This window comes from Ochotona curzoniae, unplaced genomic scaffold, assembly GCF_017591425.1.
Source record: "Ochotona curzoniae isolate NIBS_2020 unplaced genomic scaffold, NIBS_Ocur_1.0 scaffold_4701, whole genome shotgun sequence".
Lineage (NCBI taxonomy): Eukaryota > Metazoa > Chordata > Mammalia > Lagomorpha > Ochotonidae > Ochotona > Ochotona curzoniae.
The window spans coordinates 71,678,554-71,821,664 of record NW_024467122.1 but is presented as its reverse complement, the minus strand read 5'-3'; the positions used below and the strand labels follow the sequence as shown (position 1 = coordinate 71,821,664).

Genomic DNA, 143,111 nt, shown 5'->3' with positions numbered 1-143,111 from the left:
CAAAGAGGGATGGAAGACCCCTGCCAATGGTGGTGCGAATGAGCCCTTCCCACTGGAGAGCTGCAGCCCCCACCCACAGCCAGAGAACGCCGGGAGAGACTCTAAGCAGAGCCACTCCCATGTCCCTGTCCCTCAGAAACTGTGTTATTGCAAATACTCATCAGTGTGCATCGCATCAGGCAGCTGCATTTGAGGCTGTGCAACAGGCAGCTATACATGGCTAATGCTGGGTCTCTGGCCACCCTGGGGAGCTCCGTCTCTGTGGGCAGGGCTGGGGGGTCACCTGTGTCTAGACTGCTTTTCTAACAGGGCCTCGGGTGGCTGGGGGAGGCAGCATTTTCTCAGCTGGGTCCCAGCTTCATGTCGCACCACTATACACAGTAACAACCATCACTGACTATCCCACGCTGCTGCTATTGGTCCCGTTGGATGTATGGGTTGTTGGAGACAAAGGAGATGCTTGTTCACCTCTGGGTGGAAATCTGGGAGGGCTTCAAGGAAGAGATGGCTTTGGACTCCAGGATTTGATAGAGTAGCATGTGACCTGAGGGTCAGGGTTGGAGACAAGGCGAAACAGGAGGGGAGGTGGGAGCAGCATGGTAGTGTCTGCCAAGAGAGGTGTTCTGCCTGGGCCACTTGTGTGTGTGTGTGCTGGGTGCCCAGGATGGGGGTCCCAATCCTGTCTACCACCACCTGGGTGGGCTGCACTGCTGGGCTTGGCATCCCTGGCAAGCCCTGCCCACGTAGAGGAATTAGCCTGCGGCCGCTCCCAGGTCCCCACCTGAACAAAGCCGGCATTGACAGCTCAGGTCACTTACAACTTGGAGAGAGCGTTTTCCTGGAGAGCAGAAACCCCCGCAGCTCTGGGAAAGCCAGACGAACCTGGGGAAGGGTGATGTTTCTCCCTTGAATGTCTAGGGAGAGCTGGGAACTGGCAGTGGATGAGACACACATTCACAACACAGACACACATATGTACACAAGGCAGTCACATGTACACACAACGCAGCCATACACATGAACACATGTGGACACACACATGCACAGTCATACACGTGTGTACACAAGCCAGCCACATAAAGGCACATGTGTAGATGTGCATATACACGAGCAAGCAGACACGTGTGGACACAGACATACATATGCTCACATATAATATACATGCACACGAACACACATGCTCGCAGTGAAGAGTGTTCATGTGGCACGGGAGGAAATAGATCATGGCTGTTCCTGCAGAAAGTTCCACTCGACCGCCCAGCTCTGGGTCTTGCTTAGATGTTCACGCTGTCATGTATTCTGGAAGGCAACATTCAGCCCCAGTCCACCCAAGAGTAGATATTAATGCAACTGAGCCACTCTCATTCTTCTTTACCTTTTGCCAGAGGTGGGTCTAACTGGGCAAGTGATGCAGGCCTGGGTAACAAGACTCAGGAGTGCACACGCCAGGACACGCTCTGGCTCCCGGAGCTCCTTCGGGTCACACTCACCTCAACTCTCAATGACAGTGCCGCTGTGCCCCAAACTCACCAGCTCTGGCTCCCTGCAGTGCTTGTGACCTGGTGTTACCTGTTTTCTTTGTGTCTTGGCTAAGCATCATTATTTGTGACAGAAAGTATCCTAAGAGCCGGGGCCATCATTGCGGCATAGTGAGTGAAGCCACCACTTGCAGCAGCAGTTCAAGTTCCAATTGTTGGGCCCAGCGCGGTGGCGCAAGTGGTTAAGGTCCTCACCTTCACGCCCGGGATCCCATATGGGTGCCGGTTCTAATCCCGGCAGCCCCGCTTCCCTTCCAGCTCCCTGCTTGTGGCCCGGGAAAGCAGTCGAGGACGGCCCAAGGCTTTGGGACCCTGCACCCGCGTGGGAGACCCAGAAGAGGCTCCTGGCTTGGGATCAGCATAGTATCGGCCTGTTGCGCTCACTTGGGGAGTGAATCATCGGACGGAAGATCTTCCTCTCTGTCTCTTCTCTCTGTATATCTGCCTTTCCAATGAGAAAATAATAAAAAAAAAAATCTTAAAAAAAAAGTTCCAATTGTTCCACTTCCAATCCAGCTCCCCAGAGGCAGCAGAGGATGGCCCAAGTGCTTGGTTTCTTTGGCCTGGTTCAGATCTGGCTATTGTAGCCATTTGGGGTGTGAACCAGTAGATGAAACATCTCTCCGTGTCAATCTGCAACTACCTTTCAAGCCTTTTCACCCAAACACAAATTTTAGGTAAAATATTTCTTAGCTGAGAGATCTGTTCTAGCACAGGTGCATGAGGGACATCTAATCGAATGGGCATTGGATGAACACTAGACCAGAGGAAGCTCTAGAGGGGCTGTTCCCCATCGCCCTGTGTGGCACGCAGTCCAGGGCTGTCTCTGACGGTCAGCGTTCCCAGCTGTGAAGTGGGTGGGCACTATGTGGAATGTTCGCAGGTATTGCAGCCTCTAACCCTCACTTGATGTGCACGCTGACTCTCTGATCCATGCAGACCCTGTTGAGATGCGCATTTCTGTTATCATTTCAATAAAAAGGATGCGCAAGTCCTGAGCATCTTAATTTCTTACTCAAGGCAAAGGGCCACAGAGGCAACAGCTGTCACATCACAGAGCTTAGATTTTGTAGCCCACGTCCCATCCTGGGGCACTGTCTGCTGTGTTGGAGGAGGGACTGGGTGCCCACATGCAGAGGACCCTCCCTTCCCCATCCCATTGATGTTTGGGGACAGCAGCTGGGCCCTAGGAGAATGGTTGAGGCCAGGAAGGGGACTGGTGACCCAGCTTGTTTTGCAGAAGGCAGAAGGTGGGCCAGCCCAGGGCTACATAGTGGCACTGGCTGGAGGCTGGAGACAGCCCCTTTAGGCATCTGGTGGTGAGAAGAGCACTGTTCAAGGTCATGGGAGCCCTGAATCCTACTCCTAACCCTTTCTCACCATGCGATCTTGTCCAAGTATCTGAGCTTCTGTTTCCCCAACCTCTAAAACGGACGCAGATAATCCCAGCCACCCCACGCTGATTTGCACTGTGTGAAGGGACTGCTGGATGACCTAAGTCATTGCCAGAAGGGTGAGAGGCCCCCAGAGACAGCCAAGCCACAGGTGGTAACAGACAAAGCACAAGAAACCCTCTTGATGGAGGGGTTTGGTTCCACCTGGAGTCCACTGAGGATCTAGCCCAGCTGCAGGACGAGCAGCAGTTGACCTGGAAAAGGCTGACACAGAGCCAGAGCCCAATGAAGAGCAGGTGGCCCAGCCCACTGAGGCCCCCAGGCCCCATTAACGAGGTGTGAGCTTGCAAGTGCAAGCCCTGGGTAAGGTTCTACAGAGAGAGCCCATTGGCTTGGATCCCCCCCTCCTCTCCTCAGCTCCTATAAAGTGTTATTTCTGCTCCTGACCCCTCAAATTCCTAGACGGACGAATCAGTCTGGGCTGCTGGTGGAATTTGCAAAGGAGAAGGTTTTTAAAAACCACACTGGGGAACAATGGTTCCCAGAAGCGTCTGGTCTCAGAAGAAAAACAAACAAAAGGAGCACAGCTCACGGGGTTTCTCTATTAGCCATCCCTCTCAGAGGAGTCTACACACACACACACACACACACACACACACACACACACACACACACACACACACACACACACTCAGCACTGGGACAGCAGCCTGGGTCCCCTGAGCTCTAGCAGTGACGTTGGAGCACCAGCAGATGCAGCGGCTGTGTGGAGCTGCTCCCCATGGGCCCTGCCCCAGCCAAGGAGTGGCCCAGGAGGGCGGAGGAGGGAGTAGAGGGGCTCTGCAGAGCTCCATGGTGGGAACAGGGCAGAAACACACAAGGGCGGCCATTTGGGAGGGAAGGGAGTCCCCTTGGCTCTCACTGGTCAGTGTTGAAGCAACTCTAATCACAGCATTGTGTGCACTTGGTTTTCAATCGCTAAGTAGCCACTGTATCATTTATATCAAAGATAGCAGATGCCACAGCCACCATGGACAAAGGTTTTCAGCACTCCCTGGGGCACACTTATTGACACGTAAGCAGCTTCTATTTCTTGTTCTTGATTGCTCTTTTTTCCTCATGTTTTAGTCAAGAAGTGCAAAGTGGATTTATCGGGTGTGACACCCGCAGATGTGTATAGAGCAGCATGGTGAGACCCAGCTGCTCAGAGTGTGTGTTGTCTCACATACCCTTCAAGTTTCAGAGGGTGAGAGTACTTGAAACTACTCTCAGAACATTTCCGAGCTGCAATGAAAGGATCAATAAGTGTTCAATTTGCTGCACACATTTTTAAATTCAGGCATTTTTTTTACCACATTCATCTTTTATAAGCCTTTAAAAAAAGATTTATTTTTATTTTAAAGGCAAGTTTTACAGAGAGAAGAGAAAGATCTTCTGAAGCTAGAAGCCAGGAACTCCTTCCAGGTCTCTCATGAAGGTGCAAGGTCCCAAGGCTTTGGGCCATCTTTTGTTGCCTTCTCAGGCCATAAGCAGGGAGCTGGATGGGAAGGGGAGCAGCTGGGACATGAACCAGTGCCCATATGGGATACTGGCATCCCAGAGTGGTGGATTGGCCTGCTGTGCCATGGTGCCCACCACTCCATCACATTTGCTAAGGCTCCTCTGATGGTGTATCGGCAGGGTACTGTCTGCCTCCGGAACTCATTCCTCTTAATGTCTAAATGAAATGCTGTGTCCATGGGCCCACCCCCAGCCAGTGGTAGCCACCATTTCAATCCATCTCTTTGAGTTTGACATGTCTAGATTGTCCATAGACATAAGATCACGTGGTATTTGTCTTTCTGCTCCTGGATAATTCGACATAGCAGCAATGTCCTTTAGTTCACCTAGGTTGCTAAAATGATGGGATGTTCTTCGTTAAAGTTGAGTAATATTTCACACTTGCATTATCCATTCACCCACTGACAGATACTAAGGTGGATTTCATGTCTTGGCTACAATGACTGATGCTACAATAAGCCCACAAGGACTGATATATCTTTGACACTGACTTCTGATTTTTTTAAAAAAAATTTTTTTCATTTTTATTGGAAAGTCAGAGTTACAGAGATAAGGAGAAACAGAGAGAAAAATCTTCTATCTGCTGATTCACTTCCCAAGTACCTAGCTACCGTAGCCAGAGCTGAACCAATCCGAAGCCAGGAGCCAGGAGCTTCTTCTGGGTCTCCCATGCAGGTGCAGAATCCCAAGGTTTTGGGCCATCTTCTACTGCCTTTCCAGACCACAAGCAGGGAGCAAGGTGGGAAGAGGGGCAGCTATGACACGCACCGGCACCCATATGGAACCCTGGTGTGTGCAAGGTGTGAATTTAGCTACTGAGCCATCTGCTGGACCCTGACTTCTGATTTTTAAATTGTAGGCATTAGCTATTTGCCACCAAAGATGGAAACAATAACTGTTATACTTTCTCCCTCAGCCTAGCTCACACACACACACGCATGCACACACTTGCACACACGCTCACACATGCATGCACACACATGCACGCACAATGCTCACACACATGCACGCACACATGCACACACACACACGCACGCATGCTCACACACATGCACACACACTCACACACATGCACGCACGCACATGCACACGCATGCATGCACACACTCTCACACACGTGCACACATGCTCACACACATGCACGCACACACACTCACACACACTCACACACACGTGTGCACGCACACATGCACACACTCCACAGACTTCCCCAGTTCTCATCTTTTCAATGTCGTTGCATCATAATTTCCACTTGAATTGCCCTTTGGTACTAACATGGTAGTGCTCACAGTTCTGTTATTTAGAGCTGAGCCCACTAAGGCCCGTGACTATCTGTCTTGGTTTTCAAGGGCTTCTGCTTTTATTTCCTATGAACTTGGGTCCCTGCACCCATGTGGAACACACAGAGGAACTTTCTGACTCCTGGATTCAGCCCCGCTCTGCTCCAGTAGTTGTGGCTATTTGGGGAGAGAAGAAGCAGGTGGAAGCGCGCTCGCTCTCTCTTTCTCTCCACTTCTCTGTAACTCTGTCTTTCAAATACACAAATAGTAAAGATTCAATACAGATAATGCAGAGAAATGGAACAGTGCAAAAAAGGGAACAGAGTTTGGAGGAGAATTGCCAGGCGTGGTTATGCACTTGTCAGAGTTTGCAGCAAGTGGAAGTTTATGCTTGGAAAATGAGGTTGGGAGGGTGGGAGCCAAGGCTGGGGATGACCGTAAGGGGGATCAGGAGCACCCATAGGTGTCAAGGAGGGTATGCAAGCTGTAGGGGCTCATCTGCTGCTGGACTGGAGGCTGAGAGCTGAAATGGAACTCCTGGACAGCCAGGCTCTGAGCAGAGTGTCTTCTGCCGAGCGACAGGATGAATGAGCAGAGACCTGGAGGGCAGTGAGAAGGGCTGACCGGAAGTGTGCTGTTACTCCCTTGCTGTGTGTCTGGGCTCATTGTGTCTCAGAGCCTAGGCAGGCGCATATACACTATGGGTTTTTTTTTTTTGGGGGGGGAGCGGGTCGGAGGTACTGGCAATTCCTTGGTGAATGAGTGTTTTGAAGAGGCTGCAAACCTCCCACAGGCAAGCAGTACAGCCACTGCCCCAGAGGGGGAGACTCCAGGGCAAGTGCCCCAGATTCACAAACCCGCAGTCTTCCAGACCTTTGGCTGAGCCTGGGGAGCCTCCCCTTCTCTGTGGCCACCTGGTCTGCCCCCTGCTGCCCTGTCTGCCCCTTTGTCCAGTACTATCTGAGCCGTGAGCGTATCCCTCCTGGGAAACCGTGGCAACAAAGTGGCTTTCAATCTATTCCCTTCCAGCCCTGCAGTCTCCAAGGAGAGCGAGCTACAGAGCTCAGCTTCAATCCCCAGGTGGGAAAGGAATAACTTCCCAAGCAGCAGTGAACAGCAAAGAACGCCTGTGCCCTTGGCCCTGTCTCTGGCTCTCAAGGCCAGGTGCTGGCCTTCCCGCGTGGGTGTCAGGAGCTGTCATTGAGTGCTGCCTGGCCCAACATGAGTCCCTTTCCTCCTGATCTGTCAGTGGCAGAGACCAGGGGATGGGGAAAGGGTTGGGAATGGGGTTAGGGTCAGGACTGGTGAGCCTGAGCGCCACACACTCACTCTCCAGCCTCCAGGGCCCTAGAGACAGAGTGTGAGGTCACCTCTGGCAAAGGCTTTTCCAGGCACTCCCCTCTGCTTCCTGCTTTCTTGAACCTAAGCAACCCCATGATTCAGCCTCCCGGGAGCAGGAGCCAGGAGGAACTTCCAGAACAACCTGAAGCATCCCAGGGACACTACAGGGGCAGAGGGGTTGCCTGTGACTGCTGACGGCACGTGGGAGATAAGTGGTGATGTACTTCCAGAGGCAAATTGAGCTCAGCTCACATTATCTCCCAACCCCTGCTGGGGGTGACCTCACCAGGTTTAGAACCCCTGCCCCACAGATGCTGGTTTTCTGCTCTGCAAGCAGAGATCATGGTTCTTGACTTGAAAGAGGTATCATGCTTTGACCATGGTTTGTGTAGGTCCCCAGAGCTTCGTGTGTGGCAGAGTTGGGTGACAGTACCTTAAAGAGGCATACCCAGGTGACAGGTTGTTAGACCACTTAGGAGCCCTGCCCGTGGAGTGATGATGGGAAGCAAGCCTTCACTCCCTGTAGGCTGGTATGATTGGCACCATAGCTGTGTTAACAGGGCTCCCTCAAGAACTTGCACCATCCTGTTCAGAGTTGTAACCTCTAGCACTGTGAGATACAATAACCTCTTTCCCTTATTAAGTTCACCTGCCTCAGGAAGTTTGTGATAGTCACACACAACCACCTAATATGGATGTCTGAGGTGGATCAGTGCTGGTCCCTAATCTGCCATGGCACCAGTTTGCAGGAAGCTAAGACAGAAGTGGACAGCGAAGGCTCAGAAACTCCCAGCGCACTTTGGAAATGCCTGCCATCCCTGCACATGCTCAGTGTATTCATCTCACCCACCAGGGATGGATTGAAGAACTGAATTTCCCTTGACTGGAAATGACATGACCGAAACACAGTGGGTATCAGGTGTGGCATATGTCCCCTGCTCTGTGGTGTGTCCAACGGGGCCTGTCACAACCTCATCCTTTCTGCATGCCCGTCACAGGGTTCAGGACAGGGCAGTCCCCTTTGATTCTTTCCTCCCCAGCATGTCCAGCCTGTGCTAAATGCTGTGTCACCCACTGCTGGAAGGTCCCTCCTGCCTCTGTTACTGGCAGGACACAGGTCCTCACCCCAGGAGGATGGTGGCGGCTCCTACACACTCTCCCTGCCACCAGCCCCTCCCCACTCAGTTCTGTCTTCCATGCTGCCCATAGAAGGAGTGCATGATGTTTTTACTTGAAGAATCTTTGAGGATCATCTTAGATTTGCAGAGAATTTCCATAAACCCTTGCCCCACCTGCTCCCATTGCTACCTGGCCTTAATCCAACACTGGGATATCACCATGAACCCAGCTCCATGGTTGCCATTGGTTCCACTAATACTCCTTTCTCTGTCTCAGGATCCCATCACTGCATTTCGTTAACCTTAGTCTCCTTAGCCTGTCTGGTCTGGGGCAGTTTTTCAAGTAGAAGAATTTTGTGAAAGCAGACACAGATTTTCATCGAACAAACCTTCAAAAGCTCCAAATCTGCTGCCTTCTGCTTCCCACCCCACTGAGCTTTTGCTTCTTCCTCCTCTCACCGAATTCCTCACCCTTCCTGATGCCAATCTGCAATAGCACTACCTGTGGCTTGGACCCTGCTGCTTTTCTGCATTCACTGGTTCTTTCCCTCTCTGCATGAAAACCATCCTTTCTCATTCAAGAACCAACTGGACTAGAATCTCAGCCTTCGTGATCCTTCTCCCGGTCCCCATATACACCTCCCCCTGCTGCCTCCACTTCACCTTGGTCCTCTTCCACCAAGTAGATCTTATTTCACCTGTTCCACAGCAGCCAGGCTGGCAGGATATGTTCCACTGAAGGAGCTCAGTCTCCCTGCTTCGGTTTCCTCACATGTAACAAGAAGTGAAACACACACACACACACATCTCCTAGGGTTGGGTAAAGGACTATTGGAAGCTGCATGTAGAATAGCAAATGCTCAATAAACAGCGATGGCATTAAAGGTACTAATGTTGCCTCTGTAGCTATTCCAGCCTGCTATGCCTGGGCTGGCACCCTAAAAGCCATCAGAAGTGAACTTGGTTGATAAAAGTTCCGTGTCTAGCCCAAAGATTTCCAGAGGAGGACCTAGAGGAGATGGGCCACACTGGGCCCCGAAGGGAAGTAGCTGGGGGTAGGGGGTGGAGTACATCACAGATGGTGGAATTTTGGGCGGGCCGCAGCAGGCAGAGGTATTTGGGAGAAGATATTTCCTGTCTCTGCTCCCTCAGTCACACCCGTCTGCCTTGAGACATGAGCGCTAGCCACAGAGTCCCCAGGCGCAGCTCCCTGGGGGCCCTGAAGAGTTCTCCCAACGTACCAGCAGGGCTTCTGGCTCAGATTCCCCACACTCTCCCTGGAAGCCACTGTGTCTAAGTGAAGTCATCCAGACAACCAGGAGGCGGCCTTGGGGCCTGACACATGGCCCCATTTGGGCAGACGCAGCAAGAGCCTGTCCAGTCACATAGACATGCTGCCTACATCAGTCACCAGCCATCGGGGGAAGAGGAGGGGTCCTTGGAAGTCACCTTAAGAGGACCCAGAAGCCCCAGGAGTAGGAGGGCATCACTACCCAGCCATCATCTTCCATCCATTCGCATCTACTCATTCACTGGGTAACTCCTTCCTCCTGGGCACACTGGGGGACTGTCTTTTCTGAGCTGGATCCCAGCTAAACTGGGGACAAAAGGATGAAAGCAGCCCACAGTTCATCAAGGTTCATCCCGGGCTTGAGGCACTACAGCAGCCTGGCTGACCATGAAACACTTAGGAAACAGGACTGGCTAAACTGCCCAGGCCCCGGCAGACTCTATCCTTTCCAGCGAAAACTCTCCTCAGTCCCTGTTTGGGAGAGCCTTTATGCTATCCCAGTCCACCCTTTCCTCCTCCCAGTGCACTGGGCTGATTTGTAACATACGCTCATTAGAGACAGAGATCTCCCATTTGCTAGGTCATTGCTCAAATACCTACAATTGTTAGTGCTGGATCAAGTCACAGCCAAGAGCTGGAAGTTCAATGCTTGTCTTTCACCATGGTAACAGGACCAGGGAGCTTGAGCTATCCTCACTGCTTCTTGGGGTGTACCTTAGCAGGAAACTGAAACTGGGGCTTTAACCCAAGTAATCCAACACAGGATGCTGGCGCCTCAAGCAGTGCTCCAACAGGTGCACCAAACGTCCACTCCATGTGTCAATTTCATTCACTCTAGAACAGCGCCCAGCACGTGTGAGGCCCTCAGCAGTATTTGCCAAAGGACTGCAAATGTCTCCTCACAACACAAATGCCAGGATTAGTCACAACATGGTTGGAAATCTGCTGTGTGTCGGTTCAGCCACAGCAGTCAGTCCTGGCGACTGGCCACATGGCTTCAGGGCCATTCACTTTCTCTCTGCGACCCTCAGTCCCTTCCTCTACTTCCAGCACCTGCCATATCAAGGGTAGTTAAGTATGACAACTGGGCCATGCTCACCTGTCCTGGTTTAGTTTGCTTTTGGGTGGCAGTGAGGCACAGGGAGTTGACATCAAACAGTGGTTCTGTGAGAGTTCACTGTGATCATCAACCACTGGTTCTGTGGATCTTGGTTTTCATGGCATTGTCTACTCAAACCTGCTCATCCTGACCCCTTTGGGAATCTGATAAATGTTTAAAATACAAGAAAGCTGTGTATCTTCCAATGTCCGAGAGTTTGATTATGTAGGGGTGCCTGCTGCCCTCAGCCGTGGCATTGGAGGGTAGCTGGGGTGCCCCTAAGGTCTCAAAGCCTCCCAAGGCTGAGATGTGACTGAAGGGCATGACCTTGGCACCCCGGAGCGTGGTCCAGGCTCCTGCACATCTGTCAGAGCCGGGGAAAGGGCTTGGGTCTGAAGATGCTGGGTTGTTCTTTTCTTTCACTTTTTTTTTTTTTTTTAATAAAATGTTTTGTTGACTCTGAGCTTGTTTTGAAGACGCTTTCCTGAGCCCGAGCCCAGTGTTTGGAGGCTTCCTGCTGCATGCCAGCCGCTTTGCAGCCCCTCCTAGCTGACAAGATCAGGGAGCTACAGAGGACTGCACTTGTTGCTATTGTGAGCAAACACTGCATAAACAAGCCACTCACACGGGTGTCCCAGAGCGCATGACCAGCAACCTGGAGGGCGCTCAGTCCCCGGGGCAGAGAAGGGTCATGTCAAGGTCATCAGAAGCCACATTCAAGAGGAACCTCCAGAAATGGGAATGGGCTCACAGAGGCCAGGACTTGAGGTGACCAGGGCTGGACAGAGCGGAGAACAGGGGAACTTCTTCACCCCAGCAGCCTCAATCACACTTGAACCCTCGCTGGGTCATGCGCTCCCCACAGACTGCTGCGGGGCCAATTGGTGAGGTCAGATGGCTGCCTGGAAAAGTCTCTGAGCGCTTGGGGGGTGTGTCTGCAGAGTAGGCCAGTGGGGTGAGAGAAGGACTCCAGGCTGAGCAGGAGAGGAGTGGGGGAAGGACTCCTGCTGCAAACCCAGACATACCACCTGCCTCCTGGGGAACCTGGGCTGGCACCCAACTTTCAAGTGCTCATGGCCCAGTCCCTGAGTAGGGGCCACTCTGCATTCCAGGCCACAGGAATCCTTCACATATCCCAGAGTCCCCACTGCCCAATCAACTGATTAGTGTTTATCAAGGCAGGAAAGGGAGGCCAATCACCTTTCATTTCAGAGTGATCAAGAGGGGCTCCACTCCCTCTTGCGCTCAGGCTGCCAAGGCGTTTCCCAAGTGCCCCAGGGTAAGGGGGGTGGGTGGTCTCCTGGAGCCCTGATGGCTTCTGCACCTCCTGCTGGGAACTGATGAGCAGGCCCTTCTGGGAGCCAGCTGGCAGGGAGCAGGTTCAAAAAAGGTAGGGTGAGAGAGAGGAAACTTGGGTGCTGTGGAAAGAGGAAGGAATAAATGTATGTCAACAGCATGGTAAGATACACCTTCATTCTTATCCACCTGCTGTGGGTCTGGTATGGAAAAGATAGATAAATAGGTTGATGGTAGATGACAGACAGAAAAGAGAAGATTGATGATAGATAATGCCAGATAGATAGTAGATGAATGACTGAGAGATAAAGCTGTGGAGATGGGTCCTGAGAGATGGATTGACTCAGCTAATTCTGACACCAGTGCTTTGCCATAGGATTATCATCAACACCGTTTCACAAATGAGGGAGCCACAAAGCTCACGTGTGCTCTTTGTCCTTCGAGCCGCCTTCCCCCTGTCTGCTCCTGCTCTGGGCCCTGGGAACTGGTACCTGGACTCAGCTTTCCCCATGCCCTCTTCCTTCAGCTTCCACTTGGAGTCAGCCCATGGCACTGGCAGAAGGTCAGAGAGGTCGAAGTGCTTGCCCAACTCTTCTGCTGACCACATGCCCACCTTGCCAGGGCTCCAGCTGTTCCCAGTTCCCTTCACCGTACCCTCTTCTCTCCTCCCTGCATCTGTGGGGCTGCCTTGGGCTCTGCAAGTACCCATACCCCTGTGTGCATCTCTGTAAAGCACCCCTCCCTCACACTGTGCCCAAACAGCTGCTTCTTTCAGGGCACTACCCAGCATCAACTGTCAGTAAGAGGCAGTGGTAGGCTCACATGCTAGCTGCCTCACTCCAGGTGCCAGGAACCTCGTAACCACCAGGCTGTTTGCCCCAGACCTGCTGCGCACCAGGGGATGTGTGCCTCACTCTGTGGAATGGAACCCCACTGGGGCCGGTGTTGCGCAGCAAGTTGCCACTTGAGATGCCCTGCATTCCATTCAGCTCCCTGATAATGCTCTTGGGAAGACAACAATCGTCCCATATGCTTGGGTCCCTGACACTCATGTGGGGATCCCTGATGGAGTTCCTGGTTCCTGGCTTCAGCTTAGCTAGTTGTTGCAGCCATTTGGGGGAATCAGCAGGTAGAAGATCTCTGCTTCTCTACCCCCACCCCATCTCTTTCACTCTGTCTTGAAAATGAACAAATAAATGAAAAAAAAAAAAATGGAACCCTGAAAGCCTTGGGCCAGGACGCCAGTGTCCAGCCACCCCTCCCTCAGCCCTGGCTGAGTGCTCTGTGAGTAGCATACACTCAGTATCGCTCCCAGACTCTCTACCATGCTCACTCTAGCACCTGTGCCTTAGCCGCTGGAAGTAACCAAACACTGCACAAAGGAAGGCATGCATAGGTGAAGCACAGCGCTGCAGACCCAACTATGGGCACACTGCCTCTGCCACAGCCAGTCCTGAGGTTGTGGAGAGGGCAGTGCCTTGGTCTACTGGCTGTGCTATGGCAGAATACTCAAAAACAGATCATTTATAGAGGAAGGAAACTCTGGGCTCACAGTTCCGGAAGCTGAGCAGTCCCAGAACATGGCACTGCACCTGCTTGTCTGCTGGTGGGGGCTTTGTGCTTTATCCGCTCACAGTGGATAAAAGAAAAACAAGTGGGGACACAGGGACAAGCCAGAGCACATGGGACATCTCCCAGGAAAGTCAGAACTCACCCACTTCTAAGAGAGTAAAGCCAGATCCATGAGCTGGCATTAATTCTTCTTAGACACTGAGCCTGGTCCTTTAAGGCTCCTTTCCAGTCCCTATCAAGAAAAGCAATCAAGTTTTAACCTGGAGTTTTGCAGTGGACAAATCCTATTCAAACTGCAGCGGGCAGGGAGTCCTGTAGGAGTCGCCTCGTCCATCCCCCTGAACCAGCCCAAGCAGGTGGTTCCTACCCATTCTTCACACCCAAGACCATGTCCTCTAGGAGCCTCCCAGCCCAGTCCCACCCATGACAGTATTATTTCCCTTTGTTCCCAATGAACAGCAGGAATGGCTGTTTCCCAAATGTGTTAGTCAAACATTCGTTATTGCAACAAAACACACAAGGCAGTAATGTTGTAAAGAGAGAGTGGTTCTTTAGCTCACATTCTGGAGAACCAAGCCTGACCCTGGGCAGCCCTGTTGGTTTTGCATCTTCAGAGGATGATGGTGGAACTGCTGTGCAGGATCATGTAGCAGCCAGAGAGCAGTTTTATTTTTCCCTAAATTGTTATTGATTTAACTGAAAAATAGACACAGAGAGAGCCAGATAGACAGCTCCCATATGCTTATACATTCCTCCAAATGCCTGCAGCAGCCAGGGCTGCACCAAACTGAAGGCAGGAACCCAGAACTCAGCCAGGGACTCATGTGTGTGTGTGCACATGTGTGTGTGTGTTGGGGACCATGTTCAGCCATCATCACTACCTCCCTGGGTGCTCATTAGCAGGAAACTGCAATCATGAGTGCAGCTGGGACTGGAATGCAGGCATTGCAACATGGGTTCAGGTGTCTCAACCACATGTCTTAACCACAGTGCCAAACACCTGCCCCAGATGTTGCTAACAACCTTCTTGTGAGCACTTCCTTCTGAAGCTCCTTCGCTAATGAACTGAAAACTCTCCCAGCCCTGCCCAAATCCCACTTTTTCCAGATTCCACCACACCGCACATAGCACCACCCCGGGGACCAATATTCAAACCACAGCACCGAGCGAAGGCCTCCTCCCCGTCTTCTGCTTGGAAGCCCCTGCCAGGCCTCAGGGCTCTCCTTAGTCTGCTGATCAAATGTCACACCCCTGCCACACCAAAGTAGACCAGATAGCGTAGAAGCTAGGGGAACACTGAGACTTCTGGCTTTGCAGGGAGGGACGCTGAGGCCCAAGGGGGCATGGCTTGGGAAGGTTCCAGGATCTGCAGGAGGAGGCACACTGCCCCAGGCAGTGAGGGTATCTGCCTGCAGAGGAAAGAGCCACATGTGAGATTGACAGGAGGGTTGGATTGGCTTAGGATCTTTGCCACTGCCAGCATTCCAAGACTCCTTGGTCAGCAGCTTTCCTTGGAGCCCAAAAGCTGGCATTTGAGAGAAGTAAATGTGACTCATGATCTGAAAACTGTTTTTTGTTTTTCCTCTTTCTTAAAAATCTCAGCTATTGGCTATTTTTATTTCAGGGCCAGATTTGATTTTGTGGGTTTTGTCTTTTTTTTTTTTTTTAAGATGTATTTACTTATTTCAAAGTCAGAATTACAGAGAGAGGCAGGGACAGAGACGGAGAAGGGAGATCCTCCTTCCTCTGGGTGCCTAGGTGGGCATAATGGCCATGGATGAGCCAGAAGCTTCATCTGGATCTCCCATGTGGGTAGCAGGAGACCAAGGACTTGGGCCATCTTCTGTTGCTTTTCCCAATCACATTAGCAGGGAGCTGGATCAGAAGCAGAACAGCCAACACTCCAACTGGCATCCATTTTGGATGCCGACATTGTAGGTGACAGTTCTACTCATTATACCACAAGGCCTGCCATAGATTTTTTATTCTGAGATTCTTTGTCCTATTTCTTTGGGAAGTATCGGCCCCTTTCCAGCTGTCAGGAAGGTGCCTGAGTGATGGGCAGTGGTGTGGAGGGGCTCATTGGGCCCCTGTAGCCGCCACTGAGCCAGTGCAATCTCAGGACCTGCACCTGCACCTCACCCAAAACCTCACCAGCCCCTTGCTGCTGCTGTCTTCAGCAGAACTCCAAGTCTCCCGATACTGGAGCTGCCAGACCTGTGACTGGTCACTCAATCTTTTCTTCGTACCCTTGCTAGGACAGGGGACTTATCCAGGACATGGTTGGCTGCTCTCCTGATCTATCCAGATCTCTCCATTTGGCCTTTCAGAAGAGTGAATTATACAGCAACTTGTATTACTTCATCCACCCACTGACTGGGAGTACCAATGGCTCAAACCCCTCTGCTAGGAGTTTGAGGCCACAGTGGCAAGCCTGATACCCTTCTTGGAGTCAGTGGGGGGCAGTGAGCTGTATGCCACAAGGAAGGTACACATCAGAAGACATCAGGAAAGACTTGTAGGAGATGGCACTGAAGCCTTAGAGGCTGGTGGGACCCTGCCCTTGAGGAGTCAGCAGGAACTTGTTTTAGGTCAATGTTGAGACCAGAGTTTACGTGAGGTCTGGCTGGGATGGAGACATACACCTGTCCCCAAAGCTGACAACAGTAGCTCATGTGTGTCACCTAGGACCATGTTCTAGCATTTTCCACATGCAAATTATGATTAGATCAAATGTGAGCACCCCAGGGGACAAGACAGTTTCTTCTTTCACTTGACAAGTCATTGCATGTCTGCTTCTTTGCTCGTTCATTCAGCTGATGCCTGCGGAGCACCTGCTACATGCTTGTGATCCCTCTAGGCTCTGGGGGAACAGAGAGGTGGTTGACAGAGATGATCTGCACACACCTGTGCCGCCTTGCTGCTCATGGAAACACCGTGGGCCCAGGCTCCTTTATAGCTGTGTGGGAACGTTCACTCCAATTCATCCTGAAGGTCGATCAAGACAAAGAAGCTCTCTGGCTCAATGTCAGGTAAGCCTGGGTTCCACTCTCTACACCCTGCTAAGCTGTATGACTTGACAAAATGTCAACTACCTCTCTGAGCTTGCATCCTTTTTTATAAAAATGGTGCTCCTAATCCCACCCACAGCACTCCGTGCTATGATAGGGCTCCCATGGAACAATCTAGAAAAATTGTTCAGGCTAGGTCCTGGGCCTTGCAGTGCCTTCACTTGAACTTATTATTATTAGACCCTTTTCTTTTCCCTGCTCAGTGGCCTCAGTTTGCCTGGCTGTGTAATGACCTGGCTGCTGATCTGCTCCCAGGAGTCCTTCTAGCTGCAACGTTTTGTTGATCTCCAAATTCCACATGGGCCACAGCAGCCGGAGGCCTCATGCATTATTGCTTGCAGTAAATCAGCCCTGGATGAAGTCACCTCACCTCCCTGGAGCTCATCAGGTTTTCCTTTGCTGTGTGGAGAGATTTGGAAGCTGCAAATTCCACTAAACCACCCTGGCTGTTCCTCCCAGTGTGAATGGCTTTCCCATCCGAGGGCAGTGTGCACTGCTCAGCAGGTGGGATGGAAAACAGTCTTCTTGTGGAATCCTGTCTGGAGACACTGAGGGCCATGGGCACAGTAGGACAGATTTCCCTCTCCTGTGTGTGCCAGTGGGGGGTGGGGGCAGGGAAGTGAAGAGGTGGGTGACATTCCTAGGTGCTCTGTATTTTCGCCTGAGCCTTGCCGGGGACATGGACCTTCCCACAGATCCCATGCTTACGCTTCTTGGGGCTTCGCTGCCCATGGTCAGCATCTGTGACCTTCGGGGCACTGCTGTTAGGCTCTGGACCAGTCTCATCATGGGGAGAGCTAGATGTGGGAGCAGGTGGCAGGGGGTAGGTGGGCCCCCTCCCTACCCACATGTATAGCCAGTGCTTACCAGGGTGTGGGAGCCTGAGGGGGTCCCTCTTAACACCAGGCAGGAGCTTCACTGCCATCACACCTGTGCTTGCCCATACTTCCTCAGCCATTTCCTCACCAGTGTTCCTTGGGCGTGCACTGTCCATTGGCCCATTGCTTCTGATCACTGGACTCCAGGCGTGCTGCTGAGAGAACCCCACCTATGCAGTCTTCCTCCAGGGACCCCACTGTGTCCCATGGAGCCACCCTGCTAGCACTTATCCAGCTCCCAGCCCGGCCCCTTCTCTGATGATCAGCAGCAAGGATTCAAGGGCTGCTTTCCAAGCCTCTTGTGCCCTCTGCAGTCCCGGGCTCTCGTAGTGTGGCACCACAGTGAGCCAGTCTAATGTGCACCACATTTAAGAACCTCTGTCTGTCTGGAAGAATCTTGGAATAGTCTTCTGTTGCCAGACCACAAGTGCCTTGTAAAATAGTAACTATTTTCTTACATTTTGTGCAAAAAGCTTTGATACCATCAAGTCATCTGAGTCTCCAGCCCACATTATATGCTGTTTAAAAAGGTGTTATTATACCTACCATAAACAACAAGACTCAAGAAAGCACTGGGTAGGGTTGCTAAGCAACCTCTAAGAGTCTCTCCTTTCATTTCCTTGCTACTCTCCCCTTTGACTATCCAAATCAATCAACTGGTTCGGGGTAGGGAAAAGAGAAAATATTGATGTGCGTAATGCATTAAGCACAGTGAGATTGTTATTCTTACACTTATTTTAGAACCAATGGAACAGACTCAGCATGATTAAAGGAATAATAATAGTCATCGCTTGTTCAGGTATCAGTGAAAGACTGAGCTATCACTCAGGGTCCAGCACTGTGGTGTTGAGGGCAAAGTTGCCATCTGTGTCGCTGGCATCCCATGTGGGCACTGATTTGTATCCTGGCTGCTCCACTTCCCATCTAGCTCCCTGCCAGCATCGGCAGCCGTCATATCTAGAGTGTTCCTTTTACCTTTCACGTGACTTTGACCTACACTTTCTTTCCATCCCCAGAAAGCTATCAGACATGAAGATTAACTGTAGAGTCCTATGCAGTTGCAAGAACTAACAGCAAGAAATCCCTCCCCACCTTCTCCTTGAAGCCTGGCCATCGGCTGAGGGTCATACACCTGCACAATTCCATCGTTTAAAGAGCGTGCTGTAAATGGAATCACACAACACATAACCTTCTGGGATTGACTTTTTTCACTCAATGTAATTGTCTGGTGATCCAGCCAATTGCCTATGTCAATAACCATTTTTTTTTCTCTTGCTGAGTAACAGTTCATGTAATGGGTTGTTTTAACCATCCATCCCATCAAGGATGCCTGCACATCTCTAGTTTAGGTCTATTTAGAATTCCAGCTGTTCATGGACACTCAAGTTTGCTTTTTTGTGCGACCACAGACCTTCATTGCTCAGGAATCAATGTTCACAGGTGCAGGTGCTGGGTCAGACAAGAGTTCTATGCTTAATATTTTAGGAAACTGCTAAGCTGTTTTCTGGAGCAATGCCATTCCACATTCCTCCCAGATCCGTGTGTACGACTCACTTGCTTGGCACCCTCACTCTCTTTCTTCGTAGCCGTTCTAGCAGTTCTGTGGTGATGGCTACTGGTAGTTCCGATTTGAACAGTGACGAACATCACTTCATGTGCTTGTTCACCATCCATGTGTCTGCTTTGGTGAGATGTCTGAGCACATCTTTCCCCCTTTTCCTATCGGGCAGTTTGGGGCTTTTCTTGTTGAATTTTTACAACTATCTTGATATTTATCTACCAGTCTTTTGTGAGCCTGTAGTTTGCTTTTTTGTTCACTTAACCAAATATGTTGCCGATTGAATTTTTGTTATTATTGTTTTTATTAAAACATTCATTGTGTTTGAAAAACAGAGAGGAAAAGACAGAAAGTTGGTGTTCAGTGTGTGAAAGAACCGAGTTCCTTGCTAATCTTCCTGAGAAAGCAGCAGAGGATGGCACAGGTGCCTGAGTCTCTACCATTCGTGTTGGAAGCCTCTATGGTGTTCCAGGTTCCTGGCTTCTACCTGGCGCAGCCCCAGCCACTGCAGCCAATTTGGGAGCAAACCAAAGGATAGGTCTCCCTCTTTTTCTCTTCTCCCCTCACTCTCCTCCTCTTTTTGTCTAATAAATATCTTTAACGTTTAAATAGAAAATGATCCAGTTCAAGAGACGAGACCTAAACGGAAAGAGAAAAAGCAGAAGTGGAGGAGAAGTGGAAGGAGAAGGAGAGAGGGAAGCACTTGTTGAATTCTTCCTCATGCTCTGACGTAAGTTATTATTTCTTCTTGGAATATTACATAAGTGCTGTAGGGTCTTTCTGATATCTCAGTTGGAGTTGCATGCAGACACATGATGTCATCTCGACTTCATAGGGAACACTAATTTTGGTTATCTCCTCAAAATATTATATAATTTCTCCACCGAAAGGCTATCATTTTCCCCTGACAGTGAGTAACCCACATGTGGAGATACAGCATTCAACCACGCGGATTCTTATTCGTCACCACAGCATTTGCCTCCAGCGGTGAAGCTTGCCTGATCCCATCTTTGCTCCAGCAACCCCTCCACATTTGCTGGCCAGCTTGTGTGTTCCACATGCCCACCATGGCTACTTAATCACGCAGGACCATTTGTGTGTATTTACTTATTTGTCCTGTTACCATGGCCAAGGGCTCTAGCATGTCTACTTTTTCAGTAATCATTCATTTGAGTTCCAAAGTATTTGTTCAAATTACCCTCAGTTTGATAAATGGGAATTCTTTTTAGGTTGATTTTTGGGTTTTAGTAGCATGCCTTCATCATTTTGGGGACATTTCCTTCCTTTTTGTTACAAGTAGATATTTCAGGTTTGGCTTGTATCTATTCTGTCCTCGCTGTAGAATCAGGCATTTCTCTAAGGAGCCCTGGTTCCTTTTATTGGGAAATACATGCAGAGACAGGTTCCATGCATTCGTGGTAATCACTGCTATTAAGATGTCTTTGCTTCTAGGCCCTTCTGCAGCCAGGGCTAGGTAAGATATACACCAAATCATCCTCACTCACAGCATATTAATGTATTTATGTGAATCCTACAAAAATTTCTGTCAAAAAAATGATAAGATGTTGATTTTGAAGCAATTTTTAAAAAATCCATGCAGCTTTCTCATTTTCTTTATTTTTCAGAAATGTTTTGAAGACCCCCTCATTTGCTTGGCCTTAAAAAAACTTTTGCCCCGAGAAAAACTTACCTTCTAATTTAGTTTCTCATGAGCTTTCTGAAGTACCCTTGCACACACAGACATGCACATATGTGCACAAAATGTGTTACATCCACTTACATCCACATGGATCAACACATACCTATTTTTTAAATCATGGGTTTGCCCTGATACTCCCAATTGCAATTGATGCCCTGTCTTTCTTGCTTTCCCTTATTCCCGATTTGTCACTTCTTCTTCCATTGGAACTTTTCATCCCAATCATAGTAACATTCAGTCATTTAATTAGTGCTTTAATACATCCAAGATGATTTCAAACTTGTTTAACCCATATCACCGCTACAACCAAAAACTGCTTCTCTCTGCTATGTCCTACTCGAATCTGAAGTCATACAGTCAAACATCTACTTGGATTTGTGCTTCTTTCTTTCTGTGTAAGTACAGTGAATATACTTATTTGAAATATAGTTAGGTTCGTTTATTTCAGCTTTAGCATCCTTCCCCCTTTCCATTGCTTCTCCTACCCTAGAAGAGCTTGCTTCAAGGTAGAAGCCATCTGTTTATGCCTGGCAACATCTCCCTGTCCCAGCCTCCATCACCCCACCATGCGGCTGCTCTGGGCATGCTTGGGACTTTGGTTCACATTTTTCTGCTCCCCCAAACCCACTCTCATGTTCAGTACTCAGCTGGCTTCGATGTACGTTTTGAATAGAGCTGGTAGACCAGAAAGTCTCTGGCGTGGTTAAACTTGGAGGCTGTGTGCATGCAACAGAACTGGGACATTGGCAATGAGCTTAGAAACCTACCCAGACCCATGTGGCCTCTGAATATGGCTGCACCTTCAGGGGGTCTATCCCCAATCCAACCACCCTCTGGAGGGAGGAATGAGGAGTCTTTAATCTGCCAGCTCCCTCCTGAAGGACTGGGGTGGGTGGCCTGTCAGGAGTTGCTAGCACTGGATGCATATCTCTGCTACATAACCCCCAGCCCAGGGGTCGCAAATCTATGACTTTGTTCTCTGTAAGGGCAACAGCGCTTCCCGTGAGAGAGGCGCCTGGAAGGCTGCTCAGCAGGGCTTCTTAGGGCTCCCAGCCCTGCGTGGCACACAAACCTTTGGCTCCCTGGGCCTGAGGCGCTGGGCCTCATGCATCCCGGTCTTCACTGTGTTCTTGACCTCAGATCTGGGAGCCTGCTGCACAGCAGGTGCGAGGTCAGTTCTTCCTAAGGGCAGAATGAGTCTTCTACAGAAACAAAATGAACACAAATGTTATTGTCAACAATGACACGTCTCTAGGCTCCTTGCTTTGGTTAACACAACTTCCTGGCTATTAAGAAAAAAAAAAATCTGGCCTCAAAAATGTGTTTTCCACCCCTCAGGAGGACAAAAGCCAAGGCAGCGCTATTTGAGGAGCTTGCTCCTTCGTGCCTGCTGTTACTACTAATTCACTGTGAGACGGTCAAGGGCAGACCAGGGGAAGCAGCGGGCTGGACTGGGTAAGAATGCCAGAGACCTCCCCTCAGATGTGGGCAGGCAGGACTCTTTCCTCCTCTGATTCCTACCCTTTAGATGTGCTCACCATGCTTAGTAGCCTGTGCCCCTCACCCCAAACATAACATAATCAAAGGAGGATGGCCGTGAATGTGTGTGTGTGTGAGCATGCATGTGCAAAGTTTAACATGTATGAGTGTGCGTCCCTTGCCCCTGTTGGGCACCCCTGCCTATTTTGGGCCTCCGGTGAGCCATGGAGCCAGGTCCCCAGCTCTGTCATGGATACCAGATGCGATTGACATGGAACCACACAAGGATGAGCCAATCCTGAAAATTGCCTGCTCAGTGATCCATCTTCCTGTGTGCCCAGCTTTATAGCTCACTTTCCTGGATATCAGCTGCCTCTCCGCCCTCCTACCCTGCTCAGCTTGAGGTCCATTTCCCTGTCTGTATTCCCACAGCCCCAGCTATAGCTACTATGAATCTGTAACTGCCAACCTATCACCAGGGTTGGGTTCTTGATGTCTCTCATCTGACATAAGATCCATTCTCTTCTTGGTAAGAGTGCTTTTTGAAATACTTTTTTATTGACTAGCTTTATTTTGTTTGAAAGGTAGAGAGATAGGTTCACTCCCCCTAAATACCCACAACAGCCAGGCCTGGGCCAGATCCAAGTCAGGAGCGAGGAACTCACTCTGGACCTTCCAGGTGAGTGAGAGGGACACAAGTACTTGGGCCTTCACCTGCTGCCTCCTAGGCTGCACATCAGCAGAAAGCTGGATGAGAAGTAGAGCCTGGGACTCGAACCCTGGCACTCCGATTGTCTCCCAAGTGGAATCTTAGCTGCCATGGCACCAGACATTTGCCCGTGGTCACCTTCAGAGTCCTCCTCGGCCTCCATCCTTGGGCCTTCTGCCTTATGACCTGTTCATGGAAGGTCTCTATAGTGGGTTTCAACCTCACATCTTACTGCATCTTATCCACCAAGAGAGCGACCAGCGCTCATCTCCTACGTCTCCATTTCTGCTGCTGGTGTCTCCTTCCTCCCTTGCCCATTGGGGGCTGGTTCCTTTTTCCCTAAAATAAGCTCCATTGGCATAGGATATTTTATTTTTGCTCAATGAGGTATCCCCAAACCTGGCATGACACAGGAACTCCCTAAACAGGATAAATTGTTGGCAGGAGCACAACGGAACACAGGGGTATCTGAGCAACCTGCCAGCGAGTTTAGCATCATCTCTGCTCCCCAGAACAACTCATTCCAAAGATGTCTGGAGCATCTTTGGAATCTCAGTGGCCCCAAGAATGATGACACTTCAGTCCCAGGAAGGGAACATTCTATTGACTGGTAAGCAGCTTCCTCTCAACACCCCAAATCACACTTCTCTCCTCCCCACCAGAAGAATGTCATCCTTCGAGAGCCAGATCTCTAGTGACAGAGTGGGTGAGGAATCCTCATTTGGCTCACTGCCTCTCTGGTTTCCTTACAGCTCTGGTTTGCAACTTCAACTTGCATCACAACTGTCCCCCAAGAAAGTCTATGGAGTTTTAGTGCTATGTTATAGAGAATAACACACAACCTTTCTTTTAGCCCATGTCAGATTCTTTATCAAGCTCAGTTCAGTGGGTCTGAGTTGAAGCCCAGAATCTGCATTTCTAGATGTACAATTGTGCTTATTTTTATTTGTTTGTTTATGATTTATTTTATTAATTTGAAAGGCAGGCAAAATGAGAGAGAAGGAAAAAAGAGAGAAATTTCCAGATCAAACTGTGAACATTGCTGGCACAGCACTGGCTGGGAACCTTTGAGTTTTGTCCTTATCATTGAATGCAAATCTGGGCCAGAGCTGAACTGCAGGACAGTATTGCTAAGAGCTGCTATATGGGAAATAGAGACACAGGAGGAGAACCTTAGGGAGAGCAAACCTCTTACGAGGGTAACTGGGTGCTTTTGTTATTGTGCTGTGGGGTACAACTTACCTTGGTACCTTCTTGGAGTCCTCATGTTTCATGGCTGATGTTGGGGAGTGGATCTGCAGCTGAAGGATGTGATAAAACCCTTGACTCCTGATCCAGCTGGGCCTGAGTTAAAACCAAATGCCTGCTCATAGAAGGGTTAAATACAAGCTTCCGCAGTGCTCCTGACTGCTAGAAACTGAATTCTTGCTGGGTGTTGTGCAAAATACCTTAAAGGCAGTGACATATTGAGCTTCTACCATAATCCACTAGGGTAGAAATCAGCATCTCTTTTGCAAGAAAAGAAATCGATGCCCTGGGGAATTAAACAGCTTGTTCAGTGCTGAACTCGGGTTGGGATTCCAACCCAAGCCCATTGGACTCAGGCTCTCTGCTTTAAATACTCTCTCTGCCTGATAGGTAGGTCTGCAGCCACTGGAATGTTGCCTCTGTGACACGATGACCCTCTCTGATATGTGGAGGCGGCAATTGCACACTGACTGGGGTTTGAGTCATGGGTGATGCTTGCAGGTAAGTATGTTGGAAGTGAACACACATACACACACTGAGGTTGCACACCCATATCTTTTGTGCACAGGCAAATAAATACTGCCATTCTCAAGCCTGCTGTGTCCGTCTCTAGACCCCCCTCTTGGCCTCGGTTGGGAGCTCCTGGACCACAGGAGTTTGGCACCCAGAAGATGTGGCATTTTCTTCCCCCATTCTACAAATTGGTACCAGGTGATACCTGCCCAGAGCCATGACGTAAGGGAGAAAAAGCAGGTGAGCTCCCAACTCTTGTGGGGGGGACAGACATTAATTGAATAACCACAAAGACATACCTGTGATTGGGCTAGACCTCTGCTGTGGTGGGGGCAGGAGAAGGTCTGTGATGCTGAAAGAAGGGCTGAGACTGAGTTGAACTTGGAACACATGGACTGAGGCCCAATGTGAGCAGGTGTTGGTCAGATGCCATGGGGAGGAGAGCTGCAGGCAGAGGGAGCTACAGGTACAAGGATCCGGCTGTGTGCAGGAGTATGGTCTTGGAGAAGTGAGGCCAGCTGGTGATGCCTGAGCTACTGTGGGGTTCCAACAAAAAGCTGGGGGCCACACAGGACCTTGGGAAGATGATAATGATGGTCCCTCAAGAGCATCCGGCCGTCATGGTCACAGAGCTTGGAGGGGGTCATGGCAAACTCACAATGGGAGAAAGAGAGGGAGAGGACCAGCAGGGTTGCCTGGAGCCCTGCTGGAACATGACTCTGGTCCAGAGCCAGCACTGTCCAGGCAATGGGGGCCGAGGCCCATTCCTTCAGAAGTGAGCAGCCGACTTCACTTGCCAACATCCACAGCTTCCTCTGCAGAGTACTGAGGTATGCAAGGGATGTGGGGCTCGGAGACCCCCCAAGCCCCTGCGGACTACACAGGGGCCCTGCTTTGTCCCCCTGCACTCTGTCCCCTCTTCAGATATCTGGGGGAAGAGTGGGGCGGGGGGGAAGGCCAGGAGGCCAGTTCTCTCACTTCTGGGCTGTTTTCCCATTTCTTGTGGGAAAGTGCCCTGCAGTTATCTGCAGAGATTGTCAGATTGCCTGACGGAAACCCCAGCCAAGACCCTTTGGGGAGAAGAAATGCATGAATCAGCACAGTGGGATGGAGCCAGCAAGGTTTGCGAGGGATGGGGGAGGCTCTGGAGGGAGGCTGGGGGCTCACAGTTCTGGAGTAAGGGACTTGGATGCATTGCAGGCAAGGGACCACTGCGGAGTGGGATCGAGGCGGTGAGGCAAGCCCAGCGTGCCAAGCACCAGGCAGACTCCTGGGCACAGCTTCCCGGAGGTGATACAACACCACAATGGGGAGCCAAGATCCACTAAGACAGGACCCATTGAGACCGACTGATTCAGCAGTGGGGTTGCTCTTGGTCCAGGCCCAGGCTGAAAATTACAGGCCTGGGTTGTGACTTCCGGGACAGCTACTGGAATCGGAGGCCCCTGCTGGTGACTGTGGTCAGCAGCCACATGGCGCTGCCTCACCCTCCCGTGGCCCTCCCAGCCTGGGGGAGGGACTTCTGCTCATGGTCCAGGGGGCCAAAGAGCTCCTGCTGCCGGGGCCCCAAGTGGGCTCCCCAGGTATCAGAGGACATGCTGCCCCGTGACCCCACTCCCTGCCCCAGGAATGAGCTTGGCCTTGCGTCCCGCGGTTGGAATGCTTTCCTGGGGCCAAGGAGTCTGGCAGTAGTTTTCTAGTCCCAGCTCTGTCTTGGCCCTGTGGCCTTGGGGACATTACTCCCTCCTTCTGAGCCTCAATCTCCCCACCTGGAGACAGAGACAAGAGCATCTGCTGTGGCCCACAGGACTGTTGCGACAGCCATAGATCAATGCTGTGCACAAACAAGACACCCATCTCATAGCCAACTTCTCACACACATGCGTGTTTCACTCCACCTGCCGAGCCACCTTGTCATTAGGAACCATTAGCCACATGGGAGAGACAAGAGGAAGCTTGGAATCCTCACCCAGGATCTGCTGGGTGATGGGTAGCAGCCCCACCCACCAACCCCAAGGCCTCAGCCTCTGCCACCACCACACAGCCCCTTGGGATAGTCTGGGGCCAATCTGTTTAAAAAGATGCTTTCACAAAAATGTTAGTCCTGAGGTTCAGAATCAGAAACAATGGTTGCCTTGTTAACTGAATCTGAGAGCCTGGGAGGGCTGCTCACAGAGCCTCCCTGTGAACTTGAACCAGATAAATACCTGGGCTTTGGCCACCAGGAGGAGTGAGGTGAGGGTGCGGAGCTGTGTGCTTCTGTTTTGTTTGTTTTTTGGGTTTGTTTTAAGATTTATTTTTACTGGAAAGGTAGATTTTACAGAAAGAAAAAGAGACAGAAAGCTCTTCTACCTGCTGGGTCACTCCCCAAGTGACTGCCATGGCCAGAACTGAGCCAATCTGAAGTCAGGAGTCAAGAGCCTCCTCCAGATCACCCATGTGAGTGCAGGGTCCCAAGGCTTTGGGCCGTCCTCAACTGCTTTCCCAGGCCACAAGCAGGGAGCGGGATGGGAAGCAAAGTGGCCAGGATTAGAACCGGCACCCATATGGGACCCCGGCGCATGTGAGGCAAGGACTTTAGCCGCTAGGCTACCACGCTGGGCCCTGTTTTTGGTGTTACAGAGGGAAACTGAGGTTCCTAGCAGGGAAGAAATAGCTCTAAGTCACAGGTCCGGTCAAAGGCTGAGCTGCTGGAGGATCTTGGGGCTTTCCCCAATGACAGCAACCCCTCCACTTGTCACACAGGACTGGATAGCCCCAGAAAGTGGAGAGTGACCCCTTCTGGAAGCCCTCAGCAGGTGGCAACTGCCCTGGCCTCTCTGGGGATGCTCAGAGCTCCTCAGACAAGGGCCCTCAGGGCTGCCCCCTCCCTGTCCAGGCCCACCCACTGCCCTCACTTGTGCTTCCATTCACTCAGCTCCCACTCTGTCCACACAGAGGGCTCCTCACCCACCAGATCCACTTCCTCCCCACCTACTGCCTGAGCGTTCTCTAATGGCAGCACTGGGACAGCCACGTGGGCACTGGCAGCTGTAGGATGTACTGCCCTGAGAACTTGCATGAGGGTGGTAGGAAATACAATCGCCTTCAGACATGGACTGACCCTGCATCAAGCATGTCTGAACTGTATCCTGATGAAAATGTCACAAGGAAGAATGTGCAGGTCAGATGCAGCAGGCTGACGGATGGCAGAAGAGGCAGGGGGTGCCCAGCCCAACCCTGGCATTGATCATCTCGTTCTCTAGGCATCTGTTTACGTAATCGCTCTCCCTGTGCCACGTGCCCACGTGCCACGTGCCCACGTGGTGGGGATGTGTTGATGAATGAGACACTGGTGTTCCCATTGTACTGATCACAGACTGTAGCTGTATTCTCACCGGAGTGGCTAATTGCATGTACCTGGCCTCCACGGTTGTACTTGGAGCTCTGGTCGGCTCAGGGCTGAGCTCCCAGCACTGTCCACACTTGGGGAACATTTGTTGATGGTGTGAAAGATGCTGGAAATCTCAGCGCTAAACCTTGAGGGTTCCAGTCTCACCACAACGCTCGCTACCATGGGAGAGTGAGGAGAGAGAGTGGGAAGGTCACTTCCTACACGTGGTGAGTGAGTCCCCTTCTGGGAGACCAATGTGAACGCCCCCAAGTGAATTCTGAGATCTCCTTGCAAGTTGATCACGAGGTAATTCGGCTTAGCCATCAGATGCATTTGTTTTACTCACATGAATATAACCCTTCCCTGCCGTGGCTTCTGTGTGGACACAGTTGGGGATTGACAGTAACAGGTGTCTGCAGATGCCTAGCTGAACATCAGTGGGATGAGCGCCCCCTTGAGGCTGGTTGGGAGGCAGCCAGCCAGCGACCCCCAGAGGCCAGGGTCAGCCAGGCAGGGTCATCCCATCCCTTTAGGATGGTCCCAGGGGGACAAGTGCTTTGTCTATCCTAGTCTGGGAATACTGTTGAGTCTGGAGACCAGTTGGACAAGAAGGACACTGGGAGATCATCTCATGTAATACCCTCACTTCCTACGTGCTGTTTGCTCTGATAGACTACAGACATGTGTAGTGATGTTTGCAGTTATAAAGAAGAAAACATGGGGCCAGCGCATTCCAGCCACTGTTGATGGCCTGGGAAAGCAGCAGAAGATGGCCCAGGGCCTTGGGAGTCTGGAAAGAAGCTCCTGCCTGGCTCCCAGCTTCAGACCAGCTTAGCTCTGGTTGTTGCTGCCATTTGGGGAGTGAATGAGCACATGAAAGATCTCTCTATGTCTCTCCTTCTCTATCTTTATAGTCCTTTTAAGTAAAATAAATAAAATCTTTAAAAATAAATAAAAATATTAGAAAGCCATTCATTTTAATGGCTGAGTAGTACTACAGTTTATCCACTCTCCTTTGGACTGGCATCTGGGTTGTTTCCATGTCTTTGCTATTATAGATTGTGCTGTTGTAAGTATCAGATTACAGATCCCTTTCTCATATGCAGATTTCATTTCCTTTGGATATATCTGCAGAAGCGGGTTAGCTGGGTTGCATGGCAGGTCAGTTTTCAGGTCTCTTAGCACTCTCCATACTGACTTCCTTAGTATTTGTACTAGTCTACGCTCCCACTAACAGTGAAGCAGGGTATCTTTCTCCCCACATCAACACCAACAAGTGTTGTTAGTAGAGTTCTGAATGTTGGCCAATCTCACTAGAGTTTTAGGTGGAGCCTTAATGTGGTTTTCACTTATATTTCCCTGACAGAGAGCTTGAGCAAATTTTCACATGTCTGTTAGCCATTTGAATTTGTTCTTTTGAAAAATGTCTGTTCAATTCTTCACAAGGTTGTTTATTTTGCTGTTGTTGAGTTTCTGAAGCTCTTTGTAAATCCTGGATATTAGTTCCCTATCTGTTTGTTGTGTAATGTGCAAATATTTCCTCCCATCCTGTTGGTTGTTTCTTCACTTTGCTGATCATTTCTTTTGCTGTAGAGAAGCTTTTTGGTTTGATGTTGTCACATTTATTTATTTTGGCTTTCACTGCCTGTGCTTTTGGTGACGTTTCTAAGAAGTCTTTCCCAATTTTCATATCTTAGAGAGTGCTTTCTATGTTTTCCTCTAATAGTTTGATGATTTCTGGGTGCAAGTTTAGGTCCTTGATTCATTTACAGCTGATTTTTGTATGAGGTGGCAGGTGGAGATCCTACTTCTTACTTTTGCAGGCTACTATCCAATCATCCCAGTAGAACTTGTTGAAGACACCAGGCTTTTTCCATGGGTTATTTTTAGCTTTCTTGTCAAAATTTAGTTGGCCATACATGTGTGGGCTTCCTTCTGGGGGTTCTGTTCTCTTCCATTGATCTTCTCTGTTTCTGTACCAATACCAGACCGTTTTGATGACCACTGCCCTGTAGTATGACTTAAGGTCTGGAATTGTGATTCCTCCAGCTTGCCATTAAAATGAATGAAATCTTACCATTTGCAACCAAATGGTCCCAACTAGAGACCATTATGCTCAGTGAAATAAGTTAATCCCAAAAGGACAAATATCATAATTTCTCTCTGATATAAGGCAACTTTCATGCAAAATATAAGATCAACTGACAATTTCAATACTGTGTTTGCTACATCTCATGGGTTTTGATATTTTTATTTTATTTTCATTTTTCAAAAGTTTTTTTCTTATTAATTTCTTGACTAACTCATAAGTCATACAGTAGCATCATTTGCTTCAAAAAGGTTTTTGATATTCTTTTCCATTTCTTCAGTGACTCATTAGTCATTCAGTAGCATGTTATTTAACTTCATGTTGTTGTAAATTTTCTATGTTTTTTCCTGTTACTGATTTTGTTTTGTGGCTTTTTGTTTAAGAATATGTATAGTAACTGTGTAATGGAGACTATCATACCCAGATGTGAGGATACAATGCAGTATGCATCTCTAATTCCAAATCAAAGATGGATTCCCAATGAAACTGTTCAATATATCTTGACAATAGGATTCTGCATTATCTGCCATTGTCCATATCTATAGTAGCACAATGATGGACTTATGACCATTTATGAAGGACTATACTATTGTAATAATATAGGGGAAATAAGTGGTGGGAATGGGCCTTAGGAGTGGGGATGGGAAACCCCAGAACCTATGGAACTATATCATAGAATAATAAAATAAATTAATTTGAAATTAAAATAAGTAAATAAAAATAGATAAAAGCCAGCGTAGTGGCTCAACAGGCTAATCTTCCACCTACAAGTGCCAATATCCTCCTATATGGGTGTTGTTTCCTGTCCCTGGCTGCTCCATTTCCCATCCAGCTCCCTGCTTTGTGGCCTGGGAAAGCAATAGAGAATGGCTCAAGTCCTTGGGTCCATGCACCCGCACAGGAGACCTGAAAGAGGCTCCTGGCTTCAGATTGGCTTAACTCCAGCCATTGCAGCCATTTGTGGAGTGAATCTGCAGATGAAGTATATTTATCTCTGTCTCTCCTCTCTGTAAATCTGCCTTTCCAATAAAAACAAATGAATCTTTTAAAGGAATAAATAAAAGAAGACAATGGACACAAGTTAAGCAAAGAAATGTTTCCAACACATTACAAATGTTCACCCCATTCCTGTTCATAAGCCCCAACCTATGTACTACTGGTAAACAAGTCTCTACTCTGAGTTAACCAGCTTTTATTAAAAAAAAAAAAAGTTCTACTAGGGCTCAGCACCATGGCCTGGTGGCTGAATCCTCGCCTTGTATCCACTGGATCCCATCTGGGTGCCAGTTAGTGTCCTAGCTGCTCCACTTCCCAGCTGAATCCCTGCTTGTGGCCTGGAAAGACAATGTAGGATGGCCCAGGGCCTTGGGATCCTGCATCCATGTAGGACACTCAGAGGAGGCTCCTGGCTCCTAACTTCAGATGGACTCAGTTCTGGCTGTTGAGGCCACTTGCGGAGTGAGCCAGTAGACAGAGAATCCTTCTCTTTATCTCTTCTCTGTGGAGATAGTCTTCCCCCGCACACACACACAAAGTTCTACTAAGTAATACGTATCGATTATTATGGTTGAGATATAATTCATACACGACTCATTGGTGCTTTCCCAGTGAATAATTCTGTGGCTTTCAATGCACTCACACTTTGTGCAGCCATCCCCACATCTTCATCATCTCCTCCCAAACTCTGGACCTGTGACTGTATTCCTCTATCCCGTGGTCCCAGGCAACCACTAATCAGCTCTCTGCCACCAAGATTTGCCCTTTCTGGGCATTTGAGAGAACTGGAACCCTGCAACAAGTGGTGGGTGTTTCATGATTGGTTTCTTTCACTTAGTGTAATGTTGCCAAGGACCTTGCATGTTGTAGCCATGGTTGAGTGCCGAATGATGAAACTTATGAATGTGTTAGAGATTATCTGACTATGCTGGCCAAATATCACGAAAGTGTACACAGGAGAGTGTGACTTTAAAAGTCAAAAATGTTGGTCTAAAATAAACCATGCTATGTTAATTCTTCTGTGACTTCTTTCTTTCACTCAGCATTGTTTGAACATCAACTATATTCTTACACAACTGGAGTGCTTGCCTTCTGCCTCTGTGTAATATCCCATTATGTGGCCATACCGAAATTTATTTATGTCTTCTGTAGTTAATAGACATTTCAGTTGTTTCCAATTTGGGGCTGATACCAAGCCTTTTGCTATGATCATTTATTTTAGAATGCTTTTATTTGTTTTGAAAAAACAGAGTTGGCCAGTACCTATAAAACTGTATCACATAATACAATGTTATTAATAATAATAATAATAAAAAGAAAAACAGAGTCAGACAGAAGCAAAACAGGGCACATTCATCTGGTGAATCACCTCACTGCCCCCTGCAAGGCCCTCAGCTGCTGGACCCAGGCCAGACCACAGCCAAGAGTCTAGATGTGGATGTGGGTCTACCAAGGAGAAGAGAATGCAAGTCCTCGAGCCGTTATCTGTTGCCACCCAGGGAATGCCATAGCAGGAAGCTGGAATCCCAAGGAGAGCCAGGGATTCTGACATGAGATGGGAGTACCTCAAGGGGTGTTTTAACCCTGTACTAAGTGTTCAGCCAAAATCCTTCCTTTTGGGGGGGGAGGAGAGAAGAGGAAGTAGCTGTGTTTAATCACTGTAATTATTCTTACCCTAAGGGAAGAGGAATTATCATGGTTTAAAATGGGTGGGGCTTTTCCCAGATCATTCTTTCATATAAATGAAAAAGCATTTATATCTAGAAAAGGGATTTGTATGACATTCGTGCAAGTTAATTCTACTGAGCAATTAGTATTTAATCATTTTCCCATTAGTTCCATTGACTTCTCTTCCATTGGCCGTGAAAGAGTTCTGGGGTTCGGAAACCTCACCAGCGTCTGGTATTGTCAGACTAATTTTTCCTCTGTCATTAGGGGGTAATTGTCTTTCGCTCTAGTTTTTTTCATTTGTATTTACTCATTTGCAATTGATCTTTTTTGTCTACGTTTCATGTTTTCTCTTCTGTGAAATCCTGATGTACATCTTTTGCCTACCATTCCAGTATCATTTCCTCATTTCTGTATTTTGGATAGCATCCAATTCTGTTTTATTTCTGTATATTGCAGTTGTGTTCTCCCAGTTTGTGGCTTATCTCTTTTACCACCTTTATGCTCTCTTTTGATGAGCAGAAGTTCTTGATCATAATGTAAGCTTACCAATCTTGGCTTTTATGGTTTATACTTATCGCTCCCTATTTAAGAAATATTTCCCTACCCTGAGGTTAGAAATATATTACCCTGTATTATCTTCCAATATTTTTATTGTTTTTCCACTTACATTTAAGCCTTCATTCCATCTGGAATTGATCTTTACATATCATATAAGGTAGGAATCTAATTTCACCCTTTCCATATGGATTGTCAATTGTCCTGGCATTAAAGATCTGCAAAGTAAGGTCTGCATAAATCTAGTTTTTACATACATGAAGGCTTATTTCTGGACTCTTCGTTTTCTCTCATCCCACATGAATATCATACTATTGTATATGATACATTCTGATATCAGACAGTAATTCCACCACCTGATCTGTTGGTTTGTTTTTGTTCAAAATGTGTTTCTAGACCTTTTTGCACTTATACATAAATTGGAGAATCAGCTTGTTCAAGTGAAAAAAACCTGCATTTTAATTGGAATCATACAAAATTTATACACTGACCAAGAACTGACATCATGATGCTAACCTACTATTCAAACATAACTTTTCTTTACACTGAGTGAAGTCTTCTCTGATGTTTTTAATGAGGTTTTACAATCTTATCCACAAAGGACTAGCCCATCTGTTAAATTTATTCCTGCATCCTTGATGTTTTTCATGTTTTATGTTTGGCATTTTTAGAACTCATATTGATGCACATTAGAAAAACATTTACAAATCATGGGCCTTCAGAACAGAAGGCCTTCATCAACAGAACATACTTATTTAGATAGCGTCCATATCAAGAAACCAAACACCTGCAGCACCTGCAGGCCTTGTCACGCCTTCTGCCAGTCACTACCCACTAGGACCAAACACTAATGAAACTTTGCCTCTTTCAAATAAGTACAAAATAGTTTCATCTGGTTTTGAATTCCAACTAGATGAAATGACATGATGTTTGCTCTGTAAGGCCAGACTTCCTTATTGGTTCTGATTGCAGCATGGTGTTACACTGTGTGACTGTAACACAGTATTTTATTTTGGTGCTCACCAGCACTTGGTCGTTTCCAGTCTGAGGTTATTATGAGTAGTGTAATTGAAGCATTCCAGCACGTATCTCTCAGAAATACATTGTGGGATGGAACTCCCCAGTTAGAGGTATTAGCTTCGGGAGAGCCTGCCCACAGCCTTTCTGAAATGATCAAATTGATTCATATTTCCACCAACAAGGCGAGAACATTCTGGGAACTCCTCACCCTTGCCACCAGTTGATATTTCCTGTGTTTTCCGTTTAACTCTTCTGGCAAGAATGAACATGAATCTCATCGTGTGTGGGTTTTTTTTTTCACATGGCTTGAGATTTAATTTACAAATAACAAAGATTACTAAAGTATTTATAGTATTTGGCAATTATTCCCATGGTCTAAACTTAGAACATTTTCATCATAGCCAAAAGAAATAGTTTTAAAAGATTTATCTATTTGTTCATTTGAAAGTTAGAGTTACAGAAAGAGAGGGAGAATCAGAGAGAGATTTTTCTATCTGCCAATTCACTCTCCAAGTGGCCACAATGACTACGACTGAGCCAGACCAAAGCCAGGAGCCAGAAGCTTCATCCAGCGCTCCATGGCATTTGGGCCATCTTCTGCTTTTCCTATGGGTGCCTGTTCCAGACCTGGATGCAGCACTTTCAGTCCAGTTCCCTGCTGGACTGGGAAAGCAGAAGACCCATGTACCCACAAGGAGATCCAAAAGAAGCTCTGGGCTCCTGGCTTCATCCTGACCTAGCAGCCATTTGGGGAATGAACTGTAACATTTCTCCTCTTGCTTCTTTTCTTTCATCTCTCTCTTTCCCTCTCTCAGTATAACTCTGCCTTCAAACAAATAAACATGTTAACACACACACACAGAGAGAAAGAAAGAAGTAGGACAGCCAGCACATGAACCAGCATCATGTGAGATGCAGGCATTCCAGGAGGAGGCTTAAGCCACCATGCCACAATGCTAGCCCCTAAAAAAAAAAAAAACCTTATCCATTTTATCCCCATTAACAATCACTCTCCTTTTTTCCTCTGCTTTCTCTCTTCTGTCCTAGACTTCATTAACCTAGAAACATCCTGTGAATTTTCCTAGCCAAGACAATTCACAGAAATGGACTCATAAAACATGTGGTCCTTCCTGACTTCTTACATTTAGCATAAACTTACAGAACATATCCATATTTCATTATTTTTTAAAAGATTTATTTATTTTTATTGGAAAGTCAGATATACAGAGAGGAGAGACACAGAGAAAGATACTCTGTCTGCTGGTTCATTCCCCCAAGTAGCCACAACAGCCAGAGCTGAGCCAACCCAAAGCTAGGAGCCAGGAGCTTCTTCCAGGTCTCCCATGTGGGTGCAGAGTCCCAAGGTTTTGGGCCATCCTCAACTGCTTTTCCAGGGCACAGGCAGGCAGCTGGAAGGGAAATTGAGCAGCCAGGATATGAACTGGCACCTATCTGGGATCCCAGCATGTGCAAGGCAAGGGCTTTAGCCACTAGGCTATTGTGCCATGCCCCATATTTCATTCTTTATTCTTGCTACATGGGGTTCTAGAGTAAGAACAGTCTACATTCAATGTGAGCTTTAATGTAACCACGGGCCTGTATATCCTTTCCACTTTGGGGCCATTGTGTATAACTCAACCGTGAGCAATTTTGTGTGTGTACCTATGTTTTCCATTCTCTTGCATAATCATCAGGGAACAGAATGTCTTGGTTATATGATAATCCCATAAAAAGACTGCCCAGCTGTTTTTGTGCAGTACCTATATTGTATTAATTTTACATTGCTATTAATACATACTGAAAATCCTAATCTATATTCTTGCCAAGATAAATAATTTTATCATCATTAATGTTGTAGGTGCGCAGGGGTAGCTCATGGCAATGTTGACCTGAGTCTTCCTTGTGAGGACTGATGCCAAGTATCTTTTATTTATCATTTGTATATCTGCTGCTCAAATCCTTTGCCAGTTTCAAAGATAGTCTGTTTATGTTTAATATTTTGGGGTTTCTTCTTCTATAAGTGGGCAACACATCTCTTAATAGGTTTATGATTTGTGAATGTTTTCCCACTGGGTTAATTGTCTTTCTTTCCTGGTTGTGTTCTTTGGAGACCAAAATTTCCAATCCCAATGATGGAGCTTACACATCACATCTTCTCACTATGACAGTCTATTTTAATCAGATGGCCATGTAGCTTCAACCATATACAAACATTTCATGTTTACTTCTCCCCTCCATACTCTGTGTGGTTGATGTCACTTTTTAATGTTGTGAATCCATGAGCAACTTGTTGTATCTCCAGTTGCTCTAATGCTTTTCTGTCTAATGAATTCTGCCTTTGAAATTATCCATTGCAGTTTGTTGTCATTCATCATTTTGGGTACTTCAAAAAACCAGTCAGGGGCTGGCATTATGTTGTTGCACATTAAGCCTTTGCTTGCAATGCTGGCATCTCATACGGACACTGGTTCAAGATCTGGCTATTCCATTTCTGATCCAGCTCCTTGCTAATGGTCTTGGAAAATAGTAGAAAGCGGCTCGAGTGCTTGGGTCCCTGCACTCATGTGGATGACGCAGAAGAAGCTCTGGGCTACTGGCTTCAGCCTTTCCAAGACCTGACCATTGTAGCCATTTGGAGAATGAACCAGCAGATGGAAAATCTCTTTCTCTCTCTCTCTCTATCTCTCTCTAACCTTGCCTCTCAAATAAATTTTTAAAAATCAGTAAACCTAATAATAATCTGTAGAAAATGAATTTGGGGTCCAGCGTAAGGGCTCAATGGCAAAATCTTCGCCCTGCAAGTGCTTGGATTCCATATGGGCTCCAGTTTGTGTCCCAGCTGCTCCACTTCAATCCAGCTCCCAACTTGTGGCCTGGGAAAGCAGTCGAGGACAGCCTAAAGCCTTGGGACCCTACACCAGCATGGGAGACCCAGAGGAGGCTCCTGGTTCCTAGCTTCCAGTTTTGGATCAACTCAACTGATTTTGGCCACTGGGAGAATGAATCAGCAGATGGAAGATCTCTCCATCTCTTCTTCTCACTCTATAAAATATTCTCTTCCAATAAAAGTAAATAAATAAATAAATAGATAGATAGATAGATAGATAGATAGATAGACATATTTTAAATTACCACCAAGTTTCGCCCATGAATGACTCCTAGATCATTGCCGGAGGGATGCGTAAGTTGGAGACTGCTATTCAACCATTTTTCTACACCTTGCTAGTTAAAATCCTTATGTTAACCCAGAGCTGTTTTCCTAAGTAAATCCCAAATGTTATGATGTAATTAATTTTAAATGAATTAATATATTATTCATTATTTTTTATAAATTGTCAGATTTTATTGACTAATATTTTGGTAAATTTTTTCAACTACATTTATCATGAGTAAGTAATACTGTTCTTTTTGCTTTATTTGTAATTCTTTTAAGGTTATAACAGGATTATGTGGGCCGTTATATCAAGATTTTATGGGCCTTAAAAGAAGTTAGGATGTGTTCCTTATTTTGATGTTCTCTGGAAGAATTTGTGAAAGATTGGCATTATTATTAGCAGTATTGTTATTTTAAAGATTATTTCTTGCATGAGTTATATATAGAGAAAGAGGCACAAATGACCAGGATTAGGCTAACCTGAAGCCAGGAGACAGGAGCTTCATCTGGGTCTCTCACATAGTTGGCAAGGGTCCAAGTCCTTGGGCCATCTTCTGCTGCTTTCCCATGTGCCTTGCAGGGAGCTGGATCAGAAGTGGAGGATCCAGGACTGGCATTGATTACTTATGGCCAATAATATGGCCAATCTTGCTTATAGAATGAAATCTCCACAAAACCTTAAAAAGACAGGTTTTAGAAAGCTCCCGTGTGTGGGATTAGAGGCTGTGTGGGACTAGCAATAGGGTGGCTCACTCAGAAAGCAGAAACTCTCTGCCCTTTTCCATCTCCCTCTCCCGTAGCATCTCTTCCATCTGTGCACCTGCTCCGCACCATGTGATACCTTCTGCAATATGCAGATGAATGTAGATAGCTTCCTTGAGTCCCATGGGCTGTCCTGGCAAATTAATCAAACCCAAGGTATGTGTAGGAGGTCAGAGTGGATGCACAGCCAGTCAGCAGATAGGTGGCAGCTCATTACTGGACATTGGCACCTCAGTAGATCTATGCTGAGTGGTTCCAAGAATGGAACATGCTCAAAATCGAGGCAACAGTGTCAAAACTGAGTCCTGTTATAGCTCACCCAGTCCCTGCACTTGAATCTTGATCTGATCAAGTGCAAGGTGGCAAGCTGACCAACTCTCAGGCTCATCTTCTTCAGCATCTCCAGAGTTCTTCAGTTATTTACTGGCTGCTTCACTCACATTCGGCCTGTGCTACCCCCAGATAGGCAGTGTCTTGTCTTTTCCCATACTGTCAGGAGGACTTGCTCAGCGACTGACCCTGGTAAGTAGAGCTAGGACCCAAAGTAGGTCTGATTCCGGAGACCATGATCCTGAGTCCCCTCCCAGGACTTTACAACACTTTGGATAATCTAATCATGAGATGCACCAGGTCCAAGTTCACACAGTTGATCAATGACTGTGCCAGGCTGGCACGGGTCTTCTAACATCCTACGGTTTCTGACAGGGTCCAGAAACCATCTGTATAACACCGAAGACCTGGCCCTCAATGTTCCACCGTCTTGCTTCTAGACAGTTTGACGCCTTCCCATCACGCCCATCTAGGAACCCGGATTCTTTCACCTTTTTTCCCAGACTGCAGGGAGAACCCAGCCAGTAAGAGTCTACCACATGTCTCTGATGCAGCTTTGACCCTGCAGACACCAGACAGAGAGGGAGCTGGGTGCAGCCCCCTGCTGCGCCCACAGGTGGAAAAGTTGAAGCCTGCTTACTGCCTGCCCGTTGCTGCTTACCCGTTAGGGCTGTGGTTGGAGGCTGTTGCCTCTCTCCTGGTCCAGCCTGGCCTGACTCCCTCCCAGACCCACAGACAAGTGGACTCTGAACAAACTGCAGAGCTGGCTCTTCTTTCCAAAATCCAACCACAGTATCTCAAAAGCTGTCAGACCATGGCCCCTGTCAGATGTAAAACTGAGGCCTGTTTTGGAAGATGGTCAGGCTGCCCAAATGAATGCAACATGCCCCACTTCAAAGGCCAACCCACAGAGCAACTGTGGCCTTCTCTTCCTCCTGGCTCTTGTTTTTGTAGCTGTCGTTTCATTTCACTTTCCTCCTGGAAGTAATTATCTGACAACAGCTGCTCCCTGCCCAAAGGAGTGTGCTGTGTGGACCAGGAGGCAGTGTGCATGGAGGCAGTGGCTTTCTGGGGAGATGACAGGAAGTTCAGAAACAGCTGTAGAGTCAGGGTCTCAGTGCCACACTGTATTTAAAGATGTATGCTCCGGCAGAGCTGGGAGAACCTCCCAGACCAGCCAGCCCATTGTCTCCACCTTGAAAATGAAAGAGCCATAGAGAGGAAGGCATAGCCCTGAGACCACAGCAGAGAGTGGCAGTCACAGACAGAGCCAGGCAGCGCCTCCCTGTGCTTCTTCAGGTCTGTCTGCTGTCCGAGATCCCAGAGAGAAATCTCTTTCCAGTCTGGAAACAGTGGGGCCACCAGCCTCAACTATCATTGGGGTAGTAAAAGAGACTGCAGTGGGGTGCCTTGGAGTACATTGCAGGGTCTTTACACATCATGCCTCACCTCTCGGAGTTCCTCTCTGTGTGTATCTTTCATTATTATTATCATTATTATTTTAATTTCTTTAAAATTATTTTATGAGTCCATCATTCTGCTATGTAAGTGTATCCTGGCATTGCATGGACAATGGCAGAGAGTACAGCATCCTATTGTCAAGATATATTGAGTAGTTTCATTGAGAGTCCATCTTTGATTTGGAAGTAGAGATATATACTGCATACTGGCCATCTTCACGCATATAGGCCATTGTTTCTAAAGAGGATTCTTGGCTTTTGTGAGGTTCCGGATCATGTGACATGGGTGAAAATGTTCTTGAGTCCCCAGATGGCTAGAAGCTAGATCGCAGCCTAAGTGAGTGCTGGCTTGCTGAGGGTCCGCCCTCACCGCTTTAGGGGTGAAAGCGTTAGGGCTTTACCACATTCCCATGCTGGTGGATCCTGGGCCTACAACATTTCACCCTATCCACGGATACTCGGCAAAAGTTTTCCCAGTCTCTCCGCTGGGATTAGCAGATGCCTCCAGGGCAAACACATCCCCAGCTGCCGGGCTCACTTCTTTTGGGCATCCTTTCTCCTTCAGATCTTAGTCCAGTCTTTCTTTTTTATTGTTACCTTGATGGCTTTCCCATACTTTCAAGTTCATTTTTGGAAAGTATTTTGAGTAGTTTTTCAAGTTCTCCCTAGAGGAAGAATTTGTCTAGATTACTCAAGCTACCAAAATTAGATGTCTAATAGAAAAATATGACTGTCATTTCCTCACAGTGGCCTTTCATAATATCTCATAAAATTCAGCTAGAGATTTCTGGAAAAACTTCTAAAATTTCCAAGTCCTACTCAGCTACTTCCAGGAGAGAGACTGGCTCATTCTTTGAGTCAACAAATATTTCTCAGGTGAATGCCATGTCCCAGGCCTGATGTTGGCAGAGCAGGCATCTTCTCTCACAAAGCTGAAATCCAGACAGAGTGGAGTGAAGAAAACACTCAAATGATGCAAGATTGAGATGGAAATTGATTGAAAACAATCGATTGCAATAGGAAGAGGGTGAGGTTGCCAAGAATAAACAGCATTACAGCAAATGTGATGATGTGTCTGCAAGTACCACCAAGTGGGGCCCCAATGAGCTTAAATAATGAGTGAGCACACTGCCTCCTTTCAAAGTCCAGGAGCAGAGGAGCCCCACATGGAGGACACCTGTCTCGCCTCTGTTGATCCCATCCAATCATGGAATCGTCCAGAAGGGACAACAATCACTGCCCAGAAGCCCCCAGCTAGCTTTCCTCACGCTGCAGGAGCAGAATTGGATTCCTAGCCTACTATTGCACCAATCACCGGCAGAAAAGGAATAAAATCAGCATGATGAACTTAGCCTAGCTCCCACCTGATCCTGGTTGGAGAGGGATCTGGACTGCTTTGCCTCATCTGTGAGGGAGACTTATTCTTCAATTAAATTGGGATTTTGTGAGTGAGGAAAAAGTGAGGAGTCAATGGAAGCCAGACAGCTGGCAGTGGCTCCCTTAGGGGCTGAGGGTAATGAAGAGATATCATCAACCACCAACTTAAGTCTCCAAGATATACATTTGAATACGTCCTTTGCAACAACCCTGTAAGCCAATCATGATGATGGCTGAGTATCTACAGAAACATTTAGACCTGTGACAACCCAGCAAGACAGGCCTTTCTTACTGCTGCTTTCACTTTATAACCACAAAATGGAGTCACAAAATGATTAGGAGCTTGTCCGAGGTAACACAGCTGAAGGTAAGCCAGAACACCTGGTTCCACAATTTATGATCCCCCTTTTTAGGTTTATTTACTTATTTTTAATGTTTGTTGCAAAGGTGAGAAAGGTTACAGACCCATGTGGGCCATTGAATAGGATGGAGAGGGACAGGGCAGCAGGGAGGTGGGTGAAGCCCTCCCTCCTATGACATTGGGGTGGATGGGAGATGTTGTATTGCACTTTGTTACCAGATCATATCAGTGCCAAGGGACAGAAATGGACCCTGGTGTCATCCCACAGATCCTACACTTGAACTTAACCAAAAGGGCCGAGAAGCAATCCCACAGATCCTGATGCAGTGAAGAATGTCCTGAGATCGTTATCTGAATAGTCTCAGTTGTTCTGAGATGGTGTTGGCTTTGTTGTGCCAGAGATGAGAATGTACTTGTGATGCCTGTTGGCTGTTCTTGACTATTTCAGTATGTCCAACAGCCCTAGTACTTGCTGGAGAATTTTGGCCAGTAGCATTGTTCAACCTTGGCCAGTAGCATTGTTCATGCTTTGGTTTGGACCTTTTGATTCAGCACTTGAGGACTTCTATTGCATGAGAGAAGCCAGATGTTTTGTTTTCCATGTGCATTGGGTATATTCTTGTATCCTTGCATGGGAGTCAGCAACAGAAGTGATCCAGTCTTACATTATGCACTCTGAGCTACACATCTATGTGCTGTTCCCTGAGGTTGGAAATGGGGTGTAAGCGTCTTGTAGGAATGACCCCCTAAGAATCTCAACCAGGCTGGTCTCTAGGCCTGGTTCTCCTGTGTGCCAGTGGGTGCAGCAGCTCAGGTGGGTCTACCCATTGCCCCAGGCCATGCACACATCAGTGAATATAGTATCCCACTTAGGGATGTCTCCAAAAACCCCTCCAGTTCTCGTCCTCAGACCCAGCTTTCATGTGCTCCGACTGGTGGAGTAGCCCAGCCCACACTCAGCCCTGACTCTTGTGTGTGTTGTGGCTTAGTTGGGGAGACACTTAAGAGCCTCTACCAGGCCTGCCCCCAGATCCAGGTCTGACACATGCCCAGCCCAGGCCAGCCTAGCCCATCCCCACCCTTGGCTGTCACGGTTGCTTCCAAGTGCTGTGGCTTAGTTGAGGAGTTCCCCTGAGGACTCTCACCACACGAGCCCCCAGATCTGGCTTTGGTATGCCAGCAGATGCTGTGCCCTCATCAGCAAGAACCCTAAGAACCCCTGCTGGCCTGCTGCCAAACCTGGCTCTCATATGCACCAGTATGTGCTGTAGCCTGGTCACACTTACTGATTCTAATCTCTTTGAGAAACTGTCTCTAGCAAGCTAAATGGCAATTTTTATTCTCATTTTTTCAGGTGAGAAAACTAGCGTTCAGAAATGTGAAGTTCATCCATCTGCTTAGTCCTCTTTAACTCTGTTAGTCCCTAGGAATGCATTTACTGATGAGACCTGCCTCTAGCTTTATGATGTTTATGGACTGGTGGGATGGTAATTATTGAACACTTACCATAAGCACTTTGGTGCAAAATAAGGACAATAAGCTTCTTCTGCCTCCTCCCTCCCTTTACAGGATGAGAGATGATGCCCACAGCTACATGTGGGCAGGGGGTAGATGCTGCAGTAGCTCGGCTTTGCAAGACGTGGCTCCCTGCTCAAGGTCTAGGAAAACCAGCAGAGGATAGTCCAGCTGCAGCGGCCTCTGCCACTCATGTGAAAGACACAGATGAAGTTCCTGGCTTCTGGCTTCAGCCTGGCCCAAACCCTGGCTGTTACAGCCATCTATAGAAAGAATTGGTGAGTAGAATCTCTCTCTTTCTCACCTTGAAATAAACAAGTAAGTGAAGATAAAATCTGGCACCAAAGGCTTGGGTTCCCAGATTCTTGTCTCAGTATCTGTGTGACTTTTATGACCATTTTCTATTTGACTGCCCCCTCATGCCCATATTTGGTGAGGGTAAATAGCTCTCAAAGATTTCAGCAATAGCTGGATACAAGGCATCCAGTGGTAGATGAGATGGACTCACATCCCAAGGGAGGAAGGACACAGTACTCCACATAGGGGCCACAGTCAGGAGTGAATGAGCAAGGTAGGGGCAGGATTCATAGTGCAAGAGGGTGTGGCATCCCCTGGTTCCCTAGGAGGATGTGCCTGGCTTGTTTGGTAATTCCATGTTCTGGTAAGGAGACTTTTTCTGGCTCATCGGATCAGGAGAGTGGTTCCAGACACCTTCCTGAAAGGAGTGTGGCACGGAAGCGAGCAGATACACAACACTGAATCAAGAGTTCATTTATTAGGACAGGATAGTTTGTATATCTTTTCATCAATTTCCTTCCCTCCCTTCTTTTTGTTCTTTTCTCCTCCATCAGCATACAAGCCCCAAAAGGTGATCCTCATGGTGGCAGGGTCATGCTCATTCTTGTATGTCAACATGAATGCATCCATCCACTAACTTGTTTGCTCTCATACCAAGCATTTATTGAATGCCTACTACATGCATACAGTGGTTTGCACGCTGATGGAGGAGGCAATCATGGTGTGGGTGTAAGTGCCATGTACTGGCTGCTAAGGCCAAATATAAAACTTATGGGAGTTCCAGAAGGCACAGAAGTGTCAGAAGATGCGATAGACAACACAAACAGACCTTGAAGAATCCAGTTTATCAGACCCAGACTCCAAAATAATGACTTTGCTGTGTGTGATGATATAAAGGATATGATCTGAAATTTTAACAGAGAGTGATGGGGAATTAAACAAAAATTCTCAAACAAAATTAAATAGCCAAAATTTAGAATTTGAAAAATGGAACTAGACTCAGCTGAGGAATGACAAGGATTGGAAAATCAGTTAAAATGAGCCATAAAAGGAGAACAACTAGAAGTGCAGAGAGTACGAAGCGACAAAATCCTGTTGGGAATGGTGACAGATGTTTATTGTGGTGGCAGTGGTAAGTGAAACCAATGCTTGACTTCTCCAAAGAAACAAGAGTTGGAGGACAATGGATGGATGGTTTCAAGGTGCTAAAGAAGAGAACAATGCCAATCTGGGATTCTCCCCCCAAAGTAAGCATTCCTCAGAAAAAATTCTAGGCCCAGAAAAAGTATCCTTCGAGAATAAAAGTGAACTGATGACATGTTCATACAAACAAGAACTGAGAGAATTTGGCACTGGAAAATCCCATCCAGAGAAATAGCAAAGGGATTTCCTTGCCACAGAAGGAACATGATCTCACACACAAAGTCAGAGATGCAGGAAAAGCAACATATAAATGTACGGGTGAATCTAAATATTGAATGGCTTCAAAAACTGGTTTGTGGTTCTGGTTTTAAGATGTATTTATTTGTTTGTTTGAAAAGCAGAATTACAGAAAGAGAGAGTGAAAAGCAGAGATAGACATATTTTTTGTCTGCTGGTTCATTTTCCAGACAGCTGCAAAGACCAGAACTGGGTCGGTCTGAAGCCAAGTGCCAGGAGCTTCTTCTGGGTCTCTCATGTGGGTGCAGGGGCCCAAGCACTTCATCAGCTTCCCAGACACTTTAACAGAGAGCTGGATGAGAAGCAGAGAAGCTTGGACAGACTGGTACCAATGAAGCTGTATTAATATCAGACAAAGTAGATTTTAAAGCAAAAAAGCATTGCTAAAAATAAACACAATGATAAAAGGTTCAAGTCATTAAGAAGATACAACAAGTCTAAATTAGTATGCAGTTAACAACTTGGGCTCAAAATCTATAAAGAAAAAACTGGACAGAACTATGAGAGACACAAGTCTCCAAACTTTATAAGTAGTCATTTTCATTTTTATTTTTGATAAGAAGATAGTATTTAGCTGTCACATGACTTCCAAGTCTTAGTTCATTGAATCCTTCCAACAGTCATCTATAATTATTATTCTCACTCAGTGAGAATTCAGCAGCACTCAGAGCTTAACTAACTTGTCCCAAGTTGCATATTAGTTAACTATCACATTGGATGCTAGGAACGATATTCCTTTGAATCTGTTACCAAGACATACTGGGATACATTAACACCATTCCTTTAATAACTAACACAGCACATGGGCTACTCAATAAAGGTAGATCTGGGGCTGATATAGTGGCTTGACCAGCTAACCCTCCACCTGCAAGTGCCAGCATCCCATTTGGGCCCCAATTCATGTTCCAACTATTCTACTTCCATCCAGCTCTCTGCTTATGGCCTAGGAAAGCAACAGAAGATGGCCAAGTCCTTGGGACCCTGACATGCGTGAAAGATCCGGAAGGGGTTCTGGCTCCTGGTTTGGATCAGCTCAGCTCTGTTTTTGCTACCATTTGGGGAGTGAATCAGCAAATGGATGATCTTTCTGTCTCTCTCTTTTTCTCTACAAATCTGCCTTTCTTATAAAAATAAATAAATCTTGGGGGAAAAAAAGGTTGATCTGGACACTTTCATGTCATTCTCAAGTAGCTCCCCTAAGCCCAATGTTTATGGCACAGTCATGTCCAGTGGTATGAGATTACTCACATCTATAAACTGGAAAATGTTGTGCAAAAGTTAGTACAATTGTTAGGTTCTTGGTCTGCTACTTCCTTTGCTACTTTGAAGTGCTTTTATGAATTTATAATATCTATTTTTATGGAAATCCTTTCAGATTCCTACTTCAAAATAGAGTATAAACAATTAGTGGGTTACTATTATATCACAGTTTACAGAGTTGAGTATAAAATGTTTGTGTCAATAGGATCTGGATTAAGCATACTTAAGGGTCCCATTCAGATGGCCTTCTGATATTTTTTTCTCCAGCCCACACACCGTGTGATTCACGCTCTAGGATAGATTGTCGAAGGCTGAAGTGACCAGTGTGGGTTCAGCCACAAGTCTCTGACCTCCTACACGCTTATTCTAAATGTCCCTAGTGCCTTCACAAGGCTTCGGGGGAGGGTGGGAGGAGACATAATGAATAGAGCATACCCCCTGGATGATACGCAGACCCAAACAAATGTCAGGACTGGTTAAGCATCTCAAGTGATACAGACAACCCAAGTCAGCTGTTTACTGCTGCTTCATATGTTGTTAATAATGAAAGCTAACATTGATTGGGAGCTTGTGCCAAGCCCTTTATGGACTGCACTCTACCTATTGCTCGCAGCCACCCGGGAGACTGTGTAGTCACAAGCCCTGCAGCCAGGTTGCCTGAGGCCATGCTCAGGCTCCTCCTGGTACCGGCTGAGCATCCCTGAACAAGCAAGGCTCTCCTTTATGCCTAGACTTTCCCACCTATAAAATGGAGAATGGCAGTAAAAGCTACACCATAGAATGACTGCAATTTACTCAGTGAGGATGACATATGTCAAGCTTTTGCAACTGTGTCTTGCTGCTTTGTCATTTTCATGTTAGAGGCTACAAGCGGCCAAGTTCTCCAGTTGCTGAAGAACTAGGCTGGTATTTGAATCTGCTCTGACCCAGAACTCACATGTCTCACCAGGCGACTCCCTACCTCCACCAACAGAAGCAACTTCAGGAGCACTGTCTCCATTCCCCCTACTGCAATGATCCTCCAGAAAATGCTTAATATGTTGGCCATTGCCAAGGTCAGGGGGAGTTCTAAGAGGCCTTTAGCCCAACACTTGCTCCCACATTTTTCTCACAAATCCTCAGCAGGGGAAAAAAATGCTCATTAAGTATTTGTTACCCAAACATCAGCTAAAACACCCACACCCAAGGTACCTTCCCCCATCACTGTCTGCACCCTTTGGCCTCTGCCCCCAGCTGCAAATTGTTTGGGGGATGTTTATTTCTGTACATGCATGAGGATATGCAGCAGCTGGGACAGTCTGTGAGAGCTTCCCCAATCCCCAACCCCCCAGTCCCAAGCAGGAAGTTTGTCCTCTGCAGAAATAAGTATCCACAAGCAGTCTCTAACCCACTGGTGGCTGCCCCAACCTGGTGGGCATTTGGTCCAGGGACAAGAGCAGCTCCTTAATCCCTTCCCAAGGGAAGGCTGAAAGAAGTAGCATCCTTCCTGTGCTCTGGCCATTTGGCTCATTGAGGGCCGGCTTGTCAGGCTAGCTAGGAGTGTAACTTTGTTCACTGGCCGCTTTGTTACAAACAGCTTTCATCATTTATCTTGGGCTGTGAACTTCTCACTTCTCCTCTTTGACCTCCAAAGCCAGTTACATAATGTAGGATGTCCAGAACTCCCTACATGCTCTTGGAGGTGGTGGACATTCACACTAAGAGCTAAGCTAGCTGACTCTCAGCTACGAGGCACAGCCAGTCATGTGGCTTTTCCTCACTCTCTCCACTGCCGTGTTGGGGCACAATCACAAACCAGCTTCCTGCACAATCACACCCATTCTATGCCCTATGTAGGCTCTTTCTCTGAGCAGGTATTTGTCACAGCGACTAAGATATTGCTTGGGATGTCTGCATCCCACACTGGAGTGCCTTGATCAAGTCTTAGCTCCATCACTATGCCAGCTTCCTGCCCACACATGCCCTGGGAGGCAGCAGGACTGGCTCACATAGTTGAGTTCCAGCCATCCACATGGGAGTCTTGGGTTGAGTTCTTGGCTCCCAGGCATTGGAGGAGCAAACCAGTAGATGAGAGTTCACTTCCCTCTTCTCATTCTCTGCCCTCCCCTCCCCATCTCCCTATCTGTTAAATAGATTAATTTTAGGGGTTTGGTATCAGGCTATAGCTCGTTTGATGGTGCAGAAGACTATAGGAACAGATTCAAGAGTCCAGGGCAGCCCAGAACAGGTGCTTGGTTGGAAGAGGCCTCCATACTGGTTTTGGTGCTTTAATGCTTATTTCTGATGTGACTATTGCTGTCTCATCCAATGTCAAGGGCTCAGCCCTCCTCTGCCTCACTAGAAATGACCCTTCACCATTGTGGACAGTCACCTCCAGATGTGCCAGGCACTTTGTATCCAACCCCTCCCCACAGACATCATCTGCCTTCCTAGGGTTGCTTCTCTGTGGGTCTATATGTCTGTATGTGGCATGGCCACGCCCCTGGCCTTTGATGTCTTTACTGTGAATGCTGGACATACCTGTGACCAGAGAAACAAGGGTCACAAAATAACTTCCTGGATTGTGCACAGATTGTGTTCAGGGCTGAGTCCAACAAAAATAATGCTGCTGCTTGGCCAGGGGAATAAGACAGGGGACTCAGGCAAAGGTAGATGAGAAGGGACATGATGCCCAGTGGGCCTGGAGTTGAGAGTGGCCAGGGTAGGGCACCATTGCTGGGGCAAACACGTGTCTTCAAAGTGGCCTCCTTCACCTTGTCAGTGTGACAGGCAGGACTCAGAGAGGGCCTCTGTGCCCATCAGTGTATGACAAAGACCATCACCTGCCATGCCCCCCAGGTTACATCACCTGCCATGCCCCCCAGGTGATTGGCCCAGAGGCTACCTGTCCTACTTTCCCCTTTGGCTTTGGGATTTATGCTATCATTTTTATTGGCTTAAGATGTGCTTTTCCAATAGCTGCAAGTTTATTTGTCTCAAAAATAGAGAAGAGAGATTGTATTTCCCACGCACACACCAAGAAACAGCACAAGCAGGTGGCTAGCTCCCCATGGAAGGCCTGTGGGACAAGAAGGAGCTAACAGGGCAGGTGGTACCTCAAGGTAGACTCCTGGGGAACAGCTGTGCTGCAGGCACCTGGGAGAAGAGAGGTAGCAAGGGAGGAGAGGGATCACCCAAGGCTGGACTGGAGAGGGCTGCAGTTGGAGAGAGAGAGGCTGGCCGAAAGTGAGACTGAGGGGTCCAGGATAGAGCAAGGTGGGAGCTGGGGGCGTCCATCTGCCTCAGTTTGCCAGAGACCATCCTGATTTTGACCCTGGGCAAACCAGGACAGTGGATCCTGGGTCACAGAGAGTAGCAAGGGGCCCTCTCTAGAGAGAGTATGGATCAGGTCACCAAAATAACCTTTCTGGGAAACGTGTGTGTGGGTGCTCGCTGAGCCCAGGTCACAACCACTCTCCCTGCCACAATCCCCTGCCAGGCTCCTTTGGTGTGGGTGAGGGGATCGCATCTCTGCCACTTGTCCTTCTGAGAGAGTGCCATTCAGGTTGCCAGCTGGGCCCTCCCTTGGGGCTGACTGCGCCCTTGCAGCCTTGGCCAGCTAGCCGGGCAAGGTGGCAGAACACCTGGATTCCAGCGCTGTTCCGGCAGACAGGAGCCGTGGGGCCCCGGCGAAGCTGGTGCCACTCTGAGCACAGGATCCTGGCTGGACATGGAGACTGTGGATGCCTGCATGAGAACCCTCTCCTCTATTCCTGGCTCTGGCAGGCGGCTCCTTTCCTGGAATAAGTGGCCTTGATGGGGCTGTCAGTTGCCGTGCCATTTTCTGTCCTACCCCTCAGGGCTGGGCGTGGATCCCAGACAGGGCCAGTTAGAATGCTTCATCTTGCAGACACTATGATTTGTTCAGGGTGGGCCTGAACCCAGGCTTGGAACTTTTCTGCTAGAACTGAGAGGGAAGGCTGCCTCTCTCCTTCCAAAATCCATCGAAAAGCAGCTGGCTGCTCTGGAGACAGAGCAGTCCTGTCTGCTGCAGGAAAGGGAAGCCAGTGCAGCAAAATAAAAAGAAAACAAGGCAGGTGCATTCACCTGAGACACTTGATCCAACCATGCCTGCAGTTAGGTCACCTTGGCATCTCTGGTTACATGAGTCTTTAGGTTTCCCTCTCAGTTCAGTTAGCTTTGAGTCTCTGCCTCTTGCAATTGAGTGAATTCTTACCAAAGCTCATTCTCTCTCTCAGTCCAGCTCTGGCTCTCTCTGTGAATGAGTTTCAAGAAACAATGAAAAGTTGCATCCATCCATCATATATTGCTGGTAAGGATGCAAAAACATATAGCAATGATGAAAAACATGTAGTTCTCAAGTAATCAACCATCAGCTTACCACATGATTCAGCGATTCCACCCCTAGGTACAGTCATGTGGTGTTTAAGGACAAGGGGACATTCTGAGAAGCACTTAGTTGGATAATTGGGTTTGCTGCTACGAATCCGAGTGTGTGCCCACAAGCCCAATGTTACCAACCTCACACCTAGGCTCCACGGGACCACCACCATGGGCGAAAATGGTGCTGTGTGGCACCTGATGTACACACCAGGATTCTTCATAAAGCTCGTGGGTAAATGGAATTTACCCATGAATTTCAAATTCATAATTTTTTCACAGTAAAAAAAATGTTTTACAGATTTTCTGAAGACTTTTCTTAGGCATAGATGTCGAAGAATTTATATGTAAAGATTCACTGATTTATTTGAAAGGCAGAAAGGGAGATAGAGTGAAGAATCTCATATTCTTGTTCACTGCCTAAAGCCAGGGCTGGGCCCAGCTGAAGCCAAGATCTCGGAACTCCACCTGAGTCTTCTACATGGGTGCAAGGGACCGAGTTCTCAGGTCATCTTTCTGCTGCTTTCCCAGGCACATCGGCAAAGAGCTGGATCAGAAGTGGAGCAGCTGGGACTCTGACTGGTGCCCATATGCAATGCTGGCATGGTAGGCTCAACCCATCGCATCACGTTGCTCTCCTTGACACCAGAACGTTTTGCATCCAACTAATTACCTTTCGATTCCATTTTTTCCTGACCTTGTTGACGTCCCCTCACATCTACCCGAGGTGATAGAGAACATAAGTTCACAGGAACACCAGCACACTTTCTTCATAACCGCCCACCTGAAGCCCCCAGGTGAATGACAGGTGTGTGGTACATGTAGCCAGTGGGTGTGTATTTAGCAGTAGAAAAGAGGGAGATGCTGATAGTGCAACAGGGTAGCTGAACCTTGGAAAGTGACGCTGAATGGAAGAACCTAGTCTCCAAAGACCACACAGTGGTGACTCCATGGACATGAAATGTCCCGAGTACGCAGATCCATAGAGACAGGGAGGCGATTAGTGGTTGCCTAGGGCTGAACTGAAGGCATGAGGTGTGGCTGCTTCTGGTTACAGCGTTTCTGTTTGGGATGATGAAAACGTTGGGACATCAGTGGTAACAGTTACATAACAGTATGAACGCACTAGAAATGACCGAGGTATATGGTAAGGTTTATGGCATGTGAATTATATCTCAATAAATATTAAAACAAATGAATAAAAGTACCACAGGCTTGTACAGGGTGAATTTTATTAATCCACTTGAATCCCAGCCCCAGGAATGGGGATTTAGCCCAAGCAGCCAGGACGCCTCCGTCCCACATCAACGTGCCTACATTCAGGGTCTGGCTCCAGGTCCTGATCCAACTTTCTATCCACACAGATCTGGAGAGGCACTGGTGATGGCTCAAGCCACTGGGCACCTGCCACCAATGTGGGAGGTTAGGATGGAGTTTTTGGCTACTGGCTTCAGCTTCTAGCCCAGCCCCAGTCAGTCATTCTGGACATTTGGGAATGAACAAGCAGAGAGGGGCATTCTCTCTCATATATATATACTTTTTTCTGTAATCCAAACTATCAGGACTGGTGCCATGATGGAGTGAGTTAAACCTCCAACTCTAATGCCAGCAATCCCATATGGGTGGCAGTTCAAGTCCTGGCTGCTCTACTTCCCATCCAGCTCCCTGCTAATGCTCCTGGGAGAACAACAGAAAATGGCCCAAGCCCTTGAGCCCCTGCCCCACACAAGAGACCTCAGTGAAGCCCCTGGCTGCTGGTCTTTGCTGTTGCAACTATTTGGGAAATGAACTAATTGATGGAAGACTGCTCTGTCTCTGTAACTAGGCTTTTCAGATAAATAAATAATTTTTTAGAATCCAGACTTTCATAAAGACTTTCATCCAATTCTCCGACCAGCCTGAGAGCCTGGATTATGCATTTGTCTCCCATTAATAAAGATTAAAGAAGAAATTATTTAAAGTAAGTGTCTGGATTGCAAACCATGATTAAATGAATCAGTTTGAACTTCTGCCTTGTCTTCTCAGCTCCATCCCCGGCTCCCCCACTGCGGGCTTCTGCTGGGGCGCCTGGCAGAGCCCAGGACATGGCTGGCATTTGTTCAAAGAACAAAGGCTTTTCCCCAGCCTCCCACGTGGCACAGCAGCACATGCCCTGGTTTTTAAGACCTTTGTCTGTCTGGTGAGGACTAGGAAACTTGCCAAATGGAGGGTTGTGAGCCCTAAGGTCAGAAGCAGCGCACGGCAGTAGAGCACCATCCCAAGTCTGTGGTGCCCAGCAGCATGCCCTGACCCCACGCAGGTGCTCCGTAAGCATGGCTGATGCACCTGCAGGCTGAGAACCATGACGGAGAGCGTGAATTCACACGAGGACAGAAGTGGGTTGCAGCCCATGAGAAAGAGGTGATCAGGCAGGGAGCCCAGGTTCCAGGCGTCCCAAGGCCAGCCAGCTTCAACAGTGAGGACACTCAGGGACGTGCTGCTGCCTACAAGGCCCTGGGGAAAGCCAGTGGAGGGGGTGGCTCAATCTGGGGACTCAGCAAGATTCCCCTGGTCATGGTTTCTCTAGTTAAGTCTCCCACTGTCTGCTTCACCCTGAGGCCACATTTCCCCCTTTCTGCATCCCAACCCCAACTCCCAGCCTGGGCGAGGTGGTGGGGGCAAGGAGAGAGGGTGAGTCAGCTGCGGATTAGTTCACCCATCCACTCATCCTAGGAGCTTCTAGCAGAGCGAGAATGTTCATTGTGCAGAAACCCTTTTTCTTTTGTCGTAGTATCCTTTCTTCAACTGTGGCCTGGGATGGCACATGCTGATGCATTTCGGCTAGAGCCACATGCTTCCCTCCCCCCTCCCCCCACACAGCACAGCACAGTTACGTACACACAGGTATACATATATACAGCCACATATACACATGTGCACACCCCCTGCACACCTGTACACGATGCATATGTGCACAGATATGTGTGCTTGTGCACGCACAATGCACATATGTACACACATTACATACATACATGCATACGCGCACACACAGGCTGCGGACACGGAACAGGCATCTCCAATCCGCAGCTGAAGGGAAGAAGAGAAGGTCTCAAAATTCAAGCCGAGAGCCAGCAAGAAGAGAGTGACAGTGAAGAGACCAACTCCGCTGCTGTGCTCACGGGAGCCTGGGCTTACCCAGCACCCAGTACATCTTCAGGGACCCCACCTAGCTGTCACCTCCTCCCAGTTCCTAAATGCCCACACTCCACCTGTACTCACCCATCCATGCACCTGCCTGACAGCCCAGGGCTGGGGTCCTCAGCTGTGAACCAGAGACTTCTGTCTGGGCAGGGAGGGAAAAAGAAGGGAGTCAATCCCACAGTCAGGTCAACTGCCTGCTAGTTTCTCTGTGACATGCAAAGAAAAAAGCATGAAGGAGAAAGAGGAGAGGCTTAGGGGCAGCCAGGACTCCAGCAGAGCGGTACAAGGGGAGGGAGGGAGGCCTTTCCCGGGGTTTGGGGAACGGGCACTGGGCACCATCTTCCACACACTGGGCTCTGCTGTACCCCCGCTGCCGCCATGCCAGCTCGGAGGCTGGTGTCCAGCCCGCGCCTGAATCTCTTACCGTATATGTGCAGGGGCAGCAGACCAGAAAGGTAGGGATCAAGGCGCGTGTGTCCTGATAGGGAGCTCTGCCCTCGTGTACACAGGGTGCACAGGTTGTCGGCGTGGAGAAGGGAGGGATGCGGTGCCCCATCCGCTGTGGCCTCCACGTTCCGATGCCAGGGATGTCCCAAAATGGGGCGTTAGAGGCCCATTCAGCTGCCCGATCAAGAGAGGCGTGGGTCGCAGCGGGTGTTCCTGGCTCACCTCCGGGGCTTTCTTTGTTCTGAAAAATAAAGTCACCTTACTTCTCGGAGCAGACCCTTGAGACGGGCGGCGGCCCCGGGTGGGGGACGGGGAGGGGCGTGCAGGACAAGAGACGAAGCGGGGTTCATGGGAGCCACTCCCTGCAGTTTCCACCTCGGACAGGCGCGCGGTAGGGGAAAAGGGGCGAGGCTCGAGGGGGCGCCCCGGCCGCCGCGCGCCGCCGCCTGCCCAGGTGGCAGAGGGGCCGAACCTGGGCTGGCGCCAGCGCCCGAATCACAGCCGCGCCCCTCCCGCCGCCGCGGCCCTCCCACTTCCTCCGCCCGGGCCGAGGCTGTCAGGGAGCCCCGCGAGCAGTGCAGCTCCCGGCGCCGCGCGGAGCAGGCTGCCGCTCTGGCTCGCCGCCCCCAGCTGCAGCCGCCGCCGTCGAGCCCCCAGCCCCGCCGCTGAGCCGCCAGCCATGGACCTGCCCAGGGGCCTCGTGGTAGCTTGGGCGCTCAGCCTGTGGCCAGGTAGGTGCTCTAATGCTCGCGTCTCCTACTTTGCGGAGTCTTTGGGGACTTCGGATCCCGCAATCAGGAGCCCGGCGTGAGGGGGGACGTGGATCCCTCAGGTTTCTTTCTACACAAGAGGGGAGATGCGCCTGGGCGCCTTGGAACGCGGACTTTGGAGTTGTTTGGGAAAAGAGAGAGATTCGAGCTGCACAGCTCCCCGGGGTTGGGGTGCCAGCTGGGGTTCCCTCTGCTGCCACCAGGGCACGCGGGAGTCCCGGGAGCGCGGACGGCGCGCGGCCCTGAATGGGGAAGAGAGCAGGACGCGCCGACCAAGCCTCAACTGCCCGTTTGCCTCCCAAAAATTCGGATCATCTGGCGTGGCGGCCGGGCAGGACTAGGGGGAGATGGTGGGGCGCGGCGAAGCCCAAGAGTGCTTGGTCCTTGGCAAACCCTGGCCAAGGCTGCAGCGTCCAACCCCGTAGCCCAGGACCGCTGTTACACAGGGTAGGGTATTACGGACCCACCCAAACCATGCCAAAATTATGCGATTATTCAGCAGTTCGAACGCAGCTGCTCTCGCCTAGATGCGTGCTGTGCTTAATGCACTCCATGTGTCAGGGGCAGTGTGAAATGGGGGCCCGGAAGGACACGCAGCGGGGAGCTAGAGACCTGCCTGGGGTCCGGGAGCCCAGACCTCAGCGCCGTGCGGGGGCGGTGGCCGGTGACTTGTTCAATGGCCAACGAAAAGTGCTTGTGGCCTCTCCCAAGCGCTTCAGCAGGGCCAGCGCCTTGGGACTGTCCTAGACTCCACTCCCTGTGGGCTCCAGCCAGCCGCTGGGCAGGGTGGTAGCAAGAGAGGTGCTCTGGGGATGGCAGGTGACTGGCTGCCCACTTCAGCCTGTGCTTGCTCAACCCGAGGTCCCCAGGCACTAAGGTGAACAAGTGTACCCCTCTGTCCCATCTTCTGTAATTGACAAGACCTTGGACTGGTGGGGTTCCCAACAGCCTCTGCAGTCTGACTTTAAAGCCAACCTTGACAATCTTGTCAAGGGGGGTGGAGGAGAAGAACCACCATGGGTCCAGCAGACCGTAGCAATGACAGCAGGTGAAGTCCTTCTTGACGCGTTTAGACATCAAGAGTGGTCACTACTGCAGGACAGTCTCAAGCAGAGTGGCCGCACTTCCGGGTGGTTCCAGAATGGTGGTCCCAAGGAGCTGGGGACAGAGCAGCTGCCTTAGGGTTGAGGAGCTTCCAGAAGCTGAGACCCTGCTTCTGACCCCACAGCCAGCCCCTGTGTCACTCTGGAGGCTCTGCCACCCCTCGCATGGGTTTCCCCGTGTATGGAGAGGGGGTGGAACAAACCCACACACTGTCCCTGTGCCTAAGGGAGGGCCTGTAGGAGAGATGCCTGCCCTCCCCACGTCCCACTCCGGGTTTGGCACACAGTAGGGCTCAATCCACGGCTGTCAGAGGGAGAGAGGGAGAACAGGACAGGGACAAAGACCTCTGATGACACAGGATCTGTGACTCAGAGCATCCTGCATGTGGAAAAAAAACCACTCCAGAGTTATGTCTGGTCAGTTTGGGTTCTGGAAATATGGGATTCATTAAACGTATCAATCCACATTGGAGTAACCCACATCTGCTCCCAAGGAGCTGGGGGAGGGGCCCCAGTGCGTGTGCAGTCCGGTCTCTGCTACAGTCAAGATCAAGGCAAGATTGGCGAGTGCCAAAGACAGGCAGTGGGAGTGCCTGGCACACTGCAAGTGCAATGTCAGCCAGTCAGGTAGGGGTGGGGGCTTCCTGGAGGAAGAGACATCCTTGGTACTGGGCCCTTGAAGGAGTATGCCGAATGCGTGGATGGGATTTAAAGTGAGACTAATCATATTATCACATAGTGGCCCCTGGGAGTATTAAACGCCAGCAGTGACTCTGGTCAGCATGGATTCTGCAGACAGGAATGGCCTCTGGGTCACTGGGTCCTGTCCCCAGGGCAGTGTCAACGTCAATCTCTCTTTTGTGCATCACGTGGGTACTGTCGACGTGAGGATGTTGAGGAAGCTTGCTTTCTGACAATGGCTAACTCTGGCTGCATGGGCACCTGTCTGAGGTTGGCTCAGGAGTAGAGTGCTTTCTCCTTTAAGCCTCTGAGAGTTCTGAGCCGCTGACTTTGTGAGTTTCCTGTTGCAGGCTGCACAAGGTGGTGGTGGGGAGGGGACAAAAAATATTGAGAAAGTCTTAAGGAAAAGAAAGAGGAAATAAATCCAAAGACTATTCCAGCCAACATTCAGAGAAATCAGACCCACTGATGAGGGTTTCGCCAGTTGAGGCTTCTGCTGTGCGGCTGATGGTCCTCTAACAAAGTGGTCCTCATGACACACCTGCTGTGTGCCAGGCCACATTCAGCCCAGAGCGACACCAGACACAGTGCGGGGTCCCTAGGATCCCCTGCCTAGGGTTGCCCTGGGCTCTGCCTCCGTGGCTTCACTAGAAAGTAGGGGCTAGTGATAACATGCATCAGGTTAGCACAATAATGAGCTAGTGAGCACTTCAGGTCGTCTTTGTCGCTGTTGTCACCATCCCTCAAGGGACTGACAGTTCAGTGAAGATCTGAGGGTGCCCAGATACGGAGCTTTCACACACACGTCTCTGAGAAAACTCCAGCATGAGTGTGCTGGAGGCTCAGAGGAGTTGACCTGCCAAGACACCTGCTTAAACCAATACCTTTCTGGAGCCCCTTTTCAAGCCCAGGTCCAAGGTCTTGCCCCTTAGTGGAAACTCAGGGACTTTGGCTGCTGAGTCAGCATGGTTTCAGGCTAAGTGTGTTCTGCAGTATTTGGAGAGGGGGAGCGTGGCCTTAGGGTGTCCTTGTGGGTAAGAGGTCCTGGTCAATAAAGTTTCCTTTAGGGGAAGCATGGTGCTAGGCACCATGGGTGTGTACAGACTCAAAAAGTGCCAAGCCCTGCTCTTAAACTGGAGGGAGGATGAAGCTTGTCCCTTTGTCTAAAGCCCACCTTGCCTAGAGCTCATCAACCAGGTTAGACCAGCCCAGGAGCTTCTGGGTCCCTGCATGTCACACACAGCCCTAGGGTTCTGTACCCTCTCTCTATACACCCACCCCACTCCCCTCTATCCCACAGTGGTTGTCCATCTTGTCCAAGTTCCCGCCCCTTCCACCCCTACAGCATGTCAGCGCTGTTTAACCCCCACTCTGAACCTCTTTCTTGCCCCCTGCAATTGTAGAATCCTCCTCCTCCCAACAGCAGGGAACTTCCCACCCTCCCCACCCCCACTCCTTCCCTTCCTTCCCTTCCTTCCCTTCCTTTTCTGTCTCCCAACCTCCCATTGCCTAGGATAAAACCATGTTCTGAGTTGGCCCTGCTTAGCTTTTGCTAGATGGGAGGGAGCTGGGGGAATTCAAAACACATTGCTTCTCTCTGGCTTGCAGGGTTGGGCTATCCCTGTCTTCCTGCAGAAGTTCAGATTTGGGAGTCATATTCTCACACTGCTGTACAAAGCATACCCTCCTCCTCCCTAGGCAGTGGCGCCATCAGTAAGCCTTCGCTATGCTCCAAGTCATCACAGAAGCATTGCCCCCCTGCGCTTAACACCCTGTCCCCTCCCCACCTGCTGTAACACGCCACCAAGGACTCCTGGCTGTTGAAAACCTGTGCCAACTCAGACTCGGCACAAAGTTCACGCACAATGTGCATTATGAGAAAGCTTAGACGAATTTTCACATTTCTGCATCAGAATAAGCTCACCTTTTAATTTTACTTCTCCACAAATGTTTTGTAGTCTCCTGGAGTTTACCCCCAAAGCCGCACACCCTCAGCACATGTGTCTTGGCAGGGGTGAGCAGGTGATGGGACATGGCCTGGGAGGCACTGCCCTAACCCCAGCCATACTGCCCTGCTTTCAAATGTTTGTTGCTTAGTGACTCCTGGCTATGTGCCCCACCCAGGCTTTATCTTCCTCAACTGTGAAATGGGTAGAATAGCCATGCCCCAAGCTGCTGCTCTGATGAAATGATCTGATGTGATTCTTGCATGTGGGGTGCTGCCCATAGCGCCCTGCTCCTGGGAAATCCTCCGTGAACTAAAGACTGTGACCCTCCTTGCCACTTGGAGGGAGTGGGGGACTGCTGAGCTCTTTTGTGTGGTAAGGGTCTTGCTGCACCTGCTGGAGGCCGTCATGACCATCCGCAGGCTGCATGTGTAGAATTATAGCTTGCCCAGGTTCCTGCCACTGAGAGGCCATATCAGGATCAGGATTGGCCTGAGCCCACAGATGCTGTTCTTTCATTTATTCTTTTCTAATTGGAAAAGCAGATTTACACAGGGTACAGGATCCCAAGGCTTTGGGCCATCCTCCACTCCTTCCCCAGGCCCTAAGCAGGGAAGAGGATGGGAAATGGAGGAGCAGGATATGAACAGGTGCCTATATGAGATGCCGCTGCTTGTAGGTGGAGGATTAGTCAGTTGAGCCAGCGTGCTGGCCCCAAACAAAGTTCTTAATCCACATGTGAGACTTGGCTTCCAGCCCCGCTTGCTCCTGGTCCTGTCACCCCAGCCCACTCTGAGCTCCAGGCCTAATAGTGACTTCCCACTAAATTGCACTGATGGGCGATGGCACTTCAGGGTGCCCTGTGCCCTGCCCCAAAGGACTTGCATCTTTCACTGCATTCTGGTTCTGGTCAAAGGAATAAAGGGTAAACTATGCCCTACTTCCCATGGCCCTTCCCAGGAAGTGGCTGTGGCAGGGATATCTTGCCCAGCCTGGCTCTCTCTGTCGTAAGCAGACGCACCCCTGTCCAACCCTTGGTGATGATGGACAGCCTCGGCCACCAATGGAGAAGCACCCTGCCTGTGGCTTGGACACCGCTGCTCTGTAGCAGGCACAGGGTTTTCCACGTGGCATATGGGGCAAGTTCCCTTAGCAACGCCTTCAAGAGTCCAAACAGGATGACACAGATGGGGGGTTCCTGCCTCTGCCACAGCTCTGGCAACCCGTTTCCTCAGCAACATCGCCCAGCCCAGCAGGCCCAGGCCCCAAAACTTTGACACTGGAGGAGGGGGGATTTCCAAGGTCTGGTTCATCCCTGCAGGCCCAATTCATCCCTGCAGGTGGAAGTCTGGACCTTGGAAGATGGACAAGGGGGTACAGCTCCTAGCGGTCTGCAAAGAGGGTTCCCCACTGTGGTGGCTTTATCCATCAGGGCAGGCCAGAGGTCCAGCCAAAGCTGATGTGCCCATTGCATGGATGGGGACAGTGAGGCTTTAAGATGGGTATGATTTGCTGCAGTTCTCCCAAGATCACAAAGGGACTTGGAATCAGGGCTCACTTCCCCCCAGCTTAGGGGAAGCTAGCACTGACAGTCTTGGATAGGCTCATGGGCTATACCCCTTGAGGGGAATATAAGGAGTAACATTCAGCCAAAGGAATGAAGCGTGAGGGGTGTGTGTTCTACATCTGAGGCAGGCAGGCAGTCAGCACAAGGCCACTTAGTCCTTCCTTGTGGACCCCTGTGGGCATCCTCAGCCCACATTCCAGGGCTTCTCCTATCCTCTGGAATTTCTGCTTCCTTCACCACCAGTGTTTGGCAAGGATGCCCAAGCCTGTAACTTACGGGAGGGTACAGCTCACACCACTTAGTACTCTCAGCGGGACCTGAGGCAGAAGGAAAGTGTGAGGCCTCCGTGTTTAAAAATTAACAATTGGAGATGGCCACTGCAGAGCATTAAACCAAGGGCAGAGCAGCCTTGCTGCCATGTGGTCACATGCCCACGAGGACACCGAGGACGACGCTGAGGGCTTGGTCCATTGCATCAGCATGGACTGAACACCCCCTTGAGCCACAGATATGGGGAATGGAGAAGCTGACCAGCCTTATAGGCCGCTGGGCTCAGCACAGGGCTGCTGGCCGGGGAGAACAGGGACTCCGTGGAGTCATTCTTGAAGCATATGGGTGGTTGTAGGCCTCAGAATTCAGAAGATTCTTCCATCTGCAGTGGCTGCTCAAGGTTGCTCTGTAAATCTTTGTTGGGGGTACCCCCTGGAACAGGTGCCTGGGCAAATCCAAGCAGTTCTTTGCTTTTCGCAGCCCTTGCTGTTTGTGGTAGCCTGTAGCCTGCTGGAGTGACACCTTGAATACACAGGGAGCCCTTCCACCTGCTCACTTGGGGTTCCCCTCTTGTCTATCCAAGACTGTCAGTGCTAGCAAGGCACAGAAGGATCAGCAAGTCTAGAACCCTCCATCCTGGGTGAGTGGGGGCACAATGGTATGAGGCAGACCCCTTGCTCTAATCACTCCCCAACATGTTGTCCCACTCTGGGGGCAGCCACAGCAGAGAATTACCACGGGCATGATTTTAGCCCGCGCTGCAGTGAAGTGGAAGGGATATGCCTTGCCCTGGGCCATGCCATGCATCAGGGTCAAGGCCAAGGTTTAGCCAGTGCTCTACACGCTGAGGTCTTGTAGGTCTTGTAGGTCTGATCCAGGTGAAGGGAGCCAAGCTGAGGGGAGAAGGGAAGGGAAGACTGGCCTGAAGGGGCAGGGGCAGAGCAGCGGTCCTGGGCCTCCCTGAGCTCCTCCTCCGAAGCAAGGCTAAAGCACAAGCTAACTTGCTTCTCACTCCCCTCTTTAAACCCTGCATGGCTCCCAGCTGCCATTAGCCAAATCCAGACTCTGGCACTCACTAGCCCCAGAACAGCTGCCCTGGGCCCTACTTAGTACTCACCTGTAGTAGTACCAGGCACCTGCACAGCCTCACATCCCCCCCCCCACACACACACCCAGCAAGACCGCACCCTGCAGTTCCCAAACACATGGGGCTTTCTCTAGCTTCTGCTGATCTTATTCCCTGCAGCCCACACCACCCTCTCCCTTCTTTGCCACGCTGGCTGCCTTGTGCTTATGCTCCAGGTCTCCATTTGGGAAACCTCCCCTGTTCATCAGGAACCTCACACGTGTGATTTCCAGGAACACTGTGCTTCCCCACAGCAGCACAGGGCACCCCGTTTCTTGGAGCAACTGCTGTGCCGGTGGCTCTCAGTGCCTGCCGTAGTAGGCACTCAGCAGAGATATTTTCTGTGCACTGAAGAGCTGTGGGTCCACAGTGCTGCCAAGAGCTGCAGGCACAAGAGAAATACGATATTTCTTTGCACTTCCACCCACAGGTGCTGCTAACACGGTAGTCTGCAGAAGCACCTGGGCTGGATGCCCTGAGGGATAAAAGATGAGAAGTCATTTCTACCTGGCAGGGAGCTAACGGTTTAGTGGAGCAAATTTCTGTGTAACAGAAGAAATGATATGGACTATAGAGAGCTGTGGGTGGACTCTGGGATTTGCAAGGTGGGTGAGAAAGTCTTCTTAAGTACCCCAAGAGGGCTGACCTCACAGCACGGAGGGTACGAAGGCCATCCGGGCAGATTGCCTGGTGTCTGCTCATCAGGGAGTTACAGAGTGTGCCATGGGAACTGCAAGGAGGGATGGTAGGCTGAGAGCTCCGAGAGAGGGCCTGAGGACCAAGGAAGGCATTTAGATACAGCAGATGGGGGCCATGGGAGGTTTCTGGGAGTAGACAGTGTCATGTTCTGTGTTTGGAGATTCCAAGGGGCGATTTGGGAGACTGATACAACGAAATAGTAATGGTAGGGTGGTGAGCAAGTGGGTGGTGAGAAAGTGAAGTGAGAGCAGGTGTATGGTTAGCAGGTGAGTGGTGAGCAGGTGGGTGATGAGAAAATGGAGTGAGAGCAGAAGGGTGGTGAGCAGGTGGGTGATGAGAAGGTGGGTGATAAGGTGGGGTGAGAGCAAGTGGGTGGTTAGCAGGAGGGTGTGGGCAGGTGGGTGATGAGAAGGTGGGGTGAGAGCAGGTGGGTGGTTAGCAGATGAGTGGTGAGCAGGTGGGTGATAAGATGGGGTGAGAGCAGGTGGGTGGTTAGCAGGTGAGTGGTGAGCAGGTGGGTGATAAGATGGGGTGAGAGCAGGTGGGTGGTTAACAGGTGGAGCAGTAAGATGACTGCTACAGCAGCCCAGTAAGGGCATGCTGGCACTTGTAGTGACGATGGGGAAAAGAATGAGGTGTGGACATTAGGAATGGCTCCTAAAGAGGCCTGGTCACTAGAGAAGGAAAGTGTGGCAGGTGAAAGGGCAGTGGTCCTGACCTGAACAAAGATCATGGCAGGACCAGAAGGCTTACAGAGAGGAGACTTGGCAGGTCTGGACCCATTCATTCATTCATTTTACTGGGTCCCTGGAACAGGTGGAGGTGCTCTTGGCTGGAAGCTGGGAGGGCACTCTTAGCGGTCACACAGACAAGTACTGAGTAGCCTGCAGACCTGAGCACAAGAAACTGACCAGCAACATGGAGCCACAGCCCACCCATCCTGTTTCCAGGCCCAAGCCATGATTCAGGTCCCAAACCTGAGGGAGAGCTCAGATTCTGCCTTTAAAAGCCTTTCAGGGGTCCCAGCCTGGTGGCCTAGCAGCTAAAGTCCTCGCCTTGCACATGCCAGAATCCCATATGTGTGTCAGTTCTAGTCCCGTTGGTCCCACTTTCCATCAAGCTCCCTGCTTGTGGCCTGGGAAAGCAGTGGAGAATGGCCCAAGGCCTTGGGACCCTACACCTGTATGGTAGACCCTGAAGAAGCTCCTGGATTCGGATCAGCCCAGCTCTGGCTGTTGCGGCCACTTGGGGAGTGGATCAGCAGACAGAAGATTTTCTTCTCTGTCTTTCCTCTTCTCTGTGTATCTGACTTTCCCCACCAAAAAAATAAGTAAATCTTAAAAAAAAAAAAAAAAGAGAGAGTCTTTCAAGCTAGGAAGCACCCACAGAGGTCAGCCCAGGCCACACACTCAACATCATGTGTGTATATACCAGTACTGACGGGGGCTGGCCAAGGCCAGAGGTGTGGACAGGTGGACAGGCCTATTATAACAGGAGTCACCAGTGGACAGGCCCATGTGCCCCAAGTATTACTCTGCTGCTTCTTGCTCTCTCTGTTCTCAAGGCAAACACAGCCTTCTCCCCCTACTCTCACCCCAGCCACATCCACATGGTGCTAGGTCGGAAAGCTCAGGTCTTCCTACCTCCTCTCAGCCCTGGTTGTGCCCTTGTGACCCAACAGGAAATCCTACTTGGTGTGGTTCCTCTGCCTCCAACCCACCCCCACTGCTCCAGCCTACATGTATGTGCCAGGAGTCAGGTAGCGCCTGTCACACAACAACTGAGGCTTTGCCCTGGCTGTTTCTCCTGCTGAGAAGGTCCTGGAGCCCTCAGGTCACCACTGCAGGCCCTGAGGCTGCACTGCTCTAGGTGCGTTCATGTACCCAGCACCCATCCCGTGCCTGCCTCCTCTCTAGGCCAGATGGGGCATCATCGCCTAACAGTATTACCTATTCTATTCACTTTACATCTTGTACAAGGGGTGGGGAAAGGTGTTCTGCAAAGGCCTCCATGGAAAATGCATGTGAAACTCTTCATGAATTTCAAAATTGTGGGCACCAAAAAGATTTATCCTTTTAAAAAACAACATCTATTTACCTGAAAAGCAAAGAGCCAGGAACGGGGAGGGAATATAACAAGCATTCCCATCTACCTGTTCACTCCCCCAGTGACCACAGCACTTGGGGCTGGGCCAAGTCACAATCAGGAACTCCATCCATGTCCCCCACGTGAGTGACAAGAACGTGGGCTCCCCGGGCCATCCTCTGCTACCTTCTCACGGCCATCAGCAGGAAGCTGGGCTGTAAGCAAAGCAACCAACGACTTGGGCTGATACAGAATACCAAACTGCTGTGCTAAAACACTGACCTCTAAATTTTCATACCATTTTGCATAAATTTGCTAAAGTGCCTGTGTATCACCTGCCCTGACAGAACACCATCCCAGTGAGAGCCAGGGTCCCTTTATATTGTGTTTATTTGCATAGGCAAGCCCGGATCCATGCCTGGCCAGCACAGGCAGGCAGTAGGCAACACAAACCTCCTCACCAGCCTGAAACAGGCACTGAAATCTCCCTTGACCAGCCACCACCCCTTTCCGAATCAGTCCAGTAGGTAGGTACAGGCTCAGTCTTGACACTGCCCTGGCCACCTGCTATCCAAAGGTTTCTCTCGAGATGAGAAGAGGTTGGGGGCATTGAGTGTCCTTTGCAGACAGGATAAAGAGGACTGCTAGAGTGAGGAGGACCTCAGAGAGGGGCAAATTGGTTTACAGCAGGCTGCCCAGCTGGCCCCAGGCTTGTCCTTGCTTCCTGTGGCTCAAGAAACACAAGGACACTTGGAAAGGTCTTACATTGACCCAGTGACAACTTACGTTCACAGAGGAACCGGCCAGAAAGTGAAGAGGTGGAGTGGGAGATTAAAGGCCTTCTGTCTCCCACACAGGGTAGTAACGCCCCTCTGGCTGGCACTCTGCAGTGATTAGCCAGCTCATGCAGGGCCCACAGGGTGTTGGGTGTGCCCAGAGAAGACAGTGGGGGCTGAACATAGACCCTAAGTGTTAATGCAACCCTTGGGGTGCATTAGCCTAGAACCTGGCTTGCTGACTTAGGAGATGACATGAAAACCCATGTCTGGCTGGGTAGGCTGAGCGTTAGCCCACCCCACAGAAGGAGTGGGCACCATCCATATGGGTTCCAGGGCCAGCCCCAATCTCACCTCTTGGGAAGACATAATAGGATCAAGACCCAATGTGTTGACTGGCCAAGTGTGGGATATACAGCAGGAACTACACTGCCTGCCTGGGAGGACTAGTGTGAGAAATCAGAAATGATAACCCGGACGTGATCTGGCACAGATGACTGGCTGGAGTGTGGGGAGCAACTGACACACGAGCGACTTAGCCACAGTGGCCCCAGTGACAAGGTTATAGACTGTGGTGCTCGGAGGTCTGGTAGCCTGCCCAGGGTTATTCAGGGCTTTCTTTACACTGGGGCTCCACTTAGCCTGCTGGGCAGGGAAACGACTACAAAGTAATTCATACAGAGGAGTTCAAAGCTGAGAGAACATTAGACGCTGCCTCTGCCAACGCATTCTAGGAGAAGATGCATGGTTATCATCACGGCTTAGTCCAAGTGGACCAAGACAGGCCCAGCCTGAAGACTGCTGACCTGGAAATCAAAGCTTGGGGCTGTGTGACACATCCCCTACCCAGATATTCCACAGGCTAAGGAAAGAGCTATGCACTGTGCACGAAGATGGCTGGATCAAGTTCAGGTTCTGACATAGCAGAAATCATCCACTCACCGGTGCCCACCCAGCTGTTGCTGGGCCAGGCAGAAGCTGGGAGCCGGGAGCTCACTCCAGGTCTCCCATGTGGGTGACAGGGACACAGTTACCTGAGCCACAGGAAGCAAGGACAAGCCTGGGGCCAGCTGGGCAGCCTGCTGTAAACCAATTTGCCCCTCTCTGAGGTCCTCCTCACTCTAGCAGTCCTCTTTATCCTGTCTGCAAAGGACACTCAATGCCCCCAACCTCTTCTCATCTCGAGAGAAACCTATGGCTGCCTCCCAGGGTGTGCATTGGCAGGAAGTCAGAATCAGGAATAGAGCAAGGACTCAGGTATGTCAATATAGGATGTGGTCATTGAAAGTGGCCTCTTGACCACTAGCTCAGGTGACCACAGCCTCGCTTTGGGCCATACATGCACCTGTCTCAAGACTTCCATCCAATCCCGTCTCACATGCACATTTGGCCATGCTGCTGATAGCTTCCATGTTTCATAAGAGCTTCCTGAAATACAACCTTTCTCCTGGCTCTGAAACCAGATGTGACAAGAGGTGACAACTGTTATCTTAACACAGTTTCCTCCAGCACATGGTTGGACCTCATGTGAAGTAGACCACTCCTCTTTTCTTTCTTTCTTTCTTTTTTTAGAGAAAGATCTTCCATTCTCTTCCATGCACTGGTTCACTCCCCAAGTAGCCACAACGGCCAGGTCTGAGCCAATCTGAAACCAGGATCCAGGAGCTTCTTCCAGGTCTTCCATGTGGGCACAGGGTCCCAAGGCTTTGAGTCATCCCCTACTGCTTTCCCAGGCTACAAACAGGGAGCTAGAAGGGAAGCAGAACCCATTTGGGATCCCAAGGTAAGGACTTTAGCCACTAGGCTACTGCGCTGGGTCCAGCCACTCTTCTTCAGTGCTTCTTGAGTCTCCCTGCAGTTCAGGAGACCCCTGAGAGGCCTCAGCACTGAACACCTGCCACAGAGAGCCCTTCCTAGCACACACATCCCAAATGGCCATCCTGGGCTTACATTCGTCTGGGGACAGGGAGCTCACCATTTCACAAGGCAATTCCTTCTGGTTTAAGCACAGGCACTTGGAGTTGAGACCTTGAGCCATGGCCCTGAACATGATGGTAGATACGTGGAAACATGATCTGAAATGAAAACCCAAGGACTTCTGAATGATTCCCTGGGGAACCCAACCCATCCTCCACAGCATCTCGCAGTACCCCCATGCCCAGCCAGGGGCAGCTGGTGGGTGTGTGTTGAACTCTGCACCCCCAGAAGACTTCTCAGATGGGCAGGGGTGCCTCCACTGCCAGGCAGACACTGCTGGCTGGTGCGGGAAGAGGACCCATAATTCTGGCCCTTTTAGTTTACACTCAAACAGCAGAGGCAGGCTGGCCGAGCGGTCCTCTGGGTCCTCATTACCCTGCTTCCTCTCCTCCAAAGGGAAACCCTGCCGCAAATTGCATATTCGGAGCCCTGTCCTGTTCTCCCTTTACCCAAACACTCCCTGGAACTGGGCTAATCCTGGATGCCCGGGACTTGGAGTCCATATGCTGATGATAAGCAGGTTGTAAGCCTGAGGAGTTGGCAAACCAAAACCAAACTGTCTGGGCCCTTGGAGCTGGTTACTATGTTAGGAAAGGGAGGAACTTGTTGCCCAAGTTGGCTGTCTTTGAAATGGTTCATGGCCAGGGTCAGGGAGGGTAGGGCCACCACGTACAGCTGCTCAGGCTGCACACCGCATAACTTACATCAAAGGTCTTGTAAACAACACCCTCTTGGCTTGCATAGCGCAGTGACACCAGGGGTTGGGGGTTGGGCACGGGGCCAAAGAAAATGATAGAAGTGTGTGGTATATTACAATTTCTTCACATCCAACACAGAGGCATAGAGATGGAGTGTTCAGTGGCTAGTTCCCACAGTGGGGGTGGGGTTTGGGACATTATCAGGTTGGAAGGGAGAACCTTGATTCCTTTTCATATGGGATGAGTAAGATGCCAGAAGACCTGCCCTTCACCCCTGCCAGGTGTAATGGGGGTCCTGAGCCACTCTGAGGAGGAAGACAGCAGCTGCAGGCCAAGCTTGTATGGCCAGATGATCCTGTCTGGACAAGACCCTGCGGGTGTACAATTATGGTCTCATCTGTTGAGACTCTAGCTTTCCACGTAGTTCTGCTCCTGGATGCTCACACCGTGATCCTTGGTGCACCTGCAACTGTCTCAGCAAGCTTGGGGAGGCACAGGAGTCTTGTCACCCAGGGCACTCTGGCTTCTCTAAAATAATGGCTCTTCTTCCTGAAGGAGGTGCTTTGGCACACTCTGACCATGTAGGGTGGTCTCCCAAAGCTAGGAGGACAAACGGGGTCTCTGCGGCTGAGTTCCATGTTTTCAGTTCTTACATCTGCTTTCCATGACCTTGACATATGCTTAACTGACACATTGGTACACCTCTCACCTCTCCATAAATAATAATAATAATAATAATAATAATAATAATAATAATAATAATAATAATAATAATAAAGCAAGACCACTGGGGCCATCAGTGGCACTTGCTGAGTTCTAGGTGCTTCTGTGAGCATCTCCATTCCAGCTCTCGGGCCACCTGCCCTAACCAGGGTTCAGCCTCCTTCACAATCCCAGCCAAGAGACCCTGGCCACCACCATCCCCTGACTCATCATTTGTGACTTAGAGGATTCTTTCTTACAAATAATCTTCATAAGAGTCATAGAAAATATATATGGTGAAAAATACTATTGGTTGGGGTCACACTTTTGTGGCAAACAAGCTTGACTTGGAATCCCATTTCCAACAACTGTCTGACCTCCATTTGTGGGGCTGTGGCTATGTGGGAGGTTATGGCAATCACGGGACTCAGAGGGAATGGGACAGAGAACAGGTGCTCATATGGATGAGGTGATGAGACTGATGCTGTGAGGAGATTCCGGCTGGCCAGACCAGGGTGCTACAAGGACACAGTTGCCCAGCCTGGGACATGAGGCTACACTAGGACAAGGCTACAGAGAGGGGACCTGGCACTGACAGAGGGCGGGGGGTGGGGGGGTGGAGGAAAAGCTGTCCTGGGCCCTGCTTAGTAAATCCTTTAAGGTCAGGTTCATCTGATGAGTTCGTCCCAAGAAGCACATCCCTGGCTCTTTCCAAGCTTCTCCAGCAAGGCCAGAGAGATGTTGCAGACTCCACTAACACGCACCCTGGATGGAGATCATTCAATGACCACGAACAGCTGCCCTTGAGGGAGGGCTGTGCCCCTGATGAAGGGAGATGGGTCTAGAAATGAACCCAGAGGAAAATGAGCATACACACACACACACACACACACACACACACACACACACGGCATTGGGTTGATAGACATGGTGAGCTCTCCTGGGAGACTGAGGCCCAAAAAGGGGCCGTGTCTGGTTCAAAGTCATTCAGCCTTCCGTTCCCATCTTCCTGTTCCTGAGTTCCTACACTAGCTGGACTAAAGCCAGGTACCCAGCCTATGGCCTTTGACATGCTCCACTCCAACCATTCTCCCCAGCAATGCAGTCAGATCACCCCTTCCTACACAGGTCTCATGGGTACAGAAACCTGAGCCATCTCAAGGTCACACAGGCACAGCAAGGTCCTGCGGTGGCAGTGCAAGGAGGCTGGGGTTGGCAGGTTTGAATTTAGAGAAGCATGATGGACATCTCCCAGTAGTCCCCTGCCCCTGCCCACTTGCCCTGGCCAAAGCTTCCGCAGTCCCATGCATCTCTGAGGCTGCACTGAGCTTCTGTGGAAAGGGGCCCAACACATGTTCCGGATCCCCACTGGGACCTCAGTCCTCTTGACACCTGGGTATGTCCAGAAACCCCACATGGAGGCAGGGACGTGGCAGCTCCAAGGGCCAGGGGCTGGGCCCTGGGCAATACAGAGGCCTGGCTGATGACTTGCTGGAATCCTGGCCTTTGGCTCAGACCTGCACACCGTCCTCAGCCTCACCTGGAGCTTTTCCTTCCTGAACGGGTCTGACTCTGAGATGAGCATGCATTCCTCCATGCAGCCTGGCCTCCTGCTGCCACCTCGGGCAGCCTCGCCTGCTCTCACGTGTGACCTAGGTTGCTGGGGTCAGATGCTGGGACAGGCCCCTCAGCTCTGGGGTCTTGGACTGTCCCCATCTGGCAGGGGTGCTGGCCACCACCTTTAAAATCTAAACCACGGCAGAGTGGTGTGAGTATGGTGAGTGCCCTGTGATGCTCAAGATGATTGCTATGACTCCACCCTCTTTCACAGCACCGACCCACACACACAGGCCCACCCCTGCTGTCATCAACAGGACCCATCATTGCCATTGATTCCCATCAGCAACAGCTTTGCTGTGCCTGGCCCGTGGGAGGGTCATAAATCCCTGCCAAGAGCCCATTCCCTGAGTGAGAGAGGTCAGGTGAGCTGGCAGGGGGTGGGTTAGGGCAAGGAAGGGAACTGGACCTGGTGTTTAGAAAATGCATTTATCTAGCTTGTTGTGTTAAGTTAGATGCACCTTGGTGACATCTGGAGGAAGGAAACCACACTTTGTAACTTAATGTCTCTTCCTTGTGGCCAGCTGTCTTATCCCTGCCCAGAGAATTGGAGGCAAGGGATGATACAGAGGAGGCAGGGCCAGTCCTAGCCAGAGGGCACCTCGTTTAGCCACTACAGGGAGAAGCACAAGGGAGTCCACTTTCTCACCTATCTCCCGTTCCAGCGGGAACCCCATGGCAGAGGAAGGGGATGTTCTGGAGGTGGAAAGCATGGCATCAAAAGAGAAACCTGGTGGCAGGAGGGAGGCAGCAGGAGGAAGGGCATGGCAGGTGGAGAGGATAGCCAGGGCATGGAAGCTGAGCAAAGAATGGGGCTAGCAGCTAGCAGGAGCACGTGGTCGCACCCGAGGGTGATGAGAGAGGTGGGATAGGACAGCAGCTGGGAGCAGCAATGCCATGCAGTCTCCTAAGGATCTCACAGGAGAACTTGGACTTTGGCTGTGATGGGTGGAGACAGAGAGAAAGAGGGCACAGAGCTGAGGGTCTGGAGGTGGGTGTCCATCTGGCTGGGACTGCACAAGACTGCCAGAGGCACCAGGTAGGGAAGGCCCTCGGGCACACTTCATCGGGTCACTTTCACTGACCCTCACCCCTCTGAATACCAGGAGGAAGTGGGTGCTTGGGACTGCCTGGAAGCCAGAATAGGTGCTGCAGTACCACCACCCACATCAGAGTCCCAGCAAGAAGGAGTGAGCCTAGTCTCCAGGGGGTGCCAGGGAGTTGGATAAAAAGCAGGAACCATGCGTTGCCTGTGCAAAGGTATTCAAGTGCATGCATGTGTGTGCAAATGCGTGTATGCATGCAGTTGCATGTGTGTTCCTTCTCACACATCTTCAGAGCCAGCTGTCTCTCTGCAACCCCAGCTCCATATCTTTGGCTGTTCTGTTATGATGCTGGCAGAGGCGACACTGCGGTTCTTTCCTCCTTCTCCTCCTCCCTGGCCAGGGCCTGTGTTCTGCATTCCCTGGGCTCACTTGAGCAGAGTCCTCTGCCTGTTCAGGGAATGGGACTGGTAAACAAGGCACGAAGGAGCCAGTGGGCTCATTCCCCCATCCCTCTTTAGGGCCATTGCACCACGCTAACGGGGAAGACAAGGGTTGGCAGCTCTGTGCTGCTTGCTGCCCTGTGCCCCTCCTGCCCCCCGCCCAGCAAGTACTGCTCATCAGCCACACTACTGCCCACTGAGCCCAGACCATCTTTCCTAATTTAGTGCTCCTGGCAGCACTAATGGTTGTATGGGTAAGTGAAGTAGCAACAAAAGTCCCTACTGGCAAGTCTGCCGGTTGTACCTCTGCGGCGTCCGGTTCTACAGCTCTGAGGATAGGCCTGTCAGGACTGTGTCTATTTGCTGGATAATCCAAGAGGCATAAGCAAACTTGGTTTCTGTAGACTGCTCGAGTGTGTGTCCAGGGCCTCACCCTTGACCTTGCAGACAAGAAGTATGGAAGAAGCCTCCCTGCCGAATCTACTCCCCACCCCATGGGCCATGATCTGGGGCCTGGGGGTGGGGGCAGCTTCAGCTGTGCTGACCAGGGTTGTCATGCAGACCAAATGGCAGCATGCCTACAGCTGAAGTGTTCCCCAGAAGTGTCAGAGCTTCTCTGTTGCTGGGCTTCACTTATCTCAAAGCTCCTGCCAGGATCCCACCCCTTACATATCTAGAGTCCCATGTCTGGTGGTCCTATTAGTGGTAACAGCAAAACAGAGGCATATTTGGATGGGGACCAATGCTAGGCACACCCCAACATGTGCCTGTGGGGAAGAAGCAGTCACAGGGTCCCGTCCCTGAGGTTCCAGTTCTGCTGTACCAAGTGCATTGGCCAAGGGCAGGCTCTGCTGGCTCCTTCCTTCCAGGCCCTGTGAGGGTAGAGGGTGGCAGGCGTGAGGACACAGAGAAGCCCAATGTGGTCATCTTGGTGCATTTTCTGTTACTATAACAAAACACATGAGTCTGAATGATTCTAGAAGCCCAACCATGTTGTGCTGGGATCTGCTTGGTTTGCGATGAATGAGAGCCTCGGGGCTGGCTGACAGCATCTTTGTGGCAAGAAGGTATGTGAGACTGGCCAGTGGAGGCCCATGCAGAAGACGCCAAACATCAAATGTCATTTGGCTTGAGCAACCACTTCACAGGGATCTGTCCAATCCCTAGAATCGCAGCTCACGCCTTGCAAGAGCTGATCCAGGTTTCAGTGGTCCCTGGCCCGCTGACTCCAATCCTGAATGCAGCCCTTGGATCTGCACATGTTCCCCTGGCCACTGCTAACACCTTGATGGTGGACTTGAACCTCCACATGAGTTCTAGGGGTGGGGACCAATCACATATAGGCTTCCACTGGAAGAATTGGTTCATTGACATGTTACTTAGCCAATCAGCGGGCCAGGGCTTATGTGACTTAGCCCATCAGAGAGGACTGGGTGGGTGTGGGATGGCAGGGCTAAAGAATGATGGAACTTCTCACTGCTTTGTCCTTAGCTGCCCCAGTGAAGTGACAGTCACTGTTACAGCCAGACAGAGTCTCGCAGATGGGCTCAGAAGAAAAGAGGTCAGCCAGCAGTCCCAGGCTTGGGCAAGGCCGTGGGAAACCAGTTTTCTGACTCTTTATCAGGCAGACATGAGGGAAGGGAGGAAGGAGAGAAAGAGGAGAGAGAGGGGAAGGAATGAAGAAGAGACCAACAGAAGCTGGAAGAAGCAGGATTGGAGCTGGGAGTGGGGCAAGGGACTTAGTGGGACAGAAACCACATCTTCCTTCGAACAGGTTTTTGTGCCTCCCCTACCAGTCTATGGGCTCTCCCTAGGAGGCCTCTCCCATCAGACTGTAGGGTCTCCCCAGCACAGACCATGTCAACTGTGTTATGCTTCTCAGAGGAGCTACTGTCCTTCCTGCAGGTATGGTCACTACCTCTCTCCTTGGCCTGACTCCTGCCTCTCCTCTGCTTCTGCCCCTGCCCCAGGGTTCACAGACTCCTTTAACATGGACACCAAGAAGCCCCGGATCATCGCAGGCTCCAGGAGTGCCTTCTTTGGCTACACGGTGCAGCAGCATGACATCGGCGACCAGAAGTGGTGAGTGAGGCCCGCCCCCAGCGCTGGCTACACCTTGCCCCCCCAGTGCGACCACCTCCTACGCATTTCTCTCCCAGATGCTAACACCCTATCCCACCCCCACTGCCTGCCACTCCATTTCCAGTGATCTCACCCTGTCCCAGCTGTGCACCCTGAGAGTTCAGGGTCTGGCCCTCAGTCTTCCCATCTGTGAAACTGGAACAGGTTGTGTGACAGTGCAAGTGCTAGGCTTCTGGGGACTCATCCTTGGCCCCTGGCTATGCCTCTCAGTGACCCATGTCACCGCAACTAGGAACAGTACCTCTACTCCTGCCCAGGAGGGGAGCCTTTGGGGTGTCTTCCCACCCTAAGGGATGGACAGTAGAGCTTAGTCAGGCTGAGGCAAAAGCAAGCAGAGCGAGGCTGAGGCGGTGGGGTGAGAGTTGGGAGTGTTGGGGTTAGAAAAACCCAGGATACCTCCAAGCAGGGGCAACCAAGAGAAGGAAATGACAAACCTCCCCATTTTACAATCACAGTACACTTTATTGTATGATCAGCTCATGCATGCCAGTCAGTGACTGGGCTCTTTTAGCATATTAACCAAGGTTATATGGCCATGGAGACAGGAGATCACTCACCCAGGAGAGCACCCCACTCCACACCCCCACAGCTGGAGTGGCAGGTGCCAAGCCTCCACTTTGGTGACAGGTTCCACTTTGAGAAGGACCTTATGAATAATAAATCCCGGAAAATGATGACAGCAGCGGGGGGGGGCGGTGGGGAGGCCTGCCCTCTGCCACCTTCTCCCGGTCTGCCCCCTGCCTGCTACACCTGCTGAGGTTCCCAGCTCTCCCTCCTCCCACCTTCTCCACCCACTCCAGCTGCCCAATTTCGGTAATTCTCCTCCCAAGTCTTCTTTTTTGCTTACTTCCTTTTCTCTCCTACTTTTTAGAAAAGGAGTATCATATTATCTTTCTATGAAAGGATGACTTGCATCAATAAAGTAACTTTAGTGTATAATGCTGCAAGCTTCTGCTTGTGCCTACACACACATGTGCAGTGCCTGGAACACGACCCTGTGAGTGCCCACCAACCCCTCTCACCATGATGGGTTTCATCTGCTTAGGACTTTACTTGGATGATATTCTACCAGGTGGGACTCACTGTATTTGACTGCTTTTACTCAACATTGTATCTCCAAGAATGTTTCGTGTGTCACACATTCACATTTGTGTAATATTCTAGAAAACTAATGTATCTGTATTTATTTATTCAATCCTACTGTTGATGGTTATTTGGCTTGTCTTCATGTGGGGCTATTTTGAATGAAGCCACTACTGACATCTTTCTCTGTGTCTTCTAATGGGAAAATGAACTCGTTTTTAATTGCTCATATATAGGTAGGACTATTTTTTGATGCTGTTCTATTCCGTTCATCCAGATATCTAATCTGTCACCAACAAAAAGCTATTTGGGTCATTGTAGTCTCCCAGTCTTCAGGTCATGCAGGGAGACTTGTTCATATTTGGTTTTTGTTGACAAGGTGCTTTTCATGACACTAGGTTCTTCCCATGTGAATTTCAGAATCAGTTTGACAATTTTCCCCCAGTAAAATGAGTTGAAATTCTGGTTGATGTTGTTCTGAGTTCGTATACAAGTTTAGGAAGAAATGAAATTTTAAGAACGTATGTTCAAGTCATGAATATACATAACCTTTCATTTATTCAGTTTTTCGAAATTCCCCTCAATGAGTCTTTGAAATTTTCAATGTGAAAGTCTTGCATAACTTTCATTACACTAATTCTTACATATGTGCACTTACTGTATTAAAAATGAATATTTTTATTTCATTTTCCAATCTTGCTTGCTAGTCCATAAAAACATAGTAGACTTTTGCATATTTTGTTTATTTCTGTGCATTTTATCTTACAACTTGGCTAAAGTGTTTTATTATTTTTAATGGCTTATTTGTAGATTATTTTAGGCTTTCTTTTGACCCAATCAGATCATCTGAAATAATAATAACAGTGTTATTTCTTCTTTCTCAATCTTTCTACCTTTATTTTTCTTTCCTAATTGAACTGACTAAACTTTCAGTGAAAGGTTTAAATGAAGTGGTAATTCTGAACATTCTTTCTTATTCCCATTGTCAAAGGGATAACTTCCAAATTCACATAGTTAGATAAGATGTTGACTATAGTTTATTCATTTTTTTAGATACGTTCAGATGGAAGAAGTGTTCTATTGGCTTAGTCTTCTGGAATTTTTCTCCCTTAATCGTGAACAGGATTGAATTTTACCAGATCCTTTCCCTGCAACAGTTGAAATGATTATGTGGTCCTTATTTGTTCTGTTAATGTGGTTAATTTCATGGATGGATGGATGGACGAGTGCTTTTGGTATTAAACCAATTTTGCATTCCTGGGATAAGCCCCACATGGTCGCCATGTGTGCTTAGGGATTTTGTCTCTCTGCGATATCTGTTTTTGTTTTACTTTATGAATTGTATTGGTCTATAAAGTTTGGTTTTTTTCTAATATCCCCATTGGGTTTTTACATGACAGTTGTTCAGATCTCACCAAGTATGCTGCAGGCAGGCGTTTGGTGCAGCGGTTAAAATGCTGCTAGGGATATCCACATCCCAGCCGAGTGTCTAGGGTCCAGGAGCAGCTCCACCTCCACTTCCAGCTTGCTGTGATTCCCAGTGCCTGGGCCCTGCTACCCAGGAGGGAGATACAGATGAAACTCCTGGTTTGGCCCCAGCTGCTGTGGGCATCAGTGGACTGAACCCAGGGGATAGACGATTTCTCTCTCTCTCTTTCAGACAAAATGAAAATATTTTTTAAATGATCCGTGTTTTCCAGGAATATTGGAAAGTGTTATCCACCTTTCTATTCTTTAGAATAACATGAGATTTGTATTCTGTTTCCTTAAATATTTAGAAAGACCTGCCAGTAAAGCATTGGAGCTTTCTTGTGGGAAGAATTTCAGCTATAGATTCAACTTCTTGAAGATAATGGACTATTCAGAAACCTTGTTGCTGCTTGGGTTCATTTTAGCAATTTGTGTTTCGGAAACTATTTGTCCATTGTTAGATTCTGTTAACGAGTTATGATTCATGTTAACTTCCTGTTGTCTTTTTTGTTTCTCTCATTGGTACTTTGCCTTGTCTTTCTTGTTCTTGATCAAGCTTGCTTTTTTAAAAAAAAAATTTTTTTTTTTTTGGAAAGACAGATTTATAGAGAGAAGTTGAGACAGACAGAAAACTCTTCCACCCACTAGCTTACTCCCCAAGTGGCCACCACAGCTGGAGCTGAACCGATTTGAAGCCAAGTGCCAGTAGCTTCTTCCAGGTCTCCCATTTGGGCGCAGGGTCCCAAGGCTCTGGGCCATCCTCTGCTGTTTTGTAGGCCACAAGCAGGGACAGGAGCTGGATAAAAACCAGGCTCCTTTTGCTGGCAAGGTGAGGATTTAAGCCATTGCGCCATCTTGCTGAGCCCAATCTCAGTTAACTCTACGTGCATTTGAAAAGGCTGCATATCTATAATTTATTAAATACATGCATATATAAAAATCAAGTTTGTTGGGCCTGGCGGAATGGCACAGTGGTTAAGGTCCTCACCTTGAATGCCCGGGATCCCATATAGGCGCCGGTTCTAATCCCGGCGGCCCCTGTTCCCATCCAGCTCCCTGCCTGTGGCCCGGGAAAGCAGCCAAGGATGGCCCAAGGCTTTGGGACCCTGCACCTGCGCGGGAGACCCAGAGAGACTCCTGGCTTCGGACCGGCATAGCATCAGCCGTTGCGCTCACTTGAGGAGAGAATCATTGGACGGAAGATCTTCTCTGTCTCTCTTCTCTGTGTATCCGCCTTTCCAATAAAAATAAAATAAATCTTAAAAAAAATCAAGTTTGTTTGTGATATTGAAATCATCCACATCCTTACCTTTTTTCTTCTTTCATATTAAATTTTCTAGCCATCGTTGGCATTTTGCCTCATCTCCCCTTTCAATGCTGTCAGTTTTTGCTTTATATATTTTGAAGCTATGTTATTTAGACAGTCGCAAATTTTTCACTGTTATCTATCCTATTAAATTAATCCATTTAACATGATAAGCTATTCTTCTTCTTTTAATGTTTCTAGCATTTTAATCTACTCTGTCTTGTGTTATTATTGCCACATCAGCTATCTTTTTGCCAAAATGGGGATTCTCTTTTTCATGCTTTTTAGTTTCAGCTTTTCCATGTTCTTGAGTCTAAAGTATGTCTTTTGTAAATAGTGTGCGCTGTTTTTAATCTGGTCCAGAAACCCCTTCCTTCTAACTGACTCGTTGCCCTTAGTGCAATGACTGAGAGCTGGACTGAATTCCATCATGTGGATTCCGTTTGTCTCATCTATTTCTTTGCCCCTGCATTTCTCTTTTCTGAACTTCTTTTGACTATTTTTCTTCTATGCTGTTAGCTTTTATTTGTACTCTCTTTTACTGGTCTTATGTATTCTTGCTTTGCTAGAATCCACTTTAAAGGAGTACTTTTGCCATTTCCTGGGTAACACTAGAACTTTGTCATGGTTTGATTACAGTTGCCTGTCCTAGTCTTTGTCTCAGTTTTGTGGTACGTCTTACCTTCACATCTGTTACAAGTTCCACAAGGTATTATTGTGGCTGCTGTAAAGCATCATCAGTTATGTCTGCTTACCCAAAGAGTTACCCTTTATGGTGGTCTTCATATTGTCACAGAAATCTTCCATGTTTTCTGAAGTTTTCTCCAGTCAAAGAGCTCTCTTCCAGTGTTACTGGTAGTGCAGATATTCTTACCATAATCCTTTCGGTTTTAGTAATCTTTTTTCCATCTTTATTTTTTTGAGTAACACCCTCACTACTAGGCTGGCAGTTTTTCTTTCAGCCATTCTTTGTTTTCTGGACTTGTAGTTTCTGTTGAGGCATTAACCTGTGGCTTTGTCATTGTTCTTTTTAATAGTTGTTTATTTATTCATTTTAGAGGCAGAGACAGACGTTTTCCTAGTGTCCAGGAGTCAGGATCTCAAGCCAAGTCTTGGAGCCATCACTTGCTCATTAGCAGGAAGGAAGCCAGAATTAGGACACAAAGCTAGGCATTCCAGCACAGCACATCCCAGTGGCACCAGAAACCTGCCTTTTGTCATGATTCTTTTGGAGGTCGTGTGTGTGTGTGTGAATGTGTGTGTGTGTGTGTGAGTGTGAGTGTGTGTGTGAGTGTGAGTGTGTGTGAGTGTGTGTGTGAGTGTGTGTGTGTGTGTGTGTGTCTGTCTGTCTGTCTGTCTGTCTGCCTGGCCACATGGGCCGTCTTCCACATAGGTGTGTGTGTGTGTGTGTGTGTGTGTGTGTGTGTGTGTGTGTGTGAGTGTGTGTGTGTGTGGTTGCATTCCTGTTTGTCCAGTGCGAGTAGTTTGGCTCTGATGCCATGAAGTATCCTTTTGTTTGTATTTGTTCTTCCTGGGGTTTCCTAAGTTTCTTAAAGCTGTAGTTGATATTTTTCATCAGATTTGGAAAGTTACTTACCTTTTGTCTCATTTCTGATCTCCTTTTTCTTTTCAGACTCCAACTGAGTGTGCTATGCTGTCTTGTCCTGTTCCCCATATAGCCCCTTTTTGTTTTATTCCATTTCTCCCTTAGTAAACCTCACACTCGGTTCTTTTATTAATCTGCTTTAAAGGCCACTAACACTGCTTTCTGCTGTATCCAGTGTGCAGCTAAACCCACGCCATACACTCTGTGAGGTAATTTTATTTTTTGGCTTTCCTTTTGATTCTTTCTATAGTTTCTGCCTATCCCCTTACTTCATCCTTTACCCTTTTTTTCCTTAACACGGATCATGCTTTGAGTATTCGTTCACTCACATGTCTGGGTCCTCTCTGGTCTGCTTCTAGTGGCTGTTTGATCTCATGGTTATCAGCAACTTGATTCTTTGCACAGTGGCTTGTTATTCTTTGCTGCGTAGTACGGATGATCTGTTGTAGAGACTAGACTGTGCTGCCATACATGCAGGAAGGCTGCATTTCGCTCTGCTAGGCAGTTAGTGACCCCGTGCAGCTCTTACCGCAGGGTTTGGATCTCGGCTAGCACAAGTCGAACCTGATTTTGCCCTCACTCATCACACAGGGGTCTTTTCTTTTGGAGCACAGAAGTTTTCCAGTCTCGTCAAATCCCAGGGTATTCACTAAGACTTCCCCACTTGGGAAGGGCACAGACCCCACCATAGCCCAACTCCGGAAGGCAAGCTCTAAAAATTCTGCCCTCAATGGCTAGTCCTTAAAAGACATATCCGAGTCAGCCCAGGTCCTAGGGAAACTTTAACAGAGGCTGAGGAGCTCTTCTCCCAAGGCTCTCTCCTTTCTGGGTCCCTGCTGCTCCCAGGTGTTGGTCACCCCAGCTCTGGGCCTCCTCTCCATCCAGGGAGACTCCCACTCTCAGTCTACACTCCTTCCCCTGCGATACAACAGAAGAGTGCCCTCAGAAAGAAGGCAAGGCCGAGCGGGGCCAGGCATGCTGTGTTCTCAGATATTGTGCTCTGCTTTGGTTGCGGTCCAGTGCCTGCAAAGGCCTGCTGCCTGCATTCTCATTCAGCTTCCAGAGTTGTTCACAGCTGGAATCCAAAGCCCTCCTTCATAGTCTTTCTTTTTCTGATATTGTAAGATTAAATTTTTTAAGACGTTTTTTATTTATTTGAAAGAGGAAGAGGTGGGAGAGAGACAAACACACGGAGATAAAGACACAGATCTCCCACCTGCTGACTCGTACCCCAAATGCCTTCCACAGCCAAGGCTGGACCACGCCAAAGCCAGGAACTTGGAACTCCATCCCGGACTCCCACGTGAGTGGCAGGGGCCCAAGAAGGCCATTTCTGCTGCTTTGCCAGGTTGTAATAGCAGGCAGCTGTGTCAGGAGCAGAGCAGCCAGGACCGGAGCCTGTGTTCCCACATGGATGCTACATTGCAGGTGGTGGCTAATCAGGCCCTCTTTCATACTTTTTTTTTTAAGTAGTTTTGATTCTCTTTTAAAGATTTATTTTACTTTTATTGGAAAGTCAGATACACAGAGAGGGGAGACAGAGAGGAAGATCTTCCATCCGATAATTCATTCCCCAAGTGGCTTCAATGACCGGAGCTGAGCCAATCTGAAGCCAGGAGCTTCTTCCGAGTCTTTCATGAGTGTGCAGGATACTCGACTGCTTTCCCAGGCCAACAAGCAGGGAATTGGATGGGAAGCGGGGCCACTGGGATTAGAACCGGCGTCCATATGGGATCCCATCGCAATTAAGGCAAGGACTTTAGCTGCCAGGCTACTGCACCAGACCCTCTTTCATATTCTTTTACAACCTTGGCCATCACCTCCTCTGAGACACCTTCTCTGACATCCTTCCCATCACTGGATTCTGTATGCTTCTTTCCAAGGATTTCTCTACCTGAACACTCTTTGCCCATTTCATTGCCGTTCTTCTTGAAATCAGGAACATAACCCTGGCCTGTGGCAGGTGCTCCTGGGGCCGCTCCTGAGACACTTGAACTCATGACTGAAATCTTCCTCCAGCTCCAGTCGACGTGAGATGAGATCCGCCCACGTGCTTCACATGCTGGGCGCGGTTAGGGACAAAGCTGAGACGACTCTCCCCAGATAGAAGTCATTCCGACCAATATTTGTTTCCTGGGCATCTGTGAGTAGACTTTCCAGACTCTGCAGAAAGTTGGTCTGAGTAAGACGCGGTTTCACTCTCCAGTAGCACGCAGGCCGCTGAGGAGGCGGCGCTCAAATCCTTGGAATCAGTGAAAACCCACACAAAGCAAAATATGAACTGGTGCTAATTGCATTCATCTTGACAAGGCTACTTTCTCCATCAAGGCTTTCTAGATCCTTCTCTCAGACCTCAAACGACCTTCGCTTGCCCAGCCTCTTCTCATATTGGAGCCCCTTGGCCCAAGGCCCTTCTCCTCCTGAGACACGACTTCACGGCCTGCAGCCTGAGAGTGGTGATCACAGCAGACACAGCCTCTGCCTAGGGTGTCTGCAGGGCTGCACGGAGGGGGCACTGGAACAGGGTCCGCAAGGGTAGGCACAGGTGAACAGACAGAGGTACCTGGGTAATGGCCAGCAGGAGCATCCTAGGAGGGAGAAGGTGCCCAAAGTAGGCAAGGTCTGCCCATTGCTGCTGCTTGGCCCTAAGCCTGCTGACAGATACAGTTGAGCTGGGCCAAACCTTTGGGGATGCAGGGAGCTGAGCCACATGCAAACTGGGCCTCTTGGGAGCTGCTGCCCCTGCAAGCATGGGCCCCATGACACATCTGTACATGGCAGCTTCCCCTTCCTGCTCCAACCCCCCCAACCCCCGGTCCCTTACTTTTCACACCATGTAGGCAGCGCGCCAAGAGTTTCATCTTACCAAGAGACCCTGTTGGTGCTGACCATGGGCACTGAAGCCACTGTCCCTGGGGGGACAAAGCTGACCGTGTTGCATGACCCCGGTGGGGGCAGGGACGTTTAGCCCTTCAGAAGATATTCAAGAGCCAAGGTGGAGGTGCAGAGGCTCTGCCCCTCCGGGGAGGCCTGGAGAGAAGCTCCTGTGTCAAATGGGAGTGAACGTACCTACTTCAGGGTGTTAAGCAAGATCAAAGATCTTGCAGGTTACGAGCAGGCGTGTATTCTGTCATCAGCAAAGCAGAAGTGAGCGCTGAGTCACTCACAGCCTCTAAGCAGCCCAATGGAAACCACGTCACTGGACACTCAGTTTCGTGGATGCCACCGACCCAGGCTGTCACTGCCTCCTGGACATGGACCTGGCTTCCGGCCCTTAAGGCAGAGCTTGCACACCTGGTCTACAACCTCCTGGGCCTGCAAGGGCCAGCAGTGTGAATCAGTGTGTTAAGCTGTGATGCTGGTGTCCCATTTGGACATGGGTTCTTGTCCCGGCTTGCCATTTCCAATCCAGCTCCCTGCTAATGCGTCTGGGAAAGCAGTAAAGCTCAAGTCCATAAGCCCCTGCACCCACGTGGCAAAGATCCAGAGGAAGGTCCCAGCTCCTGGCTTTGGCCTAGCCCAGCTCCTGGCTATTGCAGCCATGTGGGAGTAAACCAATGGATGGAACATATCTCTGTCTCTCTAACTTTATCTTTCAGTTGAATAAATAAATCTAAAGAGAGAAAGACAAGAAGGCAGGGAGGGTCCCTGATGACTCTGGCATGGAGACAGGGTTTCTTGAGGTTCAAATCTCTACTATCAGCTGTAAGGCATAAGCCAGAGGGAGACCAGCATCTGCCCCAGAGCTCACCCCACCTGCCGTCTGCCTCCCACCTCAGGTGCCTGTAGCGAATGTCCTGCTTGGCAGGCCCAGAGCCTCATTGAGCGTCTAGGACACAAGCTGCTGAGCGCACAGCTAGTGGACAAGTGGACAGGTGGCGGGACAAACACTTCATTTCCCTGAACCTGTGCCTTGGCCCGCTGCACACCCAACTCCCATTTCCTGTCAGGTGAAGTGCCTGCACCCAGCTCCTGAGAGCTTGCAGATGTTTCTACCTGCAACATGCACAGACAGACACACAGTAGCAGAAAGCAGACCTCCCAGGCTTCTCAGTCCCTGTCTTTTGAAATCATGTATTTGGGGGACCATGGGATCTATCTGTCTCCAGTGCCATGGAGCCCACTGGGACCCTTCACCATGTTGGGGGTGACCTGGGACCTCTGTGAACAGGAAGCCTCCTCCTGGGGCTGCTGAGAAAACAAACGGAGCCCTCACAGGTTCTCAGTGTGCTCAGCCCTGGTGAGATAGGGCCACCAAGGGCCACCGCCACCTCCCTCAAGGGTGCTGGGGCAGCAGGATCCTGCCAACCCTCCTTGGGCTCCAAAAAGGGTTGCCTTTAGGACTCTGGGTGCTTAACTTTATTTCTAATTGATTGATAAAAGGCAGAGTGACAGGGAGAGACTAAGACAAAGAGAGAGATGTCCTGTTTGCTGGTGCATTCCCCAAATGCCCACAACAACCAAGACTGGGCCAGGCTGAGGCCAGACCAGAGTCTTAATATGTGGGAGGCAGGAACCCAAGTGCTTGACCCAGCAGGATTGCCTCCCAAGTGAATTTTCAAGGCTGGAGCGAACAGCCGTCTGCAGCTGACTCGGTACCTGCAGGTAGCCAAGTGCCAATCAAAGCATTGGTAAAACTTTACGTCTCAAACACGCGTGTCCAGACTCTTAACATTACAAAACAATGTGCAGCAAAACAGCTTCTCGCAAGATCAAACCTGGAATTTTGAATTTTAAGCATCCCCAGGTGAGGTTAAAGCCCAGTAGACAGAAACACTGAGACTCATTGTAACTAAGAGGGCCTGGGGTTCTCCTGGATTCATGGGCTTACTCCCTTCCCAGGCTGATTGCGAGAGGCAGTGGTGACACTGGGGGTGATCAGGGGCAGGAAGATACCCTTCCTCACTGGGGACAGTGTGGGACTAGCCGACCCCTCTAGGCACCTGACCACTGTCCACACTGAGAGCTTCTAACTGCAATGGAGGACAAGGGAGAGAAAGAAACGGGGTGCAAGGAGTGTGGGTGGGGAGGAAGAGCAGGAGAGCATGGCCTGGGCCCCGCCTGGGGTCAACAAAGCCACGAGCTCCGGGGAAACAGGGACATGCCCTGCCCTATGGGTCCAGCCCATGCCCTGCCTGTCCCATGGAAGGAAGCTTGGAAGTAACCCATGCAAGTGTTACTGCCATGTGGCGGGGGGTACCCCCCTGAGAGCCGTCCTCCTTACCATGGGCCTGGCCGCACCTCATCTGAGTGCTGTCTGTTCATGGTGCAAGTCTCTGCCCCGGAGTTGCTTGCTCCAGGAAGTCTTCCCAGGTTGCTACTGTTACCCATCCCAAAGCCTCAGGCTTAGGCCTTGCTGGGTTCCTTAGCCCACAGGTGAAGACTGTATATTCTGTGTCTGCAGATATGCCATGTCTTGCGCATCGGAAGTACCCCACCTCCCCTGCCGACTAATGTGAACTCAACCTGCCCAGGTCCCTCAGGCCAGAGAGGGCAGGGAGCCAAGCCCTGCTGCCAGCCCAGGAGGGCCCGCAGGTGCTGACTTCTCCCTCTGGGACAGGCTCTGTCCCACACCCGGGTCCCAGCCAGCAGGCATGCAGCCGCTGTGGCCACCCTGCCCCAGCCGCAGGCTGAACACATCAGCCACGCCCTCATGCCGGGCAGGCTGCAGCGCACTGCATTTTCCATAGGGAGAGAGGCGAGGCCACAAAGCAAACGAACAGGCTCTCCTGTGTTTCCAGCACAGGATCCCACCCTGATGCCCGATCAGGTTTCAGGAAAAGAGTGAAGCAGCCTGGGGAGACGTGGGATAGAGGCACCCAGGGGGCGGGGGATAGAGGCCCCGCAGCCCCGTGAGAGAATCCAGCAGCAGGACACGCTGTGGGCCAGACTCCAGGCCCGGCTTGAACTGTTAAGCTTCCAGGTGCTTCTCTGTAATGAAAGAGCAGAAGGCGCCACACGTGCAGTCCCAGCCCTGAGACGGGCCAGTGTGGCTGCCATGCCCCAAGCCTGCCCTGCCAGGCTGGCGATCAGAAGCAAGGGCGTTGGCTGCAAAGAAAGCTATTGGCCTGAAGGATCATTTCCTGGCATGGGAGGTCCAGTGGCCTCCCTGTGCCCATGGCCGTGCGTGTGGTCCATCTGCTGGGAAGCTAAGCTGTACAGACGTGCCTCATCAGACACAGCTAGTGGAAGGCAGAGCTGGACGGGAAACTGTGCCACCCTATGCCATGGGGACAGTGTTGTCCTGGGACCAGGAGACTGTATCTGTCCTGGCTGGACACCGCCTGCCTGGGCCCGCTCTGGGCCTGGGATGTTCACCCAATGCTAGACTAAGGGACTGCCCTGTCCCCACGGCCCCCAACTCTGACAATGTGTGATGTCAGCCAACATCATGTGGCATACAGGGGTCCCTCTCTGGGTGGATGTCGGAGGTAAGGTGCTATGGGGCAAAGGGCTTCTCTCCCACCGAGTCTGGCCAGGACACAGTTAGACATGCCTGGCCCAGCAGAGCACACTAGGGTATCTTAGACCTCAGGAACTGGAGATGCTACAACATGGACCACACCACTGGGCAGCAGAGACCCCATGCTGGTTTGTGTGGGGAAAGCCTGAGGCAATTACTGAGGGCTTCCTGCAGGAGGTGGGAACTTGTGCTGCTTTTGAAAGAGCTGATGCACATTACATGGGGTGTCACTGACAAGAATACACTTGAGGAACACAAACAAACAAAGCACTAGCTATGGGAGCTTATAAAGAGATGGGATTGTCAATTTTTAATCTACAGGATGACAGTCATATCCTGGTGTAACTGACATTGCAATTTTACCATGCTAGCGGCAGTGGAGCCTGTCTCCGCTCTTCCCGATAAGATTTCGCTATTTCCAGTTCGGGGGACCATAGCACCTGGAAAGATGGAGCGAGGCGATGCAGGAGGTAGGTTGAGTTCTGATCAAATAGGGGCAGGAACACCTCTGAAATCATTTGGTCTGGTCCTGAGCATGCAGCCACAAGATGGGCCTTCAAGTCCAGGAACTGACAGCTGGTCCTTGTCAAGCTGGTGATCCAGCCTGGCTCTGCAACCTGTGCCTGTCCCAATGGCCCTTGAAAGAACAAAGGGTCCCAGAGGCCAGAGAGGGGGTGAGGTGTGGAGTCCGGCAGGGGTGCCCAGGAGCTAAGGCAGAGAGGACATGATGTGGGGAGTCAAGCGGGGGACCCAGGAGCCAAGTTGGAGAGGGCATAAGATGGGGGGTTGGGTGGGAGGGCCCAGGAGCCAAGGGTCACATCTTTTAGTCCACATCCTGTGGGCACAGAGTTGCCCAGTGCCAGGGGTGGGGGTGAGCAGGCTGTGTCCTCCCCACCGTGCTTAGAACATGGCCACCAGAGACAGGACTTGCAAGGCTACATCTGAAAGGCCTGCCGCCAGTTCCCCCATCAGCCTCAGGCCCCACGGCAGGAATGCTGGGAGCCCACAGCCGGTGGGTGATTCATGCTCAAGGCCACGGAGAGAGGGGAGGGCCCCGCCATGCCATGCCATACCCGCCAGAGTGGGAGCCCATGCCAGCGCCCACGAAGCGTGCCCCGGGGCCCCAAGGCTGTGTGCTGATGGCTATATAAGGCTTAAAGCCACAGGGCATGACAGGCCTGCCAGACCCCAGGGACGATTTGACTGGTGTGTTGGGGTTGATGGAGGGGTTGGGGTGGTGACATGAACATTTTCCCTACACCGCAGCAGCCATCCCCGCAAAGTGAGACTGAATCATCCCCTCCAAGCCTCAGGCCCAACAGGCACACGTCACGCCTGGGAGCAGAGAAGCCGACAAGCCCAGGGCTTTGTCCTTCGGGGCACAAAAAGCTATGGGGGACACACAGCAGATGCTCTGCCAGCCCTGCCTGGGAGGGAGGGACGTTTCTGTATTTGTGTTGTGCAGACATAAGCTTCACCCTGCTCCCTAGATAAAGGACCAAGGACCCTGGGGAAGGAGGGCCAGGAGGACAGAGGTGGAAGGCAGGGATTGTGGACCCATTCTACAGCCTGATAAACCAAAGCCCACAAAATTAAATGACTTCCCAAGGCCACATGGCCAGTGGGTGACAGAATGGCTGGGAGGAAGAGTCCAAGGATCTCACTGCCTATTTGGGGGCTCCCTTCCAATTAGCCACGGGGAGCCTCAGTATTTCCCTCTGTGAGATGGGGAGAATTGTGAGGTGTCTGCCCCCCATGCCTTCTAATCTAGACTGTACTCTCTGTGCCTGATACTCCTTGAGGCACCCGGTGGGGGCACCCCAAAAACCACCCCTACTTTCAGGATGCACCCACCACGACCTGTGCCAGTGGTGTCCAGCAGGGGACAACTCTGGGAGCTTGAGCACCAATCAGGATGGTTGGGAAGCCCACAAGAACCCCAGCTTCCCTCAATGACCTGCCTCAGTTTCTCTCTCTCCCCATCCCATCTCCCTCTCCCTCTCCATCTCCTTCTCCTTGAACCTCTCCTCCACCCTGCCTTCTCTCTCCCTCACTCTTTCTCTCTTGCTGGAAAGAATGAAGCAGTTTTGACCACACAATCACTTGCAGAACCAAGTAGCCAAAATTCACGTCGTAGTCTAGACAAACAGATTTTATGGGATCAATTAATTCCTGCCAGTCCCAAATCCGCATACTTAATAGGGGGCTATTTTTAGAGCCTGTCATTATCTGACTCCCCAGGGAAGAGACCTCAGCTCCGATTTCACAGATTCTTAATTCCAAACAGAGCTCTGTTCCCCCGGCCCTTCAGAGCTGGTTCTCCCACCCTTTCCGAGGTGGGTAGGGACTGCAGGGGTCCTCAGCCCCTTCCCTGGGCCAGTTCTACTTGACCTTGGGAAGCCAGGACATGAGGGAGGGCCCTGCTGTTCCCAGCTGTGCTGCTGTGCAATAGGAAGCTTCCAGAAGGGAACTTACAAACCTCCAGGAATCTGGTTGCTCCCACGTGCTCTGCCTGTCCCTGAGGTCTGAGCTTCATCTTTCTCCTCACTGTCAGGGGTATTGAGGGGGTCAGGGGGATTAGGGGCTGCCAGGAGCTGGTGGTGACCAAAGTCAAAGCCAGGAGCCAGAAGCTCCATCCTGTGAGTGCAGGAGCCCAAAGACATAGGCCATCTGCTGCTGCTTTCCCAGGCACTTCAGCAGGAAACTGGATCAGAAGTGGAACGGCCGGACTCTGACCTGTACTCCTAGGGGATAGCAGCACCACAGGTGGTGGCTTAACTCACTGAGCCTTGGCCCTGGCGGTTATGGGCATTTGGGTAATGAACCAAAGGATGGGAATTCTTGTTCTCTCTCTCTCAAATAAATAAAACAGAATCTAAAAAAAAAAAAATCCTCAAGCATTACCCACTCTGCTGCCAGACTTTCCTCCAGACCATTGGCTTGCAGTCTGCCTCTCAGCAGGCCCAGCCCTGGGCTCCAGGCCCATGACCAAGCACTGAATACACAGCCTCCCTCCCCCAGGCCTCAGGTGGAAGTCTGAGGGTGGCCCCAGGATCTCCCCCAAATCCTCTCCTTTCCTCCCTTCCCAGCCATCACCCAGCAGACCTTGTCCTCTGCCTGAAACGGGTCCCTGTTGGTGTCTTTGCTCATCCTCTCATCCTCCCCAGGCTGGTGGTGGGTGCCCCACTGGAAACTAATGGCCACCAGAAGACGGGAGACGTGTACAAGTGTCCGGTGCTCCATGGGAACTGCACCAAGCTCAACCTGGGTGAGTGGGGCCAGCTCTTGTCCAGGACCAGTCAGGGTCACAGTCACACTTCTAGTATTTTACGGATGGGGAAAGCCAAAGCCAGAGAGCTCAACCCCAGGTCTTCAGGGCCCCAGCTATGGCTCTTTGCAATTCATCCACTGCCCTTCAACTTGGAGGTTTCTCTCCAAGCAGCAGAAATCCATCTATGTCCCTTCCAACTTGGGAGCAGTAACAGCAATGGTGGATTCACATGCACCTTGGGTGATGCTTGACGTGCCATTCGTGGCATGCACACTCAGGGGCATTCGAGACTCATGCATTCACAGCTGAGATTCCCCAGTGCCCAGTGGAGAGTGAGCCATGGGACAGGTTCCACCTAGGATCACTGCCTGTGGGCGACAGAGCCTGAACACCAGGACACATAGCCCCTGGCTACTCTCTACCCACTGGGCAGCACTGCCTTCCTGGGCCTCGCCTCACTGAAGAGCTTCCCAGGGGTTACAGTTCTTCCACAAGCAGCCTCCAGCTTTCCAAGTCTTCATCAAACCTACACATGCATGTGGCAGGTGTGCATGTCTGTGTGCACATGTGTGGACCCACCCAGGCACACACCAACACACGCTGCCCTTCTACTCTGCCTTGAATAGAGTCAGCCAGTAGCCAGCCTTGTAGGGCTCCAGGCCTTACCTCTTGTCCAAAGTAGGGCCCCTGACAATCATCTGGGAGACTTGGGGAGATTGGGGTGGGGTGGGCAGCAGCCAGGACTCCCTACTGTGGTAAGGGGTTCAAGAGATAAAGAGGGATGCCAAGGCAGGTATCTAAGGGAAGAGTCCTAAGAACTCATCCCCCGCCCCGGGGTGCCCGATGGATCAGCGCCATAGGTGGGAAACCTGCACCTCAATGCTGTGGGGGGCAGGACTCAGACTGCAGTGCAGAGACACCAAGGCAGCTTGGAGCCTGTCAGTGGCCTCTGGCTCATGGTCATTGCCATTAAGAGACCATCAGCCAGATGGGCTGTGTCTGTGGGGAGCTCGCACCAGCTTCTCGGAGCCTCTGCTTGCTCCTGCAGTGGGGAGGGTAGAATCGAGGACCCCCGGGGTACAGCTCTATGCGTGACCTCCAGCCTTGCTGGGCACCTAAAAGCCCCAGCATGGTGCTCCTTGCCTGGTGAGGCACACAGCAGGGAGTGAGAAGTAAGTGGTCAAAAGAAGCAGCACAGTAACTGCAGGTGAGACAGAAGGGATGGGGAGGGCCCAGGGAAGGCCCCTAAGAGCAGAGCACATTCCAGCAGAGGCCTGCTGGTGTCAGGCTCGAGTGGACATGGAGATTCCAGACAGAGCAAGTGCATGTGCAGAGGCCTAAGGCATGAACAGGCTTGCTGAGTTGGAGAACGGAAAGGACACCAGCTCAAGCAGCACGAGCGAGGATGGGGGAGGAGGAGGCAGGCCCTGTGTTCAGGGTCCCTCCACCAAGAGCAGCTCCTGGACCACACAGCGCATGGACAGCAAACCCATCAGTCCATTTCTCTCTCCTGGCCTGGTGTCTGGTGTGCAGCCCATTCCCTGCAGAGGAAGGAGGATACCTATCTACTCCCCAGGAAACAGCTCTGACTGCCCCTGGGGAGGCGAAGTAGACTGGGGGATCCCCTCAAAAGAAAGGTCCCAGATGAGCTCCCACAGGGCCAGGATCCAGGTGTCTGACTGCACCCTGCCCAGGCTGCCCAGAGAGGGCTAAGCAGGTGTTACTCATACCTCAGTATGAAAGAGTGGGGCTCTGGCTACTGCCTTCTTCCACATACCTGGATGGAGTCAGAGTTTTAAAGACATGGCAGGGTAGAGTCTTGAAGAGGGTACATGAGCCTACCAGGCCGGCCCTGTGCTGGGAGGCAGAGATCGTGTACCACCTTGATCTCCACACAGATCACCTGCTAAGCCAGGACAAACCAGAGCCTCTCTTACTACCACACAGGTGATCCAAGTCCACCTTCCCCTCATCCTGGCAAGAGCATGGATGCAGTGAGGTGTTAACAGATGGCATGTGTTACAACTCTAACTGGCCACAGAACCGCCCTCCCTACCCCCAGCGTGCGGGTAACCGTGTTCCTAACTCTTGAGGCAGCCATCTGCAGATGGACGTTGGGCAAGGCCCGGTGCCTCTAGGGGGCTCTGGCTGTGTCACCTGTTGGTTTCCTGGGAGACAAAATATCACTTTTCTTATCTACCCACTTATCAGATGAGCAGAGGCATGGGCCCTACAAAGACTGGGGCCAGGACTGGTGAGCAGGGCTTGCAGGCAACGTGGAGGAGACCCTGCCCGGGGGGAAGCTGGCCTTGGCGTGCTGTGGTATATCTGTGTGTTGTGGGGGGATGCACAAGGAGATGGGGTCCAGGCTGTGGCAGGAGGCGGGAAGCTGTGGGTGAGGAGTTGGGAGGCTCAGTCATGGCTTTGCTGGGTGACTTTGGACAGACTGCCCTACCTCTCTGGGATTCCATGTGATCACGTCACATGTGCCGAGACCATGTCCAGGGAAGGCAGGCAGGGGCAAGGACAGGTGCAGCCTGGCGTTTGAGGGCAGGCACTTGGGAGCCAAACTGAGCATCTCTCCCCACCCCAGGAAGGGTGACCCTGTCCAACGTGTCCGAGCGGAAAGACAACATGCGCCTAGGCCTAAGCCTCACTACCAACCCCAAAGACAACAGCTTTCTGGTAAGCATGGCCTGTGCCACCCTCTCTCTGGGACCCCATCACTTCCTGCCCCCCCCCCCGCAGGCCACCTGCACCAGGTTCAGGAGAGTAGGGGTGGGGAGAGAGGGACCTCTCCCCCCAGGCCAGCAAGCAGCTCTTCCACCTGCCTCCTGCTTTGGCCACTCTAGGTGTTAAGTGTCACAGCCCAGGCAAAAACTAAAACAGGGAGCTCATTTTGTACCCAGCCATCTGTGTGTGTCTGGAGAACAGATAGCCAGAAAAGGGACAAGAATAACATCAGCAGCAGTCTCCCACCCCCATGGGTTCCCCACCCATGGGTGGTGTTTTGGGGGCAAAGGCTGAAGGTTTGTAAAGTAGGGCCTGACACCACATACACCTCCTAGAAGGACTTCGGAGGGAAGCCGAAAATGGGGTGAGCAGAGATAGCGGCCTCATCTGCCACCCCTGCCAACTCCTGGGCACCATGTTGGTGGGAACCACCATGAACATGGGGGGCATGAATAAGATCTTTCTATAGTTAACTGCTCCTCAGAACAGCTGCAGGTGGGGTGGAAGAAAGACCCCCAGCAAGACCAGTAAGAAAGCACTACCTGCTTGTCACACTTGTCCAGGGATAAAACTTCACAGGATGTGGTGGGCCAGGCTCCAGGACAAGGGGGCTGGCATCTTGGAGACTTGAGGATGTAGTGGCCTGCCAAGGCCAGCCATAGGTGGCCTGCGTGTTCAGCCCACAACCCTCCTTCCTTCCCTATGTTCACATCCACCAGGGCCACCAGGGTGTTTGTCCCTGTCCCCTTCCCCGCTGAGGCTCCTTGCCATGTTCCTACTAACTTATGATGTTGCCTGCTTCACAGAGTAGCAAGAAGGCCTGGGAGGCGTCCCCTGAGGCCTCTGTGAGGCTAAGTCCCTGGTGAATGTTAACAGCTTCTGCTTACTCACCCACTCACTCACCTAGTAGACTCATTCGGTAGTCCACTCCCCACCAATCATCCATTCCCATCTGTCATCCATCCATTCCTCCTCCTGTATGTTATCTGCCCATACATCAATCTGCCTACTCATCTTCTGATCCAATTATCATCCATCCATCCATCATCCTCCCATTCAATTATCCACTAACCTACCTATCCATCCATTTGTCATCCATCCACCCACCCATCCACCTACCTATCCATACCCATCTACTAACCTGCCCATCCATGCATCATTCTCTCATACAATTATCTATCTACCCATCCATCTACTCATCATATATCCACCCACCCACCCATCCATCCATCCACCCATCCATCTGTCCCTCATCCTCCCATCCAGTTATCCGTCCACCTACCAATCCACTCATCCATCCATACATCATCATCCTCCCTTCTGAATATTAATCCATCCGTCCATCCACCCACTCACCTAGTTATCTTTTCACTCATCTGTCCATCTTCTCTCTATTCATCCATGGATCCAGCCGCTCTTTACTCTTCACTTCCACAAGTATTTAGAGGAACTTTAACAAACACAGATAAAACGTAACCTTTGAGATATGTTAAAAAAAAAAAAAAAAAAGGTAAAGTAAGCTAGTTAAAGAATGAGTCTGGACGTAAAATAATTACCTCCTAAAACCAAAAGAAGCTTCAACAAAAACTTTACCTCAGGTTTCTTGACAATGGGACAAAAATGGACAAGCATGGAGCTGTGCTTGCAGCTCAATGGCCCTGATCCAGACAGGAGCTCACCACTCAGTCCTTAAACAAGGGGCTGGTAGCCAACTTCACAGGACGAGAGCCGCATTAATCTGTTGTCTTTCCCTGACAAAGCCCACAGCAGGTGGTTGAGCCTTAGCCCTGGACATTTTTGCAATAAGGGGAACCCTTCAAACCAAGGAGCTGTGCTGGGGTCCCTGGAAGGGTCAGTCCTATGGAAGAAAAGCCTCTCCATCCTAGGGGATGAGAGACAGAGGAGATCTACAACCCCAAATGGCAGGATAGAGAATGGGTCCTAGGAGAAGCCACACGAGAGGATTCCAAGACCAGGAGTTCCCACTGTACCGTTCACAACGGGAGGATTCAGGCAGACTCAGGGAAGCCCCCTCTCCCCCCACTATTCATACTCAGGATGTTGGGAAGGGGCTGCAAGCCACTGGGCCTGGACCCCTGCCCCACACAGACCCCACCCCCACTGACTTGGGGTCTGCCCTGTGCTTCGCAGGCCTGCAGCCCCCTCTGGTCTCACGAGTGTGGGAGCTCCTACTACACTACGGGGATGTGCTCACGCGTCAACTCCAACTTCAGGTTCTCCAAGACCGTGGCCCCGGCCCTGCAAAGTAAGTGGCTGCAGCCCCACAGCCTCAGACTGAACGGCAGAGAAACTTGGGGCTCTGCTCACTGCTTGGAGCACGATTGGGGCCTCATCCCTGCCCTGCCGTGCTCTGCTCTGCACTGCCCCAACTCTGGTCCACCTAGCGTGAACCCTGGGAAGGGCATCATCCCCAGCTCCAGCCTCCATCAAGCTGTGATGGCAGAGAGAGCAAAGCAGCTCAGGATAGAAAGACAATCCTGCCCTTGAGGGAGGCTCATGGTGAAAAGCTGCAAGGCCAGCAAGTACAGGAGGCAGGCCGTGCACTGCACAACTCACTCAGACCTCAGTGTGAATGGTGTTCCTCATGACACTCAGGGGTCCTGGAGGTGTCACCCCTCAAGCCAGTGCTCCTACGCCTCCCCCCTCACACACACACACACCGGGGAGTGCTACCCAACTCACCTGGAACTGCCTAGATCACAGAACCCTCTCCACCCACCAAGGAAACCTGGGGAATGCACACCAACGCCATGCCTCCCGAGACCCAGACATTATGGCTCTGGGCCTCACCATTTCCTCAGAGCTGCTGATGCTGTCCTGTTGATGGAGGGCAAGGGGCTTAGCACCTCTGAACAACAGGCCCAGTCAGAGGTGCCAGGACAGTGCTGGGGGAGGGAGGAGGAAGAAGAAGTGGCTGTGCAGCAAGGCCCTTGAGGTGTAAGGAGGTGTGCACCATCAGCTCACACACAGTGCCTGAGGAAGACAGTGTCCAGGTGAGGAAGGAAGCGTGCGTTCAGGGCACATGGAGTTCCCACCAGGGAGCTGGGTCCCACCAGCGTGCACATGTATGTGCTTGTGTGTATGCACATATGTACAAGTCTATGTGTGCATGAACATGCACGTGTAGATATATGTGTGAGTTCCCGCACACACACCAGAAGTGTTGGATCATGCTTAGGAATCACACATCCAAAGCCAGGTTCTTCCCCAAAACATCTTCAAAAGAAACACCTGAAATCATAAGAAATCAGCAGCAGTCAGTGCATTCTAATAATAAAATGTGTTTCTAAGAGATGCCTGGCCCCACAACTAGATCCTAGATTCTCCCAAATCAGAGTGCCTGCAGCACACTGAGCTCAGGCGCCTGGTGGCTGCTCAGTACATGTGCATCCAGCTAAGCCAGACTGGGACAGAGCAGATCTGTCGAGCACACAGTGTGCCCACAGTGTGCAGTGGGGCTGGTCATGGTTCAGCAACCACGTCACTGAAATGCCGGCCCAAGTGCCAGTTTGCCTTCCTGCTGATGTCAGCACCCAGCCGCTCATGGAGCAGACATTAGGGGCTGGCAGGCTCACCCAGGGCTCTCCTTCCATGCCCTCAGAGTGTGGAGTAGGACGGAAGTTCTCCAAGAAAACTAAGGAGAGGGCCCAGCAGCCCCGCTTCCCATTCAGCTCCCTGCTTGTGGGCAGGGAAAGCAGTCGAGGACGGCCCAAAGCCTTGGGACCCTGTACCCGCTTGGGAGACCCGGAAGAGCTCCTGGCTCCTGGCTTCGGAGTGGCTCAGCTCCAGCCGTCGTGACCGCTTGGGGAGTGAACCATCAGATAGAAGATCTTCCTCTCTGACTCTCCTCTCAGTAGTCCGCCATTCCAATGAAAATAAATAAATCTTAAAAAAAGAAGAAGAAAAAGAAGAAGAAAACTAAGGAGAGATCTGGGTGGGTACAGCCCGGAGCTGGTAATTCCCAGTTGCCTGCCAGAGCCTTTCTTGATCAATAGTGAGAAATTGCTCAGAGGTGAAATGTGATGTCCTCTGCATTGGTTGAGGTCTCAGCACTGACCTGTTTCCTTGACTGATTTATTTTTTAATCCTTATTTTACTTGAAAGTCATAGTTACAGAGACAAAGAAAAACAGAGGAATATTCTGTTATCTGGTTCACTCTCCAAACAACTCCAATAACTGGAGCTGAGCCCATCCAAAGCCAAGAACCAGGAGCCAGGAACTTCTTCTGGGTCTCCCACGTAAGTGCTGGGTCCCAAGAACTTAGACCATCCTCCACTGCTTTCCCAGGCTCTAATCAGGGAGCTGGATCTGAAATGGAGCAGCCAGGATTCGAACCAGAAGCCATATGGATTCTGACACTGCAGACGGAGGCTCAGCATACTATGCCACTTCACCAGCCCCAATGCCATCCCTTTTAATTCAGTATTAATATGATAAGGATATCTAGAAACTTTTATTTCAGGGCAGAAATGCAAGCATGAGAACTTGAGCCGATGATATCAAAGCCAAGTTCCCCCCAGCAGTTTGCTTTAAAAGACATTGAAAACACAAATGGCTGAGCTCCACGCAGCTCTGGCCCTGTGCTCTGTCCTTTAGAAGGGTCTTTGCATTCTTTGCTGCTACTGGCAGCTCCCCAATGACCATGCCTCAGTGCCCAAGAGAGAAGTGATGCAGAGAGGTCGGTGCCAGCGCTGGTCATGCAGCAAGGGCGTGGAAGAACCCAGCCAGGGACTCCTGGGCTCATCTTCCACAGGAAACACCCAAGATGCTGCGCGTCCCTGCAGCTCCACACGTGCAGCGGTGACCTTTGCCCCATCCCCTGGAGCAGCTGAGACTTGGCGACTCCAGCTCCCTTGGGCAGCCATGATGTTGAACCCCACTCCACAGGGTGCCAGACCTACATGGACATCGTCATTGTCCTGGACGGCTCCAACAGCATCTACCCCTGGGTGGAAGTCCAGCACTTCCTCATCAACATCCTCAAGAAGTTCTACATCGGCCCAGGACAGATCCAGGTACGCCTGCCTGGGGCTCGTCTCCAGGACCGCCCTCTCCACGCCTGGGAGATGGAAGCTACATCCCACCTGCTCAACCTGGAATCTGGGGGAATGTGGGAAGGGAGATGGAAAGGATGGGGCAGACACCAGAACCCAGCCAAGTGAGGCCTGGGGGAGACTTGGGCAGATGGATCTGAGAGCGGGGATGGCGAGGGAGGAGGTAACATTTGGAATGCTGTCTGTCTGAAGAGGGCTCGGCTGTTCCCCGCTGTTCTGGTTGAAACGAAGAGAAGACATAAGGTGGTGGATTTCAAACCAATCTCAGAAATCCCTTGTAACAATTAGAGTTGTTAAGGAGACAGAGGACATTCAGCCTCCACCCTCCACCCCAACACCCCCCATAATCGCATCCAGGGCACTTGTCCCATGTCAGTTCTGACAGTCAGCTCATGGTCCACATCCCAACCCTACGACTTGAGGGCGTTGCCCAGAAGCAGTTGATGCTATGGGTACCTCACCTGCTTTGGGGAATAAAAGGACTTCTTATCTTCAAGGTTTAAGGAACATTCAGGGCAGGGCTTGGTCTGAGCACTGTGGCCTTCCACCCACACGGTGCCTAGTGTTTTAGACTTTGATGTTATCCTCAAGTTTCATCTTTTTCTGAAAGAAACATCACCCATTGAGCCTTCTGTTAAATGGCAAAGTCTCCTTTCTCTATAAGGAGACTTCAGAAAGTGCACAGAAAATGGACTTTAAAGACAAGTTTATTGTGGTGCGAAATAAATTGAAACCCACGTATACTTTGTGTTTTGTAAGGTTCATTTATTCATTTGAAAGAGTTACATGCAGACCGATGCTTGCAATGGTCAGGACTTGGCCAGGCTAAAGCCAGGAGCCAAGAACTTCATCACTTTAGCTGCTACACCATGATGCAGGTCCCCTGATATGTTTTTTTTTTTTCTTTACATAGAACACATTTCTCATGAATTCTTTGAAAACCTTTCATTTACCTGAATGTAATGGATATCAATTTTTTTTGCACCACAATAAATCTATCTCCCATAAATGTTTTAAAAGTTTTAATTGGTTTATTTTTATTTATTTGAAAGAGAAAAACAGATATATTTTATCCTGTTTCACATCCCTAAATGCCTACAACAGCTGGGGCGAGGCCAGGCTGAAGCCAGAACATAACTACTCAGTCTTTGTTCTTCCACGTGTGTGGGAGAGATCCAAGTACTTTGAACCATCACCTGCTACCTGCCATGGTGTGCGTGAACAGGAACCTGGAATCAGAAATGGAGCTAGAATTCAAACCAGGCTCTCTGATGTGGGAAGCAGGAGGCCCCGGGAAACTCATCAACCACTACAGCAAACACCTGCCACTCCGGGAAACTGTTGGGGTTCCTTCATCCATACACCCTCCCCCCGACCCGTGCCACCCCCCAAGCCATCGATGGCTGCCTGGAACTTTGCAGAAACTGCTTCCCATGTAGTGACCCCCCCCGAGGAAGACCATCAACCTTCCCCCCGGTTCCTGAATTAGCAGCAGTGCCCCCCCTTCCCCCATTCCTCACCCTGAGAGGGCTGAATGTGAGGAGTCAGACACTCTGCTGCCCTCCTGTCTGGCTTGCAGGTTGGAGTGGTCCAGTACGGTGAGGATGCGGTCCATGAGTTCCACCTCAACGACTACAAGTCTGTGAAGGACGTGGTGCAAGCAGCCAGCCACATCGAGCAGAGAGGAGGCACAGAGACCCGGACGGCATTTGGCATTGAATTTGCTCGGTAAAACAAACAATTCAGCTGCAGTTCCCTATTGCTATGATACCACACTGCCACAAAACATGGCAATGTTTTGATGTTCTGGGTTGACTGAGTCCTGCTGGTTCTCCCTCAGGTCCTCTCCTGTGGTCGTAGGCTGATGCCAGCTAGGGCTCCTGCCATCCGAAGGTTGGAGTGGGCTGGACATCTGAAATGGCACAGCCATATGGCTGACAGCTGGTGCTGGCTGTGGGCAGGAAGCCAGGCAGGGGCCAGTGACCTGAAGATCCAGGCATGGGCCTGTGGCTTGCTGTTTCAAGTGCAGCAACTGGATTCTGAGAGGGGTGTGTCACAAGAGGGAGTGTCCCCAAGAGACCAAGGCAGGTCCTGGGAACTGCCCATGACGTAGCCTCGGAGTCTAATACTCTGTGATGTCTGCTGCATTCGACAGACAGGTTACCAAGGCCAGGCCAGACTTGAGGCAGAGATACTGGTCCCTCCTCTCACTGTAGGGGCAGCAGGGTTCCCTTGCAGGCAGTTACTGGGGATACGGAGTATTTGGGAGATGTGCCCTGCCACAGACATTGCATAAAAAAGAACTGGATTCTGTGAAGATAGGATCTCCCATTGGCATGGCTGCCGTTGACAGAGCATGAAGAACATGGTAAAATCCAGCATCTGAGACTGCAGGAAAACGAAGCTGGTTCCTTAAAACTCACACATCAGCTCACTCAGCCAAGGGTGTCCTGGTGCCAGGCATTGTCCCCATGGAAGTGCCAGGCTCATTCCTGGAATATGATTCTTGCCCCAAACATGGTGCCCATCCCCCCTGAAGTTAGCTGGTCTGTTTTTATGATTTATTTATTTTTACTTGAAATACAGATTTACAGAGAAAAGGGGAGTCAGAGAGAGGTCTTCCATCTGCTGGTTCACTCCCCAAATGACTGCAAAAGCAGAATTGAGCTGATCCAAAGCCAGGAGCCGGGAGAGCTTCTTCTGGGTCTCTCATTTGGGTGCAGGGACTCAAGGAGTTGGGCCATCTTCCACTGCTTTCCCAGGTCATAAACAGGGAGCTGAATCATCTGAATTAAAACAGCCAAGACTAGAACTGGTGCCCATTTGGGATGCCGGCACTGTAGAAAGAGGATTAGTCTGTTGAGTCACAGTGCTGGTCCCCAAAATTAGCCAGTCATTAAGGCAGTTCTCCAAGAGTTCTTGAGCCAAGGCCCAAGCTCCAAGACAATTAAGATCAGAGGCATTTAGACTTTAAATGCATGGATTTCACCTCCCTGAATGTGAACTGTGTCACATTCCTGGAGCCCACAGCTAGCTACCTTATCATTCCATCTTTGGCAGGGTGGGTGGATGTGTATAGCAGAATTCCACCGTACTAGCATGACTTCATGTGGTCAGAAAATGAAAACTTTCCAACCTCACAGCCCTTTGGGATGAAGTTACTGCCCCATCAGCGCTTTACGGCTCGCTTGCTAATAAAGCCATCCTGATCATTTCCTGGCCCGGGGAAGATGGCTGCCTTACTAACCCCGTCAGACACTGGCTGTCTTGCTATTTTGCCATCTTTGGGGTGAGACCCTTGTGCAGTGGCAACCGCGACTTTCCACAGGGTGACTCTCACTGGCTGATACCCCCTCAATTGCAGCCCACCCACCTCAGGGCAATCAGCCACGTGGCACAGCAGGTGGTTTGAGACATTAATGACTCCTAGTCCTTGGGGTGGCGATCTTCACTAAGGGGAACCCCAGCCTGCCCAGTTCATGTATTCTCCACTGGCTTATAGGTCACGGTTGGGTTTTGTTTTGTCTTCTGTACCTCTTTTGGAGGACTTGAACTTGCTGGGAACCTTGATGGCTCAACACAGTGAGAGGGGAGCTCAGGCAAGCGTTCCTGTTACCCCTAACTCAGTGAGGATGAGCATGGAATGGACGAACCACACAGAGCCTTGTGTACCCAGGTCAGGGCACAGGGCTTTCTGGGAACCAGTGAAGTGGGCTAGGTGTGTGCACTGGGTATCCGTGCCCCGCTCCTGTGCCTGTGGCTGTAGAACACACTGGGAGCGTAACATTCTCATTGCCTTCAGGTACTTGGTCATGTAATGAAGCCACGTTTCTGCCTGACGCAAAGCCACAGTTTGAAATCCAGTGGCACGTGCCTTCAGCACGTCTTCAGCGAAGGCAAACGCTGCCTTTCCCCCTGCTGTGCTTTCCTGCCTGGAGTTTGCGTGCTGGGCCTGGCCACTTCAGGGAGGTCCCGGAAGTGGCCCATGTCTGCCAGAGCAGCTGAGTTTTGCCTCTCTCCCCGAGGCCATGCTGAAGCTCAGATCTGCGCTCATCAGGCTGATGGTGCCCTGCAGCCTTCCATCCGCAGTGTCTGCTGACACAGAGGGTTTGCCAAAGTCAACACATCACACAGATCACGGAGCTGCTGGGGGAATGGCAGATGGCTTTTCCCCTCTGCTGGTAGCTTGCACATGTGCCAGACTAACTGGTTCCAGGTGTGGGGAATTCCTCAACATCTGACTCATGCGCAGCAGCTTGAGTTTGCTAAGAGATTCTGCCTGCCCCTCCCCCCCAGGAACCAAAGCTCATGGAGTTTCAGTTAGTGGGCCATCCCTTCTGCCTGGCCATCCACCAGTCAGGTCCTTGAGGAAATACAGCAGATCCTCAGAGTAAGGCTTACTTTTAGATCCTGATTGGAAAGTTCCATTTGCTGGGCCAGGCTCTTGGGCACGGCCTGTGTTTTTGAGAACCCCAATGAACAAAAGGAGTAGCATCCACAAACTTATGCAAGACTCTAAGGGGCTCACTGGAGGAGGCTGGCTTTACTTAGGAAAGAGGCTGATCGAGGGTTCACTGTTCTAGATCAGGCACATTTCATGGGTCGAGCCTTGGGGGATGCTCTTCATGCCCGTGAAATCTCAAGATAGCACAGAGTGTGATATGGCAAAAGGACAGCATGGCACATCTCAAACAGGAATGGAAGAAGACCAAGTGAGTTCACACTCAAGCCCTTGTAACAGCTTTGCCACAAGATGCACTTTGCAGGCCTGGTGCAGTAGCCTAGTGGCTGAAGCCCTCACCTTACATGCACCATGACCCCATATGGACGCCAGTTCATGTCTTGGCTGCTCCACTTCATCTGGTTCCCTTCTTGTGTCATGGGAATGCAGTCGAGGACAGCACAAAACCTTGGGACCCTACCCACATGGGAGACCTGGAAGAAGCTCCTGGTTCCTGATTTTGAATCGGCTCAGCTCTGGCCATTGCAGCCACTTGGGGAGTGACCCAGCAGATGGAAAAATCTTGTTATCATTCTCGCTCTGTAAATCTGCCTTTCCAATTTAACAAAAAAAAGGATCTACCTTGCAAGGGCATGCACCCTTAAAGACCCAACAACCTCCCACTGGGTCACCTCCAAATGGTCCAGCACATCCCAATAACTGCACCATAAGAACCAAGCCTTTCAATATCCAGGAGCCCTCAGAGGATGTTGAACATCTAAACCACAGTCGAGCATTGGCCGTGGACACACCTGGAACTGGTGGCTCACTGTTCCAGAACTCTTGACTCCCATGTATTTCTGCAATGCCTCCAGGAGATCTTAATATGCAGCAGGATTTTGTTTGTTTTGATTGAAAAAGAGAGCGCTTCCATCTGCTGGTTCACTCACCCAATATCCATAACGGCCAGGGCTGGGTAGAATGAAACCAAGAACCCAGAACTCCCTCTGCACCTCACATGGGTGTCAGGGGTCCAGGGGATTGGGCCTTCTTCTGATGTCTTACCAGGTGTGTACCACACAGGATTTGAACCCCTGACTTAGCTCTTCTGAAAGTTGCCATCTGCCTCTACAATTTTTTCCCATGTCCTCCTCCTTCCCTCTGCCTGCCCCGAGCATCCAGGCCAAGACCACTGAGGCAGTTTGAGAGATGAGCAGCCACAGCATCCGTCTAAGCAGCTGCTGAACAAGTAGCTGGGCCTCCTGGTCCAGCCAGCGACACCTGTTGGCTTTCCCAGGGTGCGGGATGCAGCGGGGGTGGGGCTTGGTCCCTGTCTCAGGAGGAGCCAGCTGGAGCTGCTCCACCCCCTCCCTCCAGGGACCTTCTACTGTGTTCTCCTTCCAGGTCAGAGGCCTTCCAGAAGGGCGGAAGGAAAGGGGCCAAGAAAGTGATGATTGTCATTACGGATGGGGAGTCTCATGACAGCCCGGATCTGAAGAAGGTCATTCGGCAAAGCGAGAGGGACAATGTGACCAGATACGCAGTGGCTGTAAGTGCTGCCCTGGTCTGAGGGCTCCAGATGCCCCATTCAGGCCTTACCATCAGCCCCCTGGCATGTGTCCAGGCTCCCTCCCCCACCCCTCACATCTTCCGGCATCATTCAGGCTTATCCACAAATTTGTGGGATTTTTCTCTTCATTGCCAGGGGTCCTGACAATCAACCAGATGGCCACCCCCATGGTCCTGCTTCGCAGAGCTCTTGCTCAACATAGGGGCTGCACAAAGGCACCCCAAGGACCACTCATGTTGCTGCCCAGCCCTGGGCCTGGCCCATCCTGGAGTCAGGACCCAGAGAGGCGAGGCTTGTGGGGTAGTCTGTGTCATGTCCCAGTTGTCACCCTGACCCTGTTCCCTGCCAGGTCCTGGGCTACTACAACCGCAGGGGAATCAATCCAGAAACCTTTCTAAATGAAATCAAATACATCGCCAGCGACCCCGATGACAAGCACTTCTTCAACGTCACTGATGAGGCGGCACTGAAGGACATTGTTGACGCGCTGGGGGACAGGATCTTCAGCCTGGAAGGTGAGTGGTGGGTGTGGACAGAGGCTATGCCAGCCTGGATTTGCAAATCCCACAGAAAGGCCAGTCCCATGGAGTGCAAAGACTTAGCAAGACCAACCTCATCTCTGCCAGCAAGGTGAGGGGACTTCCACAAGTTCATGGAACATGGAATTAAGACCCAACTTTGGGTCTTGGGGTTAGAATACCTGCCTAACCCCAGCAGAGGCTTGTGTGTGAGTCCCAGCTCCCTGCCTGTCCCCAGCTCTCTCTCTGCTGAGGCACATTGTGGGAGGCAGCAGCGATGCCCCCTCACACACACGCACACACCCCAGCCACTCTGACAGCCACAGGGAAACCTGGAGTAGGTTCTCAGCTCCCAGAGCCGGCTCCCCTCAAGGGCTATTGTGGGCACTTGGGGAGTGAGCAGACACATGGAGATTCACTCTCTGTCTCTCAGACATATACTTGAAACAAAACAAAAGCTGTTTTTAAATCTGTGTAGCCTTTTGCATGATATACCCTCCCCATGAACTTTTTGAAGACTAAATGCTGACAGTGATGCCAGGTGTGAGGCTGGCACCCTTCCCAGCAGCCTGCAAAGGCGGGCTTGCCCATACTTTCCCCATTTTACCACTAAGTAAACTGAGGCTTAAAGGAGTCTATCATTTTCCAGCTTGGGAAGGAAGGCAGTGGGATTTGAACTGTGGTTGCCAAATGTAGCAAATGAAAACTATCGTTTTGTGGCAGATTTATACAAAAAAAAAAAAAGTGCTGATTGTCCAAAATGCAAATTTGAGCAGATGACCCACAGTTTACCTGGAAGCCCTGGCTGAACCCAGCAGGGTCTGTCCCTGCAGCCTGAGGTGTGCAATCCCTGTATGCCGTTGCGTTTCACCCCACCCAATGTGCTCTTGGTAGGGGTTCTTCATCTCTCTAGCATCCCAGCTGTGTTTTTTAGTTGCATTAAGCTCATTTGCACCATAGGGGGCAGTAATGGGCCCTCCTTCTATTGGACAGATAGGAGAATTATAGCAAGGAATAAGAGGTAGAGTCCCAGAGCCTTAGAAGTTCCCAGTGCATTACAAATGACATCCCGCAGGAACACGAAAAGAGACATAATGGCCCTGGAGAGCAAGGACAGATGAGGACAGCATACATATGTGCACTGTGGCACTCAGACCAGAACGGAGGTGCCCTAATCAGTGTATTCCTCCTCAAATTGCTCGCCTTAGGTGATGAGGACATGAGCTCTCACGATGACGTGTGTGGGGAGCCCCAACGACGGGAGAGCTTGTAAGCACAGCTGGAATTCCTACACAAATCAAGGGGTTCAGGGGAGCTAGGAGCCAGGTCTCTCTCCTACAGGTGGATCTGGTGTGTAGGATCCATCCATTGGTGACTATAATCAAATCTGGTGAATACGAAGCATGAGCAGTGTGGGAGATTCAACTTCCTGCTAGAAATTCATACTAGCTATTACCATGTGCTCTTTCTTTAGTCCCCCATCCTAACAGCCTTATGGGAGGCCTGATCTGTATTGTAATAGGTCCCAAGCCCTTTCCACAAGTGAGTCAGTGACTCACACCTGGCAGGTGCATGGTTCACCTAGAAAATCAGTCTGTGTTGATGGCACTGCAGGGTGGACAGGAGCGCATCTGTCTCAGGGCCCTTCTTGCCTCCTGAAAATTCTCCACTGCCCCGGGGACACTGGAGGTGGGGGCTGACCCCTGGCCGGTGCTGAATGATCAGGCACAGAGCTGACAGCTTTCTGTTCCTCTGTTAAAGGCACCAACAAGAACGAAATCTCCTTTGGGCTGGAAATGTCTCAGACGGGTTTTTCCTCACACGTAGTCGAGGTAAGGATTTCCCCCGTGTCTCTCACCTGCATGCACTTGCCTTTCCCAGCCCACTGAGTCGGACATCTGCCTTCTGTGGGCTAGCTCATCCCCTTGACATTCTGGAGATTTCTCTGTAGCCTGAGAGAGGGACATCCAGGTCTCCAATCAAGTTGTCCCCAGTCCCCATCACAGTTGAATTGGTTACATAGATTACAGACCTCCCCACATCCTCCTGGCAGGTGCATGGCACACACCTTACCATGCAGGGAGGATGCTGGCAGGGACATAGCCTCCCCACACTGGGGTCCCATTCTAGCCCCTTGAGTGTTGTGGGGAAAAAAGGGCACATCAAGTGTCAAAATAAAATGCATAATCTCTGCTAAAACATAGGCGCCTTGGGCAGCTTGTGTGTGCGGGGACATCTGCTTGGGTCAGTAGATGGTCCAGCCATTCCAGCTGTGCTCTAACAGGTAGCCAGCATGGGTGGTCCCCTGTGGATGCAGGCTCTGCAACAGACTGTAGACGCCTGATCCCAGAGGGAGAAATCACAAAGCGTCCCCAGCATCATGTTGGGTCTGCAGAATCTGCATGTAAGTGTGCAATGCATGAGGTGGGCAAGACCTCATAGAACTATTGGAAGCACAGAGAACATGGGCCCTATGAAAAGGCTCTATAAACACAAGAATTGGTGTGTCCACCCGTGTGCCATGCGCTGGACTGACAGGCGTCCCATATGTGGTGTGTGTGTGTGTGTGTGCTTACACATGCATGCACTGTCTGGCATGGCATCATGGGAGTATGCATAGGCCTCCTACTTTCCCAGTAATATCCCATTGATCCTTTCCAGTCTTGCATGACCTTCATCATCCCCTTGACTTTCTGGGCAGGCATCCTTGTTCCCAGTGTACAGACACAGAAATGAAATCACAAGAGGGTTAAATGATCCACTAGTCGGTAAGAGAACTGTTAGTCTCACACGTTTCCAACATACCAAGCAGCTCCTCCGTGAGACCCCAGGAGCCTTCAGGGGAAACAGGTGGGCTAAGTCAGAGATCCCACACTGGAGCAGAGGGACAGACACACGCACGCCCTGTGGCAGGCAGATGCACGGAAGCAAGAGTCACACGCCAGTTTCCCCAAGTCGCATCTGGATGTGCTCGGGCTGGCTGTCTAGGGACCAGCACAGTGTCTAAGGCACTGCCCTGTCGTAATCATGGCACGGCACCATCCACCTCTCCAGGCAGCTCCTGCACCCTGAATCTGGCTCAGAAAAGCCCTACAGTGTTGGCAGGTGCTAACAGTTATTCTGCACCAGCCAGTCTTCCCAGTATCTCCTCTGTGCTGGAGAAACCAAGGTGACAGCCCCACCCTCCAGGAGCCCACCACAGTCCACTACAAAACAGCTGGACACGGAGAAGGAGAAGCGAGGGCATCGTCCATGCAAGCGCATGAGGTGTGGCAATGAATCACGTGCTCTGGCAGGATCAGCCCTGTTCTCCTGACTCTGAGTTCAGGGCTGATTAGAAAACACAAGAAGGAAATGCAGTTTGGCTCAAGGCATTGAGTGTGTGTGTGTGTGTGTGTGTGTGTGTGTGTGTGTGTGTGTGTGTGTGTGAATTGCAGCTAATGGACCAAAGGGAACTGATTTTTTTTTACCACTGGATAAGTCATCTTACAAACCATTTGGAACTGTATTCGTTGGCTTGGAGAGCAGTGAGAAAGAAACTGTAGCTGCCTCCTGGGTGGGAGCATGTCACAGCCCACAAGCCCCTACCAAGACCCTGATTCTGTGAGGAAGCCAACCTGAGCACATATGTCCCTCACACAACCACACAGACAGGGCACATGATAAAGAAAGCAGGTCCATGTGGGCTCACAGTCCTGGCCAAGGTCAAGGGGCACTGGTCTCCGATTCTCAGAGTCTCAGGCTGGCGCAGAGTATTGATTGACAAGAAACACAGAGCATGTATGAGTGTGTGTGTGTGAGTGTGTGTGAGAGAGAGAGAGAGAGAGAGCGCATGTGTGGAGTGTAAGTGTTGTGAGTGTATGATAGAGTTGTGTGTACAGTGTGAGAATGTGTGTTGTGAATGTGTGTGTATGTGTATGGGTGTGTGTGTCTGGTCTCCGTCCCTCTTCTTCAAAGCCACCAGCATCCAATCACAGGCATATTGGATCCTGATCATCCCCGCCAAGGGTCCCAGCTCTGAATGTCACCATGGTCGGGTTCAGTGGGGCTGAACTCCAACCTGAGTTTCAGCATTCACACCCCAGCAGCCTCTTTATCAAGACAGCATCATGGTCAGACTATTGAGGAAGTCAAGGGTTTAGCCAGGACCAGGGGTGGCCAGGATCCAGGATGCAGGCAGGAGAGGGCACTCAAGCAGGCCCCTGAAGGACAAGGGGGTCAGCAGGCATGATGGCAGCAAGTTCTGTGTGTGCACAAGGCTTGCAGGAAGCTGGGCAAGCAGCAGAGGCCAGCCTGGATGCCAGGGACAGCAAGAGAAAACGAGTGTCTTGCCACCTCCTTTGTGTGCCCTAACGTCATTTTTTAGCATCTTCCCATAAAGATACATATGTGTATATATATACACACACATGCCCCCCAGGACCAAGGACTGTCAGTAGGAGGAAAAGACTGTTACTAAACTCCCCACTTTCCCTAATACTGGGCTTTCTGTGTGTGTAGCAATTGCAGAATCTAATGAGACAGGGAAGCTTAGCATAGGCTTTCAGGCATCATGAAAGCTTGACTGGTCCCGAGTGGCTCCCTCTGGATCCCAGAGCCTGAGCTCGCCCCTCTTTGGTAAAGCCAAGCCCTTGCTGCCCTGGGCAACTGCTGCTCCACAGATGCACAATGTTCCTGCTTCCTCCAGACCGAGGGACCCAGCGTGGCCTTTCCTGCATTCCCTGATCCTTCCTTCAAATCTAACTACGTCTCTGCATTCCAAATGACAATCACTTGGATTTTTTTCATTGGCCACAGTGATTGCATTTGAATCTGAGACTCTTCAATGCTAAAAATTCACACACAACTCCAACCCCAAGGCTGGAGCAAAGACAGTGCACTTTCCAGCAAAATGCCCAGTGTTTGGGTGGTTTCTAACCCAAGCTGTCTCCCAACCATCCTTCCTTCACTTCCCTGTCTGCTTCCCACTGGGTAACTGAAGGTATAAGCTGTTACCCAGTCTGCTTAGCCGTTGAATGCTTAAACTCTGCAGTGGTTGTCATCTTTCCTAGGAGCTGGTTTCACCGTCTGATTTAGTCACAGCTTGGTCAACCAGGGGCTGGTGGTGTGGCACAGCACCATTAAGCCATGGCGTGCTACACTGACATCCTGGATCAGAACACCTGTTCAAATCTCAGCTGCTCCACTTGTGGTGCAGCTCACTGTTGATTCCTCTGGGAAGGCAGTGGAAGATGACCCAAGTGCATGCGCCCCCTGCCACCCACATGCGAGGCCCTGGTAGAGCACCTGGAACTCCTGGTTTCAGCCTGATTTAGCCCCAGCCATTGCAGTCATTTGGAGAATGAACCAACAGATGGACAATCTTTCTCTCTCTCTGTGTCACTCCATTTCACGGATAAATTAAATCTTTGAGAGGAACTGAGCATGAATGTGAACTGGGAGGTTGACAGCTGGAGGCTGGAAATTGCTCCTAATGCCTCGGCCCTCCTCCACCTGCCGGCTCGTCAGTCAACACTGTCCCTCTCCCCTCCCCAGAAGGCAGGGACCTAGCAGCTAAGGGCTAACTGCAGGCTGATCAGATTGCCAATTCAGGTGACAGGAATCTTTTCTGTTCATTTGAGTTCCCCTAAACCCCACTGTGTGATCTCGGGCCGTGCCCAGCACTCCACTCCTGGTCGCTCTTGATCTAGAGTGAGCAGTCACAGATGAGCAGGTGCCCCTACCCCACACCACCTTCTAGCCCCACACTCCCCACCATCTCTCAACTGGCACTTGAGAGCCTCCTCAGTCTCTCCTGCCCACTGTCTGCCTGAATGCTTAACATTCATCATTTCCTCGGGCTCCGTGCTGAGCCAGTAGAAAGGAACCTTGCAGGCCCAGAAGCTTTGCCACCCAGAAGAGCAGAGCCTGCCCTCTGCACAGTGCATCTACCCCAGAAGGGGTTCTAGGGAACTGGGTCCTGCCTGCTGTGCAGTGCTTCTGGTGCTGGACTCACAGGCACAGTGAGGACTTTTGGGGGGTGCTCCCCTTCCTGCTACACATATACACACTCACGCACACAGGACCTCTGGCCAGCTCCATGCCTTGCAAAGTCCAAGAAGAGCCAGAAGGAAAAAATGCTGCCAACCAGGTCCTGTTTGCATCACCTCCCAGCGAGAGGACAGCGCTGCCTGGTGCCATGAGCTCAGACAGATCATTCAGCCTCTCTGAATGTCAGCCTTCAAGAAATCTCTATAGACTTGAGTCTAAATGACTAGAACTACAAGTGTGGATTTGGAGACCATCCCCTCAGTAAACTCTTGGAGTGGAGGGCCTTCTGAAAATCCTTCCTAACCCTGCCAGGCACCCTCCCTTCCCTCCAGGGGTCACTGGTTCCTGAGATCCCTGAGGTTGCCAGTGCTGGCCTCTTCCATCATGGCACAGCCCACACTCCCCCATCCTGACTGTCAGAGAAGATTCTCCACTGCCCCCTCCTCCTTTCTCCCCAAGAATAAGAGCTACCAGGAGCCAAGTGTTTGCTGGCCACTAGCCATTGAGCTAGGAAATAAGAATGCTAATTCTGATTCTCATAGCAAAGCCATTTTCTCGAAGAGGCTGAAAGAGAAAGAAAGAAACAGATCTGTCATTGCTTGCACAGTTAGAAACCTCGGAAATGGAGCTAAAACTCAAGAATGCCTGTGTTCAGTTTATGCTGTAACCTCTCAGCGAAAGGTTCTCACCTTTGGGGCTGGGGGCACCCTGTGCACCTGTAGACTGAACAGCTGCATCCTGGTCTCTACCCAGTGGGTACCAGCAGCATCCACCTGCAGCTGGGACAACCAAAGATGTCACCAGGCATTGCCAAACACAATCTAGGAGCAAATCACTCCCCCAGCAGAACCCCTGCCCATCATGATATATTCCCAGTGCCAGCGCTATGATCCATCCCTGGCTCAAGCCACAGACAGGACCACTCACCCAGGAAACACTCCGCAGGAGCAAGGTCACACAACTACTGGGGGTTAGCCGGCAGAAGGACGCATGGGTGCCACATCACCCCAGGGGGTACAGCTGTGGAATTGGCCTTGGGGCCTCCTTCTGCCAGCCGCCAGGTATGTGACCTTGTGTCTACACAGAGCACTAAGAAAGTCAGCTGTAAGAGGGGACCATCCGGCAAAGCCAGCCTGGCACACCCTGCTCCTTTCTACCTGGTGGTCCTAGTGGCCTGCAAGAAGTGACATCATACATCAAAGGAGTCTGGGCCAGGCCTGCAGAATGTGGGATGCTGCCTTTCCCCGAATGCCCACCCAACACTGTTCTAGCTGGGCCTCATTCCTGCTTCCCCATCCAGGCTCTGATTGCTCCCACTCCCATTCTTTGCCCAGGCCTTCCAGATCCACTCTAGTCTCACAATGTCTAGGCTGTGCCAGCTGGGACAAGATTTTGACTTCACTTGCCCACTCCTCACAGAGCTGTCTGCCTTCAATCAGGCTCCCTCACCCCCCAACAAACCCACTGATCTAGCAGGTAGAGTAAGGGCTATGTCCCAGGAGGCTTTGCCATGGGGTGGGGTGGGATTGGTGCCGGCAACCCACCCCAGCACCAATCCAAGTCCTGGCTGCTCCACGTCTAATCCAGCTTCCTGCAGATGCACCCTGGGAAGGGAGGAGAAGATGACCTAAGTACCTGAGCAGCAGCCACCCAGGTGGGAAACCTGGAGTTCTGGGCTCCTGGCTTCAGCCTTGTTCAGCCCTGGCTGTTGTAGCCATTTAGAAAGTGAATCAAATCTCTCTCTTGTCTCTTCTTCTTGTTTCTTTGTTTCCAAGCAAATAAACAAGTAGTCTTTTTTATGGCATAAAGCAAGAAACTTGGGAGCCATCAACCAAGCCGGCACTGTTGGCTTCAGCAGGCTCAATGAAATGGGCGAATCCCCAACCCTAACTGTCAGGCAATGTGAGGGCTCCCCAGGCAGCCCCAGACACCCGGACTGGGCCAGCCCTTCTCAGCACACCACAAAGTTGTTCTGGAAAAGCCAAGAATTAACTTGTTCACCATCGAAGGCCTTTCTGGGAAGTGGTCAACAGGTGCACACTTGGACTCAAAAGCCAGAGAAACAGCTTTTGCAAGCAGTCCTCAGGAAGCAGCCGTAAAGATGGTACCCAGGGGGAAAAAAAAAAGATGGTATCCAAGGGCTGAGTATCCTGCTTTCCCCACCCATCCTCCCCCACGATTCACAGTCTCCACTTGCCCCCGGCATCTCCAGGGTCCAACTGTCGGGGCTGTGTGATCCCAGTTCCTCTCCCTGGTCTCACCTCCAGTTCCTCCTGCCCATTCTCACCACCAAACAGCTTTCAGTTCCTCACAGCTCTGGCCAGCCTCAGGATCTTTGCACGAGCTATTTCCTAGTAGTTCCTGCCCAACTTTTCTGCTACCTGACCCTGCCTTGCCTTTCAAACGTCAGGATAAACATCACCCCCTCAAACAGGCCCCATGGCTGTCTAAATAAACGCAAACTGGGCTTTTTCCTGTTCTGTTTATCACATTGATAAATGGGATGAGTTGTGTGAGCTCAGAGAGGGCAGGGACAAGATCCATAGCTGCAAGTATATGAAGCAGATGCTCAGGGAACCACTGAGGAAACGTAAGGTGGCTGGAATTTGCACACAGGAAAATGGCTCATGCTGCAGAGAAATGCTTAGGAGGTCAAGTGCAGGGGCCCAGCCTCCAAGGCTGTCAGAAGGAAGGCGAGGAAAGGAGACAGTTGTTAGAGGAGTTTTGAAACCCAGAGGTATCATACAGGTTGGTCCCCAGAGTTGGAAGGGTTTTTTTTTTTTTTCTAGAACATTCTTTTTTTTCCCCCTAAATTCCTCTCCTTAGGAACAACCTGACCTATTTTGTGCCGGGGATGGGATGGAACGCGGTCTCCTTGGCTCGTTCCAAAGCCAACATTCTGGGCTGGAAGTTAGATCAGTAACTGCCTGGTGGCTAATTTGGGGACGAGAGCTGACAGGTGTCCCTCACTTGATGCCAGGATGGAGTTCTACTGGGAGCTGTGGGTGCCTACGACTGGAATGGAGCCGTGCTGAAGGAGACGAGCAGTGGGAAAGTCATCCCACACCGTGAGTCCTACTTGAAGGAGTTCCCTGAGGAGCTTAAGAACCACGGTGCATACCTGGGTAAGGGCCCAGATTGAGGGTCGGGGAGGTTGGCAGGTGGTGGGTGGGCCAACAGGGTACCTGAGGGAGACAGAGCCTCCAGGCCCACAGGGGCTGGAGTCGGGGGATTGTCTGGTGTGTCCAGGTTGTTAGTTTCTTTCGCGGTCCCACTTGGATCTAACAGCAGGGATAGTGGGTGGGAGGTGGGACAGAAAGTCCTTGCCACCCTTGCTCTGTCTGCCGGTCCCAGGCTCTGCCTCTTGCAGACGTCCACAGCTGTCACTGGGAGTTGCACCTGCTTGGCTGGCCCTGACCCCACTTCCATCACAGACCCATCCTCTGCACTCCTGAGCCCCAAGCCAGGGGAACCCTGGCAAGGCCTGCCAAAAACCAGCCTGTTTCCTCCTGTGGCAGGGTACACAGTGACATCGGTCGTGTCCTCCAGGCAGGGGCGGGTGTATGTGGCCGGAGCACCCCGGTTCAATCACACAGGCAAAGTCATCCTGTTCACCATGCACAACAACCGGAACCTCACCATCCACCAGGCTCTGCGCGGAGAGCAGGTACGGGCTGGGGAGACAGGAAGGGGAAGTGGCCAACCGAGGGAGAACGGTAGGGGGCACTGTAGGGGCCTGGGGAGTCACCTCTTCCCTCTCAACAGGAAAGTTCCCCAACCTACAGACGCCCCCACCCCTCGCTAGGGGGACATAAACCACATTTGTACCTGATATGGCCTGCCCTGCTCCAGCATCAGACCACCTTTCCTGGAACTCTTGCCTCAGGGAGAGAAGGGGGTGGTGTTCGCCAGACCTCTCCCCTTGCCACCAACTTCCCTCTGGCCCTGTTCCAAAGTTCAGAGTTCCAAGAAATATCTAGGCGATGGCCATCCAACCTGGGCTGCCAGGATCTGTAGGCATTCAGGAAGAGCCAGCATTCTCCCCCACCCCAGCACCCCCAGCATGGTCCCAGGGCTCACCAAGGCTGCTACACCCACTCCCTCCAACCCCCAATCCTGGGAGGACAAGGGTAGCTGAGTGGCCACATTCCCAATGCCATTGCCCTGTCTGGATCATGCGGGTTAGCCAACAGCCTGTGCTGCTGAGTGGCTATTACTGGACCTTCGTGAGCCCATCCCGGAAGCCATGATGAGAGTTGGTAGTGGAGAGAAGATGGGAAAATGAGATGCTACATCGAAGCCACCTAGAGAGCAAGGACAAGTGTTGGGGAAGGCTGTGTAGCTTTTGCAAGGTCCTGAGGCAGATTCATGGCTAAGGGCAGGTTATGAACTCGAGCCTCTTGCTGAGACCACACACAGGCCCAGACCCTGGCTCCCCTGGCTGGTATCATACGTGGCCCCCACAACCCTCACCCCGAGCCTAAGCTTGTGCTGCACCTGGCCTGCCAGCTGATGCCCAGGCTCCAAGTCCCACCCCTGCACCAAGAGCACCACCAGCCCACATTCGTATTTGCTGAGTGCAGGATGGACTGGAAGGAAGGAGCTTGGGAAGGAGCAGGTGGGCACAGGTGGTAGCTTGGTAGACCCCAGGTAGGGCTTACTGCCTGGCTGCAGGTGGCGGGGGGAGGTGGGAGTCAGGGAGAATTCCTCAGGTTCTGGTGGGATCAGGCCCAGACGGTGCCCTCACCAAGGTAGGCAGTGCCACGGCAAGGCAGGGAGGGACTCAGTCAGGGTAGAGCTGTCTGTCCCTCACCGCCTACGGTAGCCCATGGCCTGTTATATACCAGAATACTGGAAGCTGAATACTTAAGCTGAAGGGATGCTGAGTTAGTGTCCAGTATGGCTCTGGGTGGCCTCACCTGGCAGGAGCACGTGAGAGAGACAGCACGCAGGTGGCAGGACAGCAAGGCAATGCACTCCCACAAGAGCTGTCAGTCTCTTCCCAGGCCACACCCTCAAGGAGGGCCCCGCCACTTAAAGGCCCCAGCTTAACAGAAGCACACTGGCACCATCCCCTGACACAGCATCCTCTGGGGTCTCGTAACCACATACAACCTGTATCACCATCCCAGACACAAGTCACAAAGGATGTGTGGCATTCCAAGCTGGAAATAAGCGAGTGTTTGGTGCCAAGTCATCCCCTTGGGACATCCACTGTTTGGAGTACCTGATTAGATATCTGGTTCCCCTGCTTCTGATTCTGCTTCCTGCTAAAGCACACCCCCGGGGAGGCAGCATGTGATGGCTCCAGTACTTGGGTCCCTGCCACCCATCTGGAAAACCTAGACTGCATTTTAGCTCCTAGCCCCATTCCAGTCCTAGATATTGCAAACATTTAAAAAGTTCTCTCTCTGATTTTAAGTATGACCTCAACTTACTAAAATAGAAACATGTATGCACTCAAACAGAAGCAAGAAACTAGAAGAAAATACACTGAAATTTTCATGGCAACTATCAGTAACTTTGCTTTTCATCTTTATAGTTTGGGGTTTTATTTTATTTCCCTTTTCAGGGGGATCATTTTTAAAACAAGTGGCCCTCTGCCTAATTACGAAATGGAAAGAAAGAAAGGGGATGACCAAGAGCAGGAGGGAAGAGGGGACAGGGTCAAACTGAAGGTGGACAGGTCCACTGGAGGCAGCAAGGGTCAGCCGCATGTGTCCAGCATCACTTCTGAGTGGAGGGAAGCTTTGGCACGCTCGGGGCATGCGTGAGCCCAGCCCGGCGCCCCTCTGCCCGCAGATAGGCTCCTACTTCGGCAGTGAGATCACCTCGGTAGACGTGGACAACGACGGGGTGACCGACGTCCTGCTGGTGGGCGCCCCCATGTACTTCAACGAGGGCGGTGAGCAGGGCAAGGTGTATGTCTACAACCTGAAACAGGTACTGTGGGAACAAACTCTGCCACTGTAAGGAGATCAGTGCCCTGTGTCTGCTCTGGGGAGATGAGGGGAGGGGAGGATGCTGAGGCCACGGGTGGTACAGGTGGGGCAGGAGCGGGGCAGGAGCCCTTTACCAAAAGCGCACTAAGCCTGTCTTGGGGCCTGACTTGGCAGAGCCGGTTTGTTTACAACGGGACGCTCAAGGATGCCCACAGCTACCAGAACGCACGGTTTGGGGCCTCCATCGCCTCGGTCCGAGACCTCAACCAGGATTCCTACAACGACGTGGTGGTGGGAGCGCCTCTAGAGGACAACCACAAGGGAGCCATCTACATCTTCCATGGCATCCGGGGCGGCATCCTGAAGAAACCAAAGCAGGTAGGGCTTCCCAGGTGCCTGTGCGCTCCCGTGAGGTCACGGGGCTCAGGGCTGTCGTCTGTGTCCACCCCCAGGAAGGAAACTTTCATCTGCCCTAGAGCCAAGATTTTCTTCTTTTTTCTTGTTAATTTATTTAGCAAGAGAGAGATCTTCCATCTGCAGGTTCACTCTGCAAATGGCCACAACAGCCAGAGCCAAGCCAGGCAGAAGCCACGGGCTCTGAACCCTGTCTGGTTCTTCCATGTGAGTAGCTAGAATAACCTGTTGCCTCCCAGGCAAATCAGCAGGAAGCTGAATGGGAAGCACAGGAATTGGGGCTGGAACTGGCACTCACTCCAACATAGGTTAGCAGGGGACCCTCAGCCGAGATTTTCCAACACTTGCATTTCCTCTCCAGGACCTTCCTGTCCCCTCCTTCTCCTCCCCGCCCCCCCACAAACACTTGGGGCTCTCTCCCTGCCCACTGACCCTCAAATGATGACCATGATGAAGACGCATCCTAGGTTCCCATGAGCATTTCGCAGTTGATGGCTAGCAGAAAATGTGTCTCTGGAAATACTTTGCCGAGACACCCCTTGGCTTACCTCAGATCTAACTCATTTCAAGTCCTAGCTCTCCAGGTCCAAGTTCAAGCTCTCCAGGTTCACATTTTATTAGCAAAGCAGCCTAACAGGGCTGGGCACTTAGCATAATGGCTAAAGCGTCACCCGGGACACCTGCATTCCACATTGCAGTACCTGGCTTCGTGTCCCAGCTTTGGCTTCTGGCCAGCTTTCCTGAGGGGCAGCAGCAGGTAATGGCCCCAGGAAGTGACCCAGCCCACACTGTTGCAGTCACTCATGGATTAAACTCATGGAAGATCTCAATCATCTATCCACTTACATGTATATCTCTAGATCTCTTGCCTCTGCCTTTCAAATAAACAAAAGTAATGTATTTTTTAAATTTTTTAAGGCAGTCTAAACCTAGATGCTTCTAGATTATCTGATGAGTAACAAGCATTTACACTTAGTAGGAAACTCCTTTAAGACATGGTATATTCATTGAAAAAGAAGGACCTGACCTGGAGGAATTTTCAGGAGAGGAGACAACGCTGGGCTGGGGTAGCTGGGCTTAGGGGATCTTCTTAGGTGGTCTGGTCTCCATAGCCTTTGCTCAAGACTCTCGCTTGTATGTGCCCTGCCTCTCCTGCACGTGTCCATGCCCTGAGCTCGCTCGCTGTCTGTCCCTGGCCTGCAGAGAATCGCCGCAGCAGAGCTGGCCACCGACCTCCAGTATTTCGGCTGCAGCATCCACGGGCAACTGGACCTCAATGAAGATGGACTTGTGGACCTGGCCGTGGGTGCCCTGGGAAATGCCGTGATTCTCTGGTGGGTGCCCCCACGTTCTTTTGACTCGGGGCACCTCTCAGGGGTCATGATAGACCCAGGGTTGCAAGATCAACTTCACATCTTTGTCCCTCTCTTTCGTAACCAGCACCATGGGCCTAACTCACCCTTGTTTATCTCGTCCTAATGTCAGTGTTTCCTTTGATAAGGTCCCCAAGAATGACCTTAAGGTCCAAATCCCCGCTCTCTGCAGGTTCCCAGGACTGTGGATGAGCCTGGTGCCCCAGGGCCCTGTTGGGGTTTGTTGTGATGGCTCTGACTGCACTGGTGTTTCCTCTCAGCTTTTCACACTACTCAAAGGGCCAGGCCGAGCGTGCTTCTCCCCGCTGGGGAGCAGTGTCTCCTCCAGGTGGAAATGTGCACTTGAGACTGACTTCCCTCTCCCCAGTGCCCTGACTTCCTGTTGCTTATTCAAGGGCTTATTTTGTTTTTAAGATTCACTTATTTTTATTGGAAAGACATATTTACAGAGAAGAAGAGACCGAGAGAAAGATCTTCCATCTGCTGGTTAACTCCCCAAGTGGCCACAATGGCCAGAGCTAAGCCAATCCGAAGCCAGGAGCCAGGAGCTTCTTCTGGGTCTCCCACATGGGTCCCAAGGTCTTAGGCCATCCTCCACTGTTTTCCCAGGCCACAAACAGGGAGCTGGATGGGAAGTGGAGCAGCCAGGACACAAACCAGTGCCCATATAGGATCCCAGAGTGTGCAAGGTGAGGATTAGCTAATGAGCCATTGTGCCAGGCCCAAAAACCAACTACTATTTGTGCCAGAAAGAAATGATCATTTGAGCTCTTTGTTGACCTATTTCAATAAGATATCTTGCATGCAAATATATTACTAGAAGATTTGCAGCATGAGAAAAAGCTCATTCACGCTCCATGGCCTGAACCACACCAGCCTTATGTGGAGCTACATCCTCCCCTTCCCTTTCCTCAGCTTATAATCTTACATAAATGCAATCACATTTTCTATCCAACTTGGAAAAGATGCCAAACAGGGAATGGGCATTTGCCACAGTAACCACCATGCCACTTGGGCTGCCCACATCCCATTTGTGGACTCAAATCCCAGCTCTCCTTCTGATTCCAGCCTCTTGTTGATGCGCACCCAGGGAGTTAGGAGGGATGGTTCATGCTGAGTCTTTGATGTTCATATGGGAGACCCAGGTGGCGTTCCTAGCTCCCAAGTTCAGCCCAGCTGCCAAATGCTGCAGGCATTTGAGAAGCAAACCAGTGGGTGGGCAATTTCTTTCTCTCTCTCTCTCTCTCCCTTTGTGTGTGTGTGTGTGTGTGTGTGTGTGTGTGTGTGTGTGTGTGTGTGTGTGTGTGTGTGTGTTGGCTCTTCAAATGAATAAATAGGTTATTCCTCTTCCACCCAAGTGAGGCATGAAACACGTGCCTTCCCAGGGAGCATGGGCGAGGGTCCTAGAGCAAGAGTACTCTGGGCCCTGGGGGGCCCTGTGGTCTGGGTGGGCACCATCTCCAGTTGGTTCCTTAGGAAACCCAGGCTGAGGCCAGCGCTCCCATGTGGCATCTGCCAGTGGAGTGAGCCCCACAGCAGGATGAGACAGAGGGAAAAGGGAGAGTACAGCTGAGCAAGCCATGCCCAGCCCACCCTCAGTTCCTTGCTCAGCATCTCATCATCTACCCTGAGGCCCCGCAGAGTAGTCATTGTGGGGGCCAATGCAGGCAAACCCCACAGCTGGCTCCTGCCGGTTCCTGTTATCTTAGCTGTACCACGTGCTGCTGCCTCACACTTGCAGAGGTGTGCCCCGGCCCTCTGGGTAGTCCTGGGGAAACCAGGGTCTCCAGGGGTCCAGCCCCACTGGAGTACAGGCTTGTGTGTGTCTCCTGGGTGGTCTTCTGCTCTGCATACCACGGCTCTGAGGTGTTTGATGGTGGGGGTGGCAGCAACAGTGTGGACTCAGAAGGTATGGTACAGGTGTTCCCTGGGGAGATCCTAGCCAGACAGCAAGATAGGTGAGGGTTGAGGGCGGCCATGACCTAGCAGCTTTTCTGTTTAAAAAATATTTATTTATTCTATTACTTACTTGAAAGGTAGAGTGGCAAAGAGGGGGAGCTTCCATCCACTAATTCATTCCTGAATATCCACAATAGCCTGGGCTGAAGCCAGAAGCCTGGACCTCCACCCGGGTCCCACATGGGTGGCAGGGATTCAAGTCCTCGAGCCACCAGCTGCTGTTTCCTGCTGTGTTAGCAGGGCGCTAGATTAGAAGCTGAGCTGCTGGGACTTGGAAGCAGAATCGTAGTATGGGATGCTGGCATCCCAAGCAGCAAAGACTAGCCCAGCTGCTTCCTTTGCTGTTGAGGCCTCCATGCTACCTAATCAGAGAAGAAAGCACGGGCCAACACCATGCTGGCTGTTACTGCATCATAGGAGTGGCCAGTGGCAGGAGCGGGGAGGGGTGGGGAGCAGGGGCGCGCTTGAAAGTCTCTGCCCAGGCTCTCTCAGCCACTCGAATGAAGCAGGATTCTGCAGGAGGGACCTGGCTACAGGAAGTTTGTTCTGTTTAAGTTCTCCAGGTGGTTCCAAAGGGCAGCCACGTTTGAGAACCACAGCCGCAATTTGTCCTGTCTACATGACAGTCTCCATTATCAGAGCTCATCCTCACTCTCTTCCTTTGATTCTCACATCAGACAGGGGATGTGAGCTGGGACAGAGCAGGAAGTGTGGGGGGAATAGTGAGGGCCAATTGTGAGGGCCTCACAAGGGCCAGTGAGGACCAACAGAGGCACGCCACCGTTCCCCACATGGTGCAGGCAGTGGATGGCGCTCTTGAATCTTGGAAGTGTAGGAATGGGCGTGGCCACCCCCGTTGAGACTCTGACACACCTGAGTCCCCCTAGCCTGCTTCTTGGGACACATGTGCATCCTTGGAGGAGTCCAAACATTCCCTTTCAGGAGCTTAATTCAGTCAAGACCAAGATGAGAGCAAGTGTGTGTCTGTTTGGGCGCGACAGTGGTGACAAGCCGCTACTGTGCTTCTGTGATGGCTTCCCTGGAAGCTACAGCACTTGGCTCTTCGGAGCAGTGCCAGCACCGCTCCAGCAGCCTCACCATAGAGCATGGCAGGTGCAGAAACTGCGCCACCTGCTGGTTCACGACCTGCCTTCAGGCACATTGAGGTAGCACTGGTTTCAAGTGTGCCTGCTAGTGGCACCCTTTGGCTTTAGCGCAGCCTGGATATCAGGACTTTTTCCAGCTATCTAGATGTTTCTGAGGTTTCTCCTGAGCAGGGAATCATTGTGGGGGGAAGTCAGCAAGCAGGTGCTAGCAGGCTGTTGGGCTCCCATCCAATCACACTCCTTTTTGCCCAATCCAGGGCCCCCCTCCATCCTCCCGAGGTAGCTTTGCAGACCCGCCCCTGTCTGGCTCCTGTGGCCTCACCCTGCTCCCTGGCCCTTCTCCCACAGGTCCCGGCCCGTAGTTCAGATCAATGCCAGCCTCCACTTCGAGCCTTCCAAGATCAACATCTTCCACAAGGACTGCAAGCGCAACGGCAGAGACGCCACCTGCCTAGCCGCCTTCCTGTGTTTCACACCCGTCTTTCTGGCACCCCATTTCGAAACAGCAACTGTTGGTAATCCAGCCCCCCAACTCCACCCGCACACTCCACACCAACCTGCCCCCAACTCCAGGGCGGGAGCACTGTGTCACAGGCCTCACCCCCACCCTTAATGTGGGTTCTCAGGGCCAGGTCACGCCTATAGATGCCTTTGCTGGCTGTCAGCTGCCCTGTGCATGCTCTGAGATCAAGGGCAAATGGTTGGGGGCAGCTGTGAGCAGGACTGAATGCCCTGGAAGAGTCAGAACTAAAAGTTATGGAGCAGCCTGGAAACTCAGCCATGAACTTGATGCAAGGGAAGCTGAGAGCTAGCAACTGAGACCTCCACTCAGATATATGAGTTGGCTGGGCCCGCACCAGCTGGGGCTAGAGCTAGGTACCTGCTGACTGGAGCTGGGACCAACCAGCAGGGGATCCCAGGGCTGAGGCCAACACGGCAAGGTGGAGAGCAGGGTAGGAGTGGGGGGGGAGGGTAATTTTAGGGATTCATTCAGGTGGCACCCCAGCCCCTGATCCTCCTCTCACCTCCCCTCATCCTCCCTGCTGTCCCCACTCCCCATCTCTCCCCACCACCATCATTTCCTCTCCCTCTGCCTCCCCCTTCTGCTCTGCCCTGTTCTTTCCCTTTTCTCGCAGAAGCTCTTCCCTGGCCAGCCTGTGGGCTACCTGGAGGAGACAGCCTTCCTTTAGGAGGCTCTCTTATAAGGAAAAATGGTCTCAGGTGGGACTGAGCCTCCACCTGCCTGTCTGGCTCCACCCCCTCCTGCAGGCATCAGGTACAATGCCACCATGGACGAGAGGCGGTATACGCCACGCGCTCACCTGGATGACGGCGGTGACCGCTTCACCAACCGGGCCGTCCTGCTGTCCTCAGGCCAAGAACACTGCCAGCGGATCAACTTTCACGTCCTGGTGAGTCGGGCTGCCCTGCCTCTACAGGGGACCTGAAACTGGCAGGGGCAGGAGGGGAGGCAGGGTAACACCGCGGTGGAAGAGGCAAGGACCCCAGGGTACCAGCAGAGTCAGGAGGCCAGCCGAGGGTAGAGTGTAGGCCTTGAACATACCCCCACCACTTCTCTGTCCCTCTCCCCTAAAGTTCCCCAGCCCCCAGTGCAGGTGTTCAGGGCTTCCTTAGCAGGGGGTGAAATGCCCTAGGGAGATGGGCTCAGTAAGGGCTTGGCAGCTAGAGTTGGGGTCAGCCAGCAGGAGCTGAGTCCCTCGGGAGAGGCTAAATGGGCATCAACAGGAAACAAGCGCTTGGTCAGGTGGGCTGAGGCCTGGACAAGTCAGAGAGGAGGGGAGAGGAGGGGCAGAAAGGGCCAGCTGAGTAGCCAGGGGAAGCAGTGCTGTCCTAGTGCGATGGTGGCTTCTTGGATGGGCAAGGGAGAAGGTGGAACATGTGTCTCCCTCAAGAATCTCCAAATACCCAAGCAGTAGCCACAATGGGGCATTCAAAGCCCCCCACACAAGCCCCAGGGGAAAATTATGTCGCCTTGCCCTCTGACACCTGGGCATGGCCCTGGGGCTCTGAGCATCCTTAATACCCAGGCATGTTGGAAATACACATTTTCCAGCCCCATCTCAGACTTACTGAGCAGGCCAGGGGAAGCCCCAGGCCATTCTGATGATCCCACCTTGAAGCAGAAGCCACTGGGGTTCCCAGGTTTCTCTGTTTGCCATCTGCACCTAGGACCTATCCAAATTGCCCAATGTTGTCCGTGAGCTCTCACATTCCTGACTCTACTGCTGACACACCCCTATCACAGTGACAGCATTGCACTGTACAGAGGACAGCTTGGCAGGTGGATGGGGCAATGCAGGGACAGTCAGGTGTGGCAGGGACAGTGGAGCCCACTTGCTGAAGACCTAGGCATGGGGCAGCAGGAGCCCTGCCCTAGAGGATAAGCAGGAGGTTGACCAGAAGCTGAGCCACCAGCCCCTTTCCACACAGCTCTCTCTGCATTTGTGGTCCCCCACTGTGAGCTCCCTCCACCAGGGGTCTCCAGAACAGCTGCCCGTTGGGCTCAGGAAGGTGCCCTCTGCTCTCTCACCACTCTCCCCCAGGACACTGCTGACTACGTGAAGCCTGTGACCTTCTGGGTGGAGTATTCTCTAGAGGATACAGACCAAGGCCCCATGCTGGACGACGGCTGGCCCACTACCCTCAGAGTCTCGGTACTCTCTGGCAAGGCAAAACTGCTCCCTCCCTCCTCCTCTCTGCCCCACCTCACTTCCCTGCCTCACTTCCCCGTCACATTCCCTGCTCCACCCCTTGTCCTCTGCACCTGCTGAGCATTAAGCCCAGCCACCCCAGGAGAGACAGAAAGACCAGGTTTCCTCCTGTCAGGCCTTCCCCATTTCCCCAGCTCAGGGAAACCTGGCATGGGAAGAGACAGAGAATCCAGGACCCTGACCCAAACTACCCTGTCGTCACTCTCTAACAGAAGAGGGTGTGACGGCCAGGAGTGACTCCACCCACTCACAGCCTGGTCCTCCCCTGGCTGCCCTGGCCAGCTCCCAAGTAGTCTCCAAAGAAGTGGTGGTTTTATTTTTTTCAATTTTGTTTCCTTTCTCTATTTGAAAGACAGAGAGAGACATGAGAGACATTCATTCCACTGCTTTACGCCCCAAATGGTGCAACACACCATAGCCAGGGCTGGGCCAAGTTCAAGTGAGAAGCCAGGGGCTCCACCCAGGTCTCCCTATTGGCTGGCAGGGACCTGGTTATTTAAGCCACCATCATGTGCACTGGCAGAAAGCTGGACAGGAAACAGAGGAGTTAGAACTCAAACTAAAGTCTCCAATATGGGAAGCAGGTGTCCTAGAAGAAACCTAGCCGTTGCACCCCACACACTCACTCCTAAAAGTGGCTCTTGGACAGCTTATTGGCTGCCACCCCATCCCCCAACTACATGACCTTGTCCCTGGCCTTGGGAGTGCCCAGATTCCCTGGCATCTCTCCCTCAAATGTTCCTGTACCTGCAGCTTGGTACAAAGTCATAATGTGCTGGGAAGGCAGGCAGATCTCGCGCCTGAGGCCTCAGGACTTCCGGAAGACTTGAAAGCACAGCGGCTCCCTCTGGAGCCAGAGCCCAGCTAGCAGGTGGTGCTCTGTCTTAGCTTGCTTCTGGTACTTCCTGACTTCCTGGCCTCTCCTGCATCCCATGCAAGTTCTTCCAGCCCCGCCTTTCTCATTCTCACCCTGATTTCTCCTCACCCCTCCCACACTCCACCATCAAACCCTTGTCAATCACACCCACTGCTGACCAACTCAACACGGCTGCACTGGCAAAGCCAGATTGCCCTTAGCGAGCTAGGAACCAGCTGAACTTCTGGGTAGTCACCTATCAGCAGAATCTTCACTCACTCTTTCAGAGTCTCACTTAGTGACTGCTAGAGTCTGGTTCTGTCCCAAGCACCGTAGCATCTGGGCCCCTTGAAAATGGGCCTGTGGCTCACATGGTTTTCAGACCTTTTTGGCCAGGTGCAGGACAGCTAGGGGGTGTTCCACTGGGTACCTAAACATCCCCAGACAACCCTGAGCTCTGTCCCCACAGCACTACCCCCACACAACATTGTACCTGCTCTGTCTGCAAATCCGCCTGGTGACAGGTAGGCCCGAGGGACACAGGAGTACACGGGCCTTGGGGAAAAGGCTGTGCATTCCCCATGCATGAACTTGGTGACCCTTGTTCCCCTCCCCAGGTTTGCCCTGCTTTCTTGGGAATAATGATGGTACTACCCCTCAGCACCAAGCTTGGATACCCAGGAACCTGCGGGGACATCTCACCCAAGACAGGCCACAGGCACCTCTAAATCAGTGTACTCCGAACATAAATCCCCAGCTGATCCCCTGCATGTGTGCCTGAATGGTAGGACCAGGCTTCCAGATACCTAGAAAAGACAGGCAAGGAGCAGGCAGGGTGCGGAACGTGCCAGTATGTGGCACAGCAAGTTGAACCACCCCTGTGATGCCAGCATCCCATATCAGAGCACTGGCCCCAGTCCTGGTTACTCTGCTTACCATGCAGCTCCCCGAAAATGCACCTGGGAGAGCAGTGGAGGCCGGTCCCAGAGCCTGGGTGACCTGGGAGCCCCAGATGGGGTTCCTGGCTCCTGGCTTCAACCTGGTCCAGACCTGGCTATTGTGGCCATTTGGGAAGTAAACCAGAAGATGAATGATCTGTCTGCCTGTCTATCCATCCATCTATCTCTGTGACTTTGCCTTTCAAATAAATAAATAAATATGAAATTTTAAAAAGAAAAGAAATGTAGAGGGTAGATGGTTAGCCCACTAGCTCAGAAGCCCATATCTCATGCTAGAGTGCCCGGGTTCGATTCCACAGGCCCCTGGCTTCAGCCTCCTGAAAAGACAGACCCTGCGGGGCAACAGTGATGGCTCAAATGATTGGGTTCCTACCACCCACGTGGGAGAGCTGGAGTCAACAGTTCCTGCTCCCAGTTTCAGACCCTTCCAGCCCAGCCTCCTACAGCAGCCAGGGGAGCCTCCAGTGTGTGTGTCTGGCAGGACTCTCCCCTGCCTTGTGCCTTTGGAAACTCCTGTTAGTTCCATGACCCAAGGCCCCACCCATTCCTCTATTTCCTCCACCCCAATCTGTCTCACCAGCATTTGCCGTGCACAGCCCCTCCTCCCTGGACTTCCCACTCCTCACCCCCTGTCTGCCCAGACAGCTCACCCATCTTTCAACACCTGACTATCACCAACTTAAATCTGCTCTGCCACCCACTGGCCAGAACAGCCACCTGCCCCCTTGACTCCTAACCCTATGTCTCCTCTGCCTCTCTTGGTTCTGTACACATTTCACACTGTGTTTATTTACGTGGTGCCAAGGAATAGGGACGGCAGGGGGCTTTTCTGGTCGGGCGGACGGAGCCGTTGCTGTGCCACAGGCTCAAGGATCATGTGGGAAAAGCGTCTGCTGGCAGCCTCAGCCCTGGCCAGCCTCACAGCCAGCTCTCTTCGGCACAGGTGCCTTTCTGGAATGGCTGCAATGAGGATGAGCACTGCGTCCCTGACCTGGTGCTGGACGCCCACAGCGATCTGCCCACAGCCATGTGAGTCAGCTCCTGCCCTTCTCTCCTGACCCCAGCCTCGCCAGCAGCTCTGGGGGCTCCTGAGTTGTTTCCTGCATATACCTTCCCCTTAGGCAGTGGGGATCAAACACTGTACTCCTAGTCAAGGCTCTTCTTCCCATCCTGTGTGACCCCCAGTGAGTCCCTGGCCCTCTCTGGGCATCCGTAAAGTTAACACTGTTACTCTAGTCCAATCCCCTCTGTGCTCCCAGCTGGATAGCAGGTGGAAACGGGGACCCACAGTCCTGGGTGTTCATCCTCCACACCCAGACTGGGCAACCCCTGTGTCTGAAACCCAAGGCTTTCCAATCCTTCTGATGGAAACATGCAGAGGATGTGAGCTAGGGATCCACGGTCCATGGAAGAAATAAACTCACCCATGAGGAAAAAGAATAAGCAATGCCTTATTTAAAGCTTGTACATATATTACATCATCATTTATGCTTGAGTTTTGTCCAAGGATGAGATGATTTGGATGGAAGATCTACAAACCATGAGGTAGACAGGACAGAGAGCACATCCAAGCCTTGCAGGAACATGGAGAAGCAGACATTCTAGCACGCAAGGTTTCCAGCCAGGTCTCTAACCTTGGTGCTAAGCTTCCTGGTGCCAAGGCCTGAAGGGAACATGAGTGAGGAGGTGATGAGCTCTGGGTTCAGAGGAGGAGACAGTTTGTGATAGGAAGAGCAGAGGCCTTGGAGGCAGGATGAGTTCTCTCCCGTCCCCTCTCCTGCTTCTCCCAGTGGCCACTCCCAGGAGCGGGGACCAGCCAAGTGCCCCCAGCCTGACCTTATCTCCCCCTTCTCTCTCACTTGCAGGGATTACTGCCAGCGTGCTCTGCGGAGGTCTGTGCAGGACTGCTCCGCCTACACTCTGTCCTTCGACACCACAGTCTTCATCATAGAGAGCACGCGCCGGCGGGTGGCAGTGGAGGCCACACTAGAGAACAGAGGCGAGAACGCCTACAGCACTGTCCTCAACATCTCGCAGTCGGCCAACCTGCAGTTTGCCAGCCTGATCCACAAGGTGAGGCCTGGCCATTGCAGCCATTTAGGGAGCTAACCATTGGATGGAAGATTTCTCTCTCTCTCTCTCTCTCTCTCTCTCTCTCTCTCTCTGTGTGTGTGTGTTACTCTGTCAAGTAAATAAACAAATAAATAGGAGTTAGTTCACAGTGAGTCACAACGGAGTGAAGGAGAGGAAGGCAGAATGAAACCAAGACCATCACATGCAAGGGTGGCCATAATGGGGAGGAAGACTTGCCAGCTGGTTTTCTGGGCAGGCTTTCAACTCCTGCTTCTTCCTGACTGGCTCATCACTGATGTCATGGGCTTGCTGGACACAGCTTCTTGTCTTGGACACAAGAATGCAAGGTCAAGACATCGGTAAAGACCAGCAGAGAAATAACAGCTGTTTGCTTGCAAAGTTCAAGTACACCCCCAAGAGGGAATGTGGTTGCACTATAGGTGACTCAGGGCCAGGAATCTGGAGGTACAGAGAGTGGGGCCTAGGGTATGGGTTAATCGAACATTCATAGGGCGAGTGGTGTGAGACACAGCTTGCATGGTGTTCATCTCTTTGCTCTTATTTTTTTGGAAATCTCACACGTGTCATGACATCAGGTGCATGGTGGGAGCAGGAATGCCATCTTTGGTCATTTGATTTTAACAGTGTCATCATGAGCAAAGAGTCACTGAGCATGCCACCAGCAGCCATGTCAGTCGCTTTTGGCTGACACAAATTCTAGGATGTATAGGCAGCGGTTTGCACAGGAAAAGGCTGGTGATCTCAGTACCTGGCTACTTCAGTTTTGCTCTTATAACATCCAATGGCTTTCAGAAACAAGTAGAAGCAGAGTCCTAGGAAGTGCTGAACCCACTGAGGTTGGAGGATGGCGGGGACAGGGTTAGCCAAATCCAGTCTCCTCCAGAGGCCACGCCCCTGCCAGCCCCAGCCTGGGAGGGCACTCTGCCTGGGAGACCCGGATTTCTCTTCATCCTCCTCTCCACACCCAGCCAAGGGGAGCTTTTGCTTGGAGAAACACCTTTCTCAGCCAAATGCACATGGGTCTGATCACCCACACAAAACACCCAAGTTCATGTGCAAGTATGTGCCTGAGGAAATGCTCCGTGCAGGCGGTTGCACAGGCAGCCTCACATAGACATGCAGTCATGCACACATGTGCCCAGAGACATGCACATTATTCCCTCCCCAGGCCACACCCAGCACTACAGAGCCCAGGCAGGCACACACAGTCATCGTAACAAGAGCTGCTGCCGATGGAGTGAATACCAGATGCTGGGCACAGAACTAGGCCGTGCGCTTGCATGCATCCTGTCATTCAATCTTCATTACAACTGAATGAGCTGATTACAGCTGTGCCTCCCTATCCATGGAGGGCATTCATTCTAGAACCTTCTGAGGGTACCAAAACGCACAGGTGCTCAGTCCCTTACCTCAAAGGACAGAATTTGCATGGAACTTTACCCATCCTCCTGCATACGTGCCATCACTTCTACATTATTCAGAAAACCTAATGCAACATGCATGCTATGTGGATACATTGTGTTGTCTGGGGAAGAATGACAAACAAGAAAGTCTGTACATGTTAGGTTGTGTCACAGTTATTCAGAGGACTGTTTTCCCATCTCTGGTTGGTGGAATCCACAGACACAGAACCCATCTCCCATCCAACAGATGGGTAAGAAGATGCAAACCACCACAGTGTGTGGCCAACAGCGGTGCTAAGCTACAGCACTGTACGAGAGTTCCTCCCTGTGTGCCTGTGAGAAAAGAAGAGGTCACCTGGGCGAGCCAGGTGGTGTTTCACCTTGAACTCAATCATGCTTCTGTTTATGACCAAGAGCCAGCTTGTGATCTGCTTGTCAGCGTCACGACCTAGGCAGTGCCGGGAAGGCTTGGAGGAGGTGGAGTTACCATCTCTTCACACAGTCTACCAATCTGATGGCTCCAGGGGTGGGATCCGGACCCACCCAGCAAGGCCTGCCCTGGAGGAAGGCAGGGTAAAGCCTCTGAAAGGTCTCCCACAGCCCCCACTCCAGGCGGGCAGCTTTCCTGGACTACAAGCTCCTGAGAGACCCTGAAACCTCCTTTTCTGGGGCAGAGAGATCTTTGTGATCCTTCCTTATGTTAAGAGGCATGACCATGAGGCTGGTGCTGTGGCATAATAGATTAAGTCTCTGCCTGTGGTGCCAGCATCCCATATGGGCACCTATTTGAGTCCGCACTACTCCACTTTCAGTTCCCTGTTGATGCACCTGGAAAAGCAGTAAAGGACAGCCCATGGGCCCCCACACTCACATGGGAGACCTGGAAGAAGCTACTGGCTCCCGGCTTTGGACAAGCCCAGCTCTGGCTGTTGTGGTCATTTGGGGAATGCACCAACAGATGAAAGATCCCTCTCTGTGTCCGTCCTACTCTTTCTGTAAATATGTCTTTCAAATAAAAACAAATCTATTAGGGAAGCCAAAGGAAGGAAGGAAGGAAGGAAGGAAGGAAGGAAGGAAGGAAGGAAGGAAGGGAGGGAGGGAGGGAGGGAGGGAGGGAAGGAGAGAAGGAGAGAAGGAGAGAGGGAGAGAGGAGTTGGAGCTGGTTCTTACCTCTCTCTGGGCCTGCTCCCCACATTCCCCACCCCCAGTACAGAGCATGTCACCTCTGTCTCCGAGACACACCACCAACCCAATCACAGCAGGGGGATATGCTCCAGGCAGCCTGGACAGCAGGGGTACCCAGGGCAGGGAGGCTGAATGCTGGTGAGGATGCCTCAAGCCCTGGATCTCAGGCCCTGCCTAACCACTGCCTTTATGTCCCCACCCGTATTCCCTGCTCCAGGACGACTCAGACGGCAGCATTGAGTGTGTGAATGAGGAGAGGAGACTGCATAAGAAAGTCTGCAACGTCAGCTACCCCTTCTTCCGGGCCAAGGCCAAGGTAGATGCTGGGACCAAGGGCAAGGGGGCAGGGAGGGACAGGGTAGGTGCTGAAAGGCCCAGGTAGCCATGGGAGTGTGTACAGGACAAGGCTAGAGAGAGGCAGGGAGCCCTGGAGTGCCTTTGATGTCAATCGGTGCCTTCTCCTATGAAATGACCTTCAAATGACCTTAATGAGGCAGCTAGCTCACCCTAGCAGAGCGCTCCGCTCCCCGGTACCCCAGAGCGGGTACCTATTGCTGCCCCCTCACTCTCCTGGCCACTCTCAGCCAATCCCATGGTCCTTTCTCCTTCTAGGTTGCTTGGATTTCCAGCCCCTGTCCCATGCTGTGCATGGATGGGGTGGGAAGAAATGCTAACATTTCTCCAGTGCCTACCAGCCATGTGCTCGGGCACATACAAAGAAAGGGGGACAGGTTGGGGGAGGTAGGGGAGAAGCAAGGTAGCTGAGAAAATGGAAAGGCAGGTGGGCACCAGATGGCGGGGTGCTTAGCTACCAGCTCTGGGCAGTGGGTAGCCATGGAAAATACTGGAGCAGGAGAAACCCTCGCTGAGGTCAGACTGCATGCCATGGGAAGCAACTAGAGGGGAGCTTGGGGCAGGAGCAGCTAGCTGGTGGCACAGCTTTGCCAAGAGCCGGGGCTGCGAGGCTGAGGCCAAGGCAGTACATGGCAGGGGATGAGAGCTTCTTGGGAAGAGCCTCCCCATGAGGCCACGGTCAAGGTGTGCCTTTAAGGCTGATGCACAGACAAACTTGGGAGCTCTGGAGGGAGGACCCACGGGGGAGCAGAACAGGGAACAGGCTTCCCCCACCCCCAATGGGGTCTCTGCAGCTCCTGGGAGGCTCCTGAGAGTCAAGACCTGGGAGGGTAAAAGAGATCTGGGCAAAGCCCCACTCCAGCTCAGGCCCCACTTCCTTGCAGGTGGCCTTCCGGCTGGATTTTGAGTTCAGCAAGTCCATCTTCTTGCACCACCTGGAGATCCAGCTTTCTTCGGGAAGGTCAATGTCGGGCCTGCCTCCCCTCACTCACAGCCCCTCCTGCTACCCTACCCCATGGAGCAAGACCAGAGGGGTAGTGGTGGTCAGGAAGGGGGAACCTTGCCATCTTACATGTGGCCACTAGTCTTCATTCTCAAAGAGCCTTGTATAACAGCCCAGCCAGTCCCTTCCCTGCACACAGGGGCCATTTTTCACACCGACAGTTCTGAAAGTGCAGCACGTTCACCAGCCCTCATCTGTTCTGGATCATGGCCCCCAACATTCCCAGGGCAGGGAGCCAGAGGGGAGGAAGGGGAGGCCCAGAGAGACTGAGCCAATCCCCCAGTGATGCACAGCATGGACTAGCACATCAGGGGTTGCTGCACTAGCTGTCCTGCACCTCACCCAGTGCCCTCTCCCCTGGGAAGGGTGTCCATGTCTCAGAGACCTTCTCTTCCTCCCTACGGGTCTGTCTGTCCATGTGACTGCTGCCCAGGCTTCCCTGAGCTGGTTGCATTCACGAGCCACACTGCATTCATAGCAAACACACTTTTCTTGTTTCACCAAATTACTTCTGTGTGGGAAGGGAGGGGGGCTTGCGAAAGAAGCACTCCACACACTGCCATTGCACACAGCCATGCACACAGGAATACACAGGCACAACCATATGCACACACAGGCATACCTGCACTCACCAGCGCATGTGCACAGGGCAGTCATGCATGCACACACAGGCACACATGTGTACATGCACACATACACACCAGAACACTTGCACACATATATGCACATGCAGACACACACATGTGCACACAGCTCGGTGCAGGACAGCCAGCACACCACCCACCAGCACATGTAATATAACCAAATGCCTTTTGGAAGAACTCACACTTGGCCTGTGACCAGGTTTGTGAGATAACCTGAATATCTTCCAGCCTCCCTCGTGCTCGCCCCTGCTCTGAGAAAACACAGCCTCCTGCTCACAGGAGCATGAATGCACCTGTGTAGTCGTGGCTTAGGCACAGATGCCTAATATTTGGGAATCAGGTTCCGCAGCAGAGAGATGTGGTGGGGAAACATGAGGGAGTGTCTGGGGCCAAGCCTCTTTCTAACAAAATGCTGTGGGAGAATGTTCCACAGGGAGTAGGCCTTGGAGTTCAGAATGGGCAGAAACCATACATCCTTACGACCACAATGATTCACCCTGGTGCTCAGCTCTCAGCGCAAGTACATGTGACAAGACTCCCTGCACCTGCTTCTGACTCCCCCTGCTGCCTCTGGGACAGAACACCCTCAACCGTCCTGTGCAGGAGTGGGAACGCCCATGTGTGGCCTAGCCCTGCCAAGACAATCACAGGCACGGCTCAAAATTCAATACATCTAGAGTAGGCGAATATTTAAGTTGATCACCTTGTATGGCCAGCAAATGGCATTAGAAATATCCAGACAGCCCTTGGCCAATCCAAGGTTCCCCATGCCTGCACAGCAGCTACGACTGGTCAGTTCCTCGCAGGCTGGGCAGACAGCCTTCTCTCAGGTGCCATCGCCCTCCAGGCATATGCCCCCAACAGTCTGTACACAGCACAGAATGTGCCCACCGGATACATGGCACAGCTCAGCAAAAACCTCATATGGGCAGGTAGTGGCTAAGACCCATGAGCCATGGAAGCATACCCCCTGAAGATGTGATTTGGCCCAGGATTTAAGGCATTGCTTGCAATGCCCCAAGCCCACATCAGCGAACCTGAGTTCAAGTTCCAACTCCACTGCCAACTCTAGCTTCCCACTAATGGGATCTATAGAAGGCAGGGGCTGCGGCCCAAGTTTCTGGGTTGCTGCCACCTGTGTGAGAAACCTGGTCCCAACTGTTGTGAGCCTTTGGGATATGAACCAGCAGATGGAAGATTTCTTTATCTTCTGTGTGTTTCTCTTGCTTTATCTGCCTTTCAAGTAATTAACAAATAATTTAAGCACACACACACACCCATAGCCACCCAGATGGGTGGCACCTGTGAAGGCACCAGGGTAGGCCAAAGGCATCCAAACCCAGTCCCTGGCCATCCTCCCCTGGGAGACTCCTCCGGCTCCCTGTGTGGCCAGCAGACACTGGAGGGAGGCTGTCCCAGTACTGGGGGTAGGGAATGGCAGCAGCTGCTCTGACGACACTGCCCAATTGCCCTTGCAGTGACAGCGATGAGCAGGATAGCACCAAGGATGACAACACGGCCCTCCTGCGCTTCCATCTCAAGTACGAAGCCGACGTCCTCTTCACCAGGTGGGCTGACCCTGGGGACCGCCCAGGGAGGAGAGACATGGCGGGGTAAGGCCTAAGGTGGGTCTGGAGGACTGTGACATGGAGCCAAGCACGGCCCTTCATGCAGCAGTGAGGAGGAGACCCAGGTCTGGCTCCCGGAGCTCCCAGCAGGGGTGGGGTAGGGCAGTGGGAGGAATCCAGCCTAGACCAGACTGGAAGAGTGAGTATTGCCTACAAGGATGGTAAAAGCAGGAACAAGACCTATCACTGCCGGTCGGTGTCTCACAGCGGCTCGCCCTAGCAGCTTTAAGGCTGCTCACACGCCCTGGGGATGCCACCAGTCTAAAAGCAGAGAGAAATGGCAGCTGGAGGAGGCAAGCATCTCACCAGCCGCTCCCCATGGCCACCCCTGGAGACTGGAAAGGGTGCCCAGTGTGGGAGGCCATAGCCCTAGGCAGAGACACCAACAGGTGGCTCCCTGGCTCAGGTCCCCCTGCTGGGCAGAACCTCAGAATCCTGCCCCCACACAGCAGCCCTGGTGGGTCCCTGTGATCCAGGGGGAGGCAGGTTCTTGTCCCCCCTCCTCCATCACTCATGTCCTTACATTGCTGACCCTGACAGCCCTGTTGTATGTCTCTGCAGGAGTAGCAGCCTGAGCCACTACGAGGTCAAGGCCAACAGCTCACTGGAGAGATACCATGGCATGGGGCCGCCCTTCATCTGTGTCTTCAAGGTAAGTCCAGAGGAGAGTAAGGTGCCCAGGGAGGGGGACAGGAAGCTCAGGAGCTCTCACATTTAGGAGGGGCTTGTGTCTGTGATCCATACCCCGTCAACGGTCTGGCATTTGGCAAATCTGGGCTTTTCCTAGCCCTATCTCCTAGCCCAGGAGAGGATTTGTCAGTGATGATGAGCAGTTGCTCCATAAAACAGTGTTAGGCCATAACACAGCGTCAAGTTCAATCATAACCATGAGAGGAGTCCCGAACTATCAGCATCTTGCATCTTGTGTGTTTTTACCCCAGTCCATCTTCTTCAGCCGGAGACAGGCAGCCTCCAACACACCTCCCAGTCCTAAACCGCTGCATTTCCAGACACCACAGCCTCATTCCAGGCAGCAGCGAGAAGGAAAAATAGAACATGCACCCCCATTCCCCGCTCCCACCCAATCCCTGTTACAGAAATGCCCGGGCAGCTCCTGACACTTCTGGTTGCTGTCATTGTGCCAGAATGGTAGTGAGGAAGGCTGGGAATGTGGCCTTCTGTCCTGTTTCTGTTCTGATTATTTTGGGGAACTTGAGCAATCTCTGCTCCATTGTACCCCAGGGTCTCCTTCCCTCCTCCAACACCTGCTGAGTACATCAACCCCCACCCCCGCAACACAGTTATGTGAGAGATGGGGGTAGGCTGGCCTCTGGAACTGCGACTTCACATCCACCAAGCTCCGCTCTGGGGCCTTTGGATGGACCGTCCCCTGAGCCCTGGCCCCTCTGGGTCTGTTCTCCAGCTGCTGCTGGAGAGTGCTGATCTTTCCCCTTCTCTGGCTGCAGATCCAGAACCTGGGCCTGTTCCCTGTGCATGGGGTGTTGATGAAAATCACCATCCCCATTGCCACACGGGCTGGCAACCGCCTGCTGATGCTGAAGGACTTCCTTACCAACCAGGTACCCAAAGCCTGCTGGGGCCAAGCTCAGAAGGAGGCAGATGCACCCTGAAGGGCACTCCCAGGTCCTTAGCTCCCTTCTCCCAGGACTGGGGGAGTGGGTCTCCTCTAGGGCTGCTTGTGGGATGTGTGTGTGCACACGTGTGCACACGCAGCCATGTGTCCTCTGTACAGGTGAACACATCCTGTAACATCTGGGGGAACAGCACCGAGTACCGGTCCACCCCAACAGAGGAAGACTTGAGTGGCACCCCACAGCTGGTGAGTGTCCCCTGCACCACAAGCCACGGAGACCGGGCTTAGAGGAGGCGGCTCTGTCCTGTTCTGATAGCCGGTCAGGAAGAGTTTCCTAAGCACCTGCCAGTGCCCACCCTAAATCAAGCAGAGACAGACACAGGAAGAGCCACCATCTCCCAAGAGACACACAGAGCAGGTGCCCAGGAAGCCAGGTGACAAGCCTGTGGCACATATCAGGCATGGGAATGGGAAATAAGAAAAAAAGCAGGCATGCAGACATGCCCTGCGCTGAGGGACCTGTCCATACAGACAAACGGCAACCAGGAATGGACCAGACGGAGCCTCACATGTGCACGAGGCTGGAGACGTGGGCCATGTCAGCTGGAGTCTCCCGCCCCAGAATCCACTCATGTTTTCTCCCTCAACATACTTTCCCTATTCCCTACCTGGATTTTACCTCCCCCAGGCAGAGCACTCGCTAAAGATCTGGGCTTGGCATGCGCGGGGCGGGGGTGGGGGCGGCGGGGGGGAGGCAGCAGCACTCACAGCTTTCACCTAATGACTTCCAATCATTGAAGAACGTATTTGGGCTGTCCACCCACACAAGTATCTCCACTCAGCCCTCAGACATGGGTTTTCCTATCGTATTACTTTCCATTCCCTACCCCGTCTGCAGTCAATACATGTAACATCAGGATTGTCCTTGACCACATCTGGAAAGGAGTGTGGTGCTTGCTATAGGACTATGAAAACGCATCTGTAAATACCTTTGCCTGCATCTGATGCCAGGCTCATATTTTTTTTTCTTTTAATCTGTATAGATGTTAATTATAGATTCCTTAATGCTAAACTTAAGTTCTGCTCCTGTAATACAACCAGCATGGCTGGCTAATAGGTACAACCTTAAATGCAGCATCACCTCCCAGCGCTGTCTGCCAGTCAACTCCTGCTTTCTCTACCTCTCTTCCTGCCCCAGGATCAAAACCCAGGTGGCTAGGACATGCAGCCAGAGCGATTGGTCCTCAGAGGCTGCCTCCAGGCTGGCCACCTCCTCCCCTGCCCCAGCTCCCAGCCCAGCCAATTATCCACAAGACCCCTCATCTCATCTCTTGCAGAATCACAGCAACTCTGATGTTGTCTCCATTAACTGCAATGTGAAGCTGAACCCCAACCAGGAAATCCACTTCCAGCTGCTGGGGAACCTATGGCTGAGGTCTCTGAAAGCAGTAAGTGGAGGCCCTGAGGGAGGCTGGAGGGGTGACTGCGGGGAAGTTCCCCTTACCTCTGGCCCTGCCGACGAAACCCGGTAGGGGGTGAGGGGAGGGGGTGCTACTGAGCAGGGGACAGGAAGAGAAGCTCCTGGAGCCAGCTGCTGACAGGGCCCCTGATCACACAGCTCAAGTACAGGTCTCTGAGAATCACGGTCAACGCCGCCTTGCAAAGACAGTTCCACAGTCCCTTCATCTTCCGCGAGGAGGATCCCAGTCGGCAGGTAAGCACTCCCCACCCCCATGCCCTAGCCCTGCAGAACACCCACCCCTCCACCGCAGAGCCCTGCCTACCTTGGGCACTGTGGGAGCTGCCCCTGGGGCAGGTGCTCTGGGGCACCTGCACATCGTGCCCCTAAGGAAGCTGAAACTGGAACCTGGGTCAGGGAAGGGGAGGCAGCTCAGATGAGCTAACACGCAGGGACCGCACGGGTATGCTCTGTCCCAGTACCAGGACGGGTTCTAACTGGGTAACGCCAAGTTGTTACCCATCAAGCCTGCCTAAGTTGGGGACCGGAGGAGCAGCGAGGCTTGGTGAGACACTTTTCCTGGAACCAGAAAAAGTCAGGTCTTAAAGAAAAGCCCAGTGCAGCCACACCTGGGCCACTGCTGTCCTCCACTGGCCTGGCCATGTGCTAGACAGAACAGTTGAGGCTGAGGACCACCTCTCCTTATCCACTCCAGTCGGGGTGGGGCGTGCCAGGCTGAAGGGCTACAGGTGCTGGGGCTGCACTCGGGAGATACTCTCCCACCCCCACCCAAGGGTGTTTTCTACTCATCTGCCCTTGCTAGCAACTCAGGCCAGTGGAGGATGTGAAGGGGACAAGGCCAGCAAAATATGGGCCAGTCAAGGGGAGTGAGCCCTGTGGCAGCGGGGGAGGTGGGGGCTTTGATGGGGCTGTCAAGCAAAGGCGTCCCACAAAGCCTTCTGGAGCCACTTTCTCTGAACCGAATCTGGACATGTCGGACTCTCCCAGGCCTCCCCGGGAAGGGAGTTACGGAACGCCCCCATAGACCCCTGTCCCCACTGTCATGAGTGTCTTTTAGGTGGATTCTTCTCCTTTCACCTGCCTCACTCCTCAAAATCCCTCTTCTGCTTTCCAAATGCCTGTTGGCCACCCCCAAACTAAACCCCTGGCTGAGGGAGGGAGGGAGTGTGTGTGTGTGTGTGTGTGTGTGTGTGTGTGTGTCTGCACCAGGTGATGGTAGAGAGGCAGAACAATGTCCCAGCCATGAAAGCAGAAAGTGCCTAAGACATCCACTACATGCTGAGTATGCCTCCAGGCACTGCAAACCCTCATTTATCCTACTCCTCACTGTGCTGTGACATGCATTCCTGCTGCCCCGATGCTCTGATCTGGAAACTGAGGCTGTACCAAGTCAGGCAGAGGGATGCAGCAAGCTGCAGTCAGCCAGCAGCCAAGGCAGTCAAGCACTCAGGGCCCTGCCACTTTCCACACCCTGAGGACAGAGCGGGGAACCAAACTCCCTGAAGGAAACATGCTAGGCCGGAAGAAGGGCGGAGTAGTTAAAAGGGCTGTACGAGAGGTAACACACACATGCAAGGAAAGGCCGCTCCAGTAAAGAGAGAGCAGAGCCAGAGCCTGCATGCGGGGGAGGGGGTGCTGGGAGCACACTGGGAGGCTGGGAGCTGGAGCCCAGCACCAGGCCAGGACTTCAGTCTCCTCTGAGCCCAACAAGGCCCCCTGGCAGTTGCTGGGAGCACTATCTTGGGAGCACAGTCCTCCTGTTTAAAAGGTTCCCCAGCTGCTGTGCAGTAGATTTCAGGGGCCAGACAGAAGCTGGAGGCTGGCAGAGTGACACTTGGTGTTTGGGAGTGTTGGAGGAGCAAGGGACCAGAAGGGAAAGCGGGCGTGAGCCTGACAGCAGCAGGCATGCACAAAGCTGCCAAGAAATCACTGAAGAGGGCTGGGCTGGGGGCAGGCGATGGGGCCGAGGGTTCATGGCGGCCAAGCAGACCAAGCACATGCGTGAGTTTGAATGCAGCTGGAGTGTAGGTGGGACAGAAAAGGAGAGAGCTCCTTGCAATACAACCAGCATGGGATGAAAGCTGCAGGACCAGGGGTGTTCTAGGAACTGCCTTGAAGCTGTCCCGACCCCAATCCCAGGCTTTGGAGCTCCTTTCCCACCCAAATATCATATGTGTTTATTATGTCATCACTGATGGTTTTCCTGGTAACTGAAGGAGGGCAGAGCTTGCTTCGAGCCCCGACCTCAGGCTGTAACAAGTACAAAATTCTGGGGGCCCCTGAAGCAGTGAAATCACCGCTCCACCAATCAAGGCCTGAAGTGACCCCTAACTCGACTTCCTTGTAAAGAGAGGTTTAAAACTCCCTTGTACCTCTCTTTCTGGCTCTTCTTCCTCTGTAGCCCTCTCTTCACATCTGCCACACAGGGAAGGGAAGCCTGTGACCGTAGTTCCCTGGAATAAAGGCCATCTAATTTTTTTTATATATATGTGGCTGAGGAATTCTTTCCCTGGTGGGTCGGCAAATCTTACATCTGGCTCCCTGACTGGGAAGGGGCAGGGCTCCCTCATTGGTTGAACCCTGTAAATCCTATAATCACATTACATCATCCAACCGTGCTACTACCTCAGTGAACACATAGAATCTAGCCAGAGTTATACGCATTCTCCCAATTTAAAAAAAATCAGATAGTCCTGGGCCCCTGGGGGCCCACACACCAGGCCTGCTGTGACTCCTGGGTAAACCAGTCTGGAGCTCACCTGCAGCATGACTGGAGACAGAGATGCCCTGGCCTGACACAGCCAGCATCTCCAGGGAACCTTCCCTGGCCGCCTAACTCCGGAGTCCCCTGTGCATGGTCGGCTGCCCTGAGACCCTGGCTGGCTGTGTGCCACCCATCACTCCAGCTTCTCCTGAGCCAGGGCTGCAGCTGGGCCGAGTCCCGAGGCTGCCCTGCCCACTCCAATGCAGCAAAGCTGCCAACCCTCCCTCTCCCCGCTACAGATCACGTTTGAGATCTCCAAGGAGGAAGAGTCACACGTTCCCCTGTGGATCATCTTGGGCAGCACACTGGGAGGTCTCCTGCTACTGGCACTACTGGTCTTGGCGCTATGGAAGGTAAGGCCACCCCACCCCACCACGATGACACAGCAGGGACAGCAGCTGCAGCCAGGCCGGGTGGGGGTCCTTAGCCAGCCCTAGGCCCTTGCAGCATTCACTACCTGGGTTCCTGCAACTCCTCCTGTTCCTGGGTCTGCAGCTCCTTCACCACAGCAGGCAGATTGGTTACTGCCAGCAGATGGCGCTCAATCTGGGGCTCCAAGCCTTGGGTAGACCCCTGGAGAACCGGATGAAAACCAGGGTTCCTCTTAGCTGATTCTGTATACACAGAATCCCAACAGTGCCAGGCTTGTTAAGGAATCCATCAAAGCCCTCTCTATCTTTGAGCTGAGCCCCTGCCTTGTCTCCAATCTCCTCCCATTTCAGTTGCAGTAAGGGAGACCCAGAGCAGGAGACTGACCCTAGCAGGGCCCACACAACCCATCAGGAGCAGCCAGGGAGATTTCCTGCCTCCCTCCCAGGGCTCCCTCTGACATTGCTGCAGGCACAAGGAGTTTTGCTTGGTGGGCTGCTCAGAGTGTGCTGGGGCATCCCGTGAGGCCCTGTGTGGGGACAGCAGGACAGGGAGACACCTCCTGACACTTTTGCTTCTGCCTTCGTCTCCCCACAGCTCGGCTTCTTTCAAAGTGCCAAGCGCAGGAGGGAGCCTGGCCTGGACCCCGCCCCCAAAGTGCTGGAGTGAGGTTCTGCAGGAGGCTTCGCGATGATGGGGGGACCAGTCCCTACGGTGTGCAGGCCCAGGCCTGGGGCCCCACCGAGCTGGAGCGGAGAGGACGCCAGCTGGCTCTGCACTTGACCTCATCTCAGTGATGGCACCTGCTCCCTCTGGAATGGAACTCAAGCTGGCTGCTGGGAGGCTGGGATACCCACGGCACAGCTCCTAGGGACTTGAGGGACCTCTGTGGAAGTCGTTGGCTGCCCCAGCCACTGAGGTGCTAGGAAATTGCCACCATCTATATCCTGGGAGGAAGCCCGGGAGGAAGGCTGTAAACATGGACTTCTGTGCACAGGCCAGGCCTCTCCCTGACTCCATGAGAACACAGCAGCCCAGCACAAGGGAATCTGGCCATCCCATCACTCCCAATCCTAGCCCGAGACAGGCCTCCGGGGCTCCCCACAGATGAGCCAGATGGAACCTTAGGGCTTGCTGATGACAGCTGCCGCCAGGGACTGATGGGAGACTCTGGGATGTGGAGACTGTGCCGAGGGGCAGTGGGACCCAGAACGCTCGGACCCAGCTGAGCCTGGACGGCAGCTGGCTATCCTGGCACGTGCATTCCCACCCACACTCCTTCCAACCCAGCTCCCAGCCTCCTGCTCCTCCTACCCCAGTTACTGCTGCCTTTTCCAGGCTGTTTGTGTTCCTGGGTACCTCACAGAAGGGGAAGCAAGGCCTGTGGGTGATGCAATGCCTGGGGCCTGGCCACAGGCTGCAGCTGATGTGGATACATTGACCAGAGTGTGGACTCCCTCCCTGTGTCACCCCTCCGTGTACCCACCAGGAACATATCGCTTACCATCCCCCTCTATGCCCAGCAGCATGTGGGAGAAAGGCTCAGAGGGGCCCTCTCTGAAATGCACTGAACCAAACCTGTTCCAAGGCCCTGGGAGCCTGGGCAGCCTCACTGGCCAATGTCTCAGCCAGCACTGCAGAGACTGGGACCGAACGGTACCACCACCGATGGCACCCCAATGACAAGGGGCATGCCTGCTGCCCGGCAGAATAATTTATGCCTTAACCTTGTTTGAAGGGGACACATCAAAGGCATCTGTCCCCCTGTGCATAGTACGACCATTGTTGTCGTATTTTTAAAAAATTAAAAAGATCGTGTTTAAAACCAACCAAGGTGCTGATACCCCATTTTGTGGGCAGATGTCCTAGCAAGTCACACTATTTCTCTAAAGGAGAGGAGGCAGAAGAGGGTGCCCTGCTTCTCTCCAGCCAACGCTAAATGTTAAGGAGGTGGTTGCGCCCCAACTACTGACTCCAACATCCCTGTCTCCAGAGGCGGTGCCTCTTCCCCCTCCCTGCCAAGACCACCCATTCTGTCCTTTGGCTAGTGTGGCTGGTGAGGACACAGTGGCCTCACTGGAGCTCTTTCTCAGCCACCTCACACCTCCCAGTCTTCTCCAGACTGGAGGTTCTGTGTGTCCTCTCACACGCTCTGACTTCTCTGTCCACCAGCTGCTCTTAAATCAAGGCATCTCCACTCTATTCTTGTGCCAGTCACATCTTGTAACCCCAAGGAACAAAACCTTAGAAGCGGCTTGATCTTATCCCTTACATAAATGAGGATGCTCAGAGACATTCACGAGAGAGCCTGAGGTCCCCCTGCAAGATCCAAGCTGCACACAGGACCAGCATCTCCAAAGCAGAGCTGTCACTCCAGGCCTGGCCAGCAGGGCCAAGGGAGAAGCAAAAGGTGAAAATGAAAAGACTGAAATCTCAGTATCAAAACCTGCTCTTCCTTTTTTTTTTTTTTTTTAAGATTTGCTTATTTATTTTTGGAAAGGCGGATATACAGAGAGGACAGACAGAGAGAAAGGCCTTTCGCCCACGGGTTCACTCCCCAAATGGCCACAACAGCCAGAGCTGAGCTGATCTGAAGCCAGGAGCCTCTTGCGGGTCTCCCACGTGGGTACATGGTCCCAAGGCTTTGGGCCATCCTCAACTGCTTTCCCAGGTCACAAGCAGGGAACTTGACAGGAGGTAGAGCAGCAGGACATGAACCAGCACCCACATGGGATCCCAGGCATGCAAAGCAAGAATTTAGCCGCCAGGCTATCATGCTGGGCCTCCATTCTTCCTTCTAATAAGCAGACAGAAGCATGGCTAAATCATATACCGCCTCAGTCGCCACCCTGGTGGATGGGGTGGCCTAAGAACTCACAAGCCCACAGTCAAAAGTGCACCATGTGATGTGGAACAAAGTCTTCCTCTGTCAAGGGATCTGAGTTTGCTACGGTGGAAAACTCTGAGGAAGCTGGCACACAAGCTTAACGACTCAAGCAGGTGACACATGGGCAAGACAGAGTGTATACATGCTGGTCAGAAGCATCCCAGGGCCCGCTGCCACCTCTGACCTTATAGTCAGAGCCTAGCTGCCTTATCCCTGGAACCCCAGGCCAATGCAATGGTCAATACAGGTGAAGATGTCAGGAGGCTTACCCTGTGTCTCTCCCCTTCGGCCCCTCACTCTCACCAGTGTGCCCTGTCTGAACCCATCTGCCCAAGGCTGGCCTTGAGAGAGCCTGGCAGGGTCAACCCAGATGACATGCCTTCCAGGCAGCAGAATCTCATGCTGAGTGTGGCTTCTCACTCCCAACTCCTGCTAGAATCATCTGGAAGCTCTCAGGCGGTATAGATGCATGGGCCCCAGTGCCCAGGCACTCAGAGTTCACTGGTTGGTAGGGGGGCTAGGGCATTCTGTTTGTTTGCTTCCAGTGCCCTTCAAGTTGAGTTCAATACTCAAGTGAACTCTGGGGTTCAAAGAATGAAGAAACGAACGGATTACTATGCACAGGTGACTTCTACAGTCACCGGTGTCACTCAGGTTAACCCAGCACTGTGGCACAATGGATTAAACCACCACCTCAAACACAGGCTTCCCATATGGGCACCAGTTCAAATCCCTCCTGCTCCACTTCTGATCCAACTCCCTGCTAATACGCCTGGGAAGGAATGGCTGAGGGCCCAAGTGTTTGGGAGACCCAGAGGAGTGTTCCCCTCCTCTGTCACTCT

At 51.4% G+C, this 143,111-nt stretch overlaps 1 protein-coding gene across 1 annotated transcript; it reads left to right on the top strand.

Moving 5' to 3' along the window:
* Nucleotides 1-54,885: 54,885 nt before the first annotated feature.
* ITGA11 (integrin subunit alpha 11) lies at nucleotides 54,886-140,376 on the top strand. The gene is made up of 30 exons (XM_040968964.1): nucleotides 54,886-55,042; nucleotides 73,785-73,896; nucleotides 89,052-89,152; nucleotides 91,749-91,840; nucleotides 94,040-94,154; nucleotides 96,798-96,925; nucleotides 98,544-98,692; nucleotides 102,810-102,954; nucleotides 103,325-103,490; nucleotides 105,255-105,325; nucleotides 112,504-112,648; nucleotides 113,042-113,190; nucleotides 115,326-115,466; nucleotides 115,640-115,843; nucleotides 117,083-117,213; nucleotides 120,666-120,832; nucleotides 121,587-121,729; nucleotides 122,882-122,992; nucleotides 125,808-125,893; nucleotides 126,730-126,937; nucleotides 129,764-129,862; nucleotides 130,785-130,861; nucleotides 133,026-133,115; nucleotides 133,737-133,827; nucleotides 134,642-134,755; nucleotides 134,929-135,015; nucleotides 136,107-136,217; nucleotides 136,388-136,483; nucleotides 139,253-139,366; nucleotides 139,980-140,376. Exons 1-30 carry the CDS (start codon nucleotides 54,991-54,993, stop codon nucleotides 140,049-140,051), a joined length of 3,567 nt encoding a protein of 1,188 aa, XP_040824898.1. The 5' UTR covers nucleotides 54,886-54,990; the 3' UTR covers nucleotides 140,052-140,376.
* Nucleotides 140,377-143,111: the final 2,735 nt, after the last annotated feature.

Excerpts from the sequence above, each read along its gene's own strand:
- ITGA11 (XM_040968964.1), top strand. The coding sequence starts at position 54,991 with ATGGACCTGCCCAGGGGCCTCGTGGTAGCTTGGGCGCTCAGCCTGTGG. Across the intron at positions 112,649-113,041 it reads GAACCACGGTGCATACCTGG|GGTACACAGTGACATCGGTC; the intron begins GTAAGGGCCCAG and ends CTCCTGTGGCAG. Across the intron at positions 134,756-134,928 it reads AGGACTTCCTTACCAACCAG|GTGAACACATCCTGTAACAT; the intron begins GTACCCAAAGCC and ends TCCTCTGTACAG.